We start from the raw sequence: 104,768 nt of genomic DNA on the forward strand, positions 1-104,768 counted from the left end.
TTTTTTCAGGTGGATATAACAGTTCATGACACACACTGAGATTTGGTTTAGTCCGATTAAGTTCAGCTGAAGTTACATTAGATAGTTGGAATTGAAATGGTTCACATTGTGTTGGTCCGTGTGAGATTTTCATCCATCAATTTCTGCCATTTATTAAATGCTCCCGAGAGGGACACAACTTACATAACTGTCAGTCACCTGTTCTTAAAAGAAACAGATTCATGAATGATTGACGACAAGTAGCAGCAGCAACAAAATAGAAGAGATAAACGACTGATATTTAACTGCTGATAGCTCTCATACAGGTCAGGTTTATCCAGGGTCATTAAGCACTGTTATGTTCGGTTACTGTTAAAGTTAACGAGTTAGAAAGCACAATTGATTTAATGTGTTTGCCTTAATATGAATTAAATAGTGTGTGTTTTAGATTGTGCATGAATGTAAGAGACAATTCTGCATCTGGCTCAACAGGACTTTATTATAACATATTTTCAGTATTGTAATACTCAGACCTTGCAATCTTCTCTGAATTACTGCTGGTGCTCACATATTTGACCTTGTGCCAGATCATCTCCCATGTTGCCTTTTGCTTTTTTTATATAATTGCTGTAATCAACATGTTTAACTCAGTTATATCACATTTCTCTTTGTGCTCCATTCATTAGCGAAGTGAAGCAAAACAAATATGGAAAATGGACCATATCAGCAGATTCTTGTGTAAACAGGTCCGAATGCTGTAATGCTTGCAACCATCTGCTTTGAATACGGTGGCCACCTGCCAAACAAACTCAAACCTAAAGCGCAACATATTTGCGCCGTCATACGATTTATCGCGCGTCAGACAGGTTCGTAGCAAATCAGGCCCAAACTGTATCCAGTGAGTAGTAATGAGTTACTACTACAAGTTTGTTATACGTTAATAAAAGGATCCCAACTCTGATTATTTGAGGTGTGAAGGCTGAAAAATTCTGACTTTTGCTTCACACATTTGCCACTCCACCAGCTTTGCTGTTTTAATTTGTTTCCAGCAATAAAAAAAAAAAAAAAAAAAAAAAAAAAAAGGCCCCAAAAGGCTGGAACAGAAAGACGGCATCAGCAGAAGTGCATCTTTTGATCCGCAGCACATCACAGCAGTAGCTCACCCCTCATTATAATCCAAGCAGAAAACACGACAATCACAATTACAGACAGAAAACACAATGTAGGTTTCCTTTGAGGGTTGTCAGCGTCTTTGAAACAAGAAGGAAAAAAAAAGAACTTGGTGACAGCGAACAGCTCACGCTAGAATTGAAAAAAATAAAAATAAATAAAAAATCACACGATTTTGCCGTCAAAGTTCACATTTAGTCTTTTCACTTGTTTTATTCAGCCCTCTTATTGAGTTAATCACCATTATGCGGGAATGAGCAGCAGGATGAGCATCGAGGGACGTGACACAATGCCTGGATAAAGAAGATCAAATCGGAGTTACGTATGGCAGATTATAAAGCGTTAGATAACATAGACATGCATTAGATAATGCATGAGCGGAGTGCAAGGTTCAATACAGACAGATTTTATTTCTTTTTTTTGCCCACAGACACAGTCATAGAATCACAGGCAATAATGAACCATGGGCTTCAGAGTGATTGTTAAAAAAACAAAAAAAAAATTGTTCAATTTAGTTAAGTTTAAATTATATGGGGTCAATTGCAACATCATCCATAATATTCCAATAAAAAAGAGGGATTAGGAATGTAGTGGGGCATAAAGCTTTGTTTTCGCTGGTTTTACCCGCGGAGTCACTGAAGGAGCGAAGAAGAGAGTGACTCCAAACAGACGTCGTGCGATGTCACAAAACATATTTAACCTTCAAAAAGAAGACGACCGGACAGGAGTCGTTGTAGCTGCACACATCTGATCTGCAGTTTGAGCCATTTCGAGGATTGTTTAGTCATTTCAGCTATTGGGGACACTTTAGTCAATTCGATCAGTTTAAGCCATTTCGAGCCTTATTTTGGCAAACCACTGTGCCTGGGATCAAACTGCAATCTAAAAGTCTCTTTAAAAGATTTTCTGCAAAAAAAGTGAAGATAAGCTAAAGGGAGCCACTACAAACACATACGCTGCATGTGGCTCCAGCGCTGCAGGTTGCAGACCCCTGACAGAAGAGAAAGGACAGAGAAAGACTGGAGAGACTCAACAGTCATGATGGGATGTGACGTCAAAGCAAACTTTGTGAAAACGGTATGTTTTTTTTTTTTTTTTTAACATTTAGAACAGAGCGACTAACATTTCTCATCACGCTCCAAAGACTTAACCCCAAACTTTATTCTGGAATGGACAAAGGACACAGACTGTGTGTGATACAGCTCAAGATAAAACCCAAATCCTAAGGAGATTTTCAAATTGAGAGTTTGAGGGTTGATTTGGGTGACTCACCCCAAATGAATGAAAGCGCGGCCCGGGGAAGATTTGAGAGAACTCAACATGAAGCTCCTGCATCATTAAGCCAATGCTGATTTGTAATTACATGAGATAAGAAGATGAGTGGAGGTTTAGCGCTTGTCTTGACTAAATGAGAGAGGCTATTTGGGCTACATGAGGCGGCGGGATGATACTCATTTTGTAAGCTTAGGCGGCCCCTCCGTCTGCAGACAACATCAGCGCCGCGGTTCCCTCGTTCCGTCTGCGCCTCCATGTGCTAACGGATACACGTGAAAGCGCGCAAGCACAAACGCACATGCTTCCACACGTGTGACGACACAGACATTTTTACATTTTTTCCCCATTCAAATGCACAATAACCTACATCATCTTTAATGCTGGTTACAGCCTCCAAGCTGATTTAGTCAGTGTCTGAGTGTGAAACAGAAAGGCACCAACATTCATGCTTCCTCTGAGTCACCTGTTAGATTCTCACTTGGATTTTTTATTTTTTATTTTTTTTACTGCAGATGAGGCTTCTAGAAAGTACGGTGTCGTCTAACCAAAAGGGAAAATATCAGTCAGCCATTAATAATCATGGAGTTGATTCACCCTAACAGGGATATTATTAGTATGAAAATTAGACTTGTATGTAGCACTTATTAAAGTCAGAGTGCTGCTGGACGACCAGTGGAACCACAGCAAAATGTAAGATTATCAATGCAGTGAAATTAAAGTTTAAAAGACCTACCTCAAAATACAAGGATATATAAACATGAAATTCATTACGAAGCAAAGCAAGATAAAGTTGAAAAATGTGAAACACACAAATAAGATAGCCGTTCATCACTCACTGGCTTAATTTACTATAATAAGATTTTGTGATAAAGAATATTTTTTTTCCTTCATGATGATTTTAAGTCAAATTCAGAAGGAATGTCGCATATATGCATGACAGGCTGTGTGCATGCTCTGTTTTATGGAAACTGATGTGACATTTTTAAGAACTTCATTTAAAAAAGCAGCAATGGAACTTTGAGAGCAACATAAGACCTTTGTCACAGACGACGTGTCGCGTGAGCCACAGTAGTTCAGCCTCAAAATGAGTGTTTTTCCATTTAGACCATTTAGCCTTCAGTGCAATATCAGTCCTCCCCGATAACGCTGTTATAACTCGACGATAAAATCAAAGTTCAGATTTTGATTTACCACCTGAGTGTCGGGCCAGCGTGGAGTGTAATGATGAGCTGGAACGTTTGTTTCTGTCGTCACTGCAAAGCAGATTGAAACGACAGAGAGCAGATAGAAAGATGAATGAAGAGGAAAATAATCTGGACATTATGTACTGTATGTGTTTCAAATATATAGATCACTGCACACACAACACACACACACACACACACACACACACACACACACACACACACACACACACACACACACACACACACACACACACACACACACACACGCACACACGAGTTGATGCATGACTGAAGCTGTGTGCACATTGCAACTTGTTAAGTAGAGCTTTGGCCAAATAGAGGAATTAATGAGGAAAAAACAGGTTGTCCTTGTGGGACTCTGTGTGTGTGTGTGTGTGTGTGTGTGTGTGTGTGTGTGTGTGTGTGTGTGTGTGTGTGTGTGTGTGTGTGTGTGTGTGTGTGTGTGTGTGTGTGTGTGTGTGTGTGTGTGTGTGTGTGTGTGTGTGTGTGTGTGTGTGTGTGTGTAGGCCAGACGGCTCAGCTGTTTGTTTCAAACTCGTCGGGTATTTGAGGGACTGTTGTGGATAAAAGTGGAGATAGGACTCTCAGAGTAAAGAGGCAGGGAAAAAATAAATTGATGTCTGACGCAGGACAAAAAGTAGACACTGTCAGAATCTGTCACACGAGAGATTAAGAGGAAATCTAGGGACAAAACAACAACTAGACAACACACCATATGCCTTGTGCCCCATTAACCAGCACTCCAGTCAAGATTACGCTCACATGAATGCCATGGGTCTCCGAAGCTCAACCTTACCAAACAACAAGTGGAGCATTAAGCTTTTTATTTTTGGTACACTTTTCGATAAGTGCTGTTTTTTGGCGGCGCAAGTGATTTTGCAGCGTTTCTCTGAGAACCAACTAATACTCAAAGCAAACTCCCAGTTGAGTATTAAAGGCTAACCTTTTAAAGAAAACTTTTAATGGTTGCCTATTTTAGGGGAATTTGAATAAATGTGGCAGTTTTCCAAAGAAGTTATTAAATTGGGTGAGCATGACGGTTAAAGGTAGTTCAGCTATGGCGAGTGTGCAAAAATGCGCATGAAGTTACCGCCATAGATCAGCAAGTACAAGACAACAGAGAATGAAATAAGCAACATCAATCGTATTTGTTCGGAAAACCTTTTACAGGTTTTACAGGCAACAGTTTTCACTTTCTGTTTTATTCGACCCTAATTCAGTTATTTAGTTTTAGGACATCTTTTTCAAACATTGTTGTTTGAACATGATTAATTTTTTAACTAAACTGCAAAAATGATGAGGTTTCCATTCGTGGTTGTCGTGTAAATATGACCTTACAAGGACCAGTGACTCTCAAATGCATGTTTTAAATGATGGGAAGAAACCATAGAACGGTCACGCAGGAGGGAGAAAACACAGAAAATCCTTTTTTTTTTTTTTTCCCACCATGAGGTAACAGTACTAACCACTGCACCACTGCTCCTCCACGCAGCCAGTAGGACTTTATCCAAGTTACTAAATGGCTGTTTGGGCTGAGTGTAGTGTAGTGTGTGAGTGATTCTGTGACCTGTTCAGGGTGTATAATGAAGTTATAGAGGAAATACACCAAAGAAGGCACTAATGATGCACAGGCTTGGCTCTGGAAAAAAAAGCAGCTTTCATGAATTCCAAAAAGAGGTGAAGAAAAATAAGGCTTTTGATATGTGAAACCAAATTCCCGTGTTTGGTAAAATAATGAGAGCTTTCCATTGTCATGCTTGAAAATGCCATGACAGCTTAACACCGGTGATACATTTGACTAATAAATGGGATCGTCAACCTGGTGTGGTGTTGCTTCAGAGGTAGTGAAAAGGATCCTGAGCGATGAAACTGTGTTGACTTTAAACGTCTGAGCAAAAAGTAATTTCACACTGAAAGACCCACAGTTTCCCTCCAGCTGTGCCTCACAGATGAACGATTAAACATAGAAAAAAATAACCTGTTGAACGAACTCAGTGACACAAAATCAGCCAAAAGGAATGATCCTGTATGGCTTTGAAGGTGGATTCCGTTTGTCAAGTGTGAGTAAAATACATCAATTGAATTAAATTCCAAACAAACGCAGGAAGAGACCTCCAGCAGATTCAGATTAAGAGGTGGCGCTTTCGTTGGGAGGAGTTAAGTGGGAGACGAATGGACGCAGGGAAACAAACAAAAAGACAGAGAGCTGATCCACATGCTGCAGGGGTACGACGAGACACACATCGGGAACTTCTGGTTCTCCAACCAGAGATACCTGAGAGAGGAGAAGACACAGAGTCCGGGGAAGGATTGACCTGCAGTGGTGACTTATGAATGTATGGCGAGTGAAGAGAATAGAGGTACACTCTCCTAGAAGCTCGTATCTCAGTGGGACGGTGTTTCCACCACTTCTGTAGAAACTATGGTGAAATTCAACGTTACTAATAATGATTACTACTAAAAACTGTAGAAACATGTGTGTTGTTGTGGTTTTGCTTGGATTGATTGACTTTCTGCTCCCGGCAGTCCAAACCTAAGAAAGTGTTCCAGAATGGTCTGAGTAAGTTGATCTAATAAGAAACTTTTAAGCTGTTTTTTTTTTTTTTTTTTTTAAATATAGCCTTTTAACTTCTCAAACTGAAACTGTGAGCCTTGTAGTTGAATCTGCTGCTTCCTATTCTACTGTTATATATATTCAGTAACAATTCACAATCAGTCACTATTTCTACTGAAGATGATTCAAGAAGCATGTTTTCCTTCTAACTATATTTTTCAGAGATAAAATCATGAACCACATAAAATAAACATCAAACCCAAAAGCAATTTTTTCCTAAATGACAAAAATAACATAAAAATAACACGCAATTTTGTCTGGAACTGTCATTAGAGGGACTCCTGAACTATTATCTAAGTAAAGTGGTTTCAGCTGGCTGGCATTGACCTTGACCAGCGCCTGCCCACGTGTGCGACACACTGTTTTCCCGTGAAGACAAACAAATCCATGTAGACAGATCCTCCTCAAATTAAAAAATTTGAATGTTATGAAAGCCACTGGTTGATAGTCTGTAAGGTTATGCATTTAAAAGATGTGTTTGGAGTAAGTTTTCATCGGTGCCACTGTGGTAACCGGGGCGTACGACTGAGCACATCTTTTTTTTCTTTTCTTTTTTTTATTTCACCGTTAGGAAATCTGCATGGAAATTGCTCCATTAAACCAAACAAGCTCTGAATTGTCACATTACCATGCTGATGAGCTTCTGCACTTAGCAGAGTATCAGAGAATCATTGCCTGTCATCTTGACCTGACATTTGGGTTGTGTGAAATAAACATGTTTTCCCTCACGTGCGACATGAATAAATGCATGATTCGCTGAGCGGCGCGAAGTGTGTTGGATCCTCCAGGTGGCCGCACTGCGTGAGTGTGAGTGTGTGTGTGTGTGTGTGTGTGTGTGTGTGTGTGTGTGTGTAGACATTCATTACAGGTCAAATAACAATATGTATTTGCATGTCTGGTGAGTCATTGTCTTTCAGTGCATGCAGGAACTGACTAGTATGTACAGTGGTAAGTTGTGCGAGGTCATTTGTACAACTACAATGTCCCTTTGCACAATAATGAAACTCCACAATCTCATAACAATTGTAATATTTACAAATCTTTTGACTTATCTAGCGCTTCAGGACACAGCATGAATCAAAATTCCCGGTTGGTGTCCAAGCAGAAAGCCTTTGCCCACAAATGAGCAAAATTAAACTTTGCCCGAGGACACGAAAGGAAGGATTAAGATTATTGATTTTGTGGCTAAATGAAACAAGTGAAATGAATTTGAATCAATCTGTTATCAAAGGCTTGTTTTAACAAACCAAATCGCACCTGGGAAGGATGTCCTCCTGTTGGTTTGGCTTATCTGGCTTTATTCTGCTTGGAAATCTGTTGAATGGCTCAAAATAAACACAATTTATATTCAGTCGACAGGCTGATTTTCTTTGTGTGGCGCACATGCACCAGCATGTGACCTCATCATCACAGACATGATTCAGCCCAGCTTGTCACAGGTGGAGTGGATGAGACATGTGCTGATCTGAGGGTTAAACACACAGAAAATTCACAAAAAAAGGGGAAATTTCCTTTGGTAGACATGCGTTTGATTTCATTTTTTGTTAGTGACAGGTGTCATTGGAAGGCTTGTGCATTAGTAATGGGCAGGTAGGAGTTTCAGGTTGGGCTTTTGAAATACCAACGTCAAGATTTGCGACTGCGCTGTGGTCTCAAAGGTGAAATTAATTGGGGCAAAAAAACAAGTTTTTAAGGGTTCAGCTGGTAAATCGGCCATCTTCCATTCCTGAGGTTGGCAGTTAGAATCCATCGTCCAATGTATGGACATGAAACTTAACAGAGAATCCACGATAATGTTGCAAACAGTGTGCCACTATCCCTGATGATGAGATTCATAATGAAGTTAAACATTCACAACAATAGTCAAGTAGAGTCATTCATTTTCCCCCTTTAAAAAAAAAAAAAGAAGTTACTTTTGGTGCTGTTAACTAAAAGGTTTTGTTTTGCAAACTTTCCACTCAAAGAAAATTACCCTTTTTAAAAAATGTTCGTGCCGGGCTTGTTGATTATTTTATGACTTTGAATACATAACTTCATTAATCACCATTACAAATTTACACATTTACATATTTAACCCATTAGGTGCAAGTGTTGATCAAATACCACTAATCGATGACTTGATTGGTTGTGATCGTTACTGGTTCCAACACAGATAATAACACATGACACAATCACAATAGAGTAGACAAAGGTGGAACTTAAAAATACCACATTTCATTGAAAATCCAACAGCGAAAGTCTCAGTGAGGGTCGAGATGAACCAGAAACACGTTTGCTATGAGAAGAAAGTGGTGAAAAGCACATTAGTGAGTCACCCAGAACCAAAGGCCATACTGACGACCACAGGCTGGACCAGTAGCTGGATGTGACACACACACATTCTGTTCATTGGTAACCACACACACATTAAGAGACTCGGGCGTCACTCATCTTTAACAGAGTCGATCTTATCCACTCGTGTGTGTCGTCTCTAACCAGCTGAACATGCTGCGCTTGGCTTTAGGTAAACGATAGTTCCAGAATACAGATCGCCACTCCGGAAATCTTTAGGGCAATAATCTGGTGGTTTAGAGGATAAGAACGGGGGGTGGGGGTTTTTGGGGGGGGGGGGGGGGGGGGGTATGCTTAGACGTAAACCACGCAGCGCCACTGTTAGGAATAATCAATTAGTTCTAAATCCAATGAGTGGATTCCAAACCTCGTCTGACCTTCAGACAAACTACAAAATGTAATCCTCCATGGGATGGGAAGCCACATTAATGCAGTTTTTCTTTTTTTGCTTAGCCATGCACATTTACACACTAAGTATGATAATGCATCATGTAGTACAGGACGCAGTGGGAGTGACGTGTTTTCATGTATATTCCACTGAGGCGCATGTCAGACAGAGGAAGTAAATATAACTGACCCATCTGTTGGGGCTGCGCCGATGCTGTCTCAGAAAGACAAGATTAGTGCTAAAGTTGGGGAGGGGGGGGGGAGCTAAGCAGTGACTAACACCAAAACCATGCATCGGGGGGGCGACTGACAGCGTCAGAGCAGCCGTTTGGAGGGAGGATGAGAAAACGGAGAGACAGCGAAGCAGGCAGTGTGAAGGGGTGTCGAGGCCAAACGTGCTGCACCAGTTGAAGGATTAGAAAGCAGGAGGGAAACGTACAAATAAGGAGAGCGGGGAAATCTAAACAAAGAATACTTCTGAGGGCATTTAATAATGTACCATTTCATTAACGCAGTGGACACGGGGCAGTTCACAGATCGTCTTTGTGATAAAGACAGAATAATGTGGTTGTTGGGAGGAAATTAATATAAATTAATATAAATGTCTTCGAGTGTGCAAACGAAAGTAAATGTTATTCTATATGTACTCCATCTGAAATCACTGTAGAATTCTGATTAATTTATTGATTAAACTGGTCAAAGGTGTGTTTTTACTGTCATGAACACAGAATTCTGAGTCGTCTCCCGTGAGTGTTATGTTTATTCAACAAACTACTCTTGAAAGACTGACGTTTTCTTGTCTATTAAAAAGCAGAGCAGAGAACTGAGGGATTGTGGGAGCATGAAATCCTGCTATCTTGATTTGTCCTTGATTTCGGCACCAAAAAACGTCATGTGGGTCCAAACTCTACGTCCGTTGACCTCCTTGGATTCTTCATCTCAGACACATTTGAAAGGTTTTGCTGGTCAGTGCATCAGATGAGGTCCTGCAGTGGATTGAAGCTGCAGCAGCTTAAAGAAAGGAACAGAGCTGAGCCTAACACTAACACAGTTCTAACTCTGATCCGAGAAGTAAAGACTGCGTTCACTTCACGATCTGAAAACTGTGGCCTGGTTGCACAAGGGAGGAGATTAAGATCTGGACGCTCTGCCTCCCACTTTACACCTCTGGAAACTATAAGGACAACAAGCATCGCTGATGGAGCCGAGGCGAAGAGCTTCTGACTTTAGGCAGCAACTTAAAAACTCACTTATTGCGTAAAGTTAAATAGTTGAATAACGACTGTGAGCAGTCTCACGGTACCACTGGAGGCTGAAATAATACTTTCGAGAGGAATAACATGGTCAAACTGTTTGTTTTCAGGTACAAATCCCACAAGTTTCACACCGTCTGAGTTCTGACATAATATTACAAAGACCTTCAAAGAACTCATTGTTGTTTCTGCCATGAACAAAAAAAAAACAACAAACAAATGCACCACTTCCTCTTAACTGTGATTCTCACACTGCGTTACATAAACAGGTCTAAAAACGGATTTATTACAGGACAGAAAAGCAGAATGTGTTGATATGAAAATGCCTGGTTGTTGCTTTTGCTCCTGCGTTTCAGACTGAGTGGAGAATCAGTGATCACTAATCAAACTGCATCTTTCAAACCCAGTGTGCTTCCCGCATGCAGGTGTTTCAACATTAACCTGTCGTCACCACAGCTAGGACTCAACTGTGTGTGTAATTTTAATGTACAAGAAACGTGTCATGTATGGAAAAATCAAAACGAGCCCGATGGATGTGTTCGAGCATCCTTTGGCTGAGCGTTCGCTCATTGACGCGGTCTCCCTTATGTTCGGCGCAGTCCTTCAAACTGAGGCGCGCGCGTTGTGACGTGACGGGGCGAACGCGCGTGGCGAGGAGCAGGAACCATAAGGCAGAGTAGGAGGGCTTTCCCTGCCTCATCGATGTATCAGTCTCGGGGAGCGTCACCTCGCAGACGTGACGGTGGGAACATGGAGCGGCGGGCTGCGTGTCGACACGGAGGTCATCTGTTGGATGCGTGTGGCGGCCTCATGGCTCATGCGTTGTGAGTGGGCTGTGCATGTACGGGTGGGACAAGGTCACGTCACCGGGTGTTGACGTAAAGCGACATTTCATCGCAGGTTTTTCCATCACTTCTGGATTCCATACGTCTGCGTCCGACGTCCCGCATCATTGGGTTAGTTTCAAAAGGGGCAGGGAGCCAAAGCTAAGGTTGTATAAAGTGTAAACTTTTGTTCTGTATTGTATTTAATAAACTAACTAACTAACTAACTAACTAACAATATTACAATTCATTTCATAGATTTGATCACTAAAATGCGCACGTACTACTGTACAAACTGATATGTATGTGTGCATTTTAAGTATCCTTACAATTAAATTATTGTAAACAACCTAATATTTACCAGCCTGCCCGTGCATAACGTTGCTTTCTCTGTTAAACAAACACAATCGGAGGTTGTTGCTTTATTTGTTTCCTCTGCAGCCTGACAGGTGATAAATGAAAGCAGAAAGAAAAGCTGCTTTCAGACGTGTGACAGGAAGACCTTGAATTGAAAAAGTCATCGGCTGAAGCCTCAGACGTCTGTTTGTTGCATAATTCTGTTTCGCTGCTCGGTAATGTGAAAGCACAAGTCCTTGACCAGCGCCGCCGCTGCTGCTGCTGCAGTTCCACTTTTGAGAAAACCACCTCAAACCCTCTCCATGAACTCATCTACTTCAACATGCTGCAGAAATAAGCGGTTATATCACGACACCGAAGGAAAAATCTACATGTTTAATCCGACGACTCCCGTTACACAACAGCTATTGAGGCTTTAATGGATTTATGTATCAGATAAAGGATTACAAGTCAGGGGCATCAGGGAGCATCACCTCGACTCACAGAAGCTGTGACAGAACAGCGACCCCGTGTGGTGAGTGGTGGTTACTGCATGAGGGATTTCAAAAAGGATGTTCATTTAAAAGTGATGCTGACCATTACATAGTTATAGGAGTGAAGTAGGTTATTGAGCTTGGTGTGAGTCAGGGGGGGTGGTTAAAATCTAACATAATTCTAGCAACAACAAAAAAAAGCAAAACAAAAAGTGTGAGGGGTGGTGTCGGTCACACCGTTCATCCCTCAAGTCTACTTTTAAAGTGTGAATCACTGCCTGGATCCTGTCCAGCAGGGTGCGGATGTCAATTTTCAAAAGATGATGATGATGATGATGTGAGTGTGATTTGATCATTAAATTACCAGGATGATTAGAACACCCACTTTTCTTATTTTATTTTATTGCAGCGACTGCAATTCACCTGTTTTCACCTCACTTAGTAACGAAACATCTCGGCATAGTGACGGTGTCGCATTAACGCCAAACGCCAGCCACTATGTCATTTTAGATGCACACTACTTCTTGTGAGGTTGCACATGTTACACAACAGCCACGATGACGGCATGCCGCAGGAAGTTCCTACTTTCATTAATCTGTAGAAATGTTTTCTAAGAACTGAATAATTGTTTAATCCGCAAAAGCCAGAGAACGCTTTAGTAAAAATAGCAGCAGGTTTATTTCTCTTATCCTTGTCATTTTTGGATTTAATGGATTTCATGATCACTTCCTGTGTGGTCAGGATCGGTAGTGCCATATTATTATTTGAATTAAAAAAAATGTCTTTGATGCAGGATATACATGATGAAAACGTCCATATTCTAACAAAAATCGTCAAAAACAACTACGATCTCAACATAAAGCCCATTTTTACAAAATCTTCTGGTCCAAAATTATGTGAAATGTGCCAAAAAAAAACCTCTATTGCTGTTGCATTATGAATGCTTTTACAAACTTTCCTTGGTAGCATGGTTCTCATGTACGCATGCTTTCATGGCAGCATCACTGATTTCTCAGCTCTGGTCTCAGTGTTTTTGTTGTGTCCATGACTCTTGTTGAAACTCTATGTTTCCTTTGAGTATCATCATACAATGTGCTCGGTGGTTTGTCGAGCCGTACGGGAGCCGGCTGTGGGCCGGGTTTGGCCCACGGGCCTTATGTTTGACAGTAATGGGTTGACAACCTGCCTTTCAGCTATTGTAAGCTGTGATCGGCTGCGCACTCTGTTTTATAAAGCTTTATATAAGACGGATGAATGGGCCGTACATCTTTCTCGACTATGCCTCTATCTGCTGACCTCTACCTGTCCATCTTCTTCCTCCTGCAGAATAACTCCACCTGCGCCACAAAGACCTGTTGCATAAGATCACAGACAATAAGCCCGGCTGTACTCTCAGCATCGGCCGCAGGTTTTATCCTCCCATCAGCCGTCCATCCAGACATACAGGTACACAGTGCCGGCCTGTCCCATTGTCATTCAAATGTTAGGCTGGTGATTGAAGTGCTTATCTCTCCTAATCGGAGCATGTAAAGGTATTAGTGCTGAGGGAGGGCTCCGCCACACCAACTTTGATATGGAAAATCACATCTGCGAGCACCAAAACAACATTATCTACAGAGAAGTGAATTTACCAGGTAAAACCCTCCTTGCGACCCCTCCATCTGTTGTCTTGGATTAGCTCCACGCTTATTCCTTTTTCTCAGATCCTCAAAGAGCGAGGGAGCAGGAGGGGCGAGGGGTGGATGAGCAGGGGAGGCAAATAAAGAGACAAACACACATCTTGTTAAAAGTAACATTTGTAAGCTTATTATTTTTGTTATCATGATCATTGTTATAACCTCTGTTATGGTTTGTTCGGTTTACATTTTATTTTCATTCCAGTCGAAGGTAAACATGATTGTAACTGTTGTTTCCAACACTATTAAATGCTTTTTGTTGTTTTGCCAGACAACAATCGGTCACATTTTCACGCCCATACGTACATGGAAAGATTACAAATAAGAATACTGTTGCTCACCCGGTCTCTCACACACACACACACACACACACACACACACACACACACACACACACACACACACACACACACACACACACACACACACACACACACACACACACACACACACACACACACACACACACACACACACACACACACACACACACACGAGTTTCAGCACGCAGCCATTAAGTGATTAACAGAAATGACTTTTGACAATAACACACCCTCACACACACACACACGTTCTTGCTCTCGTGTCTAAGTTCTGAAGTGCAACTTCTTGAAGAGTGATTTACCTTCTCGGACATCTCAGTCAACCCTCCCAACTCCACACTCAAACCCAACCCCCCCCCCCCCCCCCAACATGAGCCACATGTACACCTGGGCTGGAACACACACACACACACACACACACACACACACACACACACACACACACACACGATTGAAATAACTCTTTCTTTCCATAGGCACAATCTCTTGTCTGGGTGGCTATAAAATCACTATGAATGTGTTATTTTACAGGAGGGCTGTGTGAAGGTTTAATTACATCAACAATAAACCTCTTAAGGAAAGAAACATGTCCACCCGTCAAAGAGCCGCAGAGCAAAAGCAAACAACTGTACTTTACCACATCGGATCTTCCTCCCGTTTTCTTTAAAGTCGCCTGACATTTATCAATTCACACCCCTGAAAAATGATCAACGTCACCGCCTGGTTCAACCAAACGCTATCTGACAGACAGCTTTCTTTTAAAATGTCACTCCAGGAATTTTGATTTTGCTGTCTTGAAATGGTCCAAATGAAATGGAAAAGCGTTGAGGAAACAAGCCCACACCCATACGTTCATTTTTGATTTCAGATAGCTCTGATTCAACCAGCAGGTTGTGTCTGTGTGTCTAATCTGTGTGTGTGTTCCAATGAGCAAACAGATATAAAACAATAACACCAAAAGGTCAATATTACCCCCCCCCCCCCCCCCCCCCCAAAAAAAAAACCACTTTTACAAGATATCCTTCAATGTGGAAAAAAAAAAAAGAGTTCAGAGTGCAGCCCAAGTTTACGTGTGACTCAACCCGCCCAGTTTCTCATTGCCTAAATCTCAGTCTTTCCCCTCAAGATAACCAACTATAAACCACAGCAAACTCAAGAAAACCAATAAGAAAACACAGTATAACTGGAAAAAAAAAAAAAAAACACCACAAAAGAAGAGAAACAAACAATAAAACAAGTTTCGAGTTTGTAAAAATGCTTACATCATATTTCATCTCGGCAGATTTCAAAGACATTTGATTTCCATTCTTTGTCCGTTACCACATTTACACGAGTACTTGAACGTCTCACATGCCGGTGGGTGAGCTGCTGCGCCACCTTGGATGGCCGCAGGACGGCTCGCAGTCCATCATCATCATCATCATCATCATCACTGAAACCAACGTCACCTTCAGCATTGTTATCAGCTACTAAGGTAAGCCATGCCCCTCTCCAGTCCGTTGTTGCAGGGCAGGAACCCACGGTGAATAAGGTGCTCGTTGCTATGGAAATGCTTTTCTGAAGCAACCCACTGGTACATTTGTTTGAAGTTTTGAAATCGCTGTTCCTCCACACCAAAGCACTTGGTTTGTAATGTGTAACTTGTTGCATTTTTTTTCCAGTTTTGTTTTTTTACAATACTTATAAGATGTACAGTATGTGGATGTATTTCCAGGCTGTTAGTATCATTTAAAATATATTCTCTCACTCTTGAAAACACAAGCGGCACTCTCGCGCACATTTTTCATCCTCTAGCACACGTAAACACTCGTACTGGAACGGGACACTGTTGAGTGGCATCAGACATGAGTTTACAGAGAATGTTGGTTGGTGGTGCCGTGTGGGGGGGGGGGGGCGACCAACATGGATGACAGTCCCTCCTCCTCCCCCTTGTGCTCCTCCTCCCCTCCGTCAGGCGGCCCGTTGTGAGGAGGTTAGTATTGCTGAGTATATCCATGGCAGCGCCGTAGCCATCGTGTGCTTCGTTAACCCCGGAGACGACGGAGGACTGAACCCAGAATTGCCAGAACAAGACGGAAAAATAGAACACGGCAACATATAACATCAACAAAACCTTTTTCTCTTTCTGTCAATGGCACATCTTAATTCATTCCCTCTTCTATTTTTTTTCTCCTCAAAATGTTATTTAAGTGAATGATTCATCATTTAAATGCTCTGTGCCCCCCCCCCACACCACCCCCCAACCCCCCACCCTGTCCAGTCCTGTTGCCCTCTGAACACTGATGGTGAACACAGGATGACACATCGCGGTGGAAATGGCAACGATACACGAGTGTCTGGAGTCCCAGGGTGTGTTTGTGGATGGACTATCAGCTACTTTGTCTAGTCTCCTACATAGAACCAGCGTGGATCATCCTCAGCTGGTCCCTTTTTTTTTTCTTCTTCTTTTTCTTTTTCTTTTTCTTCTTCTTCTTCTTCTTCTTCCTCTGTGGGCTGGGACAAATTCCCAGCGTAAAGATCAACAACGACAAGAACAACAAAAAAGGCAATTCAAGTTCAACTTTGCTGAAATCTATTCGCCCCAGTTCGTTTGAGTTCAGTTTAAGTCTTGTTGCAAGAAACTATGGCAACTAGCCCTAAGGAAGTGTGACAGCCAATCAGATCCAAGGGTAAGACTTCAAATGGTTTTCAATTGGGTGGCTGGATTTCTTCTTTTTATTGGGATGTCCGCCTCTCCTCTCCTCTCCCCTCCTCACCTCACCTCTCCTCTCCTCTCCTGTATAAATGCTTTGTGTGGCGCGCATGATTCAACAAGCTCAACCTGTGGCTTGCTCAAACACACACGCAGACACACACAGACAGACACACACACACACACACACACACACACACACCGACAGACACACACAAACATACACACTCAGACAGACTCTGTCTCACCTGCACCTGTGAGCACAGGCTGACTTTAATGGACTTATACAGTTCAGACTGTGTCACCAAGCGCCTCAAGGTCTTTCAACTCTGCCTCAACCACGCCGATCCAACACACAGCTGTGCAAACACACACACACACACACACACACACACACACACACACACACACACACACACACACACACACACACACACTGTGATGTTTGGAAAAACTCTAATTAAAGTCTTGCTCCTCGCTTTTCCTGTCGACCCCGCTCCTCACTCTCCCACCCGCTGATACTGTACACCCTCCCAAGGCTAGTTGGCATGGTGACGCTGATGGGATGGCCGTTGCTAGGAGACGAAGAGAGCGGCCAGAAAGAGCATCGTCATGGTGAGGAGAAGGCGATCCCTGGACGGGCTGCTTCCGCTGACGCTCTTCTCCAGCTTGGGGACAAAAGGGTTATATTCATCTGGAAGAGCGAGACAAAGAGACATATTGGAGACAGTTAGTGGGATAAATACCTACAAACGTCAGGGGAATCAGTCAGATCCTGTTAGAAGTATCAAAGCTTGCTCATATACTTCTCACAAAGTCCTGTTTAATTAAGACGACAGCAGAACGTTGCTAGAACAAGCTGCCGATCTGATCTGAGTGATGACATTTTTAAACTTAATTTGGTTATTTTAGACATTTCTTCTTTTTCTATATATCGCTTACGTTCAGTTTAGGTTAGCTATGTCAGTTGTTTCCTGCCAGTTTCTTTTGGTTCAGATCACAGCAGATTGGTAAATTTAACAAGCTCCTACTTCAAAACAAGAGAGTCAGTGCTAAAATCATCTAGATAAGCCCTATTGGCAAAATTGGGAAGCACATAAACACACATATTTGGTAAAGATAGCAGCCGTCAGGGCGGGATGAGTCTCCATGACAACTTTGATGGTTATATAATTTCTAACATGTTCTTTTATGCTGCTCTGATTATTTTGTAAACTTTCAAAATGCTGGAATGAGATTCTTTTTTTTAATTAACTATAAACTAACACGTCAAAAGAATCAAAGAAATGTGTGTTTAAATGATCTTTTCTGAGTTTTGAAGTGCAAGCATCACTTGGTAGAACAACTTTCAAAGACACAGTTTGACTGAACAAGAGGCAGTTTTCAGACTCACACCCACTGAAATATGGTACGTTTGCACCAAAAATAACACACCAGCAGCACCACAGAGACTGCAGCTGTTATCAGAGCACACACACACACACACACACACACACACACACACACACACACACACACACACACACACACACACACACACACACACACACACACACACACACACACACACACACACACACACACACACACACACACACACACACACACACACACACCTGGGCCTGTTCTTTAGACACTTCTCTTGAGGGCTACACGTGGAACATTGGTGTTGATGTCTGGTCTGGGTAGCAGACAGTTCACTGCACGTCGATGAGACACGTGTGGCCAGACACACCTGCTGTAGTCACTCCATTAATGAGACCGGAGACGAGACAGAAGCACAGACTTCTGTCTGTGCAGTGGTGGCTGGTGCTGATTAGTGACTATCGTCTTTATGGCATCAAACTAAAGGAGGGGATAATTCTCAGTGTTTCCAGAAAAAGTTTCCAGCTGCTTCGCCGGTCAGACAGCAGAGTAATGACTGGCTGACACCTGGTTTTAGAGATGGCCTCCATTGGTATGCTCGACTGGAAGATCTAATGAGGTCTATGAGGCAGCGGAGCTCAGGTTAAGTGCTTTGACCGCTCCGTAAACCGAGTATGCAGCCGAAAGGTCGGGACACTGCTGCCTCACGGTGTTGCGTTGGTGAGTGACAGGGGGATGTGGTTTTGAGCACACAAATAGCAGACTGAGGAATGTCTCGTACAATTGGTTTGAAAGTGTACACAACATGCTCGTCAGAGGCCGTGTGTGTGCACGGCCTCTGACAAACAGCCGTGTCGATGTACATAAAGGAGCCACCTTATTGGTAATAAGACCAAACACCAAGCGGCAGCTTAATGTCATGCTAACAAAGAACGAGACCGGCTGTGTTCGTCGGAGTGTGTGTGCACTAATGTGCGTATACCGTAATTTCCAGACTATTGAGCACACCTGAATATAAGCTACACCCACCACATTTAATTGCATTAGTGGCAGGAAGCTTGTTAACCCGTAAAAATCCATAAATTAGCAGCGTCATTGTTCAAAGTGTGTGGAAAAAAGTAGGGGCTTATACTCTGGATATTACGGTATTTGTATCAATTGAGTAAAAAGTTTTGTAAAATAAAAAAAAAAAAAAAAAGCAAGTGACTATTCGTATGAATACAGAACAACAGGGGACCTCTATTTCTAAGTATTATAGAAAAATAGTAACACTGGCCATTTTTGACAGTTAAAGAAGTATTGTGAAAAAAATTCAGTATTCAACTATTCAAGAGTTGCTTGATTCTCAAATTACCTACTAACTACTAATGCATGTAACTTTATATTTCTATCATTATAGTTCACCTCTGCCACAAAACAATGCTGAACTATTAATCATGTAAAAATATAATGTCAAAAGTAAATTCATATCAAAACCCATTAAGCTTCATTTCATTCAACACACCAGCCATATTTGAGAAGTTTGCACTCTACACACACTTCATTTTGACATCACACTCATTTAATTGGACTATGTCGTTGCAGAGATATACTTTTTTTCATTTCAGGGATGTATAATTTTCGAGCACAGCCTAAAAAAAAACAACAACCTTGGATTCAAAAGGTTAAATATTCTCGTTGAAGAGCCACGTACGGCTCCATCTGATCTCATTAGAGGCAGACCAGTGAAATAACAGCGTAATGACCTCTGAGCACTGACAGCTCCAAATGTTTCTCTTTGTTTTAGAGTGAAGAAGTGCAGAGTACAGTCTGAAAATGTTCACGGCCAATGTGCCTTTCTTAAGACTGATGTGAAAACGTTGCTTTGCCACAATGTCTTCCTCCAAAAGTTACGCTGGTTGAAGCCTATCACTTCCAGCTTACGGATTATCTCACCACAGCATATCACCACTACAGAGACATCAGTGTTCGATGACTGCAGTAATTGCATTTCTTTCCTAAATTGGCCAATCGACAGAGACAGAGAAGCTTGCAAACGTATCAAAGTCAAGCCTGAGAAGGAAACGTCTACACCACACAAACTCGACAGAAGAGGAAAAACACAGACCGGCAGTGATCCAAAGCATTTCAAAAGAAGCAAAAAGTGAAAGCGCTGACTTGGCCAAGATTTGTCAGCTAACTTGATTCCAACAGAGGAACTAATTATTTTGACGGCAAAGATGGAAAAACACGAGCCCACTAAGAAAAGAAGGGATCTGCTGACGATGATCGTCCTCTCCCCACAAATATATATATATATATATATATATATATATATATATATATATATATATATATATATATATATATATATATATATATATATATATATATATATATATATATATATATATATATGTTATAGATATGACTAGAATTGAATCAATTAACCTACAATGTGTAGTAATTCTATTAATTGTAAAGTATACTGTGAAGGAAATGGAATGCTCCCAACATAAGTCAAGCCTTTCCACTATTTTGAAGTCTTAATATGTTTAGAAGAGTATTTTTGGATTGCACCACTCGCTACCATCCATGATTTCAATCGGATGGTGTAAGTATAGTCATATTGAAGAGTTTACATGGTACATATATAATCGGGTCGGCATTTAATTGGATTACTTTTGGTCCATGTAACCACAGCTATTGTGTTTTGAGCATTTCTTCCCAGTTAATGCTGCTCAAATGCATTGAAGCACATTTTGGACTTAAGCCCGGAATCATTTATTTCTGCGTTTCAATAGGGAATAGAAGTTTTCTTCGCGTGATAACATTTAATTTATCTGTAAAGTGGATAAAGAAACAATTTCAAGGCACCTTCATCATTTCTAGGAAAAACAAAAACAACAAAAAGCCTTAATTTCAAATGGAAACACAAACTGGGCATTTAAGCAAATCTGATCCGTGTTTTTCTTTTTCTTTCTTTTTTTTGGGGGGATTTCTGCTCCAACAAGTTAACACAAGCGTCTTAATTTGCTCATTTTGCCAAACCCTATTTGTCACGCACCCATGTACACTCGCACTACAAAGAAACATTAATTACTCCAATTTATAAAGCGTTTCTTGAAAAGTGGTTTGAAAACTTGAAATGATGTTTGCATGTTGACAGCAGTGGGTGTTGATAAAGCTTTTGTTTACTGACACCTCCGCTGGCCCTTGTTGACGGATTTAAAGTGAAAGAGAAAGATGGAAATAACCACAAAGCCTCTGTCTTTTTAAGAAATGACTCTGCTGATACAGAATGTGTTTTACATATCAATGACCACTGGCAAGATTCTTCAATATCATCTGTTTGGCTGCTGCAGTGTTTCATGTTAATCTGCTGGATACGAATTTATTGAGACATTTGAAAATAAGTATTTTCTTTCATGTTGATGTAATTTGATGCACGATAAATTAATTTGTCATATCTAATTTGAAAGAATGGTTTTGGTTTTTTTTTTACTTTCCGGGACACACACATGAATTCAGGATAGCAGTTAACCGTTGGGATGTTGAAGTGGTCGTACACCTCTTTATCGCACTCGATGTACTCAAGTTCTTTTATGTACAACAAGCAGCCATCAAGGCATTTTATTTAAATATAAACTTGCCTGTATAATGCTGATGCTAAGCTCACATTTTTTTTTTGTATATATATTTCTGTTTTTGTGGTCATATGCATTATGTCAGTCATTCATTTCAGTACTTTGCTATAATAGTTCTCACAGCGTAAGATGCAGAGGCCTAAATGGAGCATATGGGCCATAAGAGAGTGTCTCCTTCTGTGTTGTAGTGGAGAGGGCAATACATTTAGCATGTCTAATGAGCAGTGAATCCAAACCGTATTGATGGGATTAAAATAATATATAACCCCTCCGGCTTATCACAATTAAATGCAGCAAACCCATAAACTACATGTATTTTAAAAGCTAAGAATAGCACAGCTGTTGAATCTCACATATTGAGAATGAATCACAGGTGATTAACTCGATTCAAGCCACACCAAAGTTTTAACTGGACAAACGAAAGCCGATCCATAGGCAATGAATGGCATTGTTAGCGGGTGCGAGCTATATTCTTTTACTTTGAAAGTAAAATCTATAGAGTCTGCTACAGATACAAATGCACCACATATTAACCAGGTCTCATAGTTTATGCTTAATGTAGTCTGAATTACATCATTACTTTTATCGTTTATCGGTTTTGTCCCCGCTGGAGTTGCCGCAGAAAAGGCGCAAAAACAAGTTTCCAAGTGGAAGTTGCACTGACTGCACTGACACTCACAGTAGGTTTTATGAAAATGAGAAATTATCAGTAAAGTTTTCATTGTTTTTACCAATCTACTCTCGGATTTCTTTTTCTTTTTATCCAATGTATCTCTCCTCCACAGTTTTTTCAATCACAAATCCCACCTTGCATAGATCTACTACAACACACTGTGTATTAAGGCGGTTTGGTTAAGCTCTGAGAAGATTTATTTTTTTTTTTTTTTTTTTTTCCACAGAAACATAAAACCCCAAACCAGGAGAAACACTGAGTCAATTTGGAACAGCTTTGTGTTTTGTTCTGCCACTGAAATCTGAGCTGATGTTGCTGGCAAAGTAACCCAAACACACAGTGGCTCAAAGGAGTGGTAATTGCTACAATAAAGAAAAAGCTTTGGATTTCTGGACTAATGGCCGGACCTGATAGTCAGATGCAGTAACCTGAGCCAACAGGGTGGGTAAATGAGTATCCTCCCACAGAAAGCCATCAGTAATCACATGGCTGCACAGGGAGCTGCTCGCACCATTCCATCTGCGTTGTAAATGAGATCTAAATGAAATCTAATACTAGAGGCCGTATTCAGGAGGGAACCTCTGTTGAGCTGGAGACACTGATTGAATGGGGCAGAACCCAGGAAATAAACTGTGAGCAGTGAAGGGGAGAAAGAGGCGGGCGGCTTTACAATACCAGCCGGCAGCATTCGGGTTAACACTTTCACACAAAGTAATCAGGCAGTCAGGAGTTCATGCGCTTGCAGCGTGTTTGCCGGCACTTTGTGAGGTGAACTTTGAATAACGGCAATTAAAACCTTGATGCGATTGAAGACTGAGAGCGAGGGAGGAGACGAGGAAGCTGGACCCGCTTCTTTGTTTTCAATTCATTTCACAACTCCCTGCTGATTTCCTCACTTCTTCTCGCACCACTTGGGTTATCCTATTAATTTAATTGGCATCATAGCACTACAGGTGAAAATGACCCTTAGGAGCAGAGCTAATTTGTGCTCGGCTATTGTGTCAGTCAATCACGACACATTAACAGTATCCCCATGTTCTCAATTTGGGCCCATTGTCGATGGGAGTACACAGAATACAGCTACTTTCACGTGGAAACAGTCTGCACCTTTATTTATATTCCTAAAGCCACTTGTAATTAGATGTACATCGTATGCGATGTGATGGAATTGGTTTACATTTTCTGCTTTTGTTTGGAGCGTCGTTTGAAGTATCTTTGGGGTTTTTAGCAGAGGAGAGGAGGAAAACAAGCAGTGAGAAAGCCTGATGGGAAAATACATTGTTGTTCAGTGGTGAACTGACTATATTGCCTGAGCCTATAGAATTGCGAGTGGCAGAGAGAGAGTGATAGGAGTCATATAGTAAGTTGTATTTACCCGGTGATGGACTGGTGGATGAAATGATGATTGGCTGAGATACTGTTAAAGAAGTAAAAACCTGTATAAAACCACAACTTCAACAAATAACAAGAATGATTTTTACACACTAAAAAGTCAATATACTGGTTTGCAAGGAAAACGGGGGGGGGGGGGGGGGGGGGGGGGGGTAGTGTGGAGAAAGAAAGAAACGAAGGCGGAGGCAAAAAAACCCCAACCCAAACAAACATGTGAGAGCAAAGTATCTCAACAAACCTGCATGACCTCCAGCTATTCACTGCAGCCAGTCAGGAGCCCGATCACGAAGATCATTGGAACCAACTGATTTATTGTGCAAGCACGAAAATGCAAGCGTGCACAAGTAGAATCATAACAACCCAGCACCACATATATATATATTTATATATTTTTTTTTACAACCTGCCTGGAGAAGAGCATGAAAGATGATTATGATTGATATCAGCATGTGTGGTTGTGTAATGGGTGGCAGCGAGCGAGGCCGGGCTAGGTGGGCATGTTGTGCTGAGCTGTTGCCATAACAAGAAGAATTAACCTCATGATCACTTGAGAAAATGAATTCTAAAGACCGTCTTTTTTTTTTTTTCATTTACTGCTCAGTTTCTCCAACCAACCTTGCTGCCAGAATTCAAGTTCCTCCAGAGCCAGCAGATTTAGCATCATTGCCATGATTTTTCCTCTCAAGAGCAACATAAAGACAAACAGGAAACACTTGGAAAAGATGAAGCTGACAAGGAATCTAAACAAGCTCCTCTCTCTCTTTTTTTTTTTCCTGAATGGGGTTTTATTACTTTTTGTGGTAAATTATCATGAAACTCGGTGTTCCTCGCTCATTCGGGTGTAAACGGCATGAAATGTGTGAAATGAATATTCATGTGGTTGTTTAGCAGGATCTGCAGCTTGCCAAGCCAGCTGGTGCTGTGAAGTTAACGGCACTGAATGTAATTTTTGAAAATGGCACATTTCACTTTGGTTCACCACTTTTTATGCTGCACGGTCAGCCTGCCATCCGATATCAACGATCCGTTTGCTGACACATAAAAAGGATAAGGCCGGTCATACTCCCGTTTTTTTTTTTTAAACTGTCAACAAGCCCAATGGAAACCGAGCGTGCTGTTTGCAATCTTCACAATTAGTGGCTCAGTATTAAACGGCGTCCAGCTGTAATAAGCCACGTTGAGACGAGCTCCGGGCCAACACAAAGTGTCAATACGTTCATTGAGTCCGCTGGATCCACGGGTACTTTGGGAATATTTGCGCCACGTCTGCCCCGGTCATGTGATCGCTAACCAAATTCTGATGGGATGCATAACGCAGCAGAGGTGGGAAGTAACGCCACGAGTAGAGATTTCAGTATTGGGTGCTTTCTATTCCGCACAGTCTCAAGACTGGCTCTTTGAAAAAGTGAGCACAGACTTTAACAATGGCCTTTTGACGAGCAGAGGTTACATCCTCTGGCCTGGAGGTATGAGTGGATGCTTGGTTTTGTCTATTGTGTAAATATTTTGCTGTGTCTGGCCTCCTGCAGTGTCCTGTGACGTCTGTCTCACGGCAGTGACACAATAGCTGGATGTGGTGAAACATTATTGTTCAGACTGTGGCTGCTTAACCCCCCCCCCCCCCATCAAATAGCTTATCTATTCCATTTAAGAGCACATGGCAGGATTCTTTTTTTTTAATGTGATTTTTGGGTCAAAAAAGTTGGATTTGGACCACTTTTGCCTGCAGCATGAACAAAGCCTTGAAGACTTCCAAACACAGTCTGGGAAAGTAAACTTTGAAAAAAGTCATCACATTTGTGTGGCCTTCGCTTTGGATTTCTCACCAGAACAGAGTAAAAAAAAAAAGAAGTTTTGTTCTTGCGTTTGGTTTTAGAGTTAAATTGTAGAGTTACTGTGAAAGGAAGAAAGCAGCCGATGTTAAACAGTCATGGATGATATATGCATACGTTTACAAATTAAGCCAAAATCAATTAAAAAGCAATCAAATGCCAACACTTCTTGTGTCAAGAAGGGGCAGAGAGCTTTCAGGGGGAATAAAGCAGCAGTCCTGCTGTCATGATTTTTTTTTTCCCTTTTTTAAATTTGGTTGAAATTGACAGAATTTGTAAAATCATCTTAAGTGCAAATTCATATATGTAACAGTGACAACATGTTATTTATCATATGTAACCATCTACAAAACAAGTTGTGCTTTTTATTACCGTGATTAACAATTATAACTTATAATAAGAGTTACTGTTTGCAACACTTTTGAAACCGCTGCCATAAAGTATTCACACACACCCAAAACATTGTTTTATCAGATATGTTGAGGGTAAAAAAAAAAGAAGAAAATAGTGTGATTAATTACGGCATTATTCACATGGTTTCCATGAGTCTGCTGCTATGGATCCAGACAGATGTGTTTCACGATGAGTCAGCTTCGTGTGTGTGTGTGTGTGTGTGTGTGTGTGTGTGTGTGTGTGTGTGTGTGTGTGTGTGTGTGTGTGTGTGTGTGTGTGTGTGTGTGTATGATGTGTGACTCACCAATATCATCAATTTTTAAGCCTGGTCTAAGCGTGTAGTCTGGTTCTGTCGGTTCTGGCTCATCATCCACGTCAGAGGCTGGGGGGGTGAGAGAGAGAGAGAGAGAGAGAGAGAGAGAGAGAGAGAGAGAGAGAGAGAGAGAGAGAGTTAGCCAGCTAAACAAATTGGGATGCAGGGAGTGATAGTTAAACCAGTGCTCCCACCTAAAGGACATCAATTATATTCAACTTGACATCTCGAGAGGAACATAAAAGCGAGTGTCGAGGGCCGGGTTGTAGGGGTTAAAAAAAAAAAAGCCTGGAGCAGACAGATTGACAAGCCACAACAACACGAGCAGTCCTGAATGAGAGCGAGAGGGAGAGGAAGGAGAGGAGAAAAGAGTGAATGTGAGGGGAGGCAGATCAAAATGAAGAGAGCCAGTGTGCGAAAAGGAACGAGAGGAGAGCGAGGGAGCTGAGGGGGCGAGAGAGGGGAGGAGAGGTTAATACTACAGGGCTGTGGAAGTTAAAAGGACCGGACAGGCCAGGGATCAAAGTGTGTGTGTGTGTGTGTGTGTGTGTGTGTGTGTGTGTGTGTGTGTGTGTGTGTGTGTGTGTGTGTGCTGAGAGAGTGAAGGGTGGCAGAAGAGTGAGAGAGGATAACACTACATATACATAGCAACCCACTGACCGCACACGGCAATAAATGGGTTCTGACAGGGGGGTGAGGGAGGGAAGGAGAGGACCTTCAAAGCTGGAGTTGCTCTTTTTTTTTTTGCAGCTGGAGATGGAGAAAAAGGGAGAGAGGGAAGGAGACGAGAAAAAGAGGTGCAAGGGGGAGTTCTTTGCTGCGAGTGAAAATGCTGCAGGGGAAACTCAGCAGGTGTATTAATAGCTCTGCCTGTTTCAGACTGTATTTAGATTGTGCATGCATCTGTAGGTATACACACACACACACACACACACACACACACACACACACACACACACACACACACACACACACACACACACACACACACACACACACACACACACACACACACACACACACACACACACACACACACACACACACACACACACACACAGGCTTACCCGTGGAGCAGCAGACGTACACTCGTAGTCTCAGACAGCTGCGTCCGTGGTGATGAGTGGGCGTGGCTGCGTAACACAAAATGCACAATATGTCATCAACATGCTACGCGCAGTCACACGGAGGATCTCCGAAGGACCAACAAACTAAAGTACCACTGCTGCAGAAAAATCCGAGGGGCTTGAGTTGTTTCATTAAATTTTTTTTTTCTTTTTTCATTGGAAACCATGATGACAGGAAAACATTGATTTGATAAAAGACACATTTTATGTGTGTAAAGTGACAATAGGGGGTGAATTGATATAATAAATGTGCTTTAGTCCAGTGGTTGTCCGTTGGTTTGGCTTTGGGACTCACCCCTTAAAGTCAAGAAGACACAATCTAAATAAAGAAAAATATTCAACTTTTCAAATGTATTGATTTAAAATAGTTTGATCTTGCAATGGTCCATCAGAATATTACAGAATCCTACAAAAAATATTACTTTACTGAAACAGGACATATTGACCAGCAAATGGTGATATAGAGCGGGAAAGGATCTTTTTTTAATGTTAATTTAGTTCCATTTCAAATCAAACCAAGTCTTCACTTTATCAGATTCAGCCATATTTAAAAGACTCAAATGTGTTTTCAAGCAGAAATATGAAGTAAATTGATCTTTACTGAGACGTACTTTCAAATTGTAGGTCCACTTGCCACTTTCAGTTTCACATGCACAAAACACATACGTTGCAATATACACACATGCATATAATCAATCTACTACTAAGAAGTCTGAACGTAAAAAACTACATTAATTTTTATCAATTTTTGTAAGGGGCAAGAGCCTGCAAAACACAGAAAACCGACCACTGACCCACTTTTTAATTGAACCAGCAGGGGGGGGGGCACAAAATAATCTTCGGTACAAAACCAGAATTGTAAAAGTTATGACAGCAGCAGATTGTCCGATATTTCACATTAAAAACGTCTAACTTGTAGGAGGAGAGTTATACTTTTCATCGCCGCTCAATCCAGACGGATTATTATACTTATTATGTGACAAACATGACCAAACCACATCAAGAACAACAAAGTCAGAAGACACTGTGAGAGGCAGTCACTTTCTAACACTTGTGTCTCCCCCTAAATTTGTTTTACTACACAACAAGAGAACAAGACAAGCACATGTAACAACCTGCTTTAATAAATCTAAAAAAAGACATTTTACAGAGCGTCTGAATCCTGAGTCAGGACCACCTGATCTTTATGTGGCTCGACTCAATGAGACCACCAAAAGAGGACCACACAGAAGAAAAGTCCCAAACTCAGTGATTCAGAAGATGCCCCAATGAAATTGGATAAATTCTACATCATTTATAAATTCTACTGAATATAGAGACTAACTTTTTCTGTAATAATGCAAATGGGATCATTTCAGAAAATGTGTGCAGTAATGTACTGAGCATATTATTTCACAGAGACCTGACCTGCTTTAACAGCTAAAATGGACTAAACTGCAGACCAGGAGCAGATTTTCCTGTACCAATGAGTAATGTGGTACATTTTTATTTGTTAAAGAAACTAATAAAAGTCAGATGAAAAGGAGAAGAACAAACCTGGGACAAGTGTCATTAAGAATTTCACGTCTTACAAAAATGGTTTAAAGAAACAATAATTTGAAAAAAGTTCCCAACTGCATGACTTTCCACTGATGAACACTTTGCATCCCGTGTGTAATGCCATCTTAATGTTTCTCATTTATTTATTTAAAAAAAATTATTTGAACTATTACATAAAAATTCTCATATCAAGTGTTTCCCCGTGGTACTCGTGTGTATAAACACAAAAAAAAGAAGCACCCAGCAGATCATTGACATGCCGCTGTGGCTTATTGGGACACTTACATAGTCACAGGCCATTGTTAATGTTATCAGTGACACCTGTGCTTTTCCTGCAGCGCCTTGTTAGAACGACTCCTATTAAAATGCCCCGTTAAAGCCGCCCAGGATTCTTTAAAGAAACACGCAATCACACGGGGGGGGGGGGTCAAACTTTCTCTTGACGGTCAGATCAATTTGAATAATAGAGCCGAACAATGCTCGCCACATTCCGACACGTTTCCAGCTGCAATCCCTTTGATTTATAAAATTGAAAGTTGTTTTTGAGGTTGTTTTTTTTTGTGAGTGCCAGCCTGCAGAGAACCAAACAAACAAGGCAACGTCTCTTTGTAGTGACAGCACGGCGCTGCTTTCTTATTTTGGAGCTGCAGAGAGAGAGAGAGAGAGAGAGAGAGAGAGAGAGAGAGAGAGAGAGAGAAAAAAAACTTTCGAGAGACGTCTCCCATCTAGTAATGTAGGTTAAACGAGTACCGCACTCATTATACGGTTTGTGCTCGGGAATATTTGTTTTTGAATTGTTTTATGACAATCTAAAAGTTCATCAATTACACCGCGCCACACTGGCACAAGGTGTTGTGAGCTAATTTGATTAGCAATCAACAAAATGGATGAGCCTGCTTGACTGCAGGGTAATTTGATTAAGCAGCCATTTGTTATCCCCAAATTACTCGAGGACAAACTTTGGCTAATCGGAGCTGAGTATTCATCAAATCTATGCAATAATAAAAAAAAAAAAGGAACTTCTTTAATTTTACAAGGAGTGTTTGTCGAAGAGCCTCACTGATCTCCAACTGGAGAGACAGACAGGAAATCATGTTGCTCCCACTTACAGATGTAGTAATACTCCTGGCCGACGTGGAACTCGTAGCCCAGCGAGAAGGCGCTGTAGCGCTGGAATTTCTCCGAGAACTTGATGGGCGCGTGCGGGGCGTGCGGCCGGTTACACTCCCACCTCTTGAAGCCCAGTTGGGGGTCACAGTTCCTGTAGCCACGGTAACTGACCATGTAGAGGACGTACTGCTCTCCGGTGCCCACCACGCGCTGGGTGTCATTGTAATGAGGGCAGTAGATGTCCAGGTAGTCGTTGACGTTCACCTGCATCGTGTATCCCTCCCTGCGAAGACTGGATAAACACACAGACAGAACAGAGAAAAATCATTATTTCTAAATTCAACTTCTCTCTTGCATAATCATGTTGTGCGACAATTTGTAACGGTCATATGTGTGCAGTGTAAAATGAGAAATGCACATTAGGAAGCAATAAAGGAAATGGATAAAACAGCATAACACAAATATTATTCATATGGTCTTCATGTAGAAATTAAGTGATTTTGAGAAAAGGAACAGGGCCAACAGTATTACATATATACTCTATAAGACCTGGTTGTCCTATTTTTTTTAAATGACATCATCCGTCGGTGTTCTCCAAGTGAATATACATACAGGTATTATGCAATATTTTTTAGACGCGATACGTGTTTTGCATGTTTCCCTCAGCCCTCAGTGTCCCATACATCACAGCAAAGACAACACAAGACTTCAGATCACCGCGTGGTTTGTTGTCTTTGGGATGCTTTCTGCTTGAATGTTCACCCCGTGTCAAACAAACCTTTGTCTGAGAGTTATCGAGTTATTAATAGCACAGAGTGTGTGTGTGTGTGTGTGTGTGTGTGTGTGTGTGTGTGTGTGTGTGTGTGTGTGTGTGTGTGTGTGTGTGTGTGTGTGTGTGTGTGTGTGTGTGTGTGTGTGTGTGTGTGTGCGTATCGGTGACTGCAGGGCTGCTGCATGCAAAGAATGTGGAGCTTGCTCTTCAGCATGGACTCAGGGCCCCAGGGCCACAGCTCCTTCTCCCGGTGTCAGCGCAGCGTTGTCCCTTAACCCCAACGCTCGTACATCAACCTGAGCGCAACGTTGCACTCACGTCAGCTGTCAACGTCCTGGCCACGTTTCTTTCCCCCCAAAGCTCATATATCAGCGTCAGCCCCAAAAAAGACTGGGTTTGACAGGAAGATAAGGTCTGATTCTGCGTCTGGGAGTGCATGCGGGTGGTGTATATGTGAGTGTAGTTTGTGTGACAAAGTGAAATAGATTCTTTCCTGACATCCGAAAAGCCTTCTTTCTCTCCCTATCACAGACACGGGCCCATATCTGGGTGACAGAGACAGGCTGCAGTTGTAAATCATACACACACCAATGAACATGTGTGCAACGAACGAGCTCACCCCCTCACGCGGCACAGTGGTGACACCAACACATCACAAGGGGGCAGCAGTGTGTCATCCTCCGTCTCACCCTGCCTCTCTCGCTCTTTGCCAGTTCTAGGTCATGTCTCCAGGGAGATTATTATTCAATTATTAAATGAAGATCGAAACACTGTTCTCCATGTCTCCCTCTCTCCATCAGTCCTCACCGCTCTATTCAAGCCCCCCAAAAGAAAAAAATAAATAAATCTCCATTTCTCTTATCCCTTTCTTTGAGACGAACAGGAATTTAAGATTAATTGTTCAACATTCATCTTCTCCTCTCCTCTGCTCATTACATCATTCACTAGCCTGAAGATGAGATTTACTTCTTGTGGTATTAGTGGAAGGAAGAAGCGTAAAATGCTTCAAGGGAACTATATTTATGTTTTATATTTATAATTGAGAAATTGTGCAAATTGATTTTTAAAAAAAAGTGAGCGACAGCGACCGAAAGAAAGAAAAGCAAGTGGAGAGTTTTAGACCAAATAAAAAGCAAGATTTCTAAGCTGAGGGGATAATGGGAGAAAAGGAAGCAAGAAAAATAAGAGGGAGGACAGCTCAGGGCATCTTGACAGCAAATCGCCTCTCTAAAATAAAACCTGACATTGGGATTCCTGCTGTGTGTATCTGTGCACACACACCTGCTGCAGAGTGAGCGTGCGAGGGAGGTTCCTGTGTGACGTCTGAGCATATTGCACTGTAATCTGCCTCTCCTTCATTTGATGAGGAGCATCTTTAGGGACATGCAAACACACGAAACACACAAGCAGAGTCTGAAAGGCAAACCCGATAACATGTAAAAGTGATATCAGAGTCCTTGAAGATTACAACATGTTTTAGTTTCATGTCATGGTTAATCAGGGAATCAAAAGTGAACAATTTCAGAGAGGGATTATATTACAGAGAGCCTGTGGAGGGGGGGGGGTTCTTTTTTTTCTTTAATCTGTACACTTTCCTGGAGTCTTATCTTTACCTGACAATAATGCTGCTGCCTGGTGTGAGCAGAAATATCTAGAAACAATCTGTAGTTGTAAGTCCTCATATAATATAAATTATATGAAAAGGTCAAATTTGACATTATAGAGGTAATAAAATAAAATAAAATAAAATAAAATAAAATAAAATAAAATAAAATAAAATAAAATAAAATAAAATAAAATAAAATAAAATTAAATTAAATTAAATTAAATTAAATAAACTGGTAAAATGTAATTGATAAATTACATATAGATTAAAATTGAGCTGTTCTAAATGGGTAAAAACATCTATGACAAACAAAATACAATATGTGGTATTGTATTTCTTCTCTTGCTCTTCTGGTTATTTATTTTTATTCAACATTTATTAAGATATTATATTATACTCAACGGGGGATTGAGTGACTAGATCTCCTTCACCAACAGATTGGAAAAAATAAATCCAATAAATGTATTTTAAAATGCAAGTTAAATAATGCTGGCACACATTGCTCATGCTGCTCTCTGTTACACAGTACCTACAGTCTGCTTAAAGACAATGACAATTAAATATATATTTTAACCTTTAAAAAATACATTTACCTAAAAATCATGACTGAAACTCATTTTGAATGCGAAAAATCACAATTCCTATTTACAAATATTAAATACACACCCTTCTTTTACAATGTTTTATATGATATTGAAGTTGATTGGATGATAATTCTTAAAATTCCAAATAAAGAGCCAGCTACAGTACGATAGGCCGCGAAAAGCTTCCTCCAGACACCTGCCTTGTGCTGAAGCAGCACTAATTTCCCCTCCTCTAAGTGATACCTGGTTAGTTGAAGTTGACAACAGCGAGAGGCGCGAGATGGAGCGAGACATTTCATCAGCAACGCAACTCCATGGAGCCGAGCGGGAGCTTCCAAGAGCATCGAGAGCACGTATACACAGATCCACCAGAGGGATGGAGCGATGGAAGGATAGAACCAAAGATGCTAGGATTTATAAGATGAGACGAGGGGTAGTTGGGGTTAAAAGCAGCAGCGTCTGGCCACCAGGGAGCGGAGGGTGATAGCGGGAGGGAGCGAGAAGGAGCAACAGCTAAGAGCAAGATCAAAGTGGGCCTGGATCAATGTCACTACTGTAAAATCACATCAGAGGGTGTGAGAGAGAGAGAAAGACAGAGGAAGAGAGAGAGAGAGAGTATGTTGCCTATATAAATCAGTCATAGGCAACATAATGCCACAGAGTTACCCCCTGCCAGCCTATTATCTGCCCAGCCTGTTGGAGCATCGCACATCAATAAAACACTTTGACAGTAAGAGCAATCATTCCTTTTTGTACGTGGAGCTCGGTGAACCGGCTTACTCTGTTGTTCTCTGGTGGCTGGACGGGGGACTCTGAGGTTCGGGGAGGGCACCGAGACGGGACTGCAGAGCTCAAACAAAGTGAGTGTTGCACCCCCTCCAATAAGTCATGACAATGTCATACCACGGTATCACTGTAAAATCACTGTAAAATGCTTTTGTATGAATTACATAATGCACAATTTGCCACATACTGAGTGAAGCCAAAACCATGTGTTGCTCTGGGTATTTTGCTATTTTACATTGTTACTCTATTGTGGGCAACCTGCCATGGGTACAGACAGATTTCTATTGTAATACTGTACCAGCAGGCAGTGTTAATGTGTAGGAAATGTTCACAGGGGTTAAACTCTTTCTATAGCATTATGAAAACTGGGGGCGTGAATGCTCCTCGCTGCTAAAAGTTAGAGGAGGAATGTTACTTATTAAAGCACATTTTTCACATCCCTAATAAAACCCCTTCCGCATGCAGGACAGCAAATGTGAAGAACATCCCTTTCAGGCAGGGTTGGCAATTATATAATTCCGAGGGGCCTCATAAAAAGACTACGACTGCTGTGGCGGTCCAAGCTTTAAATGAAGCAGTATGATTAAACTTGGACGTCAGTAAACAAGTACCGGTCCATATTTGTCAGATGCAAACGACGTGCATTTTAAAAAAAAAGCCAGCTGGTTCATAATAACAAAATTTCCACCGATTTTTCCCTTCTCATGGAAAAAAAACAAACCCGATTACCGATTTCATTTATTCGTGGCAGCTGTCCGGCCCTGAGCTCCTGCATGCGGTTTCACCGTGATGAAGCAAAGCAATCACTACAGTTATTAGTCACAATTTTGCTTTTCCTACGATTTACAAGTCCAAAAGAGGGAGCTTTAATTCAAAGCTTCACAACAACGACATGCAAAGACTAAATTGTTGATGTGAAGTTTCATTGTCATCCTTCTGTTATCGAGGCTGGCAGAGAGCCGTCGCCTTTTCCAGCTGACATTGAGGGAAAGGGGTCAGCAATACATGGCTAACACCCACTAGGAAAAAACATTCACCCACACAATCGTTCACACCGAGACCCGATTCAGACCAAACAATCAAAGTAATGTGCATGTTTTTGGACGGGGAGAAAAAGCCATAGCAGCCAGAACAAAAACAACAGAGGCACAAGGGAGAACATACAAACTTTCCTCAACCAGTCCAGCACAGTGGAGCTGCGGTTCATTTCCCTCGTGAAGAAAGAGATCATCAGTTTCAAACATATTTTTAATTCAAGGCATATTTAAAACCAGGTTTATCAGAGAGATCTTTGACTTTAAATGGCATTATAACGGACTGTTTAACATTCTCCCAAGCTCTGACAAATAATAATAATCCATCAAACTGAGCACTGTCAGCATAAACATTGAATGCTTAGAGGTATTCTCTTTTCTTCCTCGTCTTCATCAGAAGTGTTAGAGGAGAACATTGTCCAAACATGTTCAAAATACTTGACTGAACTGAAGAAAATAACTTTTAAACAAACTGAAGCCATTATGAAGCCATTTGAACCATTAGACGCTTAGTGTTCTCCATTTGTTTAAGGGAAATTCCCAATAAAAATAAAAATTCCATTATGTATCTATTATTTTCACCTGCTGTCTCCTCCTTGTAAAGAATTAAGTGCGCTGTAAAGCAGAATACATCTTTAAGAAAAGGATGTCTTCTTGACCGTGAAGCTTCAAAGGCAATGTTGTGTTCCCTCGAGGATTTTAATTCACCAAACAAGATAAAGTGTGACAGTTAACCGTAGTCTTATCTTTCCAATAAAACTCTTGTGAGGTTCTGAGGAGAAATCACGACGAGTCGAAAACTGAAAAAGACAGAGACACTTCGGTTTCTCATCTTCTTTCCCAGCATGCTTCCTCCACTCAGCACAGTGAATGCTAACAGTGTGGGCCCACAAAAGAAACACGATCCACTGGACATGTGTGAGCACACAAATGATTTAGTCAACTAAGTTTTGCAGTATAATTCTCCCGACTACTGAACGATCAAAAGTGAAAGACCACGGGCGGCTGATTGGGTTGCAAGGATGTGAGTGTGTTAAAGAGTTTGAGAATCAGCAATCTTAGAAAAAAAAAAAAAAAAAAAAACACACACATATATATATATATATATATATATATATATATATATATATATGCCGAGATAAATCAAGGTTAAAGAAATCAAAGGAGACACTGCTGATGGGCACAAGGTTGGGCTGGATTAAAATTTGTCCAGCAGTGTTACAAATGATTGCCAATCAGGACTTAAAAGCCACTCCATCTCCTGAGGCCAGAATTCTTAATCCCATCTCGGTTCGGTGCAGAGATGCTAACATTGTTGCAGGAGGACTCCAATCAGCCGGCAGAGCGGTGGGCATAATTGAACGGCTCCCCCGCTGAATGGAGACTCCCGGAGATCTGTGGCATCAATGAGGTTCTCATCAAACAGCAACAGGAGTCCTTCCCTCTGCATCCCTCTCTTCCGACTCTCTCTACTCTGCCTTTCGTCCTCCTCTCTTTTGTGTCGTGGCGTGCATTTGTCCTGTCTGACTTTGTTTCGACTGCGTTGAGAGGGAAAGCACGAGTCGTGCTTCTCATTTCTGCCGTCTCACTCAGCACTGGTTGACATTAAAGATGTGGATCGGTGAGAGTGCTTTTGAACAAGAGTACATCGTCTTTCAGTTTTCACCCCCCCCCCCTCCCCCGTCTCAGATCTTTCATTTAATCTTCATCGCCCTGTTGAACCTAGTTGGACTCCGGGAGAAACATGTGTGTAGACCTGTAAGTGTGTGGAGGAGGGTGGGGGGTCGTGGTTGAGTCGGTTCTAAATTCTCCCCATTAAAATCAATACCTGTCTAGAGTGTGTCCAACGGACTGGAATATGCTGCTTTTCTGTCAAGGACACACACACACACACACACACACACACACACACACACACACACACACACACACACACACACACACACAAACACACACACACACACACACATTTTTCAGACTTTTCTGGGGCATTGCCTTAATTTGCATTCATTTCTTGTTAATGTACTGTACAGCCACAGTCACTACTTGCCCACCGTATCCTCAACATTTGAACATATGACTGACCAAACTCTATCCTCACTATTCCATTAAAACGTGCCTCCAAGTACAAACTAATCAATTTTCCCTTTTGGGAACTGCCTTATTTTTGTCCCTCCACAAGGGGGAAAGAAATCTCTATAATGTGGGTGTATAAACAGATTTCTGTCAGAAGCAAACACACACACACACACACACACACACACACACACACACACACACACACACACACACACACACACACACACACACACACACACACACACACACACACACACACACACACACACACACACACACACACACACACAGAGGCCTTCGGAGTGACAGCTCATCATTGGTAATTGATCAAAGTACCAAAGCTGACAGGGTATCTTGCCAAGCTGTACTGACATGATCCCATAATACAAGCAGCCTTCTCCAAATCTCTCTCTTTCTATTTTCACCATTCTCTTACACGTTTCCTCTGGTTTGCTTCATTTTCCTGCTCTCGTCTCGCCCCTTCTTGGCTCTTAAGCACACTTTCTTCTGTCCCCTGCTCAGCTCTTTCCTACATCCATCATCTTCTCCCTCGCTCCTCCTGTCTTCCTCTTTTTGTCTGTGGATATTGACTCTGTGGTGAGAGCAAAAAGGAGAGCGCAGCACCAAACCTAATGGCAGGCGTTATTAGCCCTTTGAACCGCACCGTCTGGGTCTCACACCGACCCACATTCGACAAACACATTTCCAGACCATTATGTACATAATAAGCACGCTGTCCTGCGCATGCATGTGTAAGCAATCAATCATAGATGTGTGTGTTTTGGGGGTTTTTTTTGGGGGGGGGGGGGGGGTTGTAGGTTTTTGTGCAAACACACATGACACAGATGGATGGATGTAAGGAAATTAAAATGAACAAATGCATGAAACAACAGATGGCAAAAGCCGAGGCAGAAACACACACGGGGAGTGAAGAGACAACAGAAGAAGAGATCAGAGCGGTGAGTAAATGAAAGGATGAACGACAAGAACAGGAAAGAGGTAAGACAGAAGGCTTCAATTAAGAAAAATGTTGTTTAACCTGTAAATAAGACCACGACTTGTGGTCTTTACCTTAATTTGCGTGTTTATTGATTTTGTGTTCAACCTTAATTTATCGTCCATTTCACCTCCACCCCCCCACGCAGCCTATTTTACGCTTCGAGGAGTTTCTCCACTTTAGGCCTTCTTCCAGCCCCGAAACCCCAAGTGCCATTCACCACGTGTCTGCCGATACCGACCAATCTTTCCCTCTTATTCTGTCACTTTGCTCCCATCAATCCTAACCGGGCCGCTCTATCCCTCTGTTTCCCTACATCTCCCTCTGTCTCTGTTCCCAAAGCCCCGACATGAGCAATAGTGATCCCATCAGACACCGGGCCGGCAGAAGCAAAGAGACACACAGAGAAGAGAAAGGGAGTGTGCGTTCCCTAAGCTCTCTCATGATTGATAGTGATCCTGTCTGATGGTTGTGTATAGACTCAGCACTCAGTGAGACATTACCCTCTGACCCAGCTATTGATTCTCGCCTTCACTGCCCCCAAACACACAACACTGGACCTGACCCTGGCCGCACACAAAATAATGCACACACATGCACACGCGCGCGCACACACGCACACACACACACACACACACACACACACACACACACACACACACACACACACACACACACACACACACACACACACACACACACACACACACACACACACACACACACACACACACACACACACACACACACACACACACACACACACACACACACACACACACACACACGCCTGTGTGGATCGTCATACAGATTGATAGTTTGGGAGTGTCGTGTGAAACCTGATCAATCTGCTGCATAACAATCATTCTACCCTGTCCGCCTCAGCCCACTTCCTGCCCGAGTCACATGGCTCCAGTGTCCCGCTGACTGATGTGTTTGGGTCGGGGTCTGAAGGCTTGAATATCAGGGCTGCGGGGAAAAGAGCTCCGGCACTGGGATAAACTGTTCTCCACAACAACAACAACATTACTCAGATCCCCCTCTTGAGCCACGTTTAATAAGGGATCTGGGGTGAGAAACAGTGCTTGCCGGGCAGAAGGACGACGTGGAATGAGAAGCGGTGCCATCCATCAAGCAGACCTGGGTCAGATGGTATTTGCAAATAATTCTTTACCTGCTTCCACTTGTTTTACCCTACTTGAACTACAAGGCGGGTGGGTCTGCCATTTACAACGATATCCTTAACTGAAGTACACCATTGAAAACGGAATTAGTTTGCGCCCGGCAGCATGGCTGCGTGTGACAAACTTTGCTAATGTAAGCAAACATAATGATGAGCACTTCAAACAGGCTAAAACAAAGGATCTGAAGAACTTGCCACCCTTCCGTGACCCATGACCGATATCACAGGCTGAAGTTTGACACGGACAGAATATTTACGATATTGTAAGTCAAAGGCAGAAAGAAAAGCGAGATAGAAGGGAGTGCCAACTAAGCTTCGGCCTAATGGGCCTCCAAGACAAAACCACAGCTGGCTTTCAACATTAGTCTCCATGACGACAGAAGAAGCCCTAGTGATGGAGCTATTGTAGCAAAAAAAAAAGAAAATAGGGGGGGGTTCTGGGGTTCATAGCTTTGTGCGAAAAACCCATTCCCTCTTTATCCACCATCTCTGTTCTGTCTCTCTGATGGCTAATTAAGTGCCACTTATTACTATTCCACATTATCACAAATCATCAGCTATTACGGTGGCAAATTCTGTTTCACACCGTTTCCAGGTGTACTTTTTTAGACTCCAGTTTGGCTGCACAATGGAGAAAATAATAAAGGCTAAAGCAGTGGGCGAGAGCAAGGCTGTGTTACCAAGGGCTGCAGGCAAGATTTGGACTGGTCGTGTACTGTATAACTGGTTAGATATGCAGGGCTTAACTTGTGCACAGGAGGGAAATTCAGAGGTTAAATAAGGTCAGGACGAAAGACGCGACTCCTCCTATAAAGAGGAGCACTATTTCTCTGCAAAATCTGATAACTATGTGCCAGAATATGGCTACTTGTAATTCCTCTCAAACCTTTCAATTTCCTCAGAAACGTTTGGGGGAAAAAAAAAAAAAGGCTTGAAAAAGAGCAAGCACATCTGTATTAGGGTTAAGAGAAGCTCTGCATCATGAAGGGGACGAGGACGCACTCACCTGTGCGCATGCAAGCAAATAGACACACACACACACACACACACACACACACACACACTAGACTTGGTTGGACACGCTGGCGCCAGCATGAAATCTTTAAGTGTTTAAATGCGTCTGGGTATTCTTGTCAGATAGAAGATGACATTGAGCTCTAACATTTCTATTAATGCACTGTGACATGACGGATTAATTAAATGTATTCATATATAGCCAGTCACACAAGCCTTAAATTAAAGCATGCGGCTGCCGAGCCACACGGCTAATCTAAACAGTAAGTGCTCAATTACCCGTTTAGGAAAAATGGAATCAACGGAGTGAAACAATGAAAGGACAGGGAAAAAAATAAAAAATAAATAAAGACAGAACAAAAAAGAGAAAAAGAAAGAAACCAATGTTCAGGCTCACTTGATCTCAAGGGTTTTCTATTTTTATGCTTTATCAAAGTCGAACATAAAAGACAAGCAGAGCACAGATGTTTCACCTTCTTCCACAGGCCAAAGTGATAACGGAAACAAAAAAGATTTTTTTGGGGGGGGGGTGATGATGAATGAAAATCCATCAATGCCAGATTTCAACTCAGCGCAGGCGTACGAGTGACTGGTGCCAAAACACGGAAACCTTCAGTTTGTAAATCATTCAACAGCTGCATGGTGTGTCTGTGTGTGTGTGCGTGTGTGTGTTGCACATCAGCTGCATAAGCTTTGCTTCACCATCTTTCTTCAATCATTTCTCCTAACCAGGCCTGAAAGTGCTGCCTGGGTGAGTCTACATAGAGCTTCGGGTCCAACATGCTGCCTGAAACCACGTTCACTCTTCAACACAAAATCTCATCAAAAGTGTGCAACTCCAAAAAGTTTGCAAACGCTGATACATATAATGAACAAACCCAATACTGGAGGAGGGCTGCACGGTGGTATAGTGGTTCCTCTCTCACCTTATAGCAGATGATGGTTTGATTCTGGGCTTTCTGTGGTCGAAATTCAAGATTCCCTTCTGAAATCATGGGCTTTCTGACCATCGCCAATGACTGAAAGAAGTTATGGTAATTGAAGAACTTGCCCTTAAATTGTGTGACTGTCTTGTGTTTGAATTTGGTAGTTGTTTATGCACCAGATGGGTCAAAGTGAAAGAGGTCCGCTTTTTACCTCCTCTTTGGCTCCATGGAGGAAGCAACGTGTACAATAAGACCCACAGCAAATCGACATGTATGCTGAAATCAATTTTGACTTATGCTTCACAAATGTCACTCTATCGATAGTGGTTATTTATGCCGTGTTCCTTTGCCGAGCTTCAATCTCCAGCGTTCTTCACTTCAGGTCATAATTTTCCCCACGACACTGTTTCTTTTCTCCGAGTTGCCTGTGACTCGAACTCGGATAAAGTGACTTTAAGACGACAGAAGGATGGTGGAGCAGGACAATAATAAACGCTAATAATCACTTTTTAACAAATAACTGCAAACATGCCGCTGTCTTGTAAAACATCTCTGAGGGATACAGAGTGAAGTGTAGCATGCTGGATTATGAGAATTAAGCCCGAGATCCAGTTGATTTTTTCAAGCTTATGCATCAGAGTTAAGGTGTTTGGGGGTGTCAGTGTCTGATGATGTGGCCGCCTCCCTCCACTGAACATGAGCAGACTCTGTCAGACTCGACAGTCTATCAGTACAACATCCCCCCCCCCCCCCCCCCCTCTCTCTGCACGCCATCCCACTACCACACCTCATACCCTTCTCTCCTCCTCTGTCTCTCCACCCTTATCAGTGTCCTTCCATCCGTCTCTCGTTCAATTTTTCATTTCAGGTTCAATCTTTTTGACGTCTTCTCACTCCTCCTGCAGCGACACCTTGTCCTCCCCTCCTGTCTTCCTCCCCGGGATTGTCAATCTGACGTCCCTGCCCTCTCTTCCTCACGCTCTTCCTCACTCTCGCACCAAGTCAATATGCCTCGTCGAGCCGTAGCGACCTGCCAATCATCAAGTGACAGTCTGCAACATGTGCATTATTGTGGACTTGTGTTTGAGTACTTGGATGAGAGGTTTCTTTTGAATGCATAGAAGAGCATTCATAGTGAAAAAATACAAAAACAAAAACACTTTGGAAAACAAGATTTTTCCTGGGCATCATTAGCTGAAAGGAATAGCGAGGAGCTCTCCTCATCTGTTCTGTGTGCCCCTCTCTTCATCCATTGAACAAGTTTTATTGCTGGTGCTGTGATGGGCTGGCGACGTGTCCAGGGTGCACCCTGCCTATATGCCCACGGTCAGCTGTGATCGCCTCCAGCCCCCCCACCCCACCCCACCCTTAACTGGATATTGGCTATATAGAAGATGAATGGAATGCAACAGGATATCCGAGGTCATGAAACTAACCACACTAACTCAAAAGAAGCAGCCAATATTGAGCTAATGTATTTCCTGAGGTCATTGTGGGTATCTGCATTGAGCTCAGACACTTCGCCAAATGAAGAGACACTGGTGAGTAATTTGCCGTCACCACAAGCAGGTCAGTTCACTATAGCGCTCGCTGCAACATTAAAGATTAAAGTCAATAAAGTCAGTCCACGTGAGAAAGGACATGGGGTGACAGAGCAATGATGGCGCTGCAGTGCCTGATGATTGAGAAAAGAAAAATAAGGTTTGAACCGACCATTCATTTAAATGCAGTGGTTACTTTTCATTTTGTGAAATAGTTTGTAATTATTCCGCAAGAGGTGCGTTAAAAGCTGCAAATAAGCCGAGCAAACTATCAATTCTCCGGCTGTGATCCGGGATTTGTTTCTATACTGAAAACGTTTCCAGAGCATTTACCTCCCATCACAAACAGCTCCACGACTTTATCCAACCAATTACTATTCAACACAGAAACAAACATCCCTGTGCATCAATATATTCAGAAACAAACAGTGTTTTATACCTCATTTTGGTTTGTTTTACACGTTTCAACTGCACACAAGTGACTCGCATATACATAATATGTAGGATATCCACGTCTTAACACATCATTTTGTGGGTATAAGGATGTGAAATAACAATACAGTGGCGAATTATACAAACATAGGCACAGCTTAAAGTTATTGGTTATATCTTTAAAAGAAAAGGAGTGAACTTACTTACAAGTTACAGCAGAGTAAAAGCAATTCGTCACTTTGGAAAGTAACTTTCTGTGTTACTTCTAAATGTCTGCATCAAGTGTCTTACTAATGAGAACATTTCTATTTCAGTGCTACGCTGACAAATGACCTAGACTGTCATCCACCCTGTGGGTCAGTTTAATGCTGGACGTTTCACTCATTCATTCTCCCTCAGTGAGGTCGTCGGGGTAGTAAACTGCTAAGTCCCGAAAAACAGGCTGTGATTAATCGACAAGAAAGGCATCAGCGTCAAATCTGGATGACAATCAGCGGGGAAACAAACAACAATACAGTCAAGTTTACCCGAAACATCTTGTGAAGTTAAGATATAAAATGTAATATTCATTCTATACCAAACAGGATTTCAGTGAAGATTTCAGCTAAATCTACAAGGGCTGAAAGGACTTGAGGACAACAACAGTTTTCCGGAAGTAGAACATTTTCTTTAGGTATTATTAAGAATTAATTCTGCCAAAAGTACTTGAATTATTACTGTAATGTCCTACTTTCCAAACACTGGGAATGGACAATGAACACCCACTGTGTCCATAATACTTTCCACATCGAGTGATGATCACATCTGGAAAAAAAGAAAAAAAGAAAAGCCATATATTCTACTTTGATAAGTTTGGAGATTCTGTAGGATTCACCTTTTCTCTTTCATTCCAACTATTGAGCTCTTCATCTACTTATTCCAAAACAAACTGCAGCTGCTGCTGGAAGCATAAAAGACATCAGTTTTTTTTGTGCGCCCAGGGGTATTTCTCAAGAGAGAACAGGAAATGAAAAAGGTATCAGCTGAATCACTATTGTGTTTTATAAATGGGAATGGAAAGCAGCAAAGTTAGCATTTATTCATAAGAAGATAGTGCAGGTTATTACTTTTAGTAAAGCACTGTCCTTTGAGGTAAATGACATGCAAACATACCACCAAAAAAAAAACAACAGCAGTAAATCACAAAGCAGGTGGTCACACGGGTCCATTTAAGATCTGATGCCGATGCCTGACATTAAGGTTTATGGATATGTAGGTGTCTCTCAGAAATGTGCTGTATTTGTTTGAAGTTGGGCATTTATTCAAAGGGGACAAAGCTGTGGGATGTGTATATGAGTGCTCATAAAGTCAGCCCATGTCCCAGTGCAACATCCTGGCGATATAAGCAATGCCTGCTCTGCTCTGCTTTGCTGCTGGAATATGAAATATGCATGGACCATAAAGAGCATATGGACCATCCATCTCAATATCCGCTACACCAAACCATCAAAAAGATCATTAAACCTAACACACACAGGCCCGCACGCACACACACGTACACACAAAATGGCACATAAACATGCACTCCCACGTCGTGCATAATGGTTTATCAGTTTCAGTGCCAACTTTTTGCTGACAGTGCACAGGCAAGTTCAGGCAAAGGCGTGCGCACGCACACGCACGCACGCACGCACGCACGCACGCACGCACGCACGTTGATTAGTGTGCATTTGGTCACTTTCAATTTCACCTTCTAATCTGAAGACATTATAAACAGCTGTTATATAGGAAGAGTGTAAAAGTGTATTTACAGGGAGAAACATCAACATATGTCTTTGTTCATCCATCTGTCGCACAAAAACATACAGACCATCATGCCCCACCTCTCTGAGCTGTCACTCGTTAGACATTTCCCTCAACCGGTCTCCGTCAGGCGCTGTGGCTATCAGGCTCTGTTGCCCTCCACTGCAGGGAATTAAATTTTAATATGAGACTCGCAGGAGGGAGAAGGAACGACACCGAAAGATGGACGGACAGATAGAGAGGCTGCCAGGGGAAAAAGGTGAACAATTTAAGAGGTGAGGAAGAAAAACATTTAACATGCCAGTGAAAGAAAAGAACGAGCGATGAAGTGAAGAAAATGGAAGACATAAGAAATAAAATCTGGACGGCTCAGGAAGTGAGTAAAAAGTCTCATTTAGTCAGACTGCAGGAGAAATGACAAGTGAGAAACACAGCCCACCATTGGGTAAGCACCACTGTATCTAAATCTATCCATCTGTCCTCCTTCATCCCCTGCCTCTTTCTCTCACATCTCTCTAATCTTTAACTACAGTATGTGTCAGCAAGAAGTCTGACACTAAGTCAGCGTCATATTCTATCATCCATGCAGACAGGAACGGGAGCGCACGCAAACAGGACAGCTACAAGACGGGCTCCGTCTTTTTATTTATTTTTTTTTAAATTTAATCTCTTTACCCTCTCAGCCATCCCTCCTCTCCTTCTCTCCTCCATCCCAATTCCCCTAAAAGTTGTCAGCCCAGGTGCATCCAACATAAATCTGCTAATGGGCATTGCTCTCTTGTTACTTCACACCGCAGCCTAAAAAGCCCATTCCAGTCTGTGAATAGCTCTTATTTGTAAGAATGAGGGAGGAAAAGAAGATGTGTGTGTGTGTGTGTGTGTGTGTGTGTGTGTGTGTGTGTGTGTGTGTGTGTGTGTGTGTGTGTGTGTGTGTGTGTGTGTGTGTGTGTGTGTGTGTGTGTGTGTGTGTGTGTGTGTGTGTGTGTGTGTGTGTGTGTATGTGCGCTTTGCAGGTTTTCCAACTAAATTAAGTCTTTGTTGTGAAAACTACCGTAACCCTTTGTCAGGCAAAGATCCTCTGTGGCAACGTTCACATTTGTCCTTGTTTCTTAGGAATTAATAATGGAAAATTGAGAACAGCCGCCGCATACGTGATAAAGAGTTGTGCTTCGCATTAGGATAAATGTTGCTTGTGTAAGATTTCATAGAGTAGCGTTTCATTTTGCAGACGTCTTTTCTTTTATGGTGACAATTATATCGTATTTAGATCAATTTTAATCTATAAAACATGAAATATGTCTGATTTTGGTCAGTTTTCTCATTTTCTGTGTTATTCTAATACGTGTAAGACCACTGAGGTTTTCATCAACAATGCTTGGTTCATTTATCTTCCAGGAGTCGTGGGCTGCTGGAGCCAATCCCAGCGAACAAACTAACAAACTAGCACACAACATGCACATTTGCACAGACGATCAAAAATGCACTTACTTTGTGTGTGTGTGTGTGTGTGTGTGTGTGTGTGGGGGGGGGGGGGGGGTGTAAACAAAGAGCACCAGGAGCAACCCCATGCACGCCCAGGGAGAACATGGAAACTCTCCACAGACTTGAACCATGGACTGTCTCACAGTGAGATGAGAGTGTGAATCACTTCTTCACCATGCAAACACATTTTGGATTCTTTTAAATGTATATATATGCACAATGAACGCTTTCTGAAATCATAGTGATCTACTTATTTAGAGGAATTCCTGGTTGTTCTCTATGCATAAACCCACAGTAGAGTTTGCCGAGGAGCAAAATTAGGTTGATACAATTCATAGAAAATGTTTTTAAACATTATATTGTCACACATCTGCTTGTTTTTCAGCTTTTCTTCTCATCACTTTATTGTGGCAGTTTGCACTTTAATTACAGAAGGGCCTTTCAGTATCATCCCTGGGTGCCAGAGAGAAAAACTCACATTTTGTTTATAAAATAAACAAAACCAGAAAACTAATTAGGAATACAAAAGTAAAAAAAAAAAAAAAAAAAAGCTAATTGTGAGCATAAAGGCGTGTTCACAGAAAAGGCAATTCATTTGTGGCAAATTAGCTGAACTGAATATTTACTTTTCTATTTGTTTTAACATTAGTGTTTGGTTAAATGAAAATACACATAATGCGAATAAACTGAAGCCTCAAGCTTACACTTTCATTGTCATTAACTTCTTTTTATAGATATATTTGCTTATCACTGGGAAACTTGTGATTTATTTTTTCAATTATTTCTGAGGTGTGAATTAAAGTTGCAGTGGTACAACAAAGAAACACCTGAAATAAACCTGAACTACCAAATATGACAGCATTACTTTTAATTACAACTTGTAAAGAAAGAAAGAACTTTATTTACATTCTGCAGTTTACCACTTGAGCAGGAACAACAATCAATGGGCTTGGTTGTTAATGACCATATTGTCGGTTCTTCACTCCTTTTCTCTTCTGTGTTAGTAGACACAGACACAGACCAGAAACACCCCACAAGAGCTAAAGTTGCAGAGATGCTCTGACCCAGCAGTCGAACCATTACATGTTTCCCCTTGCAATCCCTCTTAAATCCTTCAGCTTAATTTAATGTTTTAACCACATCAACTTTGAGAATAAAAATTATAATATACCATTTGTGTGTTTAAAACATTTGTTGTATTTAGCTGTTGGTCAACATGGCGGCGGTGCGAGTGTGTGAAAATGGCGCATTTTGAAAAGCGTATATAAACGGGGAAAAACACAACTTTTCAGAAATGCTGAGTATTTGCATGTGTGTACTACGGTTTCAGTCATTAGTTTAGCTGCCCATTTGGGAGTAGATCGACCAGATCAATAACAATGACAGATCTCTCTCATGTAAATAAGGCTGAACAGATGCATTGATAAAGATAATAAGTGTTATTTACTTCCACTGTGAGTGATGGAGTATTTGTGTTTGTGTCTAGCAGAAGTGTCTCCCTGCAGTCTGTCTCTTTTGAATTCATTAACTTTGCATGTAATTGTGCCGTTTGGAAGGTTCCAAAATCTCCTCCATTTCCTTATTATCCTTATTATGGGATTAGATTTCTTATATGATTCAGAAATAACCTTTAGATACACAGACCTGTATCCCTAACACGCTGCCACATGCAATCCTTTCTACAAACTTTCACTCTCCCGCCACTTGCCAGCTCGTTTGATGATATACTGCACCTCCATGTTGCGACCGTTTACCTCCAATACACGGTGAGTGCAGCAATAGTCAGGGACTGACATTGGTATATTGCTGCCTTCTGGTTTGAGATTTAAAAATATCTCTTTGAAAGCAGATGTGCCACCTGCTCACCTCGGCTGCTGTGGAGCTCTTCTGACAAACCGGCTCCCCGTCTTGTTAACAGCACTTTGATTCAGCCAATTTCAGGAATATGAAAAGATGCTGTTGTGTCTTGGGAGGCCGTTGTTGTACCTTTATGGATGGCAGCTTCACTGTGTGCGGTGTGTGTGTGTGTGTGTGTGTGTGTGTGTGTGTGTGTGTGTGTGTGTGTGTGTGTGTGTGTTTGTGTGTACACCTACACAGATGTGTGTAACAACAGGGACGGGGCACAGATGACATAATAAAAAAATAATAATAAAAAAAAAACACATGAGAGAAATGAATCAACAGTGTTTGCTATTTGACGCTTTGGTCCCCTCTGGCAAGGACTTTCTCCCTCGCTCGCTGTCCTTCAAACACTTTCTTTTGCAGTCTTTCGTCTCTGTTTGACTTCACCTGTTTCTCTCTTGCACCTCCGTCCTGCCCCCCCCCCCCCCCCCCTCCCCCCACCTCGCTCCCTCGTCTGCCTCCACCAATCTATTCACCGTAGTGTAAAGTTGTAATCCCTTCCCTTTTTCTCCCCTGTCGTTTACTTGCTTCTCTATCTTAGTAATTATCTCTCCGCCCTGTCCCCTTGTCGCACCCCCTGTCATCCATCTATCTGCCTCTATGCAAAATATCTCCATCTGCTTTCACTTTCATACTCCATTTCTCATTCCATGCCCTTCCTTATCTCCCTGGACTGACCCCTTCATCTTTACCCTCCTTCCCTCCCTCCTTCTATCTCAGCTCCTCTCATCAGCACCCTCCTTCTGCTCGCCTGCCTCCATCTTTCCATCCCACCTCCCGGTCGCGGGCTGATTGAAATTCAAACCTGGGTTTTTACCGACGACTCGTGCGGTCAGTGATTTGCTTAGCACACATTCCTGTCCGGGGCCATGGAGGTGGCGAGCAATCTGGTGTTTGGTGTTAAGAGAGAAGATAAAGTAACATCAGAGGCGCCGGCCACTGACTTGTCCACCTATTAGTTTGTTGTAATGTTTATCATGATCACTGAGCAAACAGCGGCGGCGGCCAGCAGTCAGTCTCTCCTGCCTTCAGCTCACAAGCTACTTTGTCTCTCAGACACATTTAAACTCACCACTTCCCAAACACACGCCTCTGTTGTTTCCTTCTCGCTCTACCACCTCCATTTTTCTTTCTGTCAACAAGTCTTTCTCACCTTTCCTACACAGACATTTTCATCCCATCAGATCCAGTTTATTTTTCGCTGCTGGAGAAACGGCGAAATGAGGACACACAAACCGACAAGAAAACAAGAAGGGGTGAAGGTCGGCGTTCGTGTGGAAAGTTATGGCTGAACGTTTAAAAACTGGACTATAAATCAGTGTGCTATCATAAGATGTATTACTGCCTTCCATTTTGAAATCCTTAAAAAAAAAATTGAATTGGAGTTTTTTAGTGTTTTGCTGCCAACATAGACACTGTTTGCAGAAATTGTATATGTGGACATTGTGTTTTGCTCAGGCTTTCCAGTAAGCAATAGATTTTACTTATTTCATTAGTTTTATTTTATTTCTTCTTTCTCCACATTTAAAGGCTTTCTTATTCACTTGGTTTTAACGCCTATCTCTTCTTTCCTTCCAAAGCACTGTGAATTGCTTTGTGTCTGAATGGCGCTCAATAAACAAACTTGCCTTGCATGTTCATACGTGTATCTGCACACAAAACTCTTGAAAATGTGTTCAGATACCTCAGAAGAGGCTCCATGTATCATTAGTGCTTGAATACATTTCAGAACTTGTAGTACATTTATGCTTTTCCCTAAATGAATGAGTTGATCCAGTCTGTACAAGGTTATGTATATGCATTTCCACTTAAGCGGAAGATGTACCTTTGTGACCTCTATGCATTACGAGTCCATTGAAATTCTGTACAAATTTAGAATAAAACTTCCAGAAAAGTTTCCATGCTCTAATTTTGATTCAAATATTCCTTCACAATTTGTAACGTTAACTTTTACAGTCCATAAGGGCAGCAAAACACAATATTTGCACTTGATTCTCATGTCGTAAAACAATTTAAATCAATTGTTGATTAATTGAGAACGTGAATTAGTTAATGGTTTTTATCATCGGTGGGATCTGAATGAGAATTGTTACAATCTTGTGTTTTTCTCGCCCACAACAATAACTGTTAATGAAGATTTGAAGAGCAGATGGTGTGTGTGTGTGTGTGTGTGTGTGTGTGTGTGTGTGTGTGTGTGTGTGTGTGTGTGTGTGTGTGTGTGTGTGTGTGTGTGTGTGTGTGTGTGTGTGTGTGTGTGTGTGTGTGTGTGTGTGTGTAAAATAATATGAGACTCATATTTGTTAGCCATTATGTGTGAAGGGAGAACAGGTTATACACACATTCGCAGGTGCCACAGCTGCTCTTGCGTGCCAATTTATCCTCAAATGCCTACATCTCCTTTGCGCGTGCGTGCGTGCACGCGCGTGTGTGTGAGTCATCTAGTGTGCTAACACGGATTTGTTTGCCATGTGTGTGTATTATCTGTGAGACTATCTTGCACGGGACAGCTGCTTCAAAGATGGCAGTGTGAGCTTTTGTTCTGTCTCCTCAATCAAAGTGCTTCCCCACAGCTCGGCCTGCCAGACAAAACCAAAGTCAGCCAACACCAGACTCAAAGCTCGGCTCAGTCGGACTGAGAGACAAACCGAGAGAGGAGGAGACAGAGAGACAGAGGGAGAGGAAGACAGAGAGAGACCTGTGGGTGAGAGGCCACAAGGTCTGTTTCTGTCTCTGGCGCAATGTGATGAAACCGGCAGGCAGCCAATCAGACATGACGACGAGCCAACCAGGGAATAACCCGCGGGTCAGCTAACACAGAGCCATGCACACGCACTCTCGCGCGCACACACAATCATCGACATGTAGTTGTATGAACCGCAGCATTGTTCATTGAGGTCTAAGCAGACTTTTCTAGATATCAAGTGTTGCATGTAGAAGGTAATTGGATTGGTTGTAATTGGTTGTGGTCTGCTGGCTTGAATAGCAAATGCTGGCTTTGCATAAACACACAAATTAAAGCCTTGTTTATGCTGTGTGTCTATGTGTGCACGAACGGCATGCACTTATATGACTGAGGAAGAAAAAGAGACAGAGCGAGAGGCCGGAGAGGTCAGCGGGAAAATGAAGGGGAGGGCAAAAGACTGTAGCGATGCTTTCAGCGGTATAAAGCTTCAAGCTTGGCCAATGTGCTGTGCTGTGTGTGTGTGTGTGTGTGCATGCAGTAACAAGAATAAAACTGTTTATTTTCATGCAGCAGGTATAAATATGTATCACGGTGACTGTATATGTTTTTGCATGCCAGCGGATACAACATCTGGACATGTATGGGCTGCACACTGACAGACTCCCGTCACTGTTGCCTTCTGAAAAAAACCAAATGAGACAAAGAAACTTCAGTGATGTACGAAACGCACAACACTTTGGACCTCCCACTGAGTACGAATGTTGCAGTGTCAGCCTTCATGCCGCTGCCTTCCCTTTATTACCCCCATGTCTCTCGCCTCTCTTCTTTCCCCGACTTGTTTATTTTCCTCTCCACTTATTCGCTTCCTCACTTCTCCCACCATCGCTCCCTCCACGCCTCCCTCTCTGTGCAGTCGTTATGGCGGAGAAGGAGATGGCCATGTCACGTCATCATATCCAATGCCAGTGCAATTGTGCCTATATGATTTTGTTAAAACGTCTCAGTGCCCCCTCATCACCGTCCATTGCAGAGGGTTAACTGCACCACTTAGCAGTGACATAAGAATGGTACTCGGTGTATGGTGTTTTGCATGACTGTGAGAGTGTTAAGTGCTCGCAGAGAGAACACACCAGCTCCGGCTTTACATAACTGCTGTGCGCCAGGCAAAGTGGGGCAGCCAGAGAGATGGTGAAACAGTAGAGTGTGTGTTTTAGCGTCAGTGTTCTTCTTCGCTGGGTGTTTCCAAGTGTGAGTCAACACTCTCAAGAAGAGTAATACTGCAGAAATGACTGGAGACGTAACTGAGAGAGAGATGAAGGAGGAAGAAAAATGGCTTTTCATCTCCAACACGTCTCGTTCTTCAGCTTGTGTGCAGAAAACAATTCACAATTTCTCCATTGGTTTTTTAAAAGGGAGGAAGGATTTCTCTGGATGGTGGGTGACCGGTTAGTACATTTGCTTGACAGCAAGGAGTTCCTCAGGTCCAGCACGAAGCATGAAGCCTTACTGTTTGGCATATGCATGTTCTACGTAGGTGAATGGATTGGTGGATGGATGGATGGATGGATGGATGGATGGATGGATGGATGGATGGTATATACAGACACTTGCCTCAGCAAAAACTTCCCAACAGAAATGTGTTACACAGACTCGCCTAGCATTGTTTTGGGCCTTGAGACGAGTTACGAACAAGAGCAGCAAGTAAATGCTTGGAGGCAAAACACAGAATTAGAAAGAGAAGAAGGATGTTTGGGGTAATAATAGGCTGAAGAATGAAAAGTGAGCGAGCCGAGGGAAAGGCAGGTAGCGGATAAAGAGTTTTATAGAGAATTCATTACCATTTATTGGAAACATCCCATCCAATGATTGTGAAGTAGCTCTACTGTGAGCCATGTGCAATTTCACAGTTTGCTCCCAACCTTCAACTGCATTGCAACAATGATGAGAAATATATATTTGTTGTCCTGGTTAATCTGCAGGCAATAAAACATGAATTTTCCTGCGACTGTTATCTCAGTGTATCTCCAACAGCAACAGTCCGCTGATTCTCATGAGAGAAGCCCGACTGGATCAGTGCAGGTTGAAAAGGACATTTCTACGTTGTCTGCAAGTCCTGCTGCCTCAGTTCCAAAGCTTTTAATTGCTTTTCTAAGCAGCTATAACATGGTTGTAGCTCAGATGATGGGTAGCATTTGAACCTACGTTTGCTTCTTGGTTCTGTAAAATGTGGATAAAAAAAAAAAAAAAGCCTTAAGCCAAAGGAATGAATGTAATGACACATGTTCTCGCTTTGCTTCAATGAAAACACCATTAAATAAAACAACAAAGAGGCGCCTCTTTCAGGCGGTAATATATAAATCTAATTAATTGCTTGTAACGTCTTGCTTTTGTCTTGTCTGTTGATGTTGAGCGGCCTCAAACATATCGATTGAGACTTGGAAGAATAGTTTTTTTAATTTATGCGACGTCGCCTTCGCCGTCTTTGTTCCTCCAGCTTATGCCTGGAATCAACAAAAATCCGGGTGGTGTTATGTCGAGAGTAGATAGTGGAAAATAGACACAAAAAATCAATCACAAACTTGAGGTTTGTTGTTCTTCTGGAAGTATAGATTTGTATGACAATCTGAACTTGTTATCGGCGGAGCTCTGCAGCTTATTACCACTGTGCTGATGCAACTCTTTAAAAGATAATTATTAGCTTCACATTCATACTGACTGATTGCCTTCGCTGACTGAATTAGATGTCTCTGAGGTTTTCTGTTCTGTTTGTAATTGAATGGAATTAATGAGCCTGAGAGGTATGGCAAGAAGTACTTAAAAATGTCTTTAGCCATGCGTATTAGAACCAAATGAACAATGAAATTTTTTTTTTATAAATGAATGTAAAAAAACAAACAAACAAACAAACACAAAAAACGAGTGAAAACCTCCAGTCACATTAGAATATGCATTTAACTGCCTTGCTGATGAGCATCAAAACAGTGTTGGCCAAACGAGAGGAGCAGCATTAGTCTTTGTTCAGGCCATTATTAGCACTGCCCCTCATTTATTCAACCATGCCGGAATGCAGATGCAGCAGGACCTGACCATACAACACAGGGTCCAGTACCATGAAGCAGTTACACGGCTCCCCTTTTTGCTAAATATCATCTGGCAACTCACTTTAGGCAATTAAAGTGCGCGTTTTGGATGGATTACTGTGTGAAGTATGTCTACTCTTTAATGATGATCACCGAGCTGAAAGATAAAACGATGGCTGCCTTAATGACTCTCCGAAGTTGCAAATGTTCCTTCTCGTAGGCTCCGGTGTTGTGCTTTGAAGTTAAACATTTAAACTTGTAGACGCTTGATTTAAAGAACTTTGAACATCATTATCTCAAATGTATTGTAAGCAACGCAGTCCCAATAACAAAGCTCAATATGCTATTTTATTAAAACACTGCTACTGCAACTTGTGCACCACGGCTGTAGTAAATACAGTTACCCTGCACATGCCTGAGTAGATCAACAATAACAATAACAATGGCGACGTCCAGAGTGTCATAACTCCCAGTTAATATTCTCATGGTTAATACTTCCATTGTTTATAACGTAATGTATGGTTTCATTGCAAAAACAAACAAAAGCACCCACTGGGGACCCCAACTGCATCGTTTTCAAAACCTTGCAGCGCAGAAACAATGTTTGTCAGAAACGAAAAAGCGAAAACAACGTGTTTTCATGTTAACGTTGCCCACGTGGCCATGAAGAAATCCGTCGCATAAACAGGCCAAACCCTCGCTGCAGGTTGCAGTGACTTGACGGGGCAACCCGTGAAAAAAAGAAGAGTTGAATAAACGCTAAATAATAGGGCTGCACAATATCGACTGAACATGCAATATGTGATAAATATGTGTAGTATTGCAATAATTAGATGATTTACCATGAATACAAAACTCAAATAGATGATGCTTATGTCGTTGTGTCCGGAGATTTGTTCTTCCAAATGACAGCGCTTTCTCTGTTCGTCAATTAAAAATAGGAAATCATACAAATGTCGTGAATTAATCATGATTAATTGCACTTCTCTTTCATATTTATAATTCTTTCATTTTCAATTTTCAGAGCATGAACGCACAGGGCATGGATGCATAATTCATCACAGTTATGTATGTTGTGCATGTTGATATCGCCACAATGATAAATCTGTGATTTATGGTGCAGCCCTACTATATAGGTTTTAAGTGGTGTTTAGATTCGGATATATTATTTAATACTCAAATGTATGTACATATATAGAAGTAATATTACTTGGAAAGGAAAGGATTATTCATTTTCTGGCTTATCTATATACTCAAAAAGAGAACACGCCGTTTTCATGGGACGCGATAGTGCCGTTTTATCCCCTCCGAGAAACACAACACAGGTCTTAAAAAAACGACACCGTCATCCACTCAAGCTCCTCCAAAGGGAAAAGTGCAGAGGCTTCGCTTCAAATCTCCACGGGTTAAACTCACAAGCTCGCTGGCTCCAGTCTGCCGCAGCCGTGTCATTTTAAAATATCACACAGTGGGTCACTCCACTCCGCTCTCCCCCATGTTTAAAGAATTCATCAGGATCATTATTCAGGAAGTTTAAAAACTGATGAACAAGGATTACGCCTTCTGCCATTCGGTGACGGGGAGTGGCAGTCATTAGCAGGAGATATTAATAGACAGGCTATTAGCTGAGGTCGGAGCTTTGTGTCAGACTCTGTTACAGCTACACTGACTCTCTGTCTCCACCCTCTATCACCTTCTCGCGACTTCGCTCTCCTCAAGCTCATCCTCTCCTCTTCTACCTCCACTCATTTCTGCCTTTTCTCTCTCTTCTCTGTGTCTGCGGCTCCACACACACACCCGCTCACACACTCCAGTTCTCTCTGTCAATCTGAGCCCTCGCTGCGGGCCCAAACCACTTCCCTGCGGCGTGGTCTACTTAATCCTGTTTTCCATCATTGCGCGCTCTCTTCTTACACTAACATCATGGTATTCCTCAACATAAATCCTCAGAATGCCCTCTCCTTGGTCACCACACATCATTTCATCACACACTCTCACCCTTTTCCAACACATATTTTTTTCCTATCTCACTCCCGTTCTGAGTCACTTTCGTCACAACCTTGTAAAAGCAGACATTTTGAAAGCACGCTTCCATGATAAAGACACTCAAACTAGTCAGAAGAGCTAAATGGCTAAGTCTTCCCCTTCTCCCTTCACTTTCTCCTGAGAAACACAAAACCAATGTTTGAGAAAACTTGATTTTACTTTCAGGAGCAAAATGTTCTGTTGCCTCTGAGGATCAGTGTGATCACATAGAAGCCAACACAAGAGGCACTCTCACTGAGTCAAGACACTCGTCTCAAGGTTTTAACCATTTGCTGTACTTTCATTTCAGTGTACTTTTGTGCTCTAAATCGGAGTAAATTGAAGATACACACCACCCCCGAACTGCTGTGCAAGACACCAAACTTACAGAAACTCTGAAACTCCAACTAAACTTAAATAAAGGAGGGAGCTGGGGAGACGCAGAGAGTTCGACTGCTTGAAGAAATCAAGGATACAGGACTGATCTATGCTGTACGCGGGTTAAATGTGCCTGTTAAATGATCTCGCGGACCAGCGGCTGTGGAGTCTGTCCTGGACAGACCAGCTGGACAGGTGATTGATGATTGTATGGAACTTGTTAGTATAACATGACCTGCATGCTTGCCTGGATACTCTTTATTCTCTTATTGCAGACAGCACAATAATAATAAGAAAATGCTAAATGCTGCTTTCTAAAGGCAAGCCGGAGAGTTACTCCTGAATTGTTGCTGCACAGCGACGTGGAGAGTCTCCGTCAAATAATAAACTATTTCATATTTATGCATAAGCTGACAACATGAATATTAAGATATGTCAGCGAGAACACCTGCTTTGCATAATTAACTATGCACGCTTACAAACCATCACAGGAAGAGTCAGAAGGAATAGTAATTTGTCTGCTTACTGGCTGATACAGATAATATGAACACCTAAATGATTAAAGCGTCATTAACTCCACATCTGCATGAGGTGGTATTTACTACTACTACTTTAACACAATACAAATTGTCAACTGAATCATCACTTAAACTGTTTGAATACATTTTTTATAATATTTCTGTGTGTTCTTCATTGTAAATTAAAAAAAAAAAAAAAAAATCAATAATTGTTACAGAATGGGATCATTTCTAATGCTAAAATATTGTTATTGTTGTTGTGTGCCACAGAAGCTGCTCAGGATTTCTGGAGAATAACTCAGGAACTGCACTGAAAAAAGAACAACGCACCAATGGGACCTATCCAACGGGAAAATAATATTTCCAATAGAAAACGAAGAAGTCAAATGCACCCTTGTTACAAAGATGAAGAATTAACTTAGCCAACTAAAGCAGGAGGAAGAAATAAATACACAAACCTCGAGATATGAAAAGCAGCTTTGATTTTTTTATCACATGTGGGTGCCCCCCGATTTTACCCCCTGTGCCTCCATCTTAATATATTCTCTGGACTCACGCCTCATAGTGAGCAATCAATTTCAAGGATGCTGGGAAATGTACTTAGACACCAATGAAAAAAAAAAAAAGGTAAATTAAACATTTATTACCATTAATAAAGACTGATATAAAACAGTTTTACAGTTTTTAATATCGACCTTAATTTGTTTTATGCAGCAAAATTCCTGCAGCTTTTATTTAAAATCTTTGTCCTTATAGCGTCAAACTGTATTATTCAAACTGTTTGATGACATGGATATAGAGACAGAAAAGCAAGAAGGGAATAAAAATAACTTTGACTAGAGCGTGCCTCGCCCTCTGTCCTTCGTCACATGTAGCCTCTCCCCAACACTCTGTCTCCTCTTCATCCCTCAGTAATGACCTCCTCTCTCCCTCCATCCTTAACAAATTCCCTCATTTCTTCCCAATCATCTTATCTCTCCTCTTATCGTGCCTCCGTTGTCGGGCTGTGACCCTCCCAGGAGAGGCAGGCAGAGAGAGAGAGAGAGAGAGAGAGAGAGAGAGAGAGAGAGAGAGAGAGAGAGAGAGAGAGAGAGAGAGAGAGAGAGAGACAGCTCACCAAGGTGCCAAGAGAGAGGAAGAAAGGAAGAGAGCGGCAGAGGGTAAAGTTTCGATTTCACAGCAGAAAAATGGGCTGACTTTATGTAGGTAACCTCTGTAAATGGGTTTTCGATCTCTAATTCTCAACAGATCCTTACAAACGATTACATAAAGACACACATGAGGGCGAGGACAAAAGAATGATGGAGAAGAAAAGGAAGAAGCGAGAGACTCTTAAAATAATACCTACATAAAAATTATAAATCACCTCCGAATTCACCAATTTCCTATGACTGGTCAACGAGTCAGCTCACTTAGAGTTACGCTCACTATTTGCAAACTTGAATATGATTTGAGGTTTGACCCTTATTGGTTTTCTTTCTGTTTGAAGTAAATCTTCTAAAGAAGTGGTGAACCCTGCTTGGATGGTAAACATTGTCTCCCCTTACATAGACACGGGGCACAGTAATGGCTTAGACGTCAGGCGTTTGGTGTGTTGATGGAAATAAGTGTGTGCAAAATTATGCCAAAAACAGTTACACCTCTTCTCTTATTGAAACAGATTAAACCAATTATATTGCTATCTCGTCCTCAAGTTCAACTAGCAGTAGTGCTCGGCCATTACGTGACAAATAATCTGTGTCTGTGTGAAATTAAGCGCAAGTGTTGGATCATGATCTATCTTGTCCTGATGTTGCAGATTGTGTTTAAACATGCTCTGTTTCGTTGCAGAGACAAATAGATGCTGCTTCAAACATTTAGTAAGATTGGGGACGAGACGTCTTACTCCAGCAGAAAGCAACACACACACACACACACACACACACACACACACACATTAACTCCCGAAGTCTTTTGGCAAAATCCTCAAGTGTAACAAGCAGACTTTCTGTGGGTATGGCGCCATGTTGGCACAAGTTAGATACTGAGATACAAGAGCTGGTTTAACAATCTATTGTTGATTCTAAATCATTTTAACCCTTCACTCCTCCACGTGACAGACACAAGTAGAAACTCGCACTAACTTATCAGTTCAGATAGTTACTCACGTACTTACTTGCTCATTTTTCCCCTAAAAGTAAAATCCCATTAATCAGATAGAGAACATTAAAATGCACATTAGTTTTAAAGGAGCTATCTTAGTCAGCAGAATCACTGTGTGTGTGTGTCATGAATTAATGCTGGACTATATAGTGCTGCATAAAATGTATGGCTCTGTTTATAATATTGGCATTTAATCAGTCGCAGATTGATCCTGCGGGGAGGCAATGACAAATATTCAGCCAGAGTCATAAAAAGAACATGTTCAGTAAAAAGGAGAACAAGGAGTCCTGCAGCAGATGGTGAGGCCTCAACAGTAGCCTGATCTCCACATCATTGCAGGCTGGGATTACATCAACAACAGAAGCAAAAGAGAAATCCTTGACAAACAAAAGAACTGGCTCAAGTTCTCCAAGACGTGCTTTGTTTGAAACTGTACAAACTCAGATATTTCCTGTTTTAATGTCATTTTGTAATTTAGATGTTCTCCTCGCTGTATATATAGTGCGACCTTTCTTTCTTTTTTTTTTAAGGTTTATCTGCTATGAGAAAATATATCTTTCCTAACGGTGGATGGATGAAAGTGCAAACATTTAAGACGATCATGTGATTCAGACAACGCATCAATCCCATAATGCTTTGCACTGTGATCCCAGTGATTTGTTAACTTTCAACTATGATAGCTTATCGTGGACTTCAATAAGTCAATAACATGGATTTTACATCTATTTAGCTTTTTGTCTTCTGCATCAACCAGCTGTGCGTCGCTGCAGCCATTTTTCCCAAAAACGCCACGTCTGAATTGCCGCATGGTGACGTTATGCGACAACCAACATCCAATGTGCCGTTTACATAAACTCTGATCCGATCATAAACAGGAAAACACCATCTTATCATATTTTCAATCCGATACAGCCAATCTAATCAGATTCAAATCAGATGGAAGTGCTTACATGACAGCATTTGAACCACTTTGGCGTTTAATCGGAGGTCCTTACTTTATATATTGGGAGAACTTTAGTTTGTAAAACTTTGGACTTTGGATCTGTTAACTCTATCGCTAAACTCTTTTTTTGATAAATGCAACTGCTGGGCACCAGGGTACATCGTTCTGCAATAATATAACTTTAAAACTAACGATGACTTGTGGAGTGTTCAAGTCGCAGCTCAAACTGTTTGGATTCTGAATCATTTGGGGGGAAAATCAGTACAATGTTTTCTGTTTGACTCCTTTTTTTGCATATATTTTCATAATTTCCTGGCACTTAGAAACGGAACCACTGAGCCAAAACCAATCGCTGATAAAACCTAATACATGTGAGTCTAATAACAGTTTTCATATGTGGTTTAAAACACTCTCATAAACCTGCACATATTCCCTTCAAAATCAGGGGACTTTCTCTTCGGTTTGTCAGTCTGTGATTCAGCAGATTTACAGTTGTACTGACATTTTTAAGCCAATCAAGAAAGAAAAGGCTCATCCTCTCCTCTTAATAAGCCTGATCTGTACTTTCTGTTTATTTCGTCTCAGTCCAAAATTGCTTCTAGGTGCGGCGTGTTCAAAAAGTAATTCTCCTCCACCATATTTAATTGTTTTATTGTGTCATTACTTCATGTTGCTGGAGCATTAACGCACTGCACTCTCTACTATGCCTATTAAACTGTAATGGCTCTACAAAACAATATACGCCATGATCAGACACAGACACACACACACACACACACACACACACACACACACACACACACACACACACACACACACACACACACTATCAAACATACACACTCTATTAAGCGCCAATGGTGCCAAAGAGTGATATGAGGCAATATTGCAGGCGAGCAATCTGATGAAGTGTGCAGAAACAGTCATTAGCTGAGTCGTCGTCCCTGTTAAGTTTACCACACACTTAACATCTTAACGAAGAAGCGGCAACGCTTTCACACTGCAACAGCCCTATAATCACTCGCACAGGCATTATCAGGCCATAACACATAAACACACACTCACTCTGTCACTCATTCACAAACCGTGAAAACGTGCATTTTTTGCTCATTTCTCTCGGCTTATGAGACAAACCGTGGAGAGAGAGTCGGACAATATGGTGCATGCATTAGGGCACGTGTAAGTGCAAGCCAGCCAAAGAAAGTCTTAAATGTTTCTGAGAGTGTGAGAGGAAGTAATAAGATGAGTGGAGTGCGTTTGTCTGCTGAGAGAGGGATGATGGATTGTTGAGGAGCGGCAGGTGAAGCCGAATATCTCCCTACAGCGCCGGTCATAAAGCAAGAGAGCAGCCGCTCCTCTCCAACAACACAATGAGATCAAATAACCTCCAGTGCCTCTAAGCACAGGCGCGCATCCACACATACACACACTTTTGGAGGTGAAAGCCGGCACTGATATTCAGGCTTCGCTCTGTTTTGAAACATCCATCACATTCCTCAGCAGAAAGAGAAGCAATGAAAGTATAAAGTTGAACCCTCTTGGACACACCCCTCTACCCCTCCCATGATGTCTAGCAAAAGCACACATATGCTCACATGCATGGGGAGCAAGCACACAGACAAATACGTGGCAGCCCGTGAAGTGTGGAGGTGAGAGGAGGTGAAGTAACATGAAGAAGCAGGAGAGGAGGTGGAAGTAGAACAAATCTGAGAAGGAACGAGGGAAACAAAGCGAATCGCTTCAAAAGGCCGGAGGGTCACTGCTGGGAGAGACTCTTGAGGGCTGAGTGGGGGAGTGGGGGGGGATTATGACCCCAAGTGTGTGTGTGTGTGTGTGTGTGTGTGTGTGTGTGTGTGTGTGTGTGTGTGTGTGTGTGTGTGTGTGTGTGTGTGTGTGTGTGTGTGTGTGTGTGTGTGTGTGTGTGTGAAAAAAAGGAGAATAAAGGAAGAATGGTATCAATCTTGCTCGACCTGACCGTTACTTTTCTTCATAACAATAAACCCGTGAGCAAGGCATTTTACAACCAGCATCCGTCACAAAGCCTTGACACCACCACAGTCCAGCTCCCTTTCTGTCCCCGACAGTCATTAACAGGCCTCTCTGACTCCCCTCGCTTTGGTGTGCGATTGTGTGTGTTCACTTGTTTGTGTGTGTCACTCCACATGTGAGACTCCCCATTGCTATACAATGTGTGAAGAATTTCATGCTATAATCAGCTGGGGAACCGGAACACATGGCAAACAAAGCAATTCATCCCCCCCCCCCAAAAAAAACGGCGTCACTCACACATTGAATAGGGGGGCCCACAAGCATCATGTTACGCACACTCACTCACACACACACACACATAGTATACACAGCCATACCTCCTACACAGGTTGGTTAGACATAGTCGGCTTTGAGATTCTGCACTTTGCCCTCGCCTTGCAGATGGCCAATTACATGATCAGATGTGGTCCGTTACACCGTGGCCACACACAAATCTATCCATGTTCAAATGCTCTCTCCATGGAAAACAACAACACACACACACACACACACACACACACACACACACACACACACACACACACACACACACACACACACACACACACACACACACACACACACACATCATAGGATGCCAGATCATAAAAACCCCCACCAGCGTGGTCCTAGGGGCTAATTTGGGATTAGGGTGTGTGATGCTCAAAACAGGCTAAAACATGCTCACATTGATATGCAAATTACACCAATCTAGCACTGGCACGAACGGCAAAAAAACAGTTACTTAAATGGCTAAAAAAAAAAAAACAGTTTGTACATGCACACACACACATTTGCACACGCACAGAGATATGCATATGAATGGCATGTGAGGGATCTAACCCAGAGCTTGGTTGTGCCTATCAAAGGCTCGTCTTTCCCAGAGACCAGTCGAGGCCCAGCATTACACACTTAGCATTAGAATACATCAATGGTGCAGGAATGGAGGCACGCAGGCTTTCATACTCAGAAAACCCACCTTCAGCCTCTATCTTCCCCTTTTCACTCCGTCTTTGGTCCATCCCGCCCCTCCACCCCCACTGTTAGCCCTCTCCTATTATCTCCCACTCGTCTTATTCCCCCCATCTCCCACTCCGTCTTAAGCCCCCCCCCAGTTCCCCCGAAGAAGGAAGCCTTTTTAACCGTGACCAGGACTCAGAGCCGCATGGACCGTGACCACATAGCCATACAACACCAGATAGGCTGTGTGTGAGTGTGTGCGTATGTGACTGACATAAAATAGTCATAGTTAGGCCTGCCACTGCTCAGTCACCCCCAGAGTTGTGAGCGTCTGAACAGGCTGTTTCAGATCCTGTTTAGCTGTGTGGGATTCAGCGTCGGGCCATCAGCATTCACCCCAACACTTCACTGACTAACTGACAAACTCCACTTAATGGAATCAAACTTGGCCCATCAAACGTGTGTCAGTGCATGTATTTGTGTGTGTGTGTGTTGGTGTATGTGTGTGTATCCCGTCACTTGTCTGTCGATACCCAGAGACAGCCTTCAGCCAGAGAACAGCGGAGAGGGAGGCGAGAAAAAACAAGCCAGCTCTCCTTTTCTCTCTAATTACAAATGACAAACCTGCTACCAGGAGTCGGTCTGGCACCTGACGACGCATGATAACCTCTCAGCTCTCTGCCGATACGCAGTGACAGACTGGAGGCGATCTCGGTGGGTGTGTGAGTGTGTGTCTGTGAACGTGTTGACTGACAGATTAAAACAAGAACAGCAAATCAAACAGCATCCTGCCCCACGGCTCTGATTTCCAATGACAAAGCAAGAAGTCCACGGCCAATATCTCACCTGTCTTCCTCATCTTCCTCTCTTCATTGCCCTCTTAGTTTCCACTCCTTTACTTTACTCCCATCGATTTTCTACTTCCCCCCTCGCTTCCTCTCTCTCTCTATCTCATTCTCCATCTCTTCTGCATCATTTAAAAACCAGCCCTTCTTCTCTAGATCATCCATTTCCTCCCTGTTGCGTAATAATCAGGTTAACACTACATTGTGGCTTGTACTCTTACTGCCTGTTATCTCTAATGCCATTATAATGATATAAAAGGCCATATACTGTGAGTGTCATGTGATATAAAATCCTCTCAACACAGGAAGGCTGTAACCTGTTCTCACACCACACGGTCTTCTTTAGCCTGCTTTAGTCCATTTCTATTTCAAGCAACGTGCAGAGTTGTTGAGAGCCAATAAAACAGATAAGTACTTTGGAAACCAAAAAAAGAAAAAAGAAAACCTCAAAACAAGGCCCATAAAAAAAAAGTGGACCAAACATCCCCTGTCATCAATCAACTAGTTAACAGATACTTAAATCAGGCTTATTTCAAGGTAAAAAAAATGTTTTATTTGCCACACATAATTGGCCCTTTCCATTAAATTAGCTGTCATATAATTCTCATAAGGTAGATGTACTCACAGTTTGGTTATCTAGTAGTGAGGACGTCAAACTACTTCTATTTTTGGTTCGTTCTTCGCTGATGTTATGTTGTTGTATTGCTGTTTACGTCACCCCTACTGTGATCAGAGTGACTATAAGGTGACTCAAAACTAGACCAATAAAATGACAAAATATAACTTTCTTCTATGGCTTACTAAATTAGCTGACAAAGACGAGGGTGTCTCATGTGTCAAACCATTAATGGGGTGAAGGAATGAAGTCAACATATCTGGCATCACACCTGATCAATCCTGATATAGACTGAATATTATAAATTAGATTTCCCCAGAAGACAGATAACCATCTAACACTCTAATATAATTGGATATGTTTTGCATCATTCTTGATTATATGAACACATCTGAATATTCTGGAACAAATATTTCGAAGCAGACATAAATAAATAAAACGCATTTGCAAAAAATGAGACGTAAGATTTAAAATACTGTTTGACCTTCTAAAGCTGATATTTTGTAAGACGTATATAGTTATATATTTTTGCTACATATGTCACAACATAGACAAATTTTGCTGAGACAATACATTTTACTAAATGGCTGTTTTGAAACGTGCAAATAATTGATACAAATCTGAAGACTTTGTACAGAAAGTTGGCGAGTGATGAGGAAAGCGCTGGCACAAACTACAATTTCTCTCAAAGAAAGAAATACGAAGTAACATTTATTCATCAACTGATAATCTTTCCAAAATAACATTGAGTATCGGTTCTGAAGTCTTTCTTCAGGATTGCGGGATGACTTGTAAAAGTGCAACCATTTCGGAGGTTTCTAAGCACCAAAAACTTGTTTTACACAAAAGTAGAGCGACAGATCTTTCAAGCGTACCATTTCATTCATTAATAAAAATCAAGCCTCAAATTCACACACACAAAAAAAATAATCACCAGCCAAATCAAAAATTGTGGTTCTGAGCGGAACAAGCTTTCAACGCCAGTTTTTGAATTTTTCAAGTCTTCGATATCCTGTACCGTGAACACATTTCATTTGGCAAGCAAACAGTGCTGAAGCCCAAAATATGTGAATAAGAACAACCAAAATAGACTGGGCCAGAGAGATAAAGCCAAAAAGAAAGATAGACCCAGTGACTCATAGACACACCAACACTGGCCTGAATGCGTTGCAGACACTACAAGAGCGAGCTTACACTTCTTCCCATTCACACTTAGTATTGAGTTAGCATTGACACCCGGCTGAATGGCCTTGTGAAGGCACAGGGTGATGCTAACCGGGAGGCACTATCACTAGCCGCCCTGCTCCTCGGCGGAATAGCCAGGGACAGCATTGATATGGTAATGTCAGGGACGTTTCAGGGCCAAAGCTTGGGACCGTGGGCGCTCTGTGATCCTCCAAGCCCAAAAAGGACAGATCTCCAGGGCATTGTGATTTCCCCAGTCAAGGCCCTGAGTGATCAGGATAAGCCCGTCCATGCTGCTTTAGTGCTGTCACTCAGCCGCTATTGTGGTCATGTGAACGGCCATTTTCATCACAATTGACCTCGGTTTTGGCAGTACTGTTCTGCAAGGCCTTCCTTTCTCTATTCTTCGGCGCCCTCCCCTCTCTACCCTTCACCCTCCATCAATGATATATTTTTTTTCTCCACCTCGTCTTTCTTGTTGTGTTCTCTTTCTGTCTTTTTACTTTTTCCCATCAAGAGACGCCAACAGATATGGCTGCTGCCGAGTTAAACTGGTCTCTTTGCTTATTTCATCTCATCTGGTGGAGGGTGGCATGGAGACTTTGATTATCTGCACTGATAGAAAATAGCGACGCGTGATGCAATACGTATGCTGGGATTTACTGATCACCACAAGGGATGAAACGCTCAATGTCCTTGATGTGAGCAAGGATTTACAACACACACAGCCGGTGGGCAAACGGGTGTGCGTCCCTCTGTTTTACTCAATCACAATTTACCAGAGAAGACGGTACGATGTGCATTTTTCTATAAGGCGGTGTGTAGGGAAATGTGTTCCCCTGCTTTCTCCCATTTTATTTGATCAGGGCTGGTAGAAAATAACAATGTACTCCCTCGAGGAATCTGTGGGAGGTAATGACAGCGATTGTCCCTGTGAAACGAGTTTTCCCCGCACATACACATGTGTGTGTATGGGCGTGATAAAACAGAAGGGTGAAATGGAGAGAGGTAGAGGAGGAGGAAAATGAGAAGTATGCATATGTATGTGTCTAATACATGTGGGTAATGTGTGTGGGTGGTATGCTTGCAGGCTGTGGGGCATTCGCATCCCTTCTCTCTTGCTTTCTTTCTGCATCCTGCCACCAAACACACACACATATTAACACACACACACAGGATTGGGTGGAGAGTTTGCTTGGATGCAGAGAACTCGGCTCCATCAACACAGCACATCCTATTTTACAACGTCTCCTCCCTTCTCCCCCCCCCACCCCCAACCACCTTTATTTTTCTCTCTCTGGGGAAGTGACACAGAATTCTTTTTAACTGCTATACATTCATTACAACAACCCTGCTACCCCTACATCCTCCATTCACCCCCACCCCACTACCAATCCTCTCTTCCCGCCCTATTGTGGAAGTGAAATAAAGACAGTGCGTGTACCCACCTCCAGCAGCCGCCCTGGACTTTACGCTTTCATTAAAAACGCGATAGTCAAACAGGACAGGGAACTTGGCTGACAGAGATAGTAAACACTCATTCATATGCCGTCTTACTACGGCGGCAGCAGCACAATCCCGCACCTCAAAGCGTAGGAGCAGCGAGTAGAGCCTACAGACAGCGTGGGTGTTTGCTGGCTTTGAGGCCAGCCAGCACTGCGAGCTCGCAGCTATCCTGACTCAATCGTGCTCCAATGACAACCAGCAGATTCTGTTGAGTGTAGGCACATGCATGCACAAAGACATGGCTGTTCTCTCTTGTAAATGCATTAAAAATATAACAAAAAAGAAAAGACTGAAAGTGAACAACATGGGGGGGACTCATGGTAAAGCCTGCATGCATGGAGAGAGCACATAAAACCTCACAGACACTGACGGACAAACAGGCAATGTCTACCGAACATCAGTAAAAAAAAAATTCCATTCTTGTTGGAAATCATTGAGTGCACTACTGTATAGAAGTAATGGATTTTTACAGCTGTGACAGAGTATGAGAATGTTCCCAAAAAATTTCTGAACTAATTGACTTTTCCATGTGGTTACCATATGTTTTGTTGGCTTTGCAATATAATTCTCAGCAGGTACACACGATTCACGCACACCTGACAAATGTATTGATATGAGTATCTCTGGAGAACTGGAAGATCAAGACCAATGTCTAACCTCTACCCTCACTGCACACCTGATAAAGGAAACAATTGTCAAAATGCAGTTTACACAAGATAATGCTCTGAGAGCAAGAAAAAAAGTTTTTTTTAAGGGAGTTTTGTCCATCAAGTCACAAAAAAAGCAATAGAAATGTCATTCTGATGTGCATAAAACTGGGAAAAAAGTAAATGCAATGACTTGTCAGCAAAAACAGCTCACATCAGTATAATATTACGGAGCCAGTGATAACAAAGTAAAATAGCTTGTTTTGTCAAAAATTTGGGTTTTGTGGAATATAAACACAAAAAGCATTCAGAGAAGAAAGATCTCACATTACAAGTACATGGATTACTGCACTCTAAATGTTTACTTAAATGCTCCACAAATTCACAAAATCCTCATTATTTACCAGAGGTTTTCATGCTGTGCGGTGGGCCACCCCGGACAGTAACCCGAGCAGTTCAGGGTGGGTGTCGCAACAGAACAAATCTGTTGGCATTAACCACTATGACTTCTCCCTAATTTTGAAAAATTTTCAGGAAAAAAGGTCATAGTAAAACTGATGTAAAACCACACTCACATTTTCAGAACAGAATTTGTTGAAAATGCAACGGAGACTGATTAGAATAAGAAAACAGTCCACACATAAAGACACATGAGGTATTCCCGATTAAAGCATCCAACGAACACAAGTGGTTCTTATTGACAATGAAGCGCAACAGCCGTTACCAACAATATCTCACAATGTGAAATTAGGAAATCTGGCTTTCAGCCAACTGTACCGCATGAGCGTTGTGGCGGTTCAGACTGTGACACTCGGGGAGATCTCCTCCAAAATAAGAGGAAAGCTGCGGCGTTCTAATCTGCATTCTGCACTCAAACACAAACTGGGGATGTGAAGACGAGAACAGGAATCCCCCTTAAAGAAGCAGTAAGAATCGCGCAGAACACACACACACACACACACACACACACACACACACACACACACACACACACACACACACACACACACACACACACACACACACACACACACACACACACACACACACACACACACACACACACCCACACACACTCTGAGAGCTCATTTTCTGATCTGAAGAGAGACTTGAGAGTAGTACGACGATGCAGAGGAGGACAATGAGGAGGAGAAGAGGAAGCGATGCCAAGAGGCCGAGCCAACAGGAGACATGAAGAGGCAGAGCGAGGAAGATGAGGTCAGAGAGAGAGAGAGAGAGAGGGGGAAGGAACATGCTGAAACATCCAGGGGAAGAGTGTCTGTGGGACGCCATCGATCCAACATTGGCAAAAATAGACAGCCAGACCAGATGCAACACACACAACAGTGCAGCTGACACACTGCACATCCAACCAGACAGCTTTTCATACCAGCACACACACACACACACACACACACACGAACATTAAAGGTTTTTTTTTCCCTCCACATGCAAAATGACCAGTCTGAGATCAAACGGCTCAGAGATTGATGACACTACCATGCATGTGTTTGGCAGATTCATTTTTTAAATGTCCACAGCTTTGTTTCTGAGCAACACTGCCTGAAATCATTACAGGACAAACTGCAACGTCACTCGTCTTTCAAGTTGAAAATGTGCTTGTTTGTTGGGATCCGTTCATGCTCTTCTTTCTCTTACTCATTCAAAGATGAATTATCTTGGTTACAACCTCAAGTTCGGAGACTATTTGAGCGTTTGCACACAAACAAAATCAGAGGCGTTATAACTACAAGAGAGAAAACATTTCGGCTTCAACGTGACAGTTAACACTATAATCCACAGCTTCTCGCCCCACGTATCGATGTGCCCGCAAGTTTTACTTTTACTGTTTACTAGTTTAAGTTTTACTGAGGAAGACTTCCTCCAGATGCAAATAAGTAAATAAATACTAACGCACAAACATATAAAGCAATGGCTCTTGTCTGAGATGTTTCTATCACAAGCACAAACACCACATTAAATAACAAATATTTGTTGACTTAATTTATTTGGAAGAATCCCCTTTTGTACCGCACTCACAAAATACCAATTTTTTTTTTTTTAACTATTACAATGAAATAACAGAAAATACATCCTTCTGTTGAGTCGACACTAAAACCAAAGATTGGTTTAAGATTTTATCTTTTTTTTTATGAAACACAATATTTTGAAGTTGTGAAAAAAAAAAACATGGGTGATAGTAACACTCTGATATAATTTCTACTCTTTCTATTGGCTTGAGAATGTCAATGAATTGACACAGATTAAAATTATTCTTGAAATAATTGTCAGTGTAAATAACTAATAGTTGTAGTCGTGATAATAGATCAACACGTATCCATAAGTCCACATATATCGACTTATTGTTGAAATAATAACAAGCCAGTATTGTGATAATCCATCCGGGTGTTGAATATTCGTTTTAATAAACATTGCACTCATTAATGTGCGTCTACACAAATTACTGAGACGCCAGAAAACAAGGTCACAGCTTTGGTGCTCATTCTTTAATGAATACATAAATTTCAGCGTCCGCTGGGTGAGACAGTTGCACTTTAACTGACTCGCTGACAGTCTTCCAGTGACTCTTCATCACACTGGCTGACCCTCACCTCCACTCACTGGTTACCGGTGCGATCGGTGGCTGGGTGCTCGGGCAGGCAACGTTTCTGCCTCCCTCACTGGCCTGGCTTTGACTGATTAAAGCCTTCTGCTGAAACAAGGTCATAATTCACTTAGCCATTTCCCAATTTCCGCATAATTACCCTCCTGCTTCACAAACGCACGCACGCACCGCACGCTCGCGCGAACACACACACACACACACACACGCGCCCGCACGCATTCACACCGAAGCTCAGACACAAACACATTTCCTCTCTGATTTGTGTCATTACTGAGAGGAGAGTGGTTAAAAGGTTTCCGAGCTGGCCTCTTAGTGACAGCTTAAATGGATAAAACCTCAATTAAAGACTCTCTCCCTCTCTGCTGTGCTCTCTCACTCTCTCTCTCTGTGGATGGAATAAGCATAATTCTGTGTCTTCTGCTGTTTTGCCTTTCTCCTGTTTGAACGATAAATCAAGCTTTCGTCGTCTACACCTTGAGTAGTTGAATTCACAAAAAAATCTGAAGGAAAATGCATGCAGACACTTGGGATCTGATATTGTTTGCATTGTGATGAACAATAATCATCCTGAGGACTTGACATTGAGCATCACTTCAGCCCAGCGAGCAGCGACAATAGACAGAGATCCTGTCGATGCCCCCTGCTGCTCCTCGCTGCTGTCCTGGCTGGTGACAGTTGATTCCTGTTGCGCGTGGCTATGATGAAAACAGCTGCATTTCATGTGAGACTGTATTGTCTTTATGTGGGGGATTACTAATTGTCACGTAGGTAGAGTTTATTAACGCTAGACCACTCCGCTCTGCTGTGATCAGGCTCAGCATATGGCCTCAGACCGCAGCGACACTGCTATCATTAGCCACGTCTAACACACACACACACACACACACACACACACACACACACACACACACACACACACACACACACACACACACACACGCACACACACACACACACACACACACACACCCTATGAGCATCTGGTATGTGTGTGTGCATTTGTGTGTGTTTGTGTCGCTGACAGTCATTATTAGTACCCCTGCCCCCCCACCCACCACCCCACAAAGCCCCAAGAGCGCTAGCGGGGAATAGAGTAGACATCACATGGAGAATGCTAACGTGTACACACACACACACACACACACACACACACACACACACACACACACACACACACACACACACACACACCGATATATAAAGCGTTTTGAAACAGCTTGTAAACATCACAGCCTTGTTATTAGCACCTGATTACACTGCTGGAGCTTAGGCATCGGCTCGGAGAATAATGTTAATATCAACAACAACATCAACTCTATGTGTGTGTGTGTGTGTGTGTGTGTGTGTGTGTGTGTGTGTGTGTGTGTGTGTGTGTGTGTGTGTGTGTGTGTGTGTGTGTGTGTGGGTGTGTACACGTCCTGCCTCTAGCCTATCACTGCGGGATTTGTTCTCTGTGGACAATTTGTTCAAATTCAACACATGGGTGGGAAAGATAAATTCTTGTTTTGCCCCCATATTTTGGCTAAACTGTACAGATAACAACAGAAGACGGTCATTCAACATTTTGGCTGTCAAGAGAAAAGCTAATTCATCTGCCTCCGTATTAACTCACAGCCCCACAAAGGCTGAGCGACACGGGCATGGCTCCTCTTGTGACTGTACCATGATTTCCATGGGTGAATTGTCATAATCTATTTAAGTGTACATCGCAGACAATCCTTGAATAATCCGGTTTACTGTCGCTTTACTGTCACTGTCTAACCTATAAGCTCTTCATTTCCTTCCTATGCTTGGGAACTGCTCGTATAGATGGTGTCCTGAAATGACCTGCAGGTAAGGCAGCAAAACACAGAGATGAAATCAGCAATGTGTTTGACTCTAAACCATCTCATGTGTCACTGTACAATCAGTTCGCTTGAGTTTAAAATGGGTGTTAAGCTGCTTGAAAAAGCACCGTGAACCCAAACAATGGTATGAAATATGCGCGTTTTAGTACAATCATCCATAATTCTAAAAAGTCTTGAGAGTTACCATGTCGGCGAAAGACTGATGACGCTTTCTAAATTATGTCTAGTTTGACATTTTCAGGAGAGAGGCGACGCCACAGAAGGGCGATGTGGAAGTAGTCCCTTGAAGAGCAGATTAATTAGTTGCCTCAAGAAAATACAATAAGGAGTCTTTTTTAATTTAGGAGGAGTACAGAGTGACTGTGATACCAAAAACATGATGTAGACGTAAAAAAAAAAAAGTCTTTCCACTGCTACAAGCACTCTGTAGTTCTCTGTGCAGTTTGACGGTGTGGACACTGATGGAAGACGGAATGTGGGGAAAAAAAAATCTTTTGTACCACATTTGGAGCGAGCCCCATTTTCATAGCTGTGCACACCTGGCCAAGGCAAAAAGTGCGCGGTCGTAAGATTATTGGTTTTGGAGAGTTAATTGAGCAACGCAGGCTCACCTTGTCAGAAGACCTGCGAGGGGCTTTTAATCATTTTCAGATCGTCTGGACAGCACATCTGAGCGACGGTACAACGGCCTCAATGCAGAGAAGAGCAAGAGAAGCAATCACTCACATGCTCAGTCACACCTTTGGGTAATAGAGACCGTGCAGCCTGACTCTTGGCATATGGCTGGAATTACCAGTAAAGGAACCGCAGCACATGTGGAAAACCACCGACAAACCGAACCTGGACCCTGTTAACTTCGAGCCTAACTCAAGCAAATGTTTCAAAATGATGCACGATTGATCATTCGAGGCAATCGAACATGTATTTCCTTCAGCATTTTTATGAGAAAAGTCATTTTCCATCCATCCATCTTCAATACCACTTCGTCCCTCCATCAGGGTCACAAGGCGATGGAGTGATAACTACGGGTCAGATCACCAAAAAGTCATTTTGTTGATCTAAATTGTTAGTTTCCTCACAAGTGGAATAAAATCGATGCACGCTTAAGCAAATGTAGATTATTAAAAGCAACATCTAAAGGTATTCAATCAAAGTGACTGGATTCAAGCAGTTGATTTTAAAAGGGTGTTTGTTTGTTTCACTTTGCAGCAATTACATGGAGGAACATACAATTTATTATAAATGACGAAACTCTGACACAAATCCATCCAGCTTCATCCTGAGTACTGGAGCCGATCCCAGCGAACTAGGCAGGGCAAACACAAATATAAAGACAACAACACATGCTTATTTCATGGGTCAATGAACCTCACATGCATGTTTTTGAACCGTGGAAGAGAACTGTCGGCACGGGGGAGAATATACAAACTCAAAAGTAATGCACAGCCTGGATTCAAACCCACAACCTTCTCACGATGAGGCGAGTGTGATACCCAATACGATTCACTGATTCTATTAAAATCATTTTGTTTGAATGTTGCTTTTTTTTCTTGACTTTGGCTGCATTGGGAACTTCATAAATCATCCGTCCAAGCCTTGACAAAGACATATTACAAGTAAATCTATATCATATCATCAAAATTGGTGCTGTTGCATATATTATCCTTGAGGTTTTTTTCGAATGCCACATATGATGAGGCCGGGCCAGAAAAATGCCCACTTACAATAAAGGAAAAGCATTTTAACATTAACATTTAATGAGCATTCTTACAGGGAAGAAAACAGACATTGTCAAACAAAACAATTCTTTCTCAGCAAAAAACACATTTCAGTGTCCTATTCATACATATTTCTGCTGAGTCATAATTTTCTGTCTTTATTATGTGATTCTGTTAAAAAAAAAAAATCCTTACGTGGAAATGCAGGGGAGAACACCAAAAGGCTCTGCAAGCGCAGAGCGTTTATGTGGATTCCTCTTTGCTTGTGAATTCACTGCAGCCCACAACGTTACACCTCCACCTCCCTGGAGGTTGACAACCAAAAATAAACTCTCAACGAGTGGAAGCACTAGCTGTGATGCTATTTTTTGCATCCTATTGTATTTTATCTGCAATAAACTTACTGTATGAAGGCTTATCTGTTCAAGGTCTCAAAGATGTTGGAAACACCCAGATACTCATCAGCACTGATTTGACTTTAGTATTCTGATTATGCAGAACTGTGTGTTCGGTCTGGGTTTCCTGCCCAGGAAGTAAAATGTACTTTAAAGTTGGTGATTTCAACAAGAACTCTAAAGACGCAGGATAAATACAGTCTACAAAGCATTTGTGTTAACCACTGATCTACCAGCATGGGATCAGTAGTCACTGAAATCAATACCAATCCTACGCCAGACATTTATAGCTATAAAACCCTCACTAAGACTCAGGTTTAATCACAACGGCCTGGATCACATTAGTTCAGTCTTAACAGAATTACACCTGTGAAATCCCTCAGAAGCAGCTTCTGTTGCTTCCAAACCATTACAGTACCAGGTTAGCGTTTGAGTCGCGACTGAGCCAGCATAGACATTCAACATCAATACTGAATTTCCACAGCAATGTTTCCGATTCGCCAATCATGTAAGCGAGACGGCGTCTGAGGAAATGAAAGAGCCAATCGAGGTGCAGGAAAAACAGGGCGGGCTCGATACTTCAGGCTTGTCTTTTTTTTTTTTTCACGAGATCAATGAGTGTTTTATGTCTGAGCGTAAATAAGATCTGCAAGAATGCCTGATGTGAGATTGATACATGAGAGGTGGTCAAAATCTCAAAGTGTCAAAGCATGGAGGAGGCCGGGGGGGAGGGACAACGAGGGAGTGGGTGAGGTAGATTTTGTCCAAGTTACTTTAACAGAGAGAGTCCTACAATATTTACATTAAACCCCATGGTTCCCAAAATACCTCCAACTCAAGAGTGATTTCAAGACTCCTGAAATGTAGCTCAGCCGCAGAGCAAAAGAAATGATGGAAAACAAGATCATAATTCATTTCTTTTCTTTCTTTCTTGTCCCTTAAAGCTTTTCTTGCCAACCAGACAATACCTGTCCAGTAGGATAAAAGTATTTACTCCTGAAGACACATATACAAATGGGAGAGCACCCGGGAGAGAGAAGACCACTAGATCTTATTATGCAAACAGGAGTCATCCATCACAAAGGTGTTCCCTATTGCTTTTAATTAATGACGTCTCTGTGAGGGAGTCTGCACACCACACACACACACACACACACACACACACACACACACACACACACACACACACACACACACACACACACACACACACACACCCACAAGCCAAGATCCATTCACCTGTACTCTACGTGGCCTTATTATGTGTTACTTATGAGTAGTCAGATCACTGTGTCTATGTAGCAGTTGAGATTATCCCCGAGCTTCACTGTGAGGTATTGTTGCAAATGTGTGCCAACAAGACTTCGCATTGGAGGCGGACGTGCACAGCGATGATGCGCGTGAGCACACACACACACACACACACACACACACACACACACACACACACACGCACACACACACACACACACACACACACACACACACATACACACACACACACACAGACACACACACACAGACACAGAGGGCGTCTTATGATAGTGAGTGAGTAATACTCTTCTTTGTGCAGATATTCATAAATGTAAATATTGTTGTTCTAAGTGGGGCTGGGAGACAGATAGGTTTGTGTTGCTGTCAGGGGGATTCTTGATTGCCCTGTTTAATCCGCTCTTCAACGTCTTCGTTTCCCCCTCTTTATTTCTCTCGTGTACACGCGCACACGACGCCGTGAGTGAGAGCTCAGAGTGTGGATCACGGCACTGGCCGAGCATTATTACCATCATTATGATGACCCTCCTCCTCGTGCTCCATTATAATACAACACAAAATCCATCTGTATTCCTCCCGCCTGCCTCCCTTCACATTCTTAGCCCCATAGCATTTCTCCCTCACTGTCTCTCCCGTCTCATATTCTTGCATTATTTCTCTCCCGCCTTGCGTGACGTGTCTTTGTGCACTTTGACGAGCTGGATGAATATAAAACAAGTCGGACCTCAGCGTCGATTACAACACATGTGCATGTGGTTCTATACCAGGTGCCACTTCTGCTTGCGACAGCTGGCTTCATTCTAGTGGCATGCTTAGAGGTGACAATGTCATATATAAGCACACGCGCGCAGACGCAATACCGAGAGATGTGTTTGTTTATTTGCAACCCAATCACTTGCAAACTATACAACTGATAAATTAAGAGATATCACCAGATATCTATTATGCAAAACAGTTAACTGCTGCGTTATTAAATTACACACATACACATGCATACCCATAGACACACACACACACACACACACACACACACACACACACACACACACACACACACACATTCACACTCACAGCGGTGGTTAATTGCCAGGTGGTGGAAGATAATGTGTGATTTAACGGACTGATGGATTTGTTTTTGTTTCGGTCACCCATCAATGAACAGAGACATCTGTAGCAGGGCAAACACACACACACACACACACACACACACACACACACACACACACACACACACACACACACACACTGAGTCTCACACACGCACACACTCACAATACACACATTCATGCCCAGGGATATCAGTGACAGCCTTTGTGCAAGACGAATATGCAGAAAATGATCTTTCCTCTTGAAGTTCAATAAAGTGCACTGCAGTGATGTACGTATTTTTATGTGCGCAGACACATTCTTGAATATGTGTGTGTGCTGGCATGTACGTATGTAAGCGTGTGTGTGTGTGTATGTGTGTGTGGAGTAGTAGTAGTAGTCGTAGTTAATCCTTGGTAACAGTCTCAGCCTGTCTCTTGTGGTTGATGAGTGGCTCGGGGTCAGAAGCTGTTTGAGAAACTGCAGGGTCCTGGGGCTTTACAATGTGTTTACCACTCAAACTGACAGCTATACTACAGCTTATTATTGGCCTTCTAAACCTCCACACTACACTGCAAGTTAGAGAAACTCCAGGGCGGCCGAACGCCAACGGCTAGAGACACACCAGCCAACCCTGCGAACGTAGGATGTTGTGTTGTTGAGAGCAGAAATTAAAATAGACGAATGGAATCTGAACTGGTGAAAACAATCGCTGCAGTGTATGAAAGAGTATATTAGGTAGGTTGTCCTGCAGTTCCTGCTCTCTTTGTCTCTTAATTCATAAAGTGAGCTGAATTTGGGGGGAAAAAAATCTAAATAAATCCTGTCTCCACTCACTTGTTTCACACACACTGTCATGTGTACGGTGAGAAAGAGACAGAGAGAGAGTAAGAGATGGGAAGATCAGGGATGAGGCAGGTCCGCTGAGATGCAGTGTGTTCTTTAATTAACCACAGTCCTTTATAAAAGACACACACCAACACTCACACTGCAGGGGCAAAGAATATTCTGCCACCGGGATGAAAACAGTATTGGCAGTGTACGTGCTGAGAGAGAGAAGAGAGACTGCTGGGCTCTGCAGGACAGTCGGGTTAAAGGTTACACTGCCCCAGACTCTTTCCTTTTGCTTTTGTCTGGAACGAAAAAAACAACTGCACTCTGAAGGGGCAGTGAAAATTAACCGACAAATTATTTAAATAAATACGCACTCTAACAAGGTTAACACAGCTCAAATTACGATGAGCTGATTGCGCAGAGGTCCAGAGAGCACATCTTTCCTCTTCCTTTGTGCCTTTGAGGGTTTTTCCTCTCTCGTTTTACCTAAATCAACTTCTGTCTCTTATATGAAAAGCAAAGGTGGAATTCCATTAGCATTTATTATCAAATTAGTACAGCGGGAGAAAGTGTACAAAATTGAAAACGAGTATCCTCCACATGGACACTTGCAAAGAACCCCAGCTAGAAGGATTTATCAGCAGCTGAGAATGGAATATTAGTTTTTTCTAAAAACGTTCTGGCTTTCAGGAAAACCAATATTGTTTTCAGTATCGTACCGCAACCAATAATCTTTTTCCACATCTATTACTTTGTGCAGTATTTTATTCTCCTGTGAAGTATAAATTCAGTTCCCACTCGTAGTTTTATTTCATGCTGTAAACTAAAACATTGGCCTAGAGTTACAGGCGAACAGAGTCGTTCATCCTCCCAGCGTAAAAAGAACAACGGCGCATTTTCTGTGCTTTCATGTTCTTTATGCCTTTAATAAGAACCGTCAAAACAGTACGTCGCTGTTCATCTGACTGCAGTTCCTCGGAGCCCGGTATATTCTGTCTAACAGGTAAATACCACATGCTGGGATGTTCTGAGGGGCACAAGGCATCAGAAACCTATCTCAAGCAACGACAGGAGTCACTTCAAGATGGAGAAATGAAAAGTAGGTGTGTGTAAATGTGTGACATGCGCTCTTGAGTACTTGTAAAATTTATGTCAAATGTTGCACAGTGTTGTGACCTTGTTAGGAAAGGGCGAATATACAACACGGCACAGATTGGCAAAATACTGGTTAAAATTAGTCATGATTTCACGTCACATCTGGTTTTCAGTCAGAAATTAACTTTTCTTTTTTATCAATATGTTTCACTCATAAGAAAAAGTGATGGTAATTTTCACTAATATTGATGCACAGATGAGGACAATGGTGCAACATCTTTGGCCTGGTACAACATATAAAGTACTGCTACTGTGACTTGTACCATGAGCGATAAGCTCAGAGTGTTGCTGCAGACTGACGCCACATTCTTAAGAACTCAGTAGCAGAGCCATGGACTCAGGAGGACAGTATTAAAAAGGCAGCTTTGAGGGGGGGAAAAAAACGAGAGAGAGTGGGGGGAGAAAAACGCTTTTTCACTTGAATCGAGATAGGGGCGAGGAGCGAAGGATTAGGAGGATAACAAAAAGGCCAACGGACTGAGTGTAAACAAGAAAGGGGGTTAGAGAGGGATAGAGGGAGAGAGCAAGTTGGTGAGAGCGAGAGAAGGAGAGATTGAATAGTGACACTGCCACAACACAATGGGGTCATGATGAAGAAGTGCTCCTAATTGAACCAGATAGAGGAGAAGACAGCGGGAAGGAGCCCTGAAAGACTGAGAGAAGGAATGGGAAGGCAAAGGGAATCACGTGTATTTCCCCCTGCTACTCCGGTTGAAGGCGGAAAGGAGAAAATTGTTACAAGCTGTGATTGGTGGCAAGGTAGAAGGAACAGAAACTAAATATGTCTGACCAGTTGTGCAACAAAAGGTGTTGAAAGGATGGATTGGAGCCAGCTTGACTACACAGCAGGGGTCTGACAGAACAGTCCGGAACTCAAAAATAGCTTTGCCATGCTGAGAAACGTGACAGGCCTGCTTAAACTGTTTGGGTTTATCTTTTCTTTTCTTTTTTTTATATGTGCATCTATAATATTTCTTCTTTTAAATACAGAACAGATCAAGCCAAGATCCGAGCTGCTGTAATAAAAAGTGTGATGGTCTGAACCTGAGAGAGGGAGAGCGCATCAGGACATTTCACTTCCCTTGAACAGGTGGAGGACACACAGATCGAAAGAAATCACACACACAGCATACAGTGAAGGAGAGGTGCTCCGGGTCTTACTGTATGTTTGAGCTGTTCCAGTAGACGGAGTGCCTGTTGGCTGTCACCTGGAGCAGGTTGGCCCAGGTGAGACTCGTTAGCACCCAGAGAACCAGAGCTATCATCAGAGCCATGCTCCTTCCTCCTCCTCCTCCTCCTCCTCCACCTCCTCCTCCTCCTCTCTCCTCCGGGTCTCTCTCGGTCCTTCACCCCACCAGGCAGCTCGGCTCAAACATCCCAGCGAATGCCTGACACACACACGGGACACAAAGTGCATTCAGAAAGCTTCACTGGATGTAGTTAATAAGTGTTGTTAAAAGTCTATTGTGGTGTGAAGTGACTGGGCATCCCCCCCCCTCCACCCCTGTAAACCAGACACTGCGAACCTCCTCCTCATCCTCCTCCTCCCCCTCCTCCTCCTCCTCCTTCCTCCCTCCCCAACAAATCCCGGGGCTTCACACAAGGGGTGGTTTACGGTCCGTGTGAGAGGCTCCCCTTTGCTCCCTCCTCACCGAGAAGTGGAGCCTGTGCGGCGGCCAGAGGAGCGCTGGGAGGCGGTGCAGCAGCGGCGGGGTCCGGGCGGGGGGTCGCTCCTCCTCTCTGCGCATCAAACAGTCCAGGAGTTATTACAAAAAGAAAAATAAAAAAAATAAAAAGAGGGGGGGGGGGGGGTTATAAAGACTACAAAAAAAAAAGAAAAGCAAGAAAAGACAATAAATTAGTCCTCTTCTTGTTTTAACAGTTATCTGCAGCAGTTTCTTCTTCTCTTTTTTTTTTTGTGTCCCACTCCAAAGAATCCGGAAGACGCAGGGACGCACGCGGGCTTCACTGAGCTCTTTTTAACCGCTGCAAACACAATTCAACCGGCCAGTTTCATGAGGTCCTCAAGACTCTTTCCGACAACCATCGTTCACGGTGAGCAGCCTGCCCACACGTCCCTCTCTCACTCTCTCTCTCTCTCTCTCTCCCTCTCCTCCTCCTCTCTGTTTGGTAGGCAGCACTCGTTCACTTTCTAACTCCACCCCCCTGCGAGCGACAAAAGCGCATTCCTCCAATATTGTGGCCGAGTTGCAGCAGCACATCAGGCATCACTGCGTCTTGAAGTTTTTTTTTCTTCTTTTTCTTCTGCCCCATCAACTATTCCACCTCCACTGATGGTGCAAAAGTAAAAAAAAAAAAAAGCTTTAAATTTCTGCAGCGACCACCTGAAGCCCATTTTCCAAAGTCCTCACCCCTTTAATGAACACAGGGAGCGAGATGCTCACAGTATAACCCTCCTCCTTCCCGGGATCCCCAGACACTATAAGTCAGTCTAATACAGTGCTATTATCATCTGCAATCCTCTTACAGCTGCAGCGCATTAACAAGCACTCCGAGGGTCCGCGCACATTTTTCATTCGCTACCCAAGGACAGGGGCGGATCCAGGGGATGTTCAGGGGGGCAGAGGGGGTCCCGGAAACCACAAACGTCGGTTATTATTTGGAATGTGGAAATACACTTTTTGAATTTATAAAATATGTATATTTATCTAGCCTCCGGCATCAATACCATTAGGCCCTGTTTACACGACAACGGTGCTGGGAGCTACTGAGAATACAACATTTTGAAAGTGGCTCCCAACGTGGAACTTTTTGAAAATGCTCCAACTCCGTCTCTGTGTAAAAACGCAACTTTTCTGAAACGCCGCTACTGCACATGTGCACAACAGCGGTAGTGAATAATTCTCCTGCACGTGGGCAATTAGATGGACAGTAACAACAGCTGTGAGCCTCCAAAATGTGATGATGCCCAGACCATATTCTCCTTGGGCTTGATGGTTTTATAGTTGAAATTCACCTGTTATAACAATCCAACTTCATGTTCATAGCACATGGTTGTCTGCGCACGTGTGTGTGTGTGTGTGTGTGTGTGTGTGTGTGTGTGTGTGTGTGTGTGTGTGTGTGTGTGTGTGTGTGTGTGTGTGTGTGTGTGTGTGTGTGTGTGTGTGTGTGTGTGGTTTCATTACAAAAACAACCAACAGCGCCAACTCGTGGTCTGGCACGCTAACTGCATCTTTTTCAAAAACACAAAAAATGTGCATTTTCGCTTGAAACATCAGCTGCACCTGTCGGATAATGCCCGTCTTTGAAGAGGAGGCACATGACTTCTTCATTTTAAACTGTTAACACTGATGTTAGGTTGGACTTTTCTCCTTTTGGAAGTCGTTTTCTTCCACATCTGATTCTTCGTTGCAGCCGGTCAACTATCCAACAGAATCCCAAGTAGCTAAAGTGGTTTAAAACAAGACGTCAATCATGACAAAGTTTTTTTTTTTAATTAGCGGTGGCATTTGATTAAAAATTGGTGTAATTAATGAGAGGCTTTGTAATTCAATAATCAAATATTTCTCAGTATTTCATACAAAAAGCAAAATTTTTCCATTTAAATTTTGGCTGTTGAGTGATTTCCATTTGTTTAAACAACAGATCTTTATCAGGTTATATTCTTAGCAGCATGCATATTTAGGACCGAAGTGATTCCAAAGGCCTGAACTACTTTGGTAATATGCTGAATCTTTGCGGCATGTTTTGCACACGGCCGTACTCTTTTTTTCCTGTTTTTCAAACTGAAACCTTTCATCCACCGAGCTAAGAAACACATTTTCATCTGTCTTATGCATAGCAATTATTAGTCTGCTACTGTTCTTAGCTGCTTTCCATACGTATGATTGATGAGCGGTACGTTCTGTATATACCAGCAACTGAAAGGAGTTTCCTCATGTGCAACCAGGAAAGTCTTATGTTGGAGTATAAAAGTGAAACACAATTAAAAGCCTTTTTTTTTTCAATGCCTTATTTCTGGATATAAGCAATTAATCAAAATGAACATCTATAGAATTTCAGCACTAGTTTTAGCAATACAAAACACATGAAATATCCTCTAAGTGAAACCAAGGACATAAGAAGTCTAGTGCTTCACTTTGTGCTCAAAGCAGGTTAAGTTTTACTTTCATGTCATAACACAATGAAGGATGGCAACTTACACAATGAGTGAATTACTTACTTAGCCAATCAGAGTACTGGGGCGATGGATGCCTCTAATACAATGAGACCTTCCTCCTCTGCTCATGAACTTTGCATTTTACCTTTTCCATTTGTTTATGAGGTTGTCAGCAAAGTTATTATTGATTTACTTTTGTAGCTTGGAGTGGCCGCTCTCCCTCCCTGTCCCTCTTCTCATTTTCAAAGTTGAAATATGTCCCTTAAGCCATTCTTTAAAAAGTCCAATGCTTTCAATGTGATGTGTCTCTAATGAGTCAGATCTTACTCCTGCAGCGGTCCTACAGATACACGACAAAAAAATGTTTAATCATTTTGAACCCTCAGCCGCCTACACTGTGTGTGTGCGTGTGTGTGTGTGTGTGTGTGTGTGTGTGTGTGTGTGTGTGTGTGTGTGTGTGTGTGTGTGTGTGTGTGTGTGTGTGTGTGTGTGTGTGTGTGTGTGTGTGTGTGTGTGTGTGTGTGTGTGTGTGCGTGTGTGTGTGCGAGGGAGACCAGACATAAGAAGAGACAGGAGGAGGGAGCAAAAGAGAGGGAGAAACAGCAGATAGGAGAAAGATTGTTACAGTTTTCTTGCTGCCTGCTGGGAATGAGTTGGTTAAGGAGAAGTCAGAATGATTTATTGGGAGAAAAAGGGAGGAAAATAGAGAGAAGGAGAGCAAGAAAGAGAGAGAGAGACGAGATGCCATTGGGGAATCCCTCTGTCTTCTCTGGTCCTTCCACCCCTCTCATGAGCTGTCCATTTAATCCCCTTCTCTCCCTCTCTGCCTTGTCTTCTCCTCACCTTATTCTCTTATTTCCGGTGAAAACTTTCCCTGATACGTGCTCCCGGCTGCCAGGGTCGACTATTTCACCTCTGCTTTTAGTTAGCCTCATCTCTGGTGGTCTACCTGTCTCCCCCTGTCTCTGTCCCTATTTCTATCTCTCTATTACATGCAATTTTTTAATGAGCGACTCTCCTTTTCCTCCCCTCTCCTGTCTGTCGTTCGTCTCTGTCCATTTTTATGTCGGAATGTTGTGCCATATCACCGTTGGGCAGTCGAGCGCACGCCACTATTAAGGGGTGCATGCTCAGACTCAGAATCACTCCTCACGAGCCAATGTTATGAAGACTAAAAGGATACACTGACATTTTCAAAGGTGCTCTAATTTGCTTCCTTGCACAGCATCAGATAAGAAAGCTGATAAAGCTCTGTCACTGCTTAATATTAAGCTGGAGTGGGTGATTGGTTTATGCGATGAAGGCCACAAACAAACAACAAACAGTTAGTAACAAACAGTCTCCCTTCCTAACTGTGTCCCTGCCCTTGTAACAGCTTGGTAATCAAACTTATGCAAATAAGATTAATCTGCATGACTACACCTTCCAAGAATTTAGTAAAGAAATGTGTTTTTGAGATTCTGGAGACGGGACCCTTTAAATCCAAGCCTGTGGAGCATGGATGATTGACTGTGTGGCGGCTACAAGGGTCTGGTTGTAAATATACAGAGGAGCTACGTTTTACAGGAAACAGTAAATCAGGCACAGGAGGACAAAAATTCAGGAAAAAATGCTTGTGTGCTATTTTGACCCCCCCCCCCCCCCCCCCAAAAAAAAAAAATCCCTTTCTCACCTCTCCATTTGGTTTGTCAATACCAATCATACAGGTAGGATTTTTCAGCTGTGGGTTGCAGTGCTATTGAATTACTTTTGCATTTGGGTTATTGTGAGGAACAACCTCAGGGCTGACTGCACGCAGTGACACCGCGGCTTTTATGACATTTCCAACCCAGAAGTGGCCAGCGCCGCATCTGTCAAGGGATCCTTTCTGAACTTTGTAATCTAATCGGAGGTTTTTCAGAGCGCAGATGATTGGATATTAGGCCCTTATGGCTCACATCCTTCACCTGGGTTCCAATGGAGTAAAGAGTGCACGGATTATTTTAGCAGGTCTCTAGCATGCACACAAGCGTCATGGGAATATACAGTGAGCTCCTTTTTTTTTCTTTTTTTTTCTTTTATTCTGTGCACTTTTATGTACGTTGCATTCTAATGTGCATTCTTGAACCGGGAGTCTCTTTCTCACTCCGCCTCACGCTTGCTCTGTTTCTTGGCCTGCTTCGCTGTTCACTGTTGTGTTAGTAAATTGTACTGACACTCCCCCCGCCTCCCCTCGCTCCCTCACCACCTCTGCCGCTCTCCCTCCCAGTCCCTCTCTCACCCGACTGACTGACACGAATTTTCAATTTCTCTGTTTACCTTTCACTGCTGTGCCTAAAACAACAGTGGTACGGGCTAAGAGCAAGGAGGAGGGTGAAGGGGGGGGGGGGGGGGGTGAGCAGAGGGGATGAGTATGGAAGAGTGTCAGAGGAGGAAGAGACAGCGAGAGGAGGAGAGCTTCCACTACGATTGGATGGTGGTGTTGGTGGTGGTGGTGGTGGTGGTGATGGGGGGAGGCAAAAACGAAAGAGGTGCAAAAAGAAGAGAACAGGGCTTTCTCTGTGTTTTGGTTGGAGAGGAATCCAAGGGGGAGAAGTGAGGGGTTAAGAGAAGGAGCAGGGGAGCTGATACTTCTGAACAGTCACGCAAACTGATCCAGCAGGAGGGTTAGAGGAGAGGATGGGCTGAGGAAAAAAGGAAATGAAAGGGTGAAGTGAATATAAGCCAGGGTTGGAAGAGAAAAGTTAGATGGGGCACAGAACATTAGGAGTGCAATGAGATATAGAGAGCGAGGGGGAGAGAGAGATTTATAGAGGTACAGAAAGAGGAAGAGGACAGCAAGAGTGATGTGTAGAGGGAAGGATTTTTTAAGAGTCGAGAGAGAGAGAGAGATGGAGGAAGAGAGGGAGGAGAGGGCGTACATAGAGAGAGAAAGAGAGAGCTCAGAATAGATACACTCTCAACGGCATGAAATATTGAACGAAGGAGACCGAACACAAGGAGGGGCGAAGAAAATGGAGGGACTGATAAAGACAAATACAATCGTTTTGTGTGTGTATGTGTGCACATTTGTATGTGTGTGTGTGTTGTTGTGGAGACAGAGGAAGATGAGAGAGAAGAAGAGTAAAGTGACAAGAATATGAAGAATAGTCGCTAGTGGCTGGAGACCATCACACACACACACACACACACACACACACACACACACACACACACACACACACACACACACACACACACACACACACAGTTTGGTGGTGTTGAAAATATCACACCGCAGAATACGTTTCATCACTGCTTGCACCATTCCAATACACACTCAGGCACACATTCGCAAGCATGCAACCCCCCCCCACACACACACACACACCACCACCACCACCACCACCACCACCACCCAGCCCTTTGATCTCACTTCTCACTGATCTTCTCTCCTTCCATGTCAAATATTTAGGCTGCGTTTGGCAGGTTTGACGAAAATTACCATGGAGAAATGATTTTATTTATTTAACTTCCACATCATCAGAAGTCAGCGTCAGTAGCTCCAAGAGGATGATCCCAAATTTCAACGAGAAGAGGTTGGCGCTGATCCAGGAATGCAAATTAAAAAAAAAAAAAAAAAAAAAAAAAAAAGGAATGCTGACTATCCCGTTATATAGAGAGAGAAATGGTATATTTAAAAAAATAAATGAACATGAGTAATTATTTGAAAAAAGCCGGAAGTGATGGTTTATGGACTTTTTCTTATTTTCTTTTTTGCAAGTCACTAAATTCGACACAGGAGTCGAATACGGTTATTAGTGACTTTATTAAAATTTTATTGAATTACAATAACTACATAATTAGTGACTTCAAAAATTAACTTGTGCATTTGTAATTGTCTTTATATTAAAGACGTCTTGACAGTGTGACACAATGACTGCGCTGTCGGAATGATTCCCTCTTTTAGTTCAGCTGAAGTTACATAAATTACTACCTGGTCTGTTTGAGTAAATCTGATATTTTTAACTGGCGCACAGGTTCCCACGAAGGGGATACACTTTTCAGCAGTTATGCAGAACTTGGCACAATAACCGTCCTTGTTCTTGAAAGTAAACATATTATTGAATGAATGATGAGGAGGAGAAGCAGCAGCTACCAACATGTAGACATCAGGAGACTCCCCTCGTAAACGTACGCTAATGTTTATTTACAGGCTGGGAATACATGTCTGGCACTATGAAGGCGGCTCAAGCTGAGAGCCTCTCTGGGAGCATGACAGCGAGAGACAGCAGCTCTGTAACTCTATTTCTTTAGAACAAAAACAGAATCTTCAGCATTTTTTTAATCGCATTATTAATTCATTGTATTCTTTAGTTATTAGCACAGTACAAAGTTCCAGTGACCTGTATCGTTATGACACATTATACTGAAGGAGCCACTGCTCATACAACAACATTTTCTCTCTCACACACACACACATATATACACAGAAATGATGAGTCAACACTTTCTACTTCTATCATCTGCACCTTACTGTCGAGATTATGTCTCATTTTCAGATAAATAACTCAACTTTTTTAATTATTGCCGACCGTGCAGGACCTGCAGGGAAGCTTAATCTTCAGCTGAGCCGGAGAAAGGTGTATCATTTCAACAGCCGCTCTCATGGAACGTATCTGACCAACATCTCACAGAGATGCACAATAGCAGATCTCGCTCTTCTCCCCCTCGATCTCACTATCACACTCTCACACAAAGACCTGCATTTACTTTCTCTGCATATCTTCTTTTTTTTTTTCCTCCTGAAAAGATTCTGACATGAATCAGATAGGGTGCATCAGTGAAGGGAGGGATGGGCTGACGGTGGTTGAAGAAGAAAGACGGAGAGAGAAAAAGGAGACGTGTTATAGTAACAGCTGGTTTATTTAGCTTTAAAGATCATCCCGTGCACTTGACTTACCTTCTGCAAATAACCTTCTGACACTGTAGCAAATAATATTTGTTCCGTTGTGAGAATTTGTGCAAAGTATTAGATTCTAATGTTGCATTTTTTTACTTTTAATTCAACACCACATCCAATACAATACAAATACAACATTGGTTTCAGAAAAAAAAAAAGTCAAACATATCTTTGCATTTATTTACATTTTTGTAAGAGAATAAACCTAAAATTCCAACATGGTGAAAAAACAAACAAAACAATAAAAAAAAAAAAAGCAGAACAGGGCACAGATTTCTGAGCACCGTTCCTCCAAATGAGCTTCTCATTTTTGATGACAGTGTCGCGCTGTCGAACAAGTCCTCGGCAAACCAAGCAGAAAGTAAACATGAAGACATGAGTTAAAATGAGCAATGTGATTTACTTCAAAGGGAAAATACTGCAAAAAAAGTGACTATGATCCAAACGGGGCTTCTGGAAAGGTCAACAAAACAGCGCTCAATGCAAAATGCAGCAAAATGAGCTGCAGGAGAATGAAACAACTAAATGATAGTAAAGGAATAAGTACATTTGTTTTACAGTGACAGTCAACAGTTAAATATGAATATTAAACAAACCCCCCATCTTCTATCTATCTATCTATCTATCTATCTATCTATCTATCTATCTATCTATCTATCTATCTATCTATCTATTCAACCACCTTCTTCGCTGCTTTGTCCGACTTCGGGGATGGAGGTATGGAGGGTACCCTCTGAACCGGTCATCTGTCCATCACTGGGCAAACACAGAGACAAGCACACACACTCTCATTTATCATTATGCTCAGTGCACAGAGAGATCATGCAAACTCCAAATAGAAAGGTCCTGGGCTTTAAATCAAACCAGGGATGTTCTTGACAAGAGTGTCACGGCAACAAATAGATTCTGCTCTTGCCGTATTCTTCCAAAATCAGCGACGGCTGAGCCAGCTCAGCACTTTCATGGAGGGCATATGGTCGGATGTAGATAACTTAATGGAATTATCATGCTCTGCATCTGTTTTATGTTTCTTTATTCGTTTATCCTAATTTTTCTCCCATTTTGCCAACCATTTCTTCAAAATACAGATCAAGCATGAAAGTAGAATCTTATGGCCATTTGGACGGTTAGTTAGAGCACCGTGTGTGTGCGTGTGTGTGCGTGCGTGTTTCGAGCACCTTTGTGAAGGTGCAATGCTGAAGGCTTATGTATAAGAGCAGTTGGGCTTTGGGGCTATTTAGACAAATGTTCCTGACGCCTCATATATCACAAGTCTCAGTACTGTATCATCCCCGTGAGTGTACTACTGCAGACAACACAAAAACACTGAAGACAGCAGGCGCACACACACACACACACACACACACACACACACACACACACACACACACACACACACACACACACACACACACACACACACACACACACACACACACACACACACACACACACACACAAGAAAACCACCTTCCCTAGACAGACACACATGCACGTATGCACAGGAAAGGAACAGGTGCAGGTTGAAAAAGCCAGCTGCCACCCGTTGTTTGTAACATCTACATTTCATCAGCCGCAGCAGCAGCAGCAGCAGCAGCAGCAGCACAGGTGATGCCGGGCCCAGTGGGCACCGAGATTAGGAGAGTGGGAAGAGGTTTAACATACACTGTCATCTAAGGTCAGATTTGCATTTTCCTTTTATTGTTAAAGGTTAGGCATTCCAGTGGCTAAGCTGATCTGAGATCAATGTCGAAAGGCACCTTCCACCCTCAAGGATTTCTTGCTGGGGCTTCTGATGATGACATCATACGGTATATGTGCATGAGGTTCAAAAGGACGATGGGGTGACTTTTGCCCAGTTCGGCCATCATGATTGACAGTCGGTGTCCTCTATGCCTGTATCTCTGCTACGCTCCCTCTCTTTTCTTTCTTTCCCTATCTTCCTATTTCTTTCTTTTTTGCCTGTAGCCTGCTCTTTGTCATTCTATCTCAATCCCCTTATTTCTGTCTCCGCTGCTATCTCTGTCACCCTATTGCTCCTGGCCCACTCCTTCGTGGTCTATCTCTATTTTACCGATGCCCCCCCCCCCCCCCCCCCCCCCCCCCCCCCCACCCTTGTCTGGATTGCTGAGAGAAAGTGCTGTCAGGTGAAACCCTGTCAGATTAACCTTTGACCCCTTGCAGGAGGTGAGACTGATTGGCTTGTAATTGCCATCAATGTAGCGTTTGTGGAAAGAGGGTTTGTTTGTGTGTCTGTCTTCACTTCATTCAGGGAGGGGTAGTATTATCGCTATCCGGCCCAGCAGGCAGCTGGCAAATTTAGAGACTGCAATGCATTCTGGGTTGTGACGGTGCGTTATGGGCATAAGTGGGTCTTTGGAGTCCACACCAAAGACGATGAAAAATCATTTCTGCTGCTCTCAGCAAACTTCAGCTTACTGTGGCGTCCACGGCATATGCACAAACACACACTCACACACACAAACGGACACTCACAAATGCAAACACGCTCATTAACACACACAGAAAACGCAGGAGATAAATACAAATGAAACCTTTTTTTTCTTTTGTTCTGCCTTTTGAATGGCACCTGATTTGTGTGACAGTGAGTGCTGAGGGCCTTCTACTGCAGGTTGTCTGATTGGGGTTGTGCGCACGAGTACTCATGTGTGCAGAATATTTACGACTGTGTGTGTGTGTGTGTGTGTGTGTGTGTGTGTGTGTGTGTGTGTGTGTGTGTGTGTGTGTGTGTGTGTGTGTGTGTGTGCGCGCAGAGATGGGGTTCTGTGAAACCGAGGCTCTGACTCCCAGCAGTCCTTTGTCACACTGACTGACTGTTGAAATGCTGAAAGCAGGAAAGCCATTTCAGACTGTGGGGCTAAATGATGGCAGGTACTCCGATCCATCCGCTGCCTGCGACAATAACACAATACAGACCAGTCATCAACAGCCCTGTCATCTCCATCAGTAAATGCACTTCACAGAGGCCCCTCTGTCTCTGACTGCCTTTCAAACTTGTGTGTACCTGTCCCATAGACTCCACTGGCCCTTAAAAAGCCCCAGATCAAGTGAAAGCATTTATGTGAATTATTTTTCCTTCTTTCCATGATGGTTGTTTTTTTTTTGCTTTGAATTGTCCTTCATTTGTTTTAAAGGTACGTCTGAACTTGACTTGTTGTTTTGGTTAAATGGATGGGGGTGGAGCGGGTCGTCATCTGACTTTAATGTATGACTCACTGGGACCAGCCAGGTATATATCTGCTGGTGTCACTGCTGCTTCTTGAGCCTATTGATGAAATTAATGACCAGGGGGACCAAATGGGCGATCACAATACACGGCTCTCGAGACTCGCAGGGGTGGGCGGGCTTTCATACCGGCCAGGCACTAACACAGCCGGCCACAAGAGAATCAGCGCAGGAATAGGAAGAAAAAAAAATAAAGGAGGGCTGGGGAGATTTTTCAAGGTGAGGCGGGAGAAAATAGCAGGAGAAAGACATCAGACCAAACAGCATACAGCAGAAGAAAAGGATGGAGAGAGGGGAATAACAAAAGCTGGTGGCACAAAGGAAAGGAAGGAGGAGAGATAGTGACTAAGTAAAAGCAGGTCTGGTCCAGGTGGGGTTCAGACAGTCAGTATGTTATTTTAGGAGGGCAGAGGGAGGGAGGATGAGAGAAAGGGATGGATGGAGGGAGGGGAAGATGAATGTAGTTAATTAAGATGAGCAGGCGGAGGAGACAGTGTGGAATTACACAAACACTAATTAGAGTCTTCGTTAGGGGGCACGAAACGAGAGCAGCACATCCATCATCTCAACCCTCCATCCCTCTTTTTCTCCCTCCTTCTTTACCTCCGTTCTCCGCTGCTTTTGCATGGCAACCACATTTCCTCTCATTCTCCCCCCCAACCAGCTCCAGTCCTCCTCTGCCACTTTTCATGCCACAGCCCCCCCCCCCCCCCCCCCCCCCCCACACACACACACACACACACACACTCCCTCCTCTCTCTCTCTCCCTCCTCTTCTCAGTTTTCCCTATCGATCCCGTCAGCAGTTAACTAAATAGGCGCAGTTTAACATCTGGAATCGTAATCGAAGCCACCTCTGCGAACCCTTTCCCTTCAGACTGACTTCTTTTCTTTTCTCAAATCAATCGTCTTTCTTTTTCTTTTTAAATCACTCTATCTGGAAGAATTTCATTTGCACTCTCCCACTTCCCTGTTCCATGCTGACAAACACACACATATTAGCTCTACTGTCAGCACAATTTTTATTGTCTGCGAAAGTCAGTCGGTGCCTCATCTCGTCTCGCTGCTCCCCTCCTACACTGTATACATACCACCATTGTAAACTACTTACCTCTTCTTATCTTGCTCTCTTTCCCCGTCTCTCTCTTTCTTTGTGCGCACAGCCTGCGAGCACTACTCGTGTCCTCTTTATCATTTCACTGTCCTCCTCAGGCTCATCCCTCATCTTCTGCTCCAACCGAGGAGCAGATCTGCTCCTCACTGTTGTCATCTGCATCGCTCTCCCCTCCTGAAACCAAAGAGATGGAAATAATAATGAGGGATAAGTCTGGATGCAGCTGAGAGTGATACATGCCAGATCTTATTTCTGGCATCCCACTTGCATACAGCAAACATATGAAATGTGGAATCATACTAACTTTCTGTGTAAATGAGTCAACTATGAAGTTAGATTGGGTGTTCAACATCGATTTGCTGCCACCCACAGAGCTGCAAGTCCAAGTATTTATTTAATGATTTTAGTCTTGCAGAATAAATCAACTGGAAATTTGCTCTCCAGTAATAACATGAGCATTTAGTTACCATTTTGAATGGTTCAATCATTTCAGAGATTGATAACACAACTGACAGATGAAGCGCTTTAAAAGAAAACCACATTCCTGAATAACTTCACTAATTAATTATTTAACTTTGACTAAATAAGTCAACCAACAAAGCTATCACAGTGTCCACCATGTATTCAATCAAACTGTTAGGAGCTGAATTGTGTTTTTCACAGAAAATGAACACTTTATATGATTCATATCCAAATATTATTTTTAACTCAATGTTGATGATCTGAATATGAGAACCAAGCTATTTAATATTGAAATCTCCATTTTGGACATTACAGTACATCAGCTGATGATAGAACAAGTCATAAAGAAATTTAGAATTTTCTTTTCTTCAGTATAAGAGTTGGATTTATTCTTGGATTTCAGTTTCCTTATGGTTTTACTTACTGTATTTCCAACACCTCATGTCCACAGTTTTATCCGTTTGAAAATTTACATAAACATGCCACTTTGTTTTGTCAGAATAATGATAAAAAAAAGTCTTGCCCTGCGTTAGGCAGGTACTACAAGTTAGCAATTGATTAGAGTTACTACTTACTCTAAAGCAGTTAAATTACTTCACTGAGTTATTCTAACAGCTGAGCTGTCAACACTGTGTGTGTCAGACTAATGACTGACTCACTCTTTAAGTTCAGTGGACGTTACATCATTTTAGAAGAAGTTCGCTCAGGGTTTTTTGGTTCACAGACTATAGGATTGTATTATTCAAAACACTGATGATGACGGCGATGCTGCTATTTGTTCGAGCAGAAGCCGAGAAATCACAGTCGAGAAAATACATTAAACATACAATTTTGCAAAATGTTATTCACATATCTACCATCCAGGGTCATCTGCGTGAATATTTATTGTTGACTTCTTCTTCCCTAACCCCTGACCCAAACCCCGACCTTTCGACGAGCTTCCTGCTGTAGGTTCCCACACGGTTGAGCCCAGACCGAGCCGAAGACTCACAGCAGTTTGAAGCTCAGCACCCGGGTCGAGGGTCACAATGCGCTCGCAGCTCGACTGTGCTAACAAGCAGCTGCCCACCTGCCCATCATGTCTAGGTCACCTCGGAGTATCGGTCGTATAGTAATCCACCTGCTGCATTTTCATGTTGGCATTTTGATAAAAGAAGCTGTGTCACACTGTGGCAGCCACTGTTGAAACAAAATCAAGTACTGGAGGAAAGAAACTGATCACCCATACACAGTTTTGTTTTTAGTTTTTTTTTTTACAAGATGGTTTTATATTTTGTGAAAAACTGTGTTCTTGCAGTCAGATGACATTTCAGCACACTTAGCAGTTCCACAGGTATGCGGTAATGTACACAGGCTATGACCAGCATCAATCTCACTTCATTCTCAGCAAAAACGGGATTCAGCCTGTATTTGAATTAGAAAGTGTAAAAAGACCATCACAGGCCAACACAGAAACCTTTTTACTTATGTAGTGTTTTCTCACTGCTTCCGCAGTCTCTTTACATTGTTAATCACATTCACCCATTCACACTCACGCGATGAGGCGAGAGTGCTAACCACTACCCCACCGTGCATCCCGATAATATATCATACTAGATTAGATTAGATGACATTAGATTGAGTTTTGGATTGATTTCCTGTTTGATGTTGAAGTGCTGAAGGATACGATCGGTGACTTTGGCTTTCAGCAGGTAAGAACTGAACATGAACAAATGGTGAAATGAAAATATGCTTAACAAACTTGTTGTTGCTTGTTTTTGGATTAGAAACAAGGTCAGTGTACGTAACGCTGCAGTTTGATTTTGATATTAGTGGAAATTGTACCTTTATTTAATCTTTTACTGTCTATGTTTGTGAACCTTCTGCCAGAGTTTTGGTGATTAAAAACACACTAAAGTTTATAGAATGTATCAATGTATCTTTATCTGTAGAATCGAATGTATCTTTTACATATTTTGGTAAATAAGATATTATTTTTTATATTTAGAAGACAGTTTGTTGCCTCTTAGCAAGCAGAAGAGAAGATAAATGAATGGATGGATGTTTAGAACACTGTTGATTAGATTATGTGCATAAATAGTCATCTTTACACAGGCTTCTTTCTTTTGGGCTGTTCTTATAGCACCTTAAGCACAAGTTCATCCAAAATCCTTTTTTGGGCCTTGGCTAAAAATTCCCTAGATTTTCTGTCTCTTGGCCTTGTAAAGTTGTGGTAAGCTCTCCCTGCCTTTCACCTGATGTTTGATGGGACAAGCTCCACCCCCCCTGTGATTCCTCTCAAGCAGGTATAGAAGATGAATACATACCTGGATTTCCTTTGGCAGCTTGTATCCCCAATGTTTTTTTTTTCATTTTTTATGTGTCTTCTCATAGGCCTGAAGGATAAAACTCCGTCAGCCCTTCAGCTATCAGTAATAATCTGCTGTATTGTACAAGCAAATCACCCAGTATAATGAGCCATAGGAGCATCAACCTGATCTAATTCTTCCATTGGCATCCATTGTGACACATTTCTATAATTCCTGCCGTCCAGCACAACAGCAGCATGCTAATTCACTGTGAAACCAGCATAGTGTGTCCCATCTCTGCGACTCTTGTAATCCCTGCAGGTGAGAAAGAGGGAAGATAGATTCCTGAGAATCTGATTGAGCAGCACACACGATGAATAATTGATACGTAGGTTCTCCATCCCCGACGAATATACAGAATACACACAGACACACAAACACCAACTGTCTCGAAGCCCGTGCAATCGCCAGTATTTCAGGCTAAACTAATCCTCCAGAAAATGTAATACGTGATTCAATTAGTAACAGCACACAGTGCCAGCTACATTCTGTGTATGATTCAGTGTGTGTGTGTGTGTGTGTGTGTGTGTGGGTGTGTTTGTGTCTGCGTCTGTGTGTGTAAGCACTCTAAGTACAGAGCTGAACTAAGTCCATTCATTAATGTAAAACCATTTATTAATATAAGTCACTTTCCCACATCTCTTTCAGGTCCTCAAGCATGAAGAGCAATTTATATGCTGAAGAGACGGAGCAGACGTACACACAGGAAAATGAAAACTAAAAGGCCATGGAGTAAATTTAAATTCCAGATGCGTCAATGCAGAATAAAAAGTGATGTGATTTTGAAATACAGAGAATCAACCTCACAAATTGACAGAGAAACAGAGAATAGCCCAACCATAGTCTCAGGCTCGTGTTTTCCCTCCATTTCTCCAAATGATCTCTGTTTGCTTCTCCATTATTCATCGCCTTGTTTTCATGCACTCCCAGTTGTTTTCCATGCTCACTGCAGTTAAGGCAATGTCACCGTCTTTCAAGTCCATTCCTGAGGATCAGCATCTGTTTCGACTCTTCGTTCTCAAATCAAAACCAAAGCGAAGCGGTCCATGCAGATCTGACATGAGGGCACAAGCAGGAAAGCTATCCAGTTAAACACAGAGGCATCAAGTCAAAAAGGTATTTGTATTATTAATTATTTAGTCATTATTAAATACAAATATCTGCACCTTCTTCTACTCACATTCTTAAAAGTGGATCAGTCATTTTTAACTTCTATAAATGAAGAATGAGAATCGAAGCAGGTTACATTAACAATGAGGAATGGATTAAAAATACAAGTCTTTCTAAAACGAAAGTCTTTTATTCACTCAAGGAGTCGCACAAACTGACTCAATTGTCATCTTTTGTATATGCCTATGAACCTGAAGAAATTCTTTTACTTTTAACTACTTACTTTTACTTTAAATACTTTTTATTACACAAATATCTGAAGTATCTGAATACATTTGCCATGTTTAGTTAAACGTGTAAAATTTGAAAACCATCTATCATTTTCCTTTCGGCACATTGTATTGGTGTGTCGCAGGGGTCTGCAACCTGCTGCTCTGGAGCCACATGTGGCTCTTCAGCCTCTATGTAGTGGCTCCCTGAAACATTGCAAAATGAGAAGTAAATAAATAAACATTTTATCTTATTTTTGTTTGATTTTCACACCACAGTCATTTTCAAAAAGACTCTTATCACTTGGCTAAACAAGCGTTTATGAAAGGCACAACAGCTCAGATGGGAAAACAAGCTAAACTACAAGAAATGGGGAAGAAAATGCAAAACAGCTTTAAAAAAAAAAAAACTCATTTAAAATTAAAGGAAGCACAAACACACATAAAGCTGTTTATTAAGATAAAATGTGTAAAACAGCTAAAATGTAAAAATTGTCAAAGAAAATGCTGAAGATGAAGGGTGAAAGCAAAAACAGCTTAAAATGTTTACTATCCTGAATTTGTAATTGAAACTTCATAAATCCAACACAAGATGCCGTTTTTGTACGTAAAGAGCTGTGTCAGCCTAATTTTAAAGGGTTAAAAGTGTTTTGCGTCTCCGGGCGAATTTAATTTGGTAGACAATCACAAAAACTGCTCTTTTGGCCATAAAGGTTGCCGACCTCTGGTCTGTCACATCCGATCCCACTAAAATACATTTACATTTGTGGTTGCAATGTGGGAAAGCCCAAGAAGTATGAATACGTTTGCAAGCCACTGTATTTTGCACAGAGCTGAGCTCTCATGTGCGCTTAAATTCCTCAGTTTTTTCAACTGAAAGTTTACATTAACCTCTTTTATACATCACATCACTTAATCCTGCCACAGTCTGGTCGATTTCCACACGAGGGTTGGTTGTGTGATGTGTCTGCTGCATCGGTATTGTAGTGTGATGGATGTGGACTTAGCTTATAAGCAGCTTTTTCATTAAAGAAAAACTTTACTCCTGGATACAACCCCACAATCAACAAGGCAGCCGCCCCTCTAACTCCCAGGCTCGCTCTCTCACTCCTCGCCACACTCCAGCTTCCTCAAACCAAAATGTAGTCATTTCATTACTTTAAATAATTTGGTAAAGTAACTCTTCCCGTCTTTTCAACAGAATCCTTTCTGATCACAGCAGTTTAATTTCTTTTGAAATCGATTATTAGAATCGCACAGTTTTTCTTGGACTTGTCGAATAATAATAATAAATCAGTGTTTAAAAAGGCCTGTAGTGGAACACAGCTTATCTTTTGGTTCACTGGCGGGGGAAGAGAGAGATGTAGGAAAGAGAGCGACCAGTGTTACTCTCCATTGCTCTGTCTCTCTTTCACGCTTTCTGGATCTTTCTATTACCCCGAGCGTCTCCTGAACGTCTGAGGCGCACATGTGAGCACAGTGTCCGCGTGTGAGCGCGACATAATGTACATGTAGACGGGAGTAATGAGGACGTGCAAGTGCCTTTCAGTGTGCGCTCGTGTCTGAGTTATGATTGATGTCTTTCTCCTTGCACTGTAGGCATTTAAAGACGAACGAGGTAGAGGAGGCGAGCCTGAGAGGAAGGACAAAAAAAAATACAGCCACTTAAGAGCGTCTAAGCCATTTAACCATTTGACCTCAGTCCTTTCAATGTCACGCTCAAACTGCCGCCTCTGTGACCTCCGTAATATCCCTCATAAATTCCAATTCCAACAGACTTTATTGGCATAATTAAGCTCAATATTGCCGGAGCGTTTTTCCAGTCCAAGCGTAATAATTCAAGACAATTAAAGTTTTAATTAATGAAACTAAACAACTCCTGAAAACTTACTAGTACCGTGCATTATGGGCTCTGTGGATTTTCTCATTTCTAATTAGTATTTATATTTATGAAATATTAAGAAAACTACAAGAAATAAAGAAGATTCCAAAAACGGCTTATCTTTTACTAAACTCCATTAAGAGTAATATCAACATTGAAAACACAAAAGCACTCACATATAAGGAACTAAAATATCTTTGAAATCAATTAATCAATAATAAAATGATCTGCTAATAGATTTTCTTTCAACGTTTACATTTTGCTCCATGTATATTCGTATACTTACATACAAGTGCCTTGAAAAATAACAACATAATGGATTATTCCAGTGATTAAATTCAAATTAAGAATATCACTGGTATTATGAGTATTCCAAGTAAATATAATTGTCCTGACTTTGTGTCGCTGTTCTTGATCATTTTAGCATTTACTTTATCATTTGGACTATTTCAAATCTATTTATAAACGTGATTTTTTTCGATATTATGTGAATGTTCTATAGCCACCACTACAAACATTGAAATTTACTATTGATTATGTAGTACTACAGTAAAAAACTGATTGTAATTCTAACTTTTTATCAACTTTAACAATTTTTTTCTTCCTCTATTAAAATCTTTGTGTGGTATATGTCTAAACTGTAGGGGAAAGGTGAGCTGTGACTTTGATTCTTACATGTATCATGTTTGTACAGCAGAATTCAATAAGTTCACTTTGACTTTTTTTTTTTAATTACGAATGTATCTTCAATTAAAGAGTGAAGATGTTTAGAAAAAGTTTACAGATTTTTAGCAATTATAATAATAACACCAAAGTGAAGTTCAGTTTTTCTATCCGGTCTTAGTTTAATTTCACAAGGCTTCACATGCGTAACACTGGAAATGATTGCAGAGTGATCTCTCAGGGAAGATATGGATCTTTCCACAGTCAGATGAATTGTCTACCGGTGAGGGCAATCTACTTCTGTGGCTGTTTTCAATCTCCCCCGTTTAATAAAAGCACAATGTTCATCGAGGTGGAAAAAGAAAACCCTCACTCTATCAGCTAAAGACTGGAATACAGCCTAAGAGACATGTGGAGCAGTGGCATTCTTGATTTGGTGCTGCTTCTCTGCATCTTAGGTTACAAACTTCTCCATCGTGAAATTAAAAACCAAGTCCAAAGTTTACCAGGGTATCACACGGCAACGCCAGAAGTTTGGTGATGCAACAGGACACAACAAACTGAATCGACAGAGGAACCACTTCAAACACAGACAGCTGTCTTTTCTAGTTGATCCAGCCTGACCTCGAAAGAGAAATCCAATGAGCTCCAACACTTCGGTATGGGAAAAAGCTGCAAAAACAAAACCCCAAAAAAACCTCCTCCTAAAATGCAGTGCAGGTTTGATCAGCTGCCATCGCCAGTGTTTGTTTTGTGACCAAAAGTTTAATCTTGTTGCTCCCAAAAGGAGGATCGATCATATGTCAAGTCCAAGAAGTTTTTCCAACAACACTGTGAAAGTTCACTGGGCGATAACTCCGACTGACCGCCTTCATTCAGACCAGCTGTTTTCCTCAAAGCTCTGACATGTTTGACCAATTTTATGAAAGGTTTAGATCCTCTTCCAAATAGATTTTAGATTCTATGTTTGTTTTTCAAAAACTATTTTAAAAAATCCCAAAATCATTTTATTAAGTATTTAAATAAAGACATTTTACACGTCCTATGATCCAATGTGCGACTGGATCGTCATCCAGTTTAATGAACAATTTTTTATCAAATGAGGATTAATTAAATGACCCTCTCACAGGGATTGAATACCACTGATGGGACAAACACATCAAACCAATGTACTGTACAGTAAGTCAAGCAGAAAGGCCACATCTCCAGCTCCAAGAGTGAAACTCAGGCTAAAAGGTCGCCACGTTTACAGCAAAGAGAAAAAAGAAAATCCGTGAGTTGTCCTCAACATACTATTAGTTTACTGCTTTGGGACTCAACTTTTGTTTTCTTCACGTTGTGGTTTTTTTGTGTGCCGACAGGAAGTCTGTACCTGTACAGCACATTGTTTTATAGACCAACTTGAGGTTGATGTACATTTATTTTTCTTTGACAACAGTTTGTCTGTGACGTGCTGAGACCGTGTGCTGTCACATCCAGCTCCTCACGTCTGTCGCCGCAGTGACGCGGCGAGGCCGGGACGCCTCCCCCCTCATCCGTTTATCAGCATATTTGCTTTTAAACTGGGGAAAACATTCCTCGCTGCCTTGAAAATCAGCCGCTCACTGACTGACTGATTTGCAGTGATGGTGAATTAACCCTGATTGGCCGGCCTATATGGCTGTAATCAAAGTGGATGAGGCGAGAGCGGGCATCAGACCGGCCGGATGAGACTCTCATTATTTTCCTCCCTACTTTCTTCTCCTCTCATCCCTTACATCAATTTATAATACCACTCTCTCATCGCGTCTCTTCTCCCTCTTTCCCAAGCCTTCTGCTCATCAAATCCCCCTCCTAGACTTATACAGTACATTCCTTATTTTTCATTTCCATGTTCTCTCTCTCTCACTCTCTCCCTCTCTGTCTCTCGACTTTCTCTCTCCCCTGGATATTTAGTTTGATTTATTGCCTCTTGTTGGAAAGGTTGGCGTTTTAATAACTCAGCTCCTCCTCACCCGAACAGAGAGAGAGAGAGAGAGACAGAGAGAGAGAGAGGGAGAATGAGCAAGAAGAAGAACTTTAGTAAGCACAAAATAAACGCGTGGACAGACAGCAAGGTTTTTCTCCTGCTTTCCTTTTATCTCCCCTGCACTCTCCTACTCTTTCAAGTCTTCCGGTCCCTCTCACCGTTCACTCCGGCTGAGGATATAAAAGCTAAACGTGCAGCTGAAATGGATGTCAATTTGAGCTCCTCTCTGATCTGTGGCGAGAAAAATACACATATGCGCGCATATCCAACAGCTGTAATGGACTGAGGATGTGAAAACTGACAACCACATAAAAATGGGACCATCTGGTTTGAGGGAGAGGGAAGCATGGGACCGAAAAAAGAGACTTTAACCAGAATATCAATGGTGCAGAAGGCAACAACACCCCGGCCACGATACACCCTCTGATAATAGGTATAAACACGTGGAATTAGAGGGGTGAGATCAGAAAAGAGAGATGAGGCTGTAAAAAGGGCCATTGAAGAGTTGGAGAGACACACCAAACAGAACCTTTATTTAGACTGTGATTATTCACACTGGTCATTAGAGGACCATATCACTTTCCCTCATTTACTGAAAGAGGGGGGGTGAGGAGGGAACAAGAGGGCAATCATTAGAAGATATCACTTTCACCCATGCTCTGATGAGGAGCAGAGCCGCACAGCAGACAGACACAGTCTGGGAATCCACATCCTTGAGCAATAAGATAATAACCAGCAATTAATAATTCAAATCACAAACCACCAGCCAATGTATCGGGAATTACAAAAAAAAAAAAATAACCTGACAGAAAAGCATTTAAGTTCATTTAGTTTTTGCAAATCTGCATTGGAAATAAATCCACCTGATCAAGGTAATTATGTAGCCGTTGCTATTGGCAGCACATAGACTTTATTCTCTTTACTGCACATCTCCTCCCAGAGCAATCAAGTTAAAGTGTATGTGCAGATAATTACAAAAGCATAAAGTGGGATTATTGGAAAACGTGTGCGTTTCCCATTTAATTAAATGTTTGCAGGTGTTCATTGTAAACCTGTCAACCTTTATGGTCTGTTATAATGTAAGGACAACAAAAAAGAGGCCTTTAATGGCACGCAAATACACACACACGCACACACACATACACAACAACAACAACAAAGCTTGTGTTTGATCCTGCAGTAATAACACACTCAGACAAAAAAAAAAAGCATTGACATGGAAAAGTCATTGATGAACTTTTATTTTTTTCTAAATCTGCTTTTTTATCTCGAGGCCCTAATTCTGAGCAGTCCGACCTGTTTTAGTGTTTCCTCAGGGTACAATTAACTTGCTTTTAGTTCCTACCACATAAGCATGTCTGCCAAATCCCCATCAGATCACTGCCCACTGAAACACACTGCGACTGCCGGAGATTACAGAGACAGAGACACCCTGTAAAACATTTAAGTGAGTATCCTTAATGAAGAAAGCCACAAACAGCAGCAGGAATGAGAGACCAGGCAGAGGTTACAAGAAAAAAAAGACAAAAAGCAGGCAGTGTGTACAAATGTAGATCCAATTAAACGTAGATCTTAACTGTTGTGACTTCACATCAAGGTTTCATTGTCAACCATTTCAGCTCCTCTGAGTTGATATCTAAGGAGAGCATTTATCATACCTCACACACTGACACTGTGCTTGTATGTGTTGGCCTCACTTGTCAAGATAGTCCTATATCTGTGACAAAAACAAAAGACAGATATTCATTTACATTTCACTGGCTTATCTCATTCTGAGCCATGTGACTGAGCAGGGAAGGGATTTGTGTTCTCCTCAAAGACACTTTAATAGAGCTCAAAGATAGTAATGGGACAGTCACTTCAGCTGTACATCTACACACAAAAAAAAACCCAACTGGCTCTAATTTTACTATATTTAAATCAAAATAACACTTTGATGACTGTGGGAAATATATTTTTATTTTTTTAAATATATCAGAACGTAAAACTGTGCGAGTTACAAAAGTGTTGTTTTGGCAGAAAATAGATGTAGACGTAACCTTCACCGCATTCCTGGCAGGATATCAAACTGCATGCACAAACAGCCGTAGCCTCGTTCATCTCAAAGTTAATTTTACGACAGAGGGTTCACACAATCCATCTGGGATGGAGAAGAGAAGCAGGGCGAGGGAGACGCAGTACAGTGAGGGACAGAGAGAGGGGAGGATAAATAGTGGAGGTGTTAGGGGGAGATGAGGACTGCTGGCACACAGAGGAGATGAAGAGAGCGCTGAGGAAAAGCAGGACTGCAGCAGCGGAGTGGATGAGTGAATGGAGGGAACAGAAGGACAGATGAATATGCAGAGCGGGTCGCGTGTCCTCTTCTTGCCTCCATCTGACTCAACTAATCATCCACAAGTGCTGCGAAAGGAAAGGGAGGAGATAGGTGAGACGCAAGGAAAGTAAAAAAAAAACAACAGTATGTGCTCTACTGGAAGAGGGTGAGAATGAGAGGAAGTTATTCACACAAAGGCTGGGTATCAATAAAAAAGAAATGAAAAAATTTTCTTCTCCACAGGCAGAAGTTAGCTATTTAAATCCTTATCAACTTTTTATAATTGCACTTTGCTACACATCATCTTTTTGATGGGACAAAAAATAATGGCTGCCCATAAGGAAAATTATTTCATTGAGATAAACATAACAGTCTGGGGGTGAGGCCGCTGCCTTTTCCCAGCAGGGCTTTTTAATCTACATGATATTCAGAGAAGAAATCGTGATAACATGAATAATGTTATTTAAGGAATCAAGCTTTAATGTCTCAGGATCTCATCAGTCAATAACATTAATATAATGTGACGAAGAGAAGGACATTAGTGTTCAACTACTCTGGACTAAGAGTTAAGCTTTGTCTTTGTAAAGCTTTTCTGTATTTCTTTAATTTCTTTTATTTCTTTGTAAAGCACAGTGAATTGCCCTGTGTTTGAATGGTGCTCTATAAATACATTTGCCTTGCCTTGTGTGTGTAATACCATAAACATCATGCAATGTTACTGTGAGCACAGGTTTTTTCTTTTTCCAACAAAGTACATTTTGACACATTACAGTAGCAAACCCATGGTTGTACACAACAAAACAAGCTGACTTCCATACGGCCGTTTCTCTTTAGGAAAGGAGTTCAGGTGGCGTGTACGCCGGCTCGCTGTCACTCTATCCTGCCTTACACGATCACTTAACACAGCAGCGCTAAAGAAGCTACGACAGGTCAACATTTCAGCAGTATGTTTGTGCAAACTACTGCCTATTATCAGTGGGGGGGAACATAAGTCACCTCTTTATGTAAAGTAAGAGTAAATTATTCACTCTGCCAGGAACTCACTCTCGCTCTCTCCATTACATACACAGTCAAAACAAGTCTGCATGCTGAAGCTGTGTTCCTCTAAAGAGGTGGTTAACCTGGGGTCCAGAATCTCCTCCAGGGGGGTTATTGCAGGGGAGGCTCGAAGTTGCTCTGGAGTTGTTCAAATTGGATTTGCACACGTCAAAGAAAAACCATAATAAGACACCCTCTGTTGGTGAGAGTGGCCGTATTTGTGTTTTGGCGAGCCAGAGATCAGAGAGGATGTTACTCAGAGGTGATCCGAATTAAGCTCCATGGAAAAAGGAGAAAAAAAAAAAAGTTTGTGAACCTCTGATCTGAAGTTCATATCTTCAAACGTCAGCTCCATCCAGCAGGACTTAATTTTGCTTTGTAATTATGTGTTTTTATCAGATCCAATTTAGTTCCTAATTTTTCTTGACCTTTTAACCACATTATGGGGGTTTGATCCGCGGAAAGGTTTTTGAAACGGGTCATGGTGTGCACGTGTTGTTTTGTGACCTACTTCCACAGATATGGTAGTTTGATGTCGATGTTCTCTTTGTGCTGTTTGTATTTGCATCTTTTAGCTTTGTTCTCAGACAAATTAATAAATAAGGAGACCAGACTTTGCAACTCTGAAACGAGAATAAACAAAAAGAAAAAAACAAAACAATAGTGAAACAAAGACAAACAGACTGGACACCACATCTGTGAGGATGAGGAGAAGGAAGAGGCACAATCGGAT

General features: G+C 42.1%; 1 protein-coding gene across 2 annotated transcripts; it reads right to left on the bottom strand.

Annotated features, from left to right (window-relative positions):
• Positions 1–16,332: 16,332 nt before the first annotated feature.
• efna3b (ephrin-A3b) lies at positions 16,333–80,666 on the bottom strand. Of its 2 annotated transcripts, XM_080471870.1 has the most exons (6): positions 80,194–80,666; positions 79,703–79,929; positions 29,932–30,224; positions 27,224–27,289; positions 26,148–26,225; positions 16,333–17,256 (listed from the first exon to the last, which is right to left on the bottom strand). In XM_080471870.1, exons 2-6 carry the CDS (start codon positions 79,813–79,815, stop codon positions 17,138–17,140), a joined length of 669 nt encoding a protein of 222 aa, XP_080327996.1. In that variant the 5' UTR covers positions 79,816–79,929; positions 80,194–80,666; the 3' UTR covers positions 16,333–17,137. The 2 variants fall into 2 exon arrangements, with proteins under 2 accessions (XP_080327996.1, XP_080327997.1); XM_080471871.1 differs by lacking the exons at positions 79,703–79,929; positions 80,194–80,666 and adding an exon at positions 31,986–32,047.
• Positions 80,667–104,768: the final 24,102 nt, after the last annotated feature.

This window comes from Lipophrys pholis (genome assembly GCF_963383615.2).
Source record: "Lipophrys pholis genome assembly, chromosome: 9".
Taxonomy (NCBI): Eukaryota; Metazoa; Chordata; class Actinopteri; order Blenniiformes; family Blenniidae; genus Lipophrys; species Lipophrys pholis.

Excerpts from the sequence above, each read along its gene's own strand:
- efna3b (XM_080471870.1), bottom strand. The coding sequence starts at position 79,815 with ATGGCTCTGATGATAGCTCTGGTTCTCTGGGTGCTAACGAGTCTCACC. Across the intron at positions 30,225-79,702 it reads TGGAACAGCTCAAACATACA|TCTTCGCAGGGAGGGATACA; the intron begins GTAAGACCCGGA and ends GTGTTTATCCAG. Across the intron at positions 17,257-26,147 it reads CTTAAAAATTGATGATATTG|ATGAATATAACCCTTTTGTC; the intron begins GTGAGTCACACA and ends TCGCTCTTCCAG.